The 105,290-nt window shown below is 43.1% G+C and overlaps 2 protein-coding genes across 2 annotated transcripts; one reads left to right on the forward strand and one right to left on the reverse strand.

Annotated features, from left to right (window-relative positions):
- Positions 1–7,114: 7,114 nt before the first annotated feature.
- Positions 7,115–57,815, forward strand: ANKRD22 (ankyrin repeat domain 22). The gene is made up of 6 exons (XM_081329612.1): positions 7,115–7,373; positions 34,307–34,498; positions 48,386–48,493; positions 53,919–53,996; positions 55,454–55,552; positions 57,267–57,815. Exons 1-6 carry the CDS (start codon positions 7,353–7,355, stop codon positions 57,342–57,344), a joined length of 576 nt encoding a protein of 191 aa, XP_081185738.1. The 5' UTR covers positions 7,115–7,352; the 3' UTR covers positions 57,345–57,815.
- Positions 57,816–72,059: 14,244 nt separating this feature from the next.
- LOC308668589 (lysosomal acid lipase/cholesteryl ester hydrolase-like) lies at positions 72,060–92,914 on the reverse strand (the record flags this gene model as incomplete). The annotated part of the gene is made up of 9 exons (XM_081328599.1): positions 72,060–72,293; positions 72,866–72,937; positions 76,136–76,207; positions 85,034–85,174; positions 87,992–88,119; positions 88,754–88,863; positions 90,336–90,534; positions 91,751–91,868; positions 92,789–92,914. The coding sequence occupies 9 exons, from the start codon at positions 92,912–92,914 to the stop codon at positions 72,060–72,062; spliced, it is 1,200 nt and encodes a 399-aa protein (XP_081184725.1).
- Between the last annotated feature and the right edge of the window lie 12,376 nt (positions 92,915–105,290).

Genomic DNA, 105,290 nt, shown 5'->3' on the forward strand with positions numbered 1-105,290 from the left:
AAAGAACTAAGAGTCCCTCCTGAGATGCTCTCCATGTCCCCGTTCCTTCTGTTGGCTGAGATGTCTCTTATCTAATCTTGTCCTGGCTGCAGCTCTTCCTCCTGCCTCCCAAGGTTATTCTGACAGTCCATTACATCTGGATGATGGGGCCATTTCATTCTCTTTTCCAGGCCAAGAAATATTCCTGTCAATCTATACTGCACACACACACACACATACACACACACACGTTTATTTTGACCTTTCTCTTATTTTATATCTGTGTATGCACACAGTTTTCCTTATATTAAAATCAGTGTTAAAATATGAGAGTTGAGAACCCAGATGACATGGAGATCAAAAGCAGCAAAACACTTTTAACATGATATGGGTATAATTCATATGTTGAGCCGCTTGGTCCAACGTAGCTGAAGCAGACTGGGAAGCTATTTAACTTCATTCTAGAAATCAGGGGTGTCAAACTGCCAGTCCACGGGCCAGTTGCATCATACGGAGGCCGCACCCACCCCAGCTCCGGCAATGCAAAAACAGTTGCGATACGTCGCAACATATCACATGACGTAGCAAGTTTGACACCCGTGCTCTAGATCATTTCTCAAAAACCTGAGAAAAACCAAGTGATTTATGAAAAGACAAATGCACAGTGCCACACCTGTAGCTCTCCCATGGCCAACTAGGCATCTTTTCCACCTTTCAACCTTGGTTCAGATTAGTTCAAGTGATCAGATTTGCCATGAATGATATAGCTTACTGGTTTTGGAAGAATGAGTGTCTGGCTTATTTGCCACTGTCAGCACCCATTTCAAAATCTGCAACAAATGTTATGAAACCAAGCATTAGTTTAATTCCTTGGGGACTTTATCCCCCAGGCAGTAAGAGATTATTTTTATTTGTCACCTGCACACAATGGATTATGTGGCATTCCTACCTGCTATTTTTGCAAAGAATCTCCTTTCTCCTTATACTCTTTCTTGCAATACCTGTTTCCCTGCCCATTAGGGTTGCACTCTGAAATCATTAAAAGCTATTTGCTGTGAGGTTTCCTCCCTACCTACTGTGTAATGAATGCACACTCTCCACCCACTTCTTTTCTTTTTCATATTGGAGGAAACCATTCATCACCTTGGGCAGGGCAGGGAAGGGAGTGGAGAAGGAAGGAAGAATATATGTTTTTTCCCTTGTTACCTCCAGTACAGTTTTTCTGCTGGAAGCAGCAGATGTAAGAAAGTACTTATTTGCTGTTCCATTTGTTAATTAGATCTTTGCTAAATTCTCACTCGTACACACACCGTTCATGCCCAAACTGCCTACCATTTTGATTTTTTTCTTCCAAACTTCTTTAGAATATAATGTTTTCTTTTAAGTAACCTTGCATACATTTCTAGGGTCTATAATCTATTAGTTAACTTAATAATGCCAAAGCATATAAATGGTATATATTGGGTGCCACCAGTACATAGATTTAGCAAAAAGCAAGTTATAATAGTTCTACTTATATGATGTGCAATCAATTTATTTCAGTTTTGCAATGCTAAATGAATAAAGAAAAAAATAAAGATAAAAGACTTGCTGAAGTTGAGCCTGAGTGCTGATCATGCAGAAGAGACTTTTTAAAATTATTTATACCCTTTTTGAAATAAGTAGTGGCAAAGGGCAGAAAAGAAAGCAGTAAATAAGGTAAGGAAACCCAGATGAATCTAGATTATACCAACAGCATTCAATGCATCTGTGCAAACTTTTCTGTCCTTTCAATCCATTACTGCTTCTACCAACTTCATGCATCATCCTTTTTCTTTAAGCCTCTCACCTCTTTTTGAAGAACTTCTCAGCTCCATCCAGGGGTGTCAAACTCAATTTCATTGAGGGCCGCATCAGCATTGTGGTTGCCCTCAGGGGGCTGGGTGGGTATGGCCAGGGTGGGCGTGGCCTACTGGGTGGGTGTGGCTAGAGTGCGTATGGCCTACTGGGTGGGCGTGGCCAGCTCTACATCGTTCGCATCAAGGGTGCCTATGGGGGCCTGGGCAGGAGTGGGACAGATCTGAGGGTCTCTGGCAGAAGGAGGGTCTCTGGGCCAGTGCCAAGGCAGTGGGGGCCACTCCCTCACTGTTTCCAGGATGGCTTCGGGGGCCACATGAAACCACTTCACGGGCCGGATCCGTCCCCCGGGCCTTGTGTTTGACATGTCTGGCTCCATCCAACCACAAGTTTCTTTCTCTTCCTCTCTTCTTCCTCAAACCATTTTCTCTTGCTTCAGATCCTTCTTTTTGTAATACACTTCTCCTCCTCCTCCTCTGAGTTCAAATATTGACTTTATTTGAATCCATGGACCTTCTGTTCTTTAATATCTGATACAAATGATTCTCAAATGATAGCTTGTTGTTTCACAGCTTCACACCAGGTTGCGATATTTAACTTTGCTGCACTCTAAAAAAAATCCCACTTTAATGTGGGGTGGGTTTTTTTTGGCTGACTGTTCACTTTTGCATTCAACTTAATACTCACCAAATGCCAATCCCATTCAATTGTATGTTTCTAAGCGACTTACCCCTTCATCTCCTTCCAAGCTACCTTTTTATGTCACCATACATACAGCCGGTATGTGTGTACTGTGTGTGTACATATACATACACACACACATATACATATACGCACACATATATACATACTTATCTATATAGTTATATCTGCTACATATATTATTTGATGTACCAATGTAAAAAAGTTTGCACTTCACACCTATATATCCAAAGAAGAGTAACTCCACTGTGTTTTAGACTAGTTTTCCCACACATTTAAAGTGTGGAATTACTATCAGTTGAATAGCGACAATGTATATTATTATATGCAAGTTTGCACTGATACTCCTATAGCAATCTATACAATGTAACTAAAACACATTCTGTTAATGCTAGTCCTTTATTATAGTTGCATCAAAACAATACCAATTTCTATAATACCCCAAAGGCAATATGCCCAGAGTACCAAATCAGAAGCAGAGATAATTGCACTTCCAAAACTTGCATTTTCTTTCCAGTTCTGCTTATAAAAGTATTAAGTTAGTTGAACAAAGAAAGCTTTATTTATTAAATGTATAATATCTCAATCTGTTATGAATCTGGTTAGCTTACAAACTGCAATAAATAAAGCTACAGAAAAACACAGAATATATGATCAGAAAGTATAGGAAAAAGAACAATTAAAAAAATAGAATATCAAATCGGGAGTCCATCACTCACTCAATCCAGAGCCTGGGAACAGAGCCAGGCTTTAAGGGTTTGTTTAAATTCAAAGAGGGTGGATGGGAGTCATATGATTGTGGGGAAGGAATGGCGTATACTTCCTGGGTCTCACACAGTGGTGGGATTCAGATATGTGAACAACCAGTTCTTTGTCTGGATGCTGCTTCCGGAAGTCCATTCTGGGCCTGGGCAACAAAAAATTAGCTACCGTTCTGCCGAAGTGGTGCGAACCAGCTGAATCCCACCACTGGTCTCACCAACTGACATTGCTTAATTGATCGAATCTGGAACATCCTGATTCTGTCAAACCGTATGAGATGGGTAGAAACTATGAGGGACAAGCAGTTCTTCAGATAATCAGCCTCTCCATTTAAATTTTCAGTTTTCAAAGTTTATTCTTATTGTAGGAAGGAACACATCCATTTTTTTCTTGAATGCTTATCGTATTTTGTAACTAAACGGTATTGGTTAGTTGGACTAAGCTATGCTTACAGCTCATGGTTAATATTCTTTCATTTATACATGAAGGTAAACATTTTTCTGGTAACTTTAGCCTACAGTGTGACTTACCATTTAATGCAGATGAAATCTGTGTCTGGAACCAAAGTGCTAAAAACTTTCTACAAAGCATAGTTCCTACTTTTCTACAAAGGATAGTTCCTACCGGCAATAACAGTGTAGTTATATCTAGCTGTTGGAGATGGTATCACTTCTTTACATCATTCAATCAAAGGAGAAGAGGAAAGCTCTTATATGCTATCCTCATGTCTGTTTCCCATCTGGCTTATAGTTAATTAAATGAATCTCTGTGTTTCTCTTTCTTGTGCTTCCTTCTCTTCAGAATGTCATTTAGATGTCGTTAGATATCCTAGATGTCGTTTTTGTCATCTTCGTCAGCCATTCAGCCATGTCTGACCCTTGGCCACTCTATGGATCAGGATTCAAACATTTATGAATAAATCCAACTTTTACTTCAAATATAATGAATGTTTTTTTATTTTTGCTTTCCATTTCATCATTTAATATTATTTTAATGCTCTGCATATATTTAGGAACATATCTGCTAACAAGAGCACCTGACGAATTCAAATATAAGGGTATCACCCTGTCTTAAAGGGAGTGCATGCAGGTCATATCTCATAAACTATAGGATTTACAGTCCAAGGTGGAAGGGGAACTGGTTTTGCTTTGTCTGCCTTTTTGCACCTCACTGTTGAATGCAAAACCCAATTATTATTATTATTAATAATAATAATAATAATAATAATAATAATAATAATAATAATAATAATAATAATAATAATAATAATAATAATAATTTAATTTGTATACTGCCCTTCTCCCGAAGGACTCAATGAATTAATTCTGAAACTATGAGCAAGAATACACACTCTCTCTCTGCCTAAAATAATAAGGATGCATGGGTGGGCGATTTGAGGGCTTTCTGGACAAGATAGGTTTTATGGCTATATCAAACACAGGCAACGTATTGCATATGCACCTATACACACATGCCAAAGAATACAGCAACATATGAAGAACAGTTGCAGGAACTGGGTATGTGTAGTTTAATGAAAAGAAGGACTAGGGGTGACATGACAGCAGTGTACCAATATCTAAGGGATTGCCACAAAAAAGAGGGGTTCAGTTATGGTCTCAGAATATTCTTTTTAGGAACTCCTAGTCATCTTATGCTCATTTCTTCTTGGTTTATGTTCAGTCAAGGATAGCAAAGCTTCTTGTGCCCTTTGAAAGCAAATTTTAAAAAAATATTGTCAAAGGCCAACAATAAAATGATTTCAGACTTCTTCTGAAAATGAACTTTGTTAGCAAGACAAGCCAGAACTTTTTCTAAAGGATCATACTTGGCAGAGTTGGTCTATCAGCAGTTAGACAATTACATTCTTCTGTTAAGTACCCAAATTAAATGATGGAATTTCCAAAGTATTGAAATTTGAATTAAATGCTCTGTCTAGTTAGTGTATACACACACACACAAACACAGAATAAGAGAGAGAGAGAGAGAGAGAGAGAGAGAGAGAGAGAGAGAGAGAGAGAGAGAGAGAGAGAGAGAGAGAGAGAGAGAGGTTTTAGTTGTACTGTATTTATTCATTAAGCATGTCATTGAGCCTCTTTCCACTGAAAAGCGTACCTCCAAATCACAATTTTAAAGCAGACTAATGCCATCAGAGCAAATTAAGTGCATATTTTAAACAAGTTAGAAAGAAAATTAAACATTATAACCAGTCAGAATCCAAATGAAACAAAATAATTCTCTCTGCTACGTTTTTGGGAAAAGGTAAGCAGAAATGAGAAAATAATGTTGGGTAATTTTTGATTTTTCTCTCTGCAGTCTTCTCTATCAAAACACTTTTCACTTCCTACAGGACTTTGCATCCTCTTAATGTCATATTATAAATCAAGAAAACTCAGGATTTTAGTTTTATATGGTGGCCATAATTGCATATAGTAAGAGAAAATATTCTATATAGCTGTGTGGAATTATTTGTGGTCAGTGCTATGAAAGCATGATGGCATTCAGTTGTTTTAATTAACTAAAGAAGCCAATAAGAGAGATGAATTCTCATAAATAGCATGCTTTTTTAAAAAAACAAACAAACACCAAAATCATGATTTCTCCCACCAGTTTACAGAAACTTGTTTGTGTCTTCATCTAATAATTTTCCTTTTTTCAGCATTTAACTTAGAGGTCAAGGAACCAAAACAAAGATGTTTTTTCCTATATGTGTGTGGTACAACTCTGTAAAAAAAACCCAGCAGCTAGCTTCTTTTATAATAAATATGATTGTTGAAACTGCATTAGATGGAACTATCTGGGAAATTGTTAAATCTTAGACTAAATCCACAACTCTACCCATGTTTAGGTATTTAATCTGCATCAACCAGTTATGAGTGTAGGGCACTTGACTCATCAGAAGCATTGTGTTTATTTTTGATTTATGGCTATAGCTAGTCCTAATGTACTCTTAAAGCAAATCATGCCCAGCACTTCCTCATTTACTTTTGCATTCAATACTGACCAAACAATATCACTGACCAAACAATATTACTCAGAGGTTCTTAGGGTAGCAGGGGACAGTCTATGTTTGTTCCCCCAGACATTGCTTAAATACATTCTCCAATTGGCCCTAAAAGCTCAGATGTGCAGTTAATTAACATCAAGGAGTAAGATCTTTGAGTTAAGCTCAACGTCTGATTACTATGTTCCTTTAAAAAAAAAGCAACAATATAGACATTGCTTTTTTCCTGACAAAGGTAGACTTGTAGAAATAATGCTTTGGATGGACCTATATTTAAGACATCTCTTAAGGTTGGAACTTTTACATAATATATTGGTTTCCATGACTTGATGTTTTGTACTGTTGAATTCTCTCCCTCTCTCTCAGCAAAAAGCAATATTCCCAGATGTTTTATTCAACATCCTTCAACTGACATCAAGCCTTTGACCTGTTGCTAATATCTTATGATTTCATTTTCATCCCTCCATTAAACTGAGCAGATGAAACATGGGACTCATATAAATAAGGATTAGGGTGTGATTATTTACATTGTCTACTGAATACAAGTGGGCTAAGAACAAATTGCTTCTGGTTTACCGGTGCATTGGCTCCTAGGAACACTTCCAAACAAGTCGCTGTAAAGTAGGAAGTGAGCACTTTTTAAACTTGCCTACCTGCACGTTCTTGTATTTCAGCATTTCTGTGGTTTCATTCCACTCTCCATAAAGATACAGTTAAACTGTATGGATCTTAGTTTTATCTTTGCTGGTGTTTCCAAGCCTCCTTAAGATAACCACTTTTTTATTGCTTCACTGACCCAAGTGTGCCAATAACTGCTCTGTTGTAACTTGTACAACTTTGTGAGAACTTGCAGGAAGTGAATACACACCCCTACTTCACCGGGTGGAGCCTCTCATTCTGTACCTGATTAAGAAAGCACTTACAGCAAGGATAGGAAGAACACAGGGAACCTAAAGAAAATGCAGAGTTTGGGGGCTACTTTACTCTTCACCATGTCCAGCTAAGAGACTTTGTGGATCCCATTTTAAAGAAATTTAATGAAAGGACTTCAAGTGGCATTAAAAGGAAAAACATGGGGATACTATATTCACAGGTAAGCACTTCTGTAGCCATTTATTCCTATGTAAACGGGCTCCAACGGCAGCTATTACGCACTGCAGCCAGGTTGATACGTTTCCAAAGGGGTTGCTTTTGCCTTTACAAAATTCAAGCAACTCTTATCAAGTTTGAGAAATTGCATCTTTATGGGGAATCAGTTGTTAGTGGAGTAATCAACAGTGGTCCATTGAAATAGGAATTGAATTGAAGTTATGAGAGAGAAATATTTTAAACAGGGTTGTGTGGCTTATGGAAATCAGAAAATGTGGCCTGGGTCACATCTCTTGATTGTGGAGTTTGGAGCTGTTGGTTAAAGTTGGTGGTTGAAGATACAGCAATGAATGTTTTGTCAAGTGCTTGCTTGCTACTACTAAGAAAAAAGCAGATTTACCTCCTCAGTATCTGTTTAAAATAGTGAATTAGAATTATAAATTAGTTCTAAAAACAAATCTAGTCTTTTTGAGTACAAGAATGGGAATTAAAATAGAGGTAGATATTTAAAGCATATGCCAGGCTCTAAAATAGGCCAATCAGGACAGAACATGTGCAAAGCACTCTACCAGGAACAGCATGTTGAACTTGAGTTAGCAAAGAAAAATGTGTAAATATAATAATGAAAGACCTTGCTTCAACACACTAACTGAAGTTTCCAGTTTACATAAGAAAGTATGACCAGTATCTGAAACAGAAACTTTCCTTGGTGATTATAGGTATACTGCCAAAACCTCTTCTAAGTTCCTACGTCTACATTTAATTCCATACTTGATCATGTGCCATCTAGTAGGTGTCTGTTAGGCATATGGTGTTAGCCTACAATGTTGGGTTGAAAATATATTAACCATAATGCTATGTCTTTAAGAAATTAATTGGCCAATGGGTGTGTAAGTGTTCTCATGGCCATAAGAGGAAGCTAGGAACGTAGCTTCTCTCTCTCTCTGAATTCACTGATCTCTACTATTACTGTTTTTGCTCTGCTGTTGGTTTACTACTGTTGTAAACCTGAACTGTGTATTGACCTCTGGACTGGTAAGAAGACTTTGTATTTTGGATTACTCCTTGGACTGTTGCTATTGTTTATGACCTGGACTGTTTATTTTTGACTGTGCATTTTTGTTCTTACACCACCTCAAAAGTAAAATACTTTGTGCTTTTACAACTCAGTGTATTCTTGTGTGACTCTTGCTGCTCTCAGTACCCTTCCTTGTCTGTGCAACTCTTTGGTAGCACAAGGAGATCTCTGCACAACAAATTCCTTGACAGTGTCCATTCTTATCAACCACAATGATCTATTCCTGATCCTTCAAGTCTTCCAATGGTGCACCCATTATTGCTATAACTGAGTCTTTCCTTATCCCCTTCTGACTAGTTGTCCTCTTCTCTTTCTTTCTACCTTTCCCAGAATTATAGACTTATCCAGAGCAATGTCTTTGCATAATGTTTGCATATTAACATAGATCTGCATAATTTGTAGCCCGGTCATTTGTGCTTCAGGTGAGGACTCTGGCTATCCATGATATATTTGCAAAAACTATATTTGTCTATCCCTGATATTCCCAGGAATCCTCTCCAATAATACAGTCCAAAGGATCCTTCCTTGTCAAAATCACTTCCACGGAGCCTTTACTGATTATATAAGACTGGGCTGCAATTCTAAGCTTAAAGAATAGTAAACCGGTATGCGTATTTTGGAATTTTGTAATGGTATATGGCAATGAACTTGGGAGAAAGGAGGAAGAGCTGGAACTTATACAGTGGTCTGATAAATTAATTTTTAGTCTAAAAGAGGAGAGATAGTGTTAAGTAGTGGGCTCTTTGGTGCAGGAAGGAAGACACAAGGCTGAGTACAGGATAACACATACTTTATTCTTGCTCGAACTGTACTGAAACTTGGCTGCAACCAGCCACAATATATAGTCTAGCCTCTAGGCGGCAGCCAATAAGTTTGAACCCATTCTTGCCGCCTGGGGCTAGCCAATTGCAGGATAGGAGACAGCTAGTCTGGGTTACTGGAGAGCCGTTAGCTGCTCCAGCAACGCACATGGTGTATCACCACAAGCCCAGTACATAACAGATAGTAAAATAATCTCAGAAGGAACCATCCATAGTTTTTAGGAGAGTGAAAGAGAGGGATGGAAGAGGTACTTTCAAACTTGCAGGATTCTGGTAATACAACCTTACAAAATAAAGGTAAAGCTAAAATTCCTGGCTGTGCTTCTTGCATGGATTATCTCACAAGGCTAACAGATTACAATTCTCTGTCATTGCTCAAGAAAAATGAATTTTACATCAAATTTAGGGAGAGAATATTACTATTTTAAAAAAGTAAATAGAGAATTTGCAACTTGGATTCCAATCCCACTTATCTATAAACACACACGGGTTTATAGTATAAGCATATCCAGTTGAACTGCATTCCGTTTCGGAAATGATTTGGATTACTGAAGCCTTCATCCGGGTTATTGTAACTTTTGTTCATCCACTGTCTTGAAAGGCAACATGATACTGAAGCACAATCATCCTGATGAAACTACTGCATATAAAACATTCTCAGGTAAAAGAGAAAGTCAAGATGACTGACTGGACAGCCATTTGTATGAAATGATACAGGGCAGGCCGGGTAGGCAACCTTGGCTTTTTTATGACTCGTGGACTTCAACTCCCAGAATTCCTGAGCCACCTATGCTAGCTCAGGAATTCTGGGAGTTGAAGTTCATGAGTCATAAAACAGCCAAGGTTGCCTACCCCTGGTACAGGGATTCCTGCCTCAGCAGGGGGTTGGACTAGATGACCTCCAAGGTCCCTTCCAACTTTATTGTTATTGTTATTTATGTGCCCTATAAATTAGAGGGGCCCACACCTTGCCAGGAAGATGCCAGAATGATGAAAATTGGCTTGTGTCAACATAGTGCAACTCCACCATTTCATATTAGTGTCATGACAAGCCACACTAATACATTTTGGAGTGGAATTTATTTTGCAACATTAGGATATATATTTTGTTTCTTTGGGGCTTTGCCATTCCCTCCCACTCTCCCACAGCCCATGCCACCAATATACTGTATCTCTATACAATGGTATAAAAATACCCAGGATATATGCTACCTTTTTTTTCTTTCTGTAAGAACACACCACTGAAAAATGCTGCCCCTAAGCAGTGTCACCAATTCATTTAGTTATTTACAGCTGATCCTTCAGAAAAATTATCTACTCGACATACGACTGCAATTGAGCCTAAAATTTCTGTTGCTAAGGGAGGCAGTTGTTAAGTGCCCCATTTTATGACCTTTATTGCCAGAGTTGTTAAGTAAATCATTGCAGTTGTTAAGTTAGTAATGTGGTTGTTAAGTGAATCTGCCTTTCCCATTGACTTTGCTTGTCAAAAGTTTGCAAAAAAAGATCACATGACTACGGGACACTGCAACTATCATAAATATGAGTCAGTTACCAAGGGTCTGAATTTTGATCATGTGACCATGAGGATGCTGCAATGGTTGTAAGTGTGAAAAATGGTCATAAGTCACTTTTTCCGGTGACATTGTAACTTGGAATGCTCACTAAATAAACTGTTGTAAGTTGAAGACTACTTGCATAGTGCAAAATGAGATAACGCTACTCTAAGAGGATGGAGAAGGAAAACAAGAAAACAAAGACACAGGTTCTTAATTCTTGTTGGGATCTTATAATTGCCTACACAATGGCTGGACTGAAAGTTATGACAATTGACTTGAACTGAAATAACCCTTGATTCCAGATGATGACTACATGTCTGAGTTACAGAAACGATTTGCCATTGTTTATTTCAGGATATATCTTTGTCCTCCCAATCAACTGTATATTCTTGGTGATTTCTTGATGGTCACTCTTCCAAACACTAACCACATCTAACCCTGTTTAGATATCTTTTTTTCAAAGTCATCTAAGTGCTGCCATTTGCATTAGTTAACTATGATGGACCTCACATCATGATCAGTTTTACAGTTTGCAATAGCAATTATTCACCAAATGATTCAAGAATTTTTATTCAGAGAATGGATACTAAAGCACGAAGATCTCACTATATCCTGTATATTGGACTTAACAGTTGGGGAAAACAATTCAGGGAAAAACAAGAGTGATTCGCAACTCAGCAGTCCTTGAAGCTGTCACACCAGTAATTTCAGATGAACATAACTGCAATCTATTAGCGCCCCTTTGTGGATTGAATCTGAAACTGCAGTCTTAATGCAACACTTATTCAGGTTATCCCTAAATTGTACACTTTAAAAATAAACAAAACTATTTTACTTTATTTTAACATGTATATAGATTTATTTATTACAAATTTGTGTCCAGTGTGATGCCTGTGTGTTAATTCTCCTTTGATGTTTCCAACTGATTTATTTTAATTTTAAATAAAACAAAACAATGAAATGGAAAGAGCCATTTTTTATTTTTTGGATTCTTCCTCCTCCTCCTCCTCCTCCTCCTCCTCCTCCTCCTCCTCCTCCTCCTCCTCCTCCTCGTCTTCTTCTTCTTCTTCTTCTTCTTCTTCTTCTTCTTCTTCTTCTTCTTCTTCTTCTTCTTCTTCTTCTTCTTCTTCTCCTTCTCCTTCTCCTTCTCCTTCTCCTTCTCCTTCTCCTCCTCCTCCTCCTCCTCCTCCTCCTCCTCCTCCTCCTTCCAATATTACACTTATATCTTTGAAAAGCAACGTGGTGTCTGGATTACAATAGTTCCATTTCATACAGGTACATGTTGTTAGAAATCTCCAGTTTGTTATAGCCAATATTTTCTCTCTTTTTTCCTTAAATACATATTGTCTCTTATCTAAATTAACATACTTTTTATTTTATCTATCAGTTATTTAATGGTTTCCTTGCATTTCTCAATACTTTTATATGTTTTATTTATTTTAACATTTCATCTTTAAGACATCAATCACCTTATAAATTTTTCCAGCTTTAATTTGCATTAATATTAAAGTTAAATGTTTGCAGTTTGTCATTTTCACGTTTCTAGGTGACCCCACTTCCCTTTATCACAGTTTTCTCCAGTGCCTAATAATATAGATACACATTCTATCTATCTCATTTCCACATCAACAGGTTAATAATACAATATAATATTCTTGTTTTCATTATAATTTCCACATACTATAAATTCAATAACCAAAATTTCTCCCATTTCAACATTTAATACTTAGTTTCTCTTCTCCTTTATATCTGCTCTCTCGTGCTTAGACTTATAATTTTATTCTTATCACTACATCTAAGTATATTAGTTACATTATATCACTCTTAACATACAGTAAATGCATCTTAGTCAATTTCATTTAAACTATTCAATATTTCAATTTAACTGTTGATATTCAAACATTTAAGTTTTTTTAATTAGCCACTATTTTTATCTGCACATCAAAACAATCTCTCATAATCCAAGTATAATCCTGTCTATTTAGATATTTTCCATTTCAGGCCTCTTAAATATGTCCATTCTTCTTCAATCTTATTCTGGCTTTCTTCCTTTGCCATGTCATTCTCTCTTTCTTTGCTTCAGGGTCATCAAAGAGTTCTTGTGTTGTAGTATCATATTGAAATAAATCATATTGAAATCTCCATTTTTGAAGGGTTGAGGGCTCTGATAGAAATACCAAATCTTCTCATTATTTTCTCCTCTTGGTGTAATTGTCCTGGACTGTCCATTTTTTCTTTCATCTGTTTCTCATTTTGATCTTCAAATTCCTTCTGCTTTATGTAGCAAATTTTTCCTTCTATCCATTTTGTCAGGTTTGTCTCTGAATTTTTTTCTTGTCTGGGCTTGTTGAATAGTTAAATCTTCTGTCAGGGTATTTAATTGTTCAATTTCTTCTGTTATGTTCTGTCCCAATAAATTATTAGTTATAGTCAGTATTCTGGATCAAAAGCCATTGTACTGTAATTAATCCCTTGTTAAGACTTCTATTGTCTATATAAGCAGATGCCATTACCATTAACAGCTCTCTCTTCAGATAGTTGAACTCATGAAAACACTTTTATCATTTAGAAATACCTTTATTGCTTGTAGAGTAGGATACAACAGGTGGGGTGCGTTAAGATGATGTCTGAAGCATTTCCAAGGTCAGAAAATGGTAATACTCCCAGCATCTGCACATGTCTGCTGTTATCACATGTTTGCTGGTTAATGGAGAAGGAGAAGTCTCCAGGGACAAAGGAGGAGGAAGTCCATCCCAGAAAGGGGAGGGAAGAGAAAATACATCATAGGGTAGGAGGGTCTGACTGCCCACATTGTAATTTCTCCAAAACAGCTACGTGGTGGCAGCACACTCCCTGTCTGGTATTACATAATACCACCATATGAAATCATATAACGGTAGTTATACAATGCAAATACACGTTTGTGGTTTGCTTGTTGTCATAAAACACCTGAAAAATATAAGAGATAAACCTGAGATACTGTATATGAGAAATAAACGTGCATACATATAAGACATAAAACCTGAAAGATATAAAATCAACATGAGATATATAAGACATAAACCCTGAGAGATATAAGAAATAACATGCATACATATGAGATATAAAACCTGAAAGATATAAAAATCAACATGAGATATATAAGACATAAACCCTGAGAGATATAAGAAATAACATGCATACGTATTGCAATAATAGGAACTGCCATTACAGGCTGCAAATAGTATAGATTAAAGTTCAAATAACTTTTCTTCTTGGAGTCAGGATCCAACCAGGAAAGCAACGAGTTCAGTCTTCAAGGGGCAAAAGCAGGACAAGTTCTGTGATGGGTCTGATGAAGGTTTTTATGGTGCCTTGTTTTGCGACCTTTACCTCACGTACCTTCCCATCATCGCTAAGAATGGCCTTCTCGATAAGTCCCATGGGCCACTCAATTGTTTGAACTTGTTGGTCCTTGAGCAGAACAAGGTCTCCAACCTGGAGATTAGGGTACTGATTTTTCCATTTTCTGTGACTTTGCAAAAGAGAAAGATATTCCATCTTCCATCGATTCCAAAAGCAGTTGGCGAGGTGTTGTACTCTCCTCCATTGATCATAATACAGATTTCCTGTTCCAAAATCTCCAGGTGGAACAGGAACAGATCCGAGCTTTTGAGTGAGAAGAGTAGCTGGAGTGAGGATGGTTGGGAATTCTGGATCTGTAGACACTGGAACTAGTGGCCTTGAGTTGATTATAGCAGACACTTCTGCTAATAAGGTGGTCAAGACCTCATGAGTGAGCCTTGTGGAGTTCAAGTCCATTAACATAGAGTCCAATATTCTACGTGTAATTCCTATCATTCTCTCCCATGAGCCGCCCATGTGGGAAGAGTGTGGAGGATTGAAGATCCAAGTACAGCCCTTTCCAGCTAAAAAGTCCTGGACTGACTTATAATTGATTTCTAATTCTCTGCAGGCTCCAATGAAGTTAGTTCCACAGTCAGACCTTAATGACTCTGCAGGTCCTCTTATGGCAAGAAATCACCTTAGAGCATTAATGAAACATGAAGTATCCATGGATTCCAAAACCTCAATGTGTACTGCACGCACACTCATACAAGTGAACAGCACTGCCCAACGTTTGTTATTTGCTTGGCCACCATGTGTTCTACACGCTGTTACCGACCATGGGCCAAAAACATCCAGACCAACATGAGTGAATGGTGGGTCAGTGCTTAGTTTGTCAGCTGGCAAATCTGACATTTGTTGTTGCTGATGCCTTCCTCTTAATTTTCGGCATTGAACACAGCTGTGGAGTATAGCTGTAATCTGTCTTTTTGGTCCTACAACCCAGAGGCCTGCCGCTCTTATGGCGCCTTCTGTGAAATGTCTGCCTTGGTGCTTAACCTCTTCATGGTGGTAGCGTATGAGCAAGGTGGAGAGATGATGGCGACCAGGTATAATAAGAGGATGCTGTTCTTGCTCTCCCAATTTGGCCTTATTTAAACGTCCACCAACCCTTAGCATGCCGTGAATGTCTATAAATGGGTTCAGGTTGGCGATTAGACTATTTTTTGGCATGTTCTGCTTGTCATGGATACATTTGATTTCTGCGCTAAAGACATTCTGTTGTACAGTGTATAATGATCAACTCACTTCTAGCTATGTCTTTTGCTGATAGAGGGTTTTTACACAAGTGCCAGCCTTGACATTCAGTGTCATTAGACTTGGTGTGATAACATTGTGCAATGTGAACTAACCTTGCAATGGTGCGTACAAGCCTTGTCCACTTGGAGAACCGTTCAAAGTGTTGACAGTCCATGATGGGTCTCTGCTCAGATCTGGTGAGAAGAGTCTTGACTTCAGAACAAATCTCTGGATCGTCATCAGGATCTTGAAGATCGAAGGCCTCACCTGTGCTTTCTTCTGTATGATCAAGCAGGAAGTTAGTACTTGTTAACCAAGAGGAACTTGCAAAGGCACTTGCCGATAGTGGCCTTGTAGCATGATCTGCAGGATTAAGTTCTGATGGAATGTAATGCCATTGTTCAGGCTTTGAGGATTTCCTGATCCTTTCTACACGATTGCTGACGTAGACATAAAAACATTTTGTCTGGTTGTATATGTAACCCAAGACAACCTTGCTGTCTGTGTAAAATTTAATGTCATGTATGTGAATGTCCAGCTCATGCAATATAAAGTCTACAATCTCAACAGCCAATACAGCCCCGCAAAGTTCAAGCCTAGGAATCGTGTGCTCAGGCTTGGGTGCCAACTTGGCTTTGCCAAACAAAAACCCTATGTGGGTCCGGTTTATAAAGTCTTTTACCTTGAGGTAGGCAACAGCTGCTATGACCTCAGTGGATGCATCTGAGAAAATGTGAATTTCCCTGGTCTGACTTGCTGTAAGGGAGACTGGAGTGTAGCAGCGTGGTATGTCAATTCCATCTAAGGCATGTAGAGATTGTTTCCAGGACTCCCATTTTGGGAGCTTGTCTCTTGGTAATGGTGTGTCCCAGTCTTTAGTAGACTCTGAAAGCTGTCATAGTAAGGATTTACCTTGTATGGTGATGGGAGCCACAAAGCCGAGTGGATTATATAGGCTATTCACTACTGACAAAACACCACATTTGGTGAATGGTTTATCAACAGAGCTGACATGAAAGCCAAAGGTGTCGTTTGATAGGTTCCACCGTAGACCCAAACTTCTCTGTTCGGGGTGTGTGTCCACTCCCAGATTAAGGTCTTTAAATCCTTTGGCATAATCACTGGGCTGGAAGGCTTTCATAACTGCAGCACTGTTTGAGGCAAATTTGTGGAGTCTAAGATTAGCTTCAGAAACCATACTTTGTGTTCTTTGGAGCATGTCTATGGCTTTTTCGTCTGTGGGTAAGGATTTGAGTCCATCATCCACATAGAAGTCCCTCTCAACAAAATGTCGAGCATCTGCACCATAGTCCTTCTCACCTTCAAGAGCAGTCCTTCACAGACCATATGTTGCAACAGCTGGTGAGGGACTGTTTCCGAAGACGTGTACTTTCATGCGGTATTCGGTTACTTCATTGTCCATGTTGTTATCATGGTGCCACAGAAGTTCCTATGGTCTTCTCTTACTTTAAAGCAATGAAACATTTGCTCAATGTCAGCGGTTATGGCGACGGGTTCTTTTCTGAATCTCATGAGTACACCTACAAGGTTGTTGGTGCTTGATTGCGATTGTTTGGGAGTCTGGCTCTGGTAGAATGAAAAGGTAAAGGTGCGACCCAGTTAGACATATCTTTGGAGAATGCAGTGTCCATCATGTTGATGAATTCTCTGTCTTCAACAGACATGGCTATTCTGTTGTCATCACGTGTAGTATGAAACACTGTGCTGCCTAAGTTGTCATCACAGGTGACGGAGGTAAAATCAGATACCTGGATGATGTCAAGAGGTTTCTCCTTCACTTCATAGTGGTGAGGACATTGTCTGAAGTGAGATGCATGCCCATTGCTTAAAATGTTAGTTTTAAAGGAGTTGAGCTCAGCCAGTGTGTGCATCCTATTTAAGCATACATCTCCCACTATTACCCATCCTAGGTCAAGACTTTGTGCATATGGGGCATCGTCAGGTCCTTTGCACTGCTGGCGTATTCTATGAATCTGAGAAAGTCCCTTCCCAGCAAGACTAAGATGTCAGCATTCATGTCCATTGGCGGAATCTCCGTAGCCAGGTGCCTTAAGTGGGGATGGTGATACACAGCTTCTGGGGTGGGAATCTCTTCCATGTTGTCAGGCATTTGGTCACACTCAACCAATAGTGGCAACGGTATGCCCTTAATCTCTTTGATATGAGAAATCATGAACCCATCAGCTCTTCTGCCAGGAGTCTCCACCTGACCAGAACAGGTGTTGAGCATGTATGGTGTTGCATGTCCTTCTATGCCAAAGATATCAAAGAATGTGGGTTTGACCAGGGATCTGTTGCTCTGCTCATCTATTATGGCGTACATCTTGACAGCCTTTTCGGGTTGACCCTTTGGATATATCTTGACTAGCCATATCTTGGCACAGCATTTATGAGTGAAATCTTTCCCACACACTTCGGTGCATGAAGATGACACATTTGTAACTGGAGTATGACATTGTCGCTCCCCGCCATGGTTTGAAGCAGGGTTGGATGCAGGTGGTTGCTGTGGATTGCCTGGAAGTGGAGCAGGATGCATAGCTGTAATGTGCTTGTCGCTATTGCATTCTGTGCACTTGACACAGGCTTTACAATCTTTAGCAAGATGGTCATATGAAGCACAGCAACTGAAGCATATTCTAAGTTTTTGGAGAACCTCTTTCTGCTCTTGTACAGTCATTGCTCTAAGATGACGACATTTCCTGAGAGGGTGAGGTTTTTTGTGAATAGGACACTGATGATTAGGATGTTCATCGCCACAAGCTGAAGCACTCCGTTGAGCAGGGGATGGTACAGGAGGAGAGATGTCCGTCTTTTTCGTAAACACAGCTCCACATACGTTTCTGTGTTTAACTGTGGTGTTAACATACCTTGATGTTGATGATGATGCAGCAGGCATGCTGAATTGAGGGTGGTTGAAACTGGGATCATTTCCTGTCCAGGTGTGTCTGCCGGTGAACCTTGATGATGTGATGCTGCCACCACGTGGCTGTTTTGGAGAAATTACAATGTGGGCAGTCAGACCCTCCTACCCTATGATGTATTTCCTCTTCCCTCCCCTTTCTGGGATGGACTTCCTCCTCCTTTGTCCCTGGAGACTTAACATGGGCTCCCAGCAGACATGGATTCCAGATCCACGTGCAGATGCTGTGAGTTATTACCAACTTCTGACTATTCTGGATCAAAAGCCATTGTACTGTAATTAATCCCTTGTTAAGACTTTTATGGTCTATATAAGCAGATGCCATTACCATTAACAGCTCTCTCTCCAGATAGTTGAACTCGTGGAAACACTTTTATCATCTAGAAATACCTTTATTGCTTGTAGAGTAGGATACAACAGGTGGGGTGCGTTAAGATGATGTCTGAAGCATTTCCAAGGTCAGAAAATGGTAATACTCCCAGCGTCTGCACATGTCTGCTGTTATCACATGTTTGCTGGTTAATGGAGAAGGAGAAGTCTCCAGGGACAAAGGAGGAGGAAGTCCATCCCAGAAATTTGAATTTGAATTTATTAAATTTATATGCCGCCCTTCTCCCGAAGGACTCAGGGCAGCTCACAACAATAAAAGTTAAAAACATAAAATAAATTTTTTTAAAAAAGAATTAAACAATGAAGTAAATACATAACAGTAGACCCAATAAAACCAAATTTAAAACTACAGTCAGTCCAGGCCCAATTGTTGAAACATCCATGTCTTCAGGTCACGGTGGAAGGACTGAAGGTCAGGGGCCATCTGCAGCTCCCAGGGCAGTTCGTTCTAGAGGGTCGGTGCAACCACAGAGAAGGCTGTCCCCCTGGGGGTCACCAGCCAGCATTGCTTAGCTGACAGCACCCTGAGGAGGCCGACTCTGTGGGAGCAAACCGGGCGATGGGAGGTTGATAATGGCAGCAGGTGGTCTCACAAGTACCCCGGGCCTAAGCCATGTAGGGCTTTAAAAGTGATTACCAGCACCTTGAATCACACCCGGAGGACAACCGGAAGCCAGTGCAGCTCACGCAGGAGTGGTGCAACATGGGAGTATTGAGAAACTCCCATAAGCACCCGCGCGGCTGCTATTGCACCAGCTGAAGCCTCCGGGTGCACTTCAAGGGCAGCATTGCAGTAATCCAGGTGAGAAGTGACAAGGGCGTGGGTGACTGTGCATAGGGCATCTCGGTCCAAAAAAGGGCGCAACTGGCACACCAGGTGAACCTGTGCGAAGGCCCCCCTAGTCACAGCAGTTAGATGATCCTCGAAGTTAAGCCATGAATCCAGGAGGACACCCAATTTGCGAGCCCTTTCAGATGGGGGCAATACCTACCCCCCATCAAAAGAGATGGAACATGTTGGACAATACGAGATGTCGGTATCCACAGCCACTCAGTCTTGGAGGGTTTCAGCCTGAGCCTGTTCCTTCCCATCCACACCCGCACCGCATCCAGGCACCGGAACATCACGTAAAGGGCATCACTGGGTTGGTTCAGGGTGGAGATCAACAACTGGGTATCATCTGCATATTGGTGATACCTCACCCCAAAGCCACGAATGATCTCACCCAGCGGCTTCATATAAATGTTAAACAGGAGGGGGGAGAGAACCGACCCCTGAGGCACCCCACAAGTGAGGGGCCTTGAGGTAGATCTCTGACCCCCTGCCAATACAAACTGCAAGTGGCCTGAGAGGTAGGAGGAGAACCACCATAAAACAGTGCCTCCCACTCCCAACCCCTCAAGCCGCCGCAGCGGGATACCATGGTCGATGGTATCAAAAGCCGCTGAGAGGTCAAGTAGGACCAGGACAGAGGAACAACCCCTGTCCCGGGCCCGCCAGAGATCATCTACCAGTGTGACCAATGCCGTTTCCATGCTGTAACCGTGCCTGAAACCGGACTGGTATGGGTCCAGATAGTCTGCTTCATCCAGGAATTGTGGAAGCTGACGTGCCACAACACTCTCAACAACCTTTGCTACAAAGCGAAGGTTGGAGACAAGACGATAGTTATTCAAGGAGGCTGGGTCCAGAGCAGGCTTCTTGAGAAGGGGCCTCACCACTGCCTCTTTTAAGGTGGAGGGGAAGACACCCTCCATCAGTGAAGCATTGACAACTGCCTGGAGCCAGCCCCCTGTCACCTCCCCAGTGGCCAAAACCACCCAGGATCGACATGGGTCCAACATACAGGTTGTAGCGCTCAGTCTACGCATAATCCTGTCCACATCATCCAAAGAAACAGGGTCAAACTCACCCCAAATAGTATAACCAAGACCTGTTCTCTCCACTCCGCCGGATTCCACCCAGTCGGAGTCCAAACCAGTCCGGATCTGAGCAATTTTGTCCTGCAGATACTGTACAAATTCCTCAGCCCTACCCTGCAAGGTGTCATCCCTCGGTCGCTGATTTAACAGTGAGCGGGTCACTCTAAACAGGGCAGCTCTGCGGATGCAATGAGAGCAGAAAAGTAAACATGATTTGCCACTTCCATCGCCACTAGGTAAGACTTAAGACAAGTTCTTAGCCATGTTCGATCAGATTCGGATCTGCTGGACCTCCAACAGCTCTCTAGGCATCTTTTCTGGCGCTTCATCTCCCAGAGCTCCTCGGTAAACCAGGGGGCCACCTGGGATCTGCGCTGGGTCAGAGGCTGCAAAGGCACAACTTGATCCAAGGCCCCAGCGGCAGCCCTATCCCAGGCTACCACTAGGGCCTCAGCAGAGTCGTGGGCAAGGGAAGCAGGAAAAGTCCCAAGCTCCGTCTGGAACCTCTCGGGGTCCATCAGGCACCTAGGGCAGAACCACCTGGTTGGTTCTGCCTCCCAGCGGCAGGGGGTGGCGTATTGGAAGTCTAGCCGGAGAAGAAAATGATCGGACCATGACAGGGGTTGGATGGTTAAATCCCCCCTACCCAGATCATTAATCCACTGTCCAGATATAAAAACCAGGTCGAGTGTGTGCCCTCCATTATGGGTCAGGTCTTTAATTACTTGAGTCAGGTCCATGGCTGTCATGGAAGCCATGAACTCCCGAGCCAACTCAGACGCCTCACCCGTGGAAGGCAGATTGAAATCCCCCAGAACTATAAGCCTTGGGAACTCAATCGCCAACCCAGGCAGGACGTCGAGGAGCTTGGGCAGGGCCGATGACATGCAGCTGGGAGACAGGTACATAATCAATAGGCCCAACTGAACTCCAAGACCCCACTTCAAAAGGAGAGACTCACACCCGCCTATCTGAGGGACAGTGGTCACTTGCGGACAAAGACTCTCCCTAATAATAACCACCACCCCACCACCCCTGCCCTGGGCCCGCGGCTGGTGAAGCACCCGGAAGCCCGGTGGGCATAGTTCCAAGAGGGGGACACCCCCCTCTTGGCCCAACCAGGTCGCTGTGATGCAGGCCAGGTCCACGTTCTCCTCCTCAATAAGATCATATATGAGGGGAGCCTTGTTCACCACAGACCTGGCGTTGAAATAAACCAACCTGAGCCCAGGGTCCTGCAATCCTATGCCCCCAGGGGAGCAAGAAGAGCCATGAGGGCAGGAACAGGCCACCGCTTGAAGACAGCGGTGGCCTGTTCCCCGAAAGCGATGAAGCCCTCTGCTCCCACACTCTCTGCTCCTCCCAATCACTGTCAAAATGGGAAGACCCTCCTCACTCGGAGCTGAGTCCACCCCCAAACCCCTACTCCCCCCCGCCGTCCGATGGTCTGGACTGCTGTCCAGATTGAACTCCCCCAAGTTCATTCCGGATCCCTTGGGCCACCCCCCTCCCAGATCCCCTTAAAATTTTATATAAAAATCTAGATAAAAATCCCCTCAGACTCTTCTTTGAGGGGAGGGAAGAGGAAATACATCATAGGGTAGGAGGGTCTGACTGCCCACATTGTAATTTCTCCAAAACAGCTATGTGGTGGCAGCAGTCAGTGCTTTTTTTCTAAAAAAAAAATAGGTGCCAGAACTCTCATCTTGTTAATCTTTTATTTATATATTTTTTATATATTTATTTATATAATTAAAAATTATGTATTCAATTCTTAACATAAATTTAATTTATTGTATTTAAGGCAAATGTTCATAGTAAATTCCAAAGTTTTGGGGAAGAAACCAAGAGTTAAATTTAAGATGCTGCAAGATGCTAGGGAAAGAGAGGGACTCAAGGTGCCTAAGTTGAAATTGTATTATGATGCAGTGGTCATGACATGGGTTAGCGATTGGCTTAACTTAACTAATAAAAGAATACTCCACCTTGAGGGTTGGGATTTGGTATATGGATGGCATGCATATTTGCTTTATGATAAAAAGGTAGACAGGGCTTTTAAATCTCATATTCTTAGAAGTGCTTTGTTGCGTGTCTGGAAAAAGTATTATTATAAGTTAAATTATAAAATACCAATTTGGGGAATTCCCGGACACGCGATAGAAGGTGTATTTAGGGGAGTGAGTTTGGATATGTTTTCCTATAAGGAATTACTTAGATTGGAAGGGAATAATTGGCAACTTAAATCATTAGATGAGTTAAAACAAGAAAACATAAATTACTCTTGGTTTCAATATACCCAACTGAAAGCTAGGTGGAAGCTGGATCAGAAGGTTGGCATTACAATTACAGATGAAAACTTAGTAAAACAAATTAGAGATTTAAATTGTGCACATATAAAGAGGATATATAATGTTTTAATTGAATTAGACTCAGAAACAGAATTAGTTAAAGATTGTATGATAAAGTGGGCACAAAACATACAGGAACCAATTCCGTTGGATACTTGGGAGGTAATCTGGGTCAGAAATGTTAAATTTACTCAGGCTCAAAATTTAAGAGAAATTTTTTATAAAATGTTTTATAGATGGCATTTGGATCCCAAAAAGTTGTCTAACATGTATCCTAACCTACAGTCTAAATGCTGGAGATGTGGTAATTTAGATGCTACTTATTTTCATATGTGGTGGACTTGCAGAAATATAAAAGCTTTTTGGATTAAAATTTGGTGGAACATTCAAAAGATTTTTAAGAGAAAGATAAAGTTTTCTCCACAATTGTTTTTATTGGGTATTGTTGTAGATTGTGATACTAAAGAAATCAATTTGATGTTGAACTTGATAACAGCAGCACGGTTACTGGTGGGACAATATTGGAAGAAGGATAGTTTGCCTACTATAGAAGAATGGGTACTTAAGGTATCGAATCTTGCAGAAATGTCTAAGATTTCTGCTTATTTGAAGGACCATTCGCAAGAAAGATATATTTCAGTTTGGAGGAGATGGATAGATTATATTCAGAATAAATATGGGACTAAAAAGTTCCATTTAGCTTATGAGTAGATTTTAGATTTTTATTAACTTTAGTATTAGTATTGATTATATTTTTGTTTAAGTTATTATTATTATGTTTTTAATAATTTGAATGTATCAATGTTAAAGGGGAGTTAAAGCACATTATGAATTTGGCTAATTTTATAATAGATAATTTTAGTTAGAATATGATTATTATATTTATGACCCTGTATTCAGCTCTGGGAAGTGGGGGGAGAGGAGGGTGGTTTGGGGTGGGTGGGTTTTGGGGATATGTTTTGTAAAAAATTTTTTGTAAAACTCTTTAATAAAAAAAAAGTAAATTCCAAAGTTTTGTCCAATTCTTATCCGGCAAATCTTTGAGATTTGAGCCACGTTTAATTCATAATTGCCTTTAGTTTTTTTCATCTGTTTTTGGCTTAGATGAAGTAATGCATCTTTCAGGCATTCACCAAATAAACTAGAATTTATTGTGAGCATCTCCTTAAATACAAACAGCTCATAAGCTGGACCTACCTGTATTAGCAACCACATTATTGATGGCTTGTACATAAAAGATATGATCACATTGTTTCAAGTGAATGAGATGCTCCTATAACCCAAAATGCATGCTATTAATTCATCCCTGCCAAAATAGTTATTTTCATCAGACTTAGTTCATGATGAACTTAGAACACTAAGTTCTGTTTTATCAAATTAATCATGAAGACAGCTTAGTAGGCTGCCATAGGGGTGAAAAATTGTGGGATAGCTCCCCCATGTTTATATACTGCAGGTGGGTATAGTAAAGATGGAATATTATTATTTTTGTCTACTTGGAAAATGATGTGTTGCACTTTAATAAAGGAGGAGACAACTTTTGCATATATAGAATGAAATATATTAAGTTCCTTTTGGAAGGACTAGCAATAGGAGATAATAAATGTCTAATACAAGTGCATATGCTGCCTTCAACATATATGTGTTTAATTGATGGAGTCATGTTACTGACAAGATAATGAATTGCAAAGAAATTGTTATTAATACATAAGTTAAACATTTTGTTTCTATTTCTTTACAACTGATGATAAAGATGATAAAAATGGCCTGGCTATGTTCAAATTATACACACAAGAGAAAAGGCTTAGGTGTGGGGGAAAGTGTGACAATTCAATCTATTTATGAATATGAATGAATATGTCCATAATTGCCCAGTGTATTTTAACAATGATATAAAACTGTGCTTTGAGGAGCTTACAATGTACATTTCTTATTCTTGGGGAATTAATGACAGAAAGAAAATGGAATGAAAAAAGTAGATGCAAAAGTAACATTGGATAAATATGAAAAAATATAGTTGCATATCCTTAAGTAATTTATGGAAAAAATGCTTAAGATTACTTCAGATAGATGTACAAAATCTGCAAGAATCCAGATAACCACTAAAATAGTAGCCATGAGACACAGTTTCTGGCTGAGGGAGGTGACCCGCAGCCCCTCCAGGCCACACAGGATGATTTGGTCAAACCAGGTTAAGTCAGTTCAGGGCCAATCGGTGCAAGGTGATGTGTCTCCTGCAATGTACACTGATGGTGCAGAGCTTGCAGTTGCCGAGCCAGATGCCGGTGTGGGGCAGCGGGAGGGTGAGGGCGGTGGCCAGGCCAAGGCGGCGGCAGGCATCACAGGCCAGGTGCTCCTGGGTGGCCATGTAGGAACACAGGGTGAGGTGGTGGTGGCTTGGGTCCAGCACTGGGTAGGCCACCAGCTGGCCCAGTCCATGGAAGATCAGTCGCCCACCGTGTGCCACGCGTGCCACCTCTGCACCCAGCACCCACAGCCACCCCACCAGTGCCGCCTCCGCCCCGCCATCCACCCCGCACAGCCCCACCATGTAGAGTAGGCCTAACAGCTCCCACAGCACTGTGGCATCACTGCTCCCATCTCCCCCAGGTATCTTCAGGACTACCATTAAAAAGAGATGGAGAGGGAAATCGTGTCCACCAGGCCTCGGCTCCCCATTGGGCTAAGGGTTTCACAGAGAGCAGGGTGGACTTGACAAATGCAAGTTGAGGAGGGGGTTTCCTTGCCACTGCGTTTTCTCATTCTGACTTGTGGTAAGCCTGGCTGACACGAGATGAGCATGAGGCAGGTGCACACATGTTGTCCGTGCTTCGATGCCAGGCTCAGCAGCAATTCCTATTGGCTTTCAAAAGCCAATAAAGGGAATAGCACAGCTTGTGAAAAAGTTGAAAAAAATCCATCAAAAAAAAAAGGTGCCAGAACTCTGTTCTTAGCGTTCTATGAGAAAAAAAGCCCTGGTTATAGTCACAATATGAGTTTGCTTATCCAAGACGCTTTCTAGTTTTCCCCCCCAAAAGCTATTTCATCACAAGCTGTGGAAAGGAACTGATAAGTTTGGCAGGTTATTTTCATCATAGCATAAATTTGTTTTTGTATTTCTTCCATGGTGTACTCTCACATCTGGTGTTCAAGGTTAGTCTTATCTTGTTTTCAGCCAAGTCTCTCTCTCTCTCTCTCTTTTCTTTTCTTTTTTTTAAGAGTGTCAGATTGCAATTTCAGATTTAGCCACACGGTGGTCCCCAAGTGCTTAGAAAATTATTTTCTTTTCTTTTAGGGAACTGCCTGTTAATCCCTTTTCAACTGTTTCTTCTGTTTCAAAAGAGCAGAGCCAAATTTTCAAATAAAAATAGGAAGTAAGGAATAAATAGTCAAGACATTTTAGTCCACAAGTTTTTTTTAAGGAAAAAAGTTCTAGTTGAGGTCCAATTCATTTTTTAAAAGTTTCTTTTTAAAACACCCCTGGAGGTTCAATTGCCGCTGATTCTGAAGGGAGGGTTGAAATTTCCCCTCCCTCTTCACAGGGGGGGAAGGTATTTAGCAGCTTATTTAGGTGAAAAGAGGAAGATTGGAGTATAAGAGAGGTTGATCTTACCCGGTCTCTTCCATGCTGCTTTAATGTTGCCTGGTGGTAAATGTGGCTTTGGCTGTCTGCAGCCTTGTGACTGGCCGTATTGCTATGGCTGGTCTTTTGTTCACTGGTTTGAAGGGAATGCAGGCACTAATGGGGGAGTTGTCCCCCCCGCATTTCTGCAAAAACCCCTTCTTGCTGGTCGCTCCTCCAGGGTGACTCTTTGGCCCTTTTAGGACCCCCCAGCGATGCGAAACTGGACATGGAAGACGAAAGCTGTCTTCCCAACGTCCATAATGGCGGCACTGGCAAACCGGAAGCATCCTCCTCCTCCTCTTCTTCTTCTTCTCCTTCTCCTTCTTCCTTCTTCCTTCTTATTCTCCCTCCTCCTCCTCCTCCTCCTCATTATTATTTTAAATGCATTCTTGTTTTTCATCAAGAGCTTGTTCAAAGCTGCAATCCCTTTTCTCCTTGGTTTCTTTGTCTACTTCCAAAACTTTAGGATGATCCTTAGTTCTGCTCTGTGAAAGCCAATTTGTAGCCAGTGGTTAAGGCATCAGGATAAAAGTTGGGTGACTGTGATTTCTATTTCCACCTTAAGTATGAAGCTCGCTGGGTGACCTTGGGCCAGTCACTTTCTCTCAGCCCTAGGAAGGAGGCACCTTAGAGGGAAAATGTTGTAATCAGGGTTTTGAAAGTAGAAAGATTTTAGAAGAGCATGATAAGACCCAAGTGTAATTAGTTAATAGAATTGGAGATCCCAATTTGTTTTTTGCTTCATGTAAGAATCTACCTTTCAACTTATAGTAATTGTCAGGACCCACCTCAATCCACATCTTAGGAAATAAGAACTCTTGGATGCAAGTTTAGTCCAAAAGGAAAATGTTTACTAGGATGGAATCGATTGTGGCAATACAAGACGGAATCTAACAAAGTTACATTTCAATCCTATATAAAGCATTCCCATTTCAGCCCCTCCCCTCATCCATTTGGTCAGGCTCTCATCATTTGCTTAGGTGTCAGGCCCTTCCATGGGAAAGGGAACTCTCCTTGGTTTTATGGTTATTGCTTTCCTTTTTAGTTGTAAATGAAGATGCAATCCAGATCTGTCTCTCCCCCTCCCTCCCCCAGTTCAAATGTTCCCTGTTGTTTGAAGATCGCCTAAAGTCTATCCTCTCCCCCCCCCTTTGGAGAGATGGCAGAATCCCCAGAATAAGCACATTGTTCTACCTATACATTTATGAAATGTGATATAAATGGATTCTGACATTCGGCTCTCCTTTCAGAAAAAGGATGAGTCCATCTGTGGGGAAAAAAAACATATAAATGTTAGCATGGTTTGTTTGGATATTATGTATGAAACCTCTTAAGCAACTTAGGTGCTTTAACATGGAGTTTGTTAACCCACTCATTTTCTGAGGAGGGGAGGTGTTTCCATGCCACTAAATATTGTATCGTTCCATGGTGTTTTCTGGAATCTAAGATTTCTTTCACTTCAAAATGTTGTGGTGGTGGAATTTTTGCTCGTAGTGGTGATTGTTGTTCTCTCTTTAATAGACTGCAGTGGAAGGTTGGGTGTATTCGTCTAAGATTTTTGGGCAGTTCTAATTCAACTGTTACTGGGTTTATGATTCTTTTAATTGGAAAGGGTCCAATATATTTTGGTCCTAGTTTTTTACAGGGTTGGAGTGATGTCAGGTATTTTGTGGATAAATATACCATCTCTCCTACCCTAAATGGTGTGGGATCGGTTCTTTTTTTTTCTGCCTGTGTCTTGTATGCTTTTCTGGCATCTTCCAACTCTTTCCTAACGATTGGCCATGTATTTTGTAATTGAGCAATCCATTCCTTCAGATCAGGGATAACCGGTTCTTTTGGGGTTAGTTCTGGTATTGGGTTGAAACTCTGGCCTGTAGCCAGAGGAGTGTAACCTGTGCTTGAGTGGACTGCATTATTATATGCTACTTCTGCGAAAGGCAGTAGGTCCGTCCAGTCGGACTGCTGAAAATTAATAAAGCATCTCAGATATTGTTCAAGTATATTATTAAGTCTTTCAGAAGCTCCGTCTGTCTGAGGATGATGACTAGATGACAGTCCTTGGGTGGTTCCTAAGAGGGATAAAAATTCTTTCCAAAATGCCGACGTAAATTGCACCCCTCTGTCAGATATTATGCGTTGTGGTACCCCGTGCAATCTGTAAATATGCTGTACAAAAAGTTTTGCTAATGCTTTTGCGGTCGGGATTTTTTGGCAAGGTATGAAATGTACTTGCTTAGAGAACAGATCTGTGACAGTCCAGACTACGGTGTTTCCATTACTTTCTGGCAGTTCTACGATAAAATCCATGGCTATTTCTTTCCATGGGGCTGAGAGGTTTGCCACCAGTTGTAACAGACCTGGCGGTTTCCCTTGCAGTCTTTTGGCCATTGCGCAAATTTGACAGCTACCCACATAGCTTTCTATGTCCTTTTTCATAGATGGCCACCAAAATTGCCTTTTAGTTAAGTGTAAGGTTTTTACAAAGCCAAAGTGTCCTGCTGATTTTGTATCATGGCACAGTTGCATGAAATTTATTCTCTGTGTGGCCTGTATATATAGCTTCTCCCCCACCCATGGCAGTCCATCTTTAATTGTGCACACATGCTTATTTTTCTGGAACCATTCATCACTTTCCAAAGATTTCCTGAATTCTATTCCAGTTTGGCTATCTACCTTTGGCTTCATTTTTTCTTGTGCCCTGGTGGTGACTGGTGCTGCCAGTTGTTGTTCCGGTACAAGTGGTTTAAAGTCAGTAACTCTTGTGCTGTTATATTGGGGCATGCGGGATAATCCATCTGCCAGGAAGTTCTTTCCCCCGGTAAGTGTTTGAGAGTGAAATTGAATCGGTGAAAATGTTGGGACCAGCGGGCTTGCTTAGGAGTGAGCTTCCTGGGCGTTTTTAGTGCTTCCAAATTCTTGTGGTCTGTCCAGACCTGGAAAGGTATTTTATTTCCTTCTAAAAATTGGTGCCATGTTAGTAATGCCCACCTCAACGAGAATGCCTCTTTTTCCCATATTGGCCAGCGTTGTTCTGTTTCTGTGAGTTTTCTGGATGTGTATGCGCATGGTTGCAACGTCCCCCCATCATTTTCTTGTAATAGTACGGCTCCTACTGCTACATCACTCGCATCTGCCTGTATTACAAAAGGTTTGTCGGGATCTGGGTGTTTTAGGACAGGTTCAGCAGAAAAAAGTCTCTTTAGCCTCTCAAATGCTGCTTGACATTCCATTGACCATTTTAGAGGCTGGCTGGGTTTCACGGGTGACCCCCCCCCTTCGTTTTCAACAAATTTGTGAGGGGCATGGCTATTTGGCCAAATGCAGGGATGAATTGGCGGTAGAAATTTGCAAACCCCAGGAAACTTTGTAATTGCTTCCGTGTGCGGGGTGGTGGTGCCCACTCTAGTACTGCCCTGACCTTCTCAGGGTCCATTTCGATGCCCTCTGGAGATATGCGATATCCCAGGTAGTCGATTTTTTCCTGATGGAATTCACACTTCAATAATTTGGCATATAAATGGGCAGCTCGCAACTTCTTCAGGACTGCCCTGACTAGTTTGATATGTTCTTCTTTGGTTTCTGTGAAGATAAGGATGTCATCGAGGTAAACCAGGACCCACTTATATAGGTGCTCTCTCAGCACGTCATTAATTAATTGCATAAAGACTGTGGGGGCCCCTTGCAGTCCGAATGGTAATACTTTGAATTGATAGCACCCCATTGGGCAGTTGAATGCAGTCTTCCATTCGTCTCCTTCCTTAATCCTAATACGGTAGTATGCTTCCCTCAGGTCTAGTTTGGTAAAAATCTTTCCTTTCGATAGGTGGGATAGCATATCCTTCATTAGGGGAAGGGGGTACAGATTACATTCACTAATTGTGTTCAAATTTCTATAATCCACACACAAGCGGAAAGAACCATCCTTCTCCCTGAACAGAACCGGGGCGGCCACTTTGGGTTTGGCAGAATCAATAAATTCTCTTTCTAAGTTTTTCTTTATGAATCTTTCCATTTCTGCCATTTCCCTTGGGCTCATGGCATACATCCTGGGTTTTGGGAGTTTTGCCCCAGGTTTGAATTCTATGGTGCAGTCTGTGGGGCGGTGGGGGGGAAGCTCATCTGCTCTTTCCTCACTGAAAACCTCAGCCAGGTCCCTGTATTCCTCCGGTATCTCTGGTAACCCCTTCTCTTTCCCCACTGCTGCTGTCTCCTCCCTCTGGGTTGGGGGGGGCTTTTGGAGTCTAAGTTCTTCTGCCCCCCCTTTGGGAAATTGAGTTCTGCTGTCCTCCAGTTTATCCCGGGGTTCCATTTCTTCAGCCATTCCAGTCCTAGAATCATTGGGCATTCCATGCCTGGGGCCACTATAAACTTTATGTCCTCCTCATGGGGCCCCAGTGATAGGTGGATTGGTAAAGTGGCTAGGGTGGCTGGTCCTCCCCCTGCTATTGTCCCATCTAATTGACTAAAAGAGATTGGTTGTTTTAGCCTCCTCACTGGGATGCTCAATCTCTCCACCAGCGTTGGGCTGATAAGGCAGCGGATGCACCCAGAGTCTATCAGAGCTTTTATTTTGGCTGCTTCAGGCATAGGGGAAGCTAATATAGTCACTGTCTTAAGTATGGGTGGAAGGGGTCCACTTACCAATGGTTCTCCCTCTGAGCTGTCTTCCAAGTTGTCCACCGTCCCTGCGGTGCAGGCCGGAGTCCAATCCCAGTTCCTGGCAGGAATTGTGGACTCTACAGCCTCTGTCCCCTTCATGGAAGATTCTTTTGTGTTGCCTTGGGGCTTCCCCGGCTTCTTGGAGGATGATGCCTCTGGTTTTCGTGTGGGGGGGGGGGCTTTTGAACGACATTCTGCAGCACGGTGGCCCTCTCTCCCGCAGTTGAAACAACCCGTTGATTTTTTGGCTGTGGCTGGTGGTTTTTCCCCCTCGCGTGTTTGCTCGGGTGGCAGGCAGCCCCATGGTTTTCCTCTGCGGTGTCTCTTCAGTAGGTCTATTTCCATTTCCTCCACCAGGATGTACCAGTCGTCGAGATGGGGTGGGTCTCCTCAAGGCAGGCAAGCGTCATACAGGTCGTAGTTTAGACCGTCTTTGAAGTGGCTAAGGAGTATGTCTTCTGTCCAGTTCAGCTTGCTGGCAAGGGCTCGGAATTCTTGGGTATAATCAGCCACTGCTCGCCTGCCCTGCCTCACCGTTTTGATTCTCTCCCGGGCCTTATGGTCAGCCAAAGGATCCTCGAACCGCCGCCTCAAAGATGACATGAATCAGTTGAAGTCGTTGAGTTCTGGGGCATTGGAGTCATGCAAGTTCACCACCCAGTCTGCAGCCGTCCCATCCAGGGCAGATTTAACAATTCAGATGCGTGTTTTGTCACTGGGGATGTCCCGTCCATACTCTTCCATGTAGCTGAGGACTTGGGTTAGGAAGAATCCCAGTCGTGATGGCTCCCCCTTGAATTTGACCCTTGAATTTGACTTCCAGGGGCTAGAGCGTTGTCTGCGCTGGGGCCGGTATCGCTCCTCATCCTGGTCCCCGTCTGTGGTTCTGGGGTGGGTGGGTACTGCTGAGGCAGCAATTCCTGTTCCATTGGATGGCCCCGGGGTTTCAGGTGCTGGATCCCCTCCGTTACCTTTCCAGTTGCGTCCCCAGGTGCTGCCTTGGTTGCGATTTTCAGCTCTCTCCTCCCTCAGTGAGCTCAGGGTTGCTTTCATCAGATCAATGGCCTTTTCCAGGATCCGCTCCTCCTCACTGGCGTGCAGGGAACTCTCCATCTCTTGCCTCTATTCCGGTTGGTGGTTACTCCGCCTCAGGGTCGCTTCTCCTGAAGTCTTTTCCCACTCACTTTTCCTTCCAACGCCCATCGACCACCGGGGTTTTCGGTCGTACTGCTCCACCGCTTCTTCCCTGTGGGAATATGCCGCTTCAGCTTCCCATCGTCTCTGGGATTCCATTTGGGGGGAAGACTCCCCCTCCATGGGGCTTCCCTCCTCTCTTGCTTCGTCGCCAGACATTGTAATTTTTGCAAAGTCCCCCGGTAAGGTTTTCCCTTCCAGGTTGACTCTTAAAGCAGATTCCGTCTACTGTCAGGACCCACCTCAATCCACATCTTAGGAAATAAGAACTCTTGGATGCAAGTTTAGTCCAAAAGGAAAATGTTTACTAGAATGGAATCGATTGTGGCAATACAAGACGGAATCTAACAAAGTTACATTTCAATCCTATATAAAGCATTCCCATTTCAGCCCCTCCCCTCATCCATTTGGTCAGGCTCTCATCATTTGCTTAGGTGTCAGGCCCTTCCATGGGAAAGGGAACTCTCCTTGGTTTTATGGTTATTGCTTTCCTTTTTAGTTGTAAATGAAGATGCAATCCAGATCTGTCTCTCCCCCTCCCTCCCCCAGTTCAAATGTTCCCTGTTGTTTGAAGATCGCCTAAAGTCTATCCTCTCTCCCCCCCCTTCGGAGAGATGGCAGAATCCCCAGAATAAGCACATTGTTCTACCTATACATTTATGAAATGTGATATAAATGGATTCTGACAGTAATCTTCTGCCAGTGAAAGTTCATATACCTGGTGTACATTAGAAGTACAGGTAGTCCTCAGCTTATGACCATAGTTGAGCCCAAAATTTCTGTTATTAAGCAAGACACTTGTTAAGTGAGCGTTGTCCCATTTTATGACTTTTCTTGCCACAGTTGTTTAGTGAATCACTACAGTTAAGTTCATAAAACAGTTGTTAAGTGAATCTGACTTCCCCATTGACTTTGCTTGTCAGAAAGTCACAAAAACTGGTCACATGACCTGGGGACCCTGCAACCGTCATAAATATGAGTCAGTTGCCAAGGGTCTGAATTTTGATCATGTGACCATGGGAATGCTACAATGGTTGTAAGTGTGAAAACTGGTCATAAGTCACTGTTTTCAGTACTGTTGTAACTATGAACTGTCACTAAATGAACTGTTGTAAGTCAAGGACTACCTGTATAGTGCAAAATGAGATAACCCTACACTAAGAGGATGGAGAAGGAAAACAAGAAAAGTGAGACACAGGTTTGTAATACTTGGTGGGACCCTATAATTGCCTATGCAATGGCTGGACTGAAAGTTATTATGACAATTGACTTGAATTGAAATAAGTCATAGAGTCAAATATGGTCTCTATAGTTGCGTTTGTGTAATTCCTCTTTTCTTCATGCAGATGGATAGCCCATTTTGGACTGAAATTATGTAATTTCTGAAACCTAAGTATTATAGACTTAGGGAAGGGAAAGGCTTCAGTGCATAAATACACACTTCAGTGCATAAATGGACTTCAGTGCATAAATACACACCACTTGCCAAGAGTCTGAATTTTGATCCATAGGAATGCAGCAACAGTCATAAGTGTGAAAAATGGTCATAATTCACTTTTTTCAGGGCCATTTTAACTTAGCACACCGCGACAAAACAAATGGTTTGAAGTCGACGTCTACCTGTATGTTTAAAAAAAGTTTACGGTCTGCAATTCAAAAGGTGGATGAATAAGATGAAGTAACAATACCCAATACATTTGTCATTTTATGTCTTAAATCAAAAGTTGTTGAAAATACTTAATCAGGTTATCCGACCTTTCCTTCCCTCAGCCCATTTGCCAGGCTGCTTACGATAATGACTTCAATGAACTTCAGCTCCTATTGGAAGAAGACATCAATAATCTGAATGCCCAGGACCGTTTTGGTGGAGACACACCATTAATCTGTGCATGCAAGAAAGGGCACAATAGAATTGTCAGTTTCCTTCTGAAAATGGGTGCTGATGTGAACATAAAAAATAAGGTAAGAGCAGCGATTGCAATAGAAATGTTTCTTAGGTTGCTAAAACCAGGACGGATGTAGATTGAAGATAAAGAAGGCATATGCTGGCTGAAGAATTCTGGGAGTTGAACAATCTTAGTTGATAGGTTTAAAAAACACTGCTTTAAAGTCACTTCGAAGCTTTAAGGCATGTTGGATTCCTTTCTGAGTTCTGCAGGGTTAGGCAGGAAATCCAGACATAGAGGAAGAATTAGGAGATACCACTAATATTTATGGTAAACTGTATCTTTGTTTATAGATAAAATAGGAAGAGAAGACATCATCTGTTGTATTTTACGAGAAGGTGATAAGTTACTAAAATTCTTTATACTTGTTTTGATGAAGGGGAAAAATCATCTCTTTATATATTGTATTTTCTTTTTCTATACTGTATTCTTATTTTTTCCCCTTCCTTTTCTGCACCTTCTATTTTTCTTTTTCATTCTTTTTTAGTTTGTAATCATTTTCTATTATAGTTATAATTTCTAATTGCAATTACTATTAAAAATGTCAAGATTTGTACATATAATGGATATGAAGCTTGTAAAAAAGAGTAGTACTTCAATTATCCAACTGTAGCTGCCAGCTGTATACATTATTATGGTTGGATGCATAATCAGCCAGAGGTTCAGCATGGATTTGGCATTTTTGTCCATCTACTGAGTCTCTCCCAAGGACCTGTGATCACAGATGCTGTTTTTTAAATAATATTAAAGGTATCCTTGTATATAAGCGGTTCTGAGTAAAGCTGCCTTTGCCAATTGACTGATGGTGATTTTGGATGTGACATTTTCATCCACCTATTGGCTTTTCCCCAGGGATCTAGGATAGGCAGATATTGTTTGATGGTGCCAAAGATACAGTATTATCGTAGGATATAAACTGTTTCAATTAAAACTGACTTTTGCTATTGACTGATGGTGATTTTGTCAATGTCAGTGGTGTTCAAGAGATACTCCAGATACTTTAGAATTTTGTCTCAGGTTCCTATGACTATCTTGGCTTTGTTTTGCTATTCTATTTCTATTTGAAAATGTTTGTATTTTGCGATTTTCTCCAGTTCTTTCTCTGTCTCCAAATACTGCAACATCCACTATCCATCCATTCTTATCCATAGTTATGAAGTCTGGGATGTTTTGTGAAGTCCCTTGTATGTTTGAATTCTAAAATTCCACCTTTCCTTTCTTATGAATGTTTCTGGGAAATGGGGGTAAAATGTCACAACCAGTGCTACTAAATATTGCACTTACATGCAGGTTATCATGATGTCCTGTCTGGAAGTGTCACCTGAAACTATTTTCATTTCATTTCATTTTTTAATGTTTTATTGATTTTCTAATTTTACATTTAAGTATTTAAAAAGCAATGTGGCGGCTGAGTTAATCGATAATTCAATGACATACAAGTATCTTTAGTACAAGTCCCAAACTTCCCCTTAGTATTTACTGTCATGTGCAAGTTATTATAACCAATACTTCCTCTCTTTTTTCCTTTAATACATACTATCTCTTATCTAAATTAACATATTTCTTATTGCTACCCATCAGTCATTTAATAGTTTTTTTATATTTATCAATATTTTAGTATATTTTATATTTTAACATTCCATCTTTAAAACATCAATTCCCAATTTTTAGTTTTGCATTAATATTTAAGTTTAACATTTAATATTAATAATTTCCAAGTTTTAAGTAACCAAAGTTCACGATTATCACAATTCATCACAAAGTCTAATATTCAGGATACATGTCTTATCTATTTGAATATATTCTATTTCTCACCATCTTGCATCATCTAATTAATAATACAGTATAACATTCTTATTTTCTATTAATTTCCAAATGTCTTAAATTTAGTAACCAAAATTCCTCTTTTTCAACATCAAATATTTCCTCTCTTTTTCTCTTAATGTCTACTATCTCATATTTAAGCTAATACAGTTCTTATATCAGCTAAGTAAAAACATGTTTATTACATTTATCAATAGATTTTTACTTATACATATATCTTAATTACTTTTACATTCAATCTTTATAAACAAATCAATATTCAAATTCAACTTTTAATATCTATACTTCCAAGTTTTAAATGACCAAAGTTTTCTTTATCTCAGTTTATAACAAAATCTAGTATTCAAAGTACACATATTGTCTATTTGAGTATATTCTATTTTAATCCTCACTAAGTCAAAACCCCAATTTTCTTCAGCCTTATTCTAGCTTTCTTTCTTTGCCAATGTTGTGATTCAGCGTCAGCCTGTGGTTCCGGCAGCTGAGTCAGATGATTCTGAAGAGGAGGAGGAGGAGGGGTTTGGAGAGCCTTTGGTGTCAGAGGAAGGTTCTGATGCACTGCAGGACTCTCAGCGTGGCCCCTCCCATCTTGTTCTTCATCAGACTCAGCCATGTGAGCATGAGGGATTGGAAGAAGACGATCCACAGCTGGCTATGTTCAGGGCCGCTAGGAGCAGGAGGCAATCTAGCAGAGCAGAACAGAGGAAGGCAATGAGGCAACTCAGGAGAAGGCAATGAGAAGCCACGCCTTGGGATTGCTGATAAAAGGGGAAGGTGTGGGAGGTGCTGGTTGCTGAAGGCAACCATTTGAAGATCTTCTGTTAGAGTCCTGGTCTGTTATTCTTGTTTAACTCTTTTTTGAACTTTTGGTTTAACTCTTGAACTTTTCGTTTAACTTATGTTTGAACTCTTTGTAAATAAATTTGTTTGGTTTTTTTTCCCAGCCTGTTGATTATAAAAAGGGGTTGTCCCTGACATTCAAACAGGGCCGGTCGTAGGCTGGAACAGAACAGCCAACTTGCCTTCCACATCCATGCTTTTAAGTCATCAAATAGATCTCCCTCTCTTATATATATTGTCTGTGATAAAAGAGGCCATCCAGTCACCAGTTTTTTGGAAGGGCTAACAAATCATCTCTCTATTTTTCCATCTCGACATAGTTGTCCTGAAATGTTTATCTTCCCTTTGGTCTGTTCTTCTTCTTGATCCTCAGGTTTCTTCTGGTTTATATAGAGAGTGTTTTCCATTTTCAGTGTTGTCAGTCCCTTTTCTGGGTTTTCCGTTAACTGTGTTTGTTGATCAGTTAAATATTCTATCATAGTATTTAATTGTTCCACTTTTTCTATTATTTCTGTGTAGTTGATTTTTTAGTTGTAACCAAAGTTTGGTTTGTATATCTAGGCTGACATCTTGTTCTTTTCTGTAGCTTCTTATTTCATCAGAAGCTGTAAGAATAATTTCATAAATTGCTTTCAACATAAAGAAAATCTGTTCCTGATCTTCATCCATATTCTCTTAGTGGTGTGTTAAGTTAAAAGCTTTACAATCAGAGAATGAAAATAATTTTGTCACTGAGTATAGAACACAGCTAGGCTTCTCATAGCTGATATCTGCCAAGGTTGCAAAAATCTTATCTATAGTCTGGGCTTCAAGCCAAGTCTCTTTTAGACAATAACAAGTTTTTTTTTTTCCGGCTCCAAAGATGGCGGACGTGCTGGGGAGAGCTCCGTAACCCCCGGTTGTAAGGCGTCCCCCCAGGAGCCCCCCAGGGATGTCAATAGACCCCTGGGGTGGGGTGAGAATTTGGGCAGCTGAGATGGGCAATGTGCCGTCCGCGGCCGCCCCGAATCAGCTGTAGGGCTGCCGGACGTCTCCGCCCCACCGCCTGGGCCGTTGGCGGCCGTTTTTTACATGGAACCATCATCCTCGCTCAGCCTCAGCCGCCTGATCTTCTCTGGGCGGCGGCGGCGTCTCCGAAGGATCAAAGGGGATGCCGCAGATCATCTGTGAGGCGGAGGCGGCGGAAGATCAGCTGTAAGGCGGAGGCGGTGAAAGTGAAAGTGAGCACAGCAACAGTCGGTGTGAGCGCTCAAAGCCCAAAGCCGGTCATCTTCCCCAGGGGGCTGGAAACAGCATCTGGGCGGCGGCGGCGTCTCCGAAAGATCAAGGGAGACGCCGCAGATCAGCTGTGAGGCGGAGGCGGCGTAGCGAAGCGAAAGCGGTGAGAGCACCCAAGCCCAAAGCCGGCCATCTACCCAGGGGGCTGAAACAGCGGAGGCGGTTGGCGGTGACATCTTCGGCACACCCCCTGAGCCGCTGCGGCTGCACAGCCATTCGCCACCCAGGGGCCTTGACAGCGGCGGTAGCGCTGACGGCGTGGCATCTCCGGCCCACCCCCTGTACCGCTGCTGCCGCTACAACCATCCTGAGCGGGGCCAGAGTTGCTGTTCTGCCTCGGCTGCCTAATCTACTCCCGGATAGCGGCGGCGTCTCCGAGTGATCAAGGAGACGCCGCAGGCCAGCTTTACGACGGTAGCGGCAGCGAATGAGTGCCAACGACTCCTCTATGCCCTATACGGCGGAAGCGGCGGCAACGGAGGCGAGGACGGCGGTGACACCCTCTCCGGGCCCCGGTCGACCGTTTTTACCCAGGGCCCTCTGACAGCGGCGGTAGCGGCGGAGGCGAGGCATCTACGGCTCACACCCTGAGCCACCTCTTCGAAGCACCTTGATCGGAGACGACAACAGCAGCGGCATGACACCAGGGACTCCCATACCTCTGGGAGGCCACGCTCTGGACGGTCCCCAACCAATAGGGACCTATGGAGCTGTGGCCAGGAACAACGCCCAGAGGATCAGGGAGAGAACTGTTTGGGCGGCTGAACCACCAGAGCTGACGCCGATTAATGGATCCCTCCATCTTGCCTTTTACCCACTCTCAACCACCCTTGCCCACTCTCTCCCCACAGGACATAACGGGCCTGGGTGCAAGCCACGGTGGCAGAGTGGCTTGGCCTTACACCTGCAACCCCATAGAGGTGAGAGCTCTATGGGGTATGCTTCACCCAGAGTACGTTCTGGACCACCCCCGGAAGCAGAGTCACAACCCATTGTGAGAGGATGAGGAATGGCCTGCTTCTGGGGGGGTTCGCCCGGCCAAGTGGCAGTGGCAGGGCGACGAACCAGGAACGCACCTACCCGACTCGACCCTCCTACAAATTCACCATCCAGGGGACTGCCTTCCCGGAACCCCTTGTGACTATGCTCGTTCAATACTCCAGCACAGTACTACACGCCCTCAGGGGTTCCCCACTCTCCTGGGTGCGACCCGCCTGCATCACATCCAATCTCGATGACGGGCCCAACCACTGGGCCTCTGAGAGATGGCCGGGCAGGGTCAGGGGCCTCCAGCATAAACCCAACAAGAGGCCCCTGATTAAGTTCTTAGCTAAGTTTTTTGTGGGGTTAGGGAGGGGGGAGGGAGAAGGCTATGGTTGCGCGGGAAAGGCACGCCTTCCAGCTACCATAACGCATGCCAGGCCCACGACCGTTCGCGACGGCGTACAACGAGGACCAGTCGCCGATAACACCCAATGGCGTACTGACAAACATCCCATCCCTAGGATGGTGGGGAATGGCAGAAGGTGCACAGACAGAGGGCCGTATCGTCACCGGGAGTGTCATCTCCGCTCTGTAAAAGCGGTGAGACGCTCCGACCCTCTGTTCTCCCCCGGAGGACCCGGGAGCAAAGGTGCGCCCCCTCCCATGCTAAGGCTGGTCTACCTGAATGCAAGGTCCGTAGCTAACAAAGCTCACCTCATTCGTGACCTAGTGGAGAGCGAGCATGCGGACCTGGCTTGCATCACGGAAACCTGGCTGGGCCCAGAGGGTGGTGTTCCTCTGGTTGACCTCTGCCCGCCAGGTTTCCAGGTGCTGCACCAGCCTCGGGCTCATGGGAGGGGTGGGGGTGTGGCAGTTATCATCAGGGAATCCCTTAGTCCGCGAGAGACCACCGTCCCTCAGATGGTCGGGTGTGAGTCTCTCCTACTGAGATACGGCCCAGGGGCGCAGTTGGGCCTGCTGCTGGCGTACCTACCACCTAATCGTGCAGCGGCGGCCCTGCCCGAGCTACTCGATGCCCTCTCAGGGTTGGTGGTTGAATTCCCAAGACTCATGGTCTTGGGCGACTTTAATCTACCGTCCCTGGGAGGATCGTCCGAACTGGCTCGGGAGTTCATGGCTTCCATGGCGGCCATGGACCTGTCGCAAATAATCTCTGGACCGACTCATGAGAGAGGCCACACCCCAGACTTGGTGTTCTTGTCTGGACGGTGGCGTGATGATATCGGTGGGGGTACCACAACTGTTACGCCCCTGTCATGGACCGATCACCACCTCCTGCGGCTAGACTTCCCCCTTGCCACCCCCCACCGTGGGTGCACGGTGCCAGTCAGATGGTACCGCCCTAGGCGCCTAATGGACCCTGATAAGTTCCAGGCAGCGCTTAGGGACACGCATGCACTCCCTGCTCACAGCTCGGCGGATGCCTTAGTGGAAGCCTGGGAAAAGGCAGCCACGGAGGCTCTGGACCGAGTTGTACCCTTGCGGCCTCTGACCCGGCGCAGATCCCAGCGAGCCCCATGGTTCACCGAGGAGCTCCGGGAGATGAAGCGTCGGAGACGGGGCCTAGAGAGCCGTTGGAGATCCAGCCGATCCGAATCCGACCGATTGCGACTAAGAATCCTCACCAGGTCTTATCTCGCTGCGATAAGGGTGGCAAAATCCAACTATTTTTCCACCCTCATCGCGTCCGCAGATAATCGCCCGGCTGCCTTGTTCAGGGTGACTCGCTCCCTATTAAACCAAGAGGTGAGGGAGGAACCCTTACAGGGTCGAGCCGAGGAATTCGGTCAATATCTGCTGGATAAAATTGCTCGGATTCGAACTGGCCTGGACTCCAACTGGGCTGAGATGGAAGAACAAGACATGGACAGTCTTGTCGACGTCATCTGGGAAGAATTTGATCCTGTAACTCCTAAGGAAGTGGACAGGATTATGAGAAGGTTGAGCTCCTCCACATGCTTACTGGACCCGTGCCCTTCCTGGCTGGCCTATGCAGCTCGAGAGGGGACACGTGGCTGGTTCCTAGCGGTCATCTCTGCTTCTCTGAGTGAGGGTCACTTCCCCACTGCCTTGAAGGAGGCGGTGGTGAGACCTCTCCTCAAGAAGCCCACCTTGGACCCATCCTCTTTGAATAACTTTCGTCCAGTCTCCAATCTTCGCTTCCTCGCGAAGGTTGTTGAGAGCGTGGTGGCGCACCAACTTCCTCAGATCCTGGATGAAGCGGTTTATCTAGACCCGTACCAATCGGGTTTCAGGCCGGGCTACAGCACGGAGACGGCATTGGTCGCTCTGATGAATGATCTCTGGAGAGCCCGGGACAGGGGCCATTCCTCTGTCCTAGTCTTATTAGACCTCTCGGCGGCTTTCGATACCATCGACCATGGTATCTTGCTGCGACGCCTCAGGGGACTGGGAGTGGGAGGCACGGTTCTGCGTTGGTTCTCCTCCTTTCTCCAGGGTCGCTCGCAGTCGGTGCTGACAGGGGGACAGAGGTTGACCCCGAGGCCTCTCGCTTGCGGAGTCCCTCAGGGGTCGGTCCTCTCGCCTCTCCTGTTCAACATCTACATGAAACCGCTGGGTGAGATCATTCGCAGTTTTGGAGTAGGGTACCATCAGTATGCTGATGACACCCAGCTTTTCATCTCAACTCCAAACAATATCAGTGATGCCCTAGACGTGATGTCCCGCTGCCTGAAAGCGGTCCGGGAATGGATGGGGAGGAACAGGCTTCAACTGAACCCGGACAAGACTGAATGGCTGTACGTTCCGGCAAACCAGGATATTCAGAATGTCCCATCGCTTAACATCGGGGACATGTTACTACCCCCTGTTGATAGGGCCCGCAACCTGGGTGTCCTCCTAGACTCGCAGCTCTCCCTAGAAGACCACATAGGAGCTGTGACCAAGGGGGCCTTCTCCCGGGTACGACTAGTTCGCCAACTACGGCCTTATCTGGACCTGGATTCCTTACGTACAGTCACCCATGCCCTTGTGACCTCTCGCCTAGACTATTGCAACGCTCTCTACATGGGGCTGCCCTTGAGATCCACTCGGAAGCTTCAGCTGGTGCAAAGTGCAGCGGCACGGACACTCTTGGGAGCCTCCCGATACTCCCATATCACACCTCTCCTCCGTGCGCTGCACTGGCTTCCGGTTGCCTTCCGTGTGAAGTTCAAGGTGCTAACAATGACATACAAAGCCCTACATGGCATGGGTCCGGACTACCTACGGGAGCATCTTCTGCCGATGTCAGCACCCCACCGTCCTGTGCGCTCCCACAGAGAGGGCCTCCTCAGGGTGCCACCGCTCAAGGAATGTCGGCTGGTGGCCCCCAGGGGGAGGGCATTCTCAGTGGGTGCGCCAGCCCTCTGGAACAGCTTACCAACCGAAATCCGGATGGCCCCCGACCTCCGTACCTTCCGACGCGACTTAAAAACCTTCCTGTTCCAGCAGTCCGGCCTGGCATGATAGCGTTAATTGGGGTCCCAGTTTGTTTTCAATATTGTTTTTATTACTTTTTATTGTTCATCTGTAGACCTTCCTTCCTCTGTACACCGCCCCGAGTCCCTCGGGAGAAGGGCGGTTTATAAAAAACTAATAAATAAATAATAAATAAAAATAAATAAATAAGTTGTAATATCAGGTTTAGACACAAGATGTCGCCCATACCGTTTAAGATTTTTTTTAAAGTCCAAAATTTTTATAATCATTTTTCCAATTGTACTTCTTTTTTGTAAGTAAAAACCCAAATCTTCAATAAGAATAAGAAATATTTTAGTCTTCAAATTTTAGAAAGATAGAAATCCAGTTAGAATCAAGTTTTTCTTTCAGTGTTTTAAACTCCCCTGGATAGTCAGTCGTTGCTGTTTTTAGAGGGTGGGATAGAATTTCCCTTCCCTCTCTCCATGGGGGAAAATTGCTTTGGGCAGCTTATACAGGTGGAAAAAAATAGGATTGAAGAGAGGTTCATATCTCACCCAGTCTCATCCGCACTGCTTTATAGGTGCCTGGTGGTATATTTGACTTCGGCTGTCTGCAGCCTAGTGACAGGCCATATTTCTATGGCCGGTTTTTCGTCCACCTGTTTGGAGGGCTGCCCTGGATTGATTGAAAGGGCTACTGCCCTCCCGCGATCAAGTGGGGGGGGTCTTCTCCTTGCTTGTCACCCCTACAGGGAGACTTTTGTCCCTTTCCAGTGTCCCCCAGCAGTGCGAAATCGGATGTGGAAGATGGAGCTCACTTTCCAACATACACTGTGGCTGTGTCAGCAAACCAGAAGTCATTTTCATTTTATTTATCCATAGTACCTTATTTGTTGGAGTGTTGTAATGTGCTCTACATGGGGCTACCATGAAGAGCATTCAGAAGTTATAGCTGGTGCAGAGTGTGGCAGTGGAGGCAACTTTGGGGCCCCAAGAATGTGCCCTTATAACACCACTACTTCACTGGTTGCCAGCCTGCTCCCAGGAGCAATTCAAGGTACTGGTTGTTATGTCGTGGGCTCAGGTGAGCAGGAATGAATACAGACAGTTGTTCAGAAAGCAACACATCCTTTATTAGTTATGACAGAGCTTAACCCGTGCCGTGCCCAGCCACTATATATATATATATAAGGCTGGAGACGGTCTGTCTAGGTTTCAAAGAAGCCGTTGGCTCATGTGGTGTGGTACCACAAGCTCAGTACATAACACTGGTGATCACCTTTAAAGCCCTTCATGGCATTGTGAAAGGAGAAATTTTATGCTATAGTCCTTCTATGCAAGGTTAGGCCTAGGTGAGCCAAATCAGGCCTCATGGAAAAGTAACTGAGCCAAAGTTTGTGCTGTAGCCAATTTCACAGTTCAAAGGAAATATTTGCAGCTTAAGCTGTAGCTGTCTTTTGCTCAATATACCTTTGCAGCGTTGCCTGTGTTATATGTATATTTAGAACATATGGGTTAAATTTATGGGAAATAGGGAAGTGATGCTAGCAGATGTGAGTTTCAGATGTACACAGGTATGTGGAAAGTTGGTATATGGAAAGCAGTGGCCAGCAGAAAAGTCCAAAGCTGGTCCTCATTGCAATGAGTTGTTGAAATGTAAGTACTGAATTTGTGTGTTAAATTTAAACAAACCTCTGGATCGTAAAGTGAGACTTTTGTTGTGTGTTGTCTGTTGTTTCATTTGAACAAGTTTTTCTCCTGACAGCACGGGGCCAGGTTACTTGAGGGACTGTCTCACCCCACAGGGATTGGACCATCCCACTTGTGCTACCAGAGGAGGCATGCTGTGGGTCCCATCAGTCCGATTATTCTGGCTGATAGGTCCAGAAGGAGGGCCTTCTCTGCTGTTGCTCCTGCCGTCTAGAATAACTTGCCCCCACATGTGAGGTTGGCCCCGGCCCTCCTATTCTTTCATAAGGGCCTAAAGACTAGGCGCTGCCAGTTGGCCTGGAACCCCTGTGAGGGAACAGCTCGATGGAGGTGGTTGATTGAAAAACAATAGATTCCATCTTCTCCCACTCTGCCCCCCGCTCTCCCCACGTGTCCTTAGATTTTAATGCCTGACTTTAATTGACATGTTTTAATGTATATGTATAGACATATTTTTAGGACTGTAAGCAATCCAGAGTTATCCTATGGTCAGATGAGTGGCCAATACATTTTACAAATAAATACATAAATTTTTAGCCTTCAGAACTCCCTTTGGTTATGCCATCAAAATGTTTGAGTAAAATTCCAAGAATTGGCAGAGGGCTTTTGCTTCTAGGAATTATTTAAAGTTGTGCATTAAGACAGATCACAAAGATAGGAAATGATTTAAAATTTGGACGAGATGCATTTATAAAGCCCCCTTAAAGGTTGAGGTAATATTTGTATACTCCATGAATGTGGAGTAACCACGGGAAAATTGTGGTTCTGGTGACTTGTTGGAAATAAGCTTTGTGGGAACTAAGTGGGTGATTCTAATCTGCAAGGAGAAGGCATTTTTCAGAGGTTCTGGGCTCAAATCATTTGAGGCTTTATAGATAGGAAGAACTCTTTGTCCTGCTCTGGGAAACAAATTACGGTAAAAGGCATTACTACATAAAGAAATCAAAATTGCTGCAACATGTTTTCTATGGAGACCAATCTGCTGCAACACTGAAGTTCCAAGCACACGTAAGGGCAGCCCTATGTAGAACATTTTAGAGAATTGAAGCTTGGGAATTATCTGTCAATGCACTACTTTTTTAAAAGCCAGTTGTATCTAGGAATGGATGCAGCTGTCAGCCAGTGAGTCTTTTGCCTCCTTCTGGGGGATTAGGAGAGATCTAGATTCAGAATTACTGCCCAAGTGTATATATGATCTTTTAAGAGTGTGTGATCCCATTGAGAAAGGGCAAATATATGGCAAACACAGAACTAGGACTAATAAAAGTGATAAGGGTGGGATAAAAATAAATAAGTGAATAGATGTCTGAGGGAGATGGGCAGTTAAGAAATATGAAATATAAATAAATAAAAAGTTCATCCTTTCTAGATCCAGTTTATTACCCTCATCCAGTCTATTATAAAAACTGTTTTTATAATAGTTTCTGAGTCACATTACTACCCGATGATGCTTTGAAAGAGACGTTGTTTTGAATGTTATCATAGCACTCGGCTCAAATATCTGATGCTGTCTCCAGCAGTTTCATATATACTGTATGTTTCAAAATATCAGGAAGAAAATAGTTGTCAGGCTTATCCCAGCTTGGATGTATAGGAAAGAAAGACTCTCGACTCCATTTGTAGTGAAAGGGATATTTTTTACTGAAGCCAAAGCCAGCTCTGAGGATTTCCCTTGTAACTGTGGTAATTTTCCCTTCTCCCAGGCCCTCTCCCCTTGGTCACCTTGCTTGTATCCAATAGCAATAGCACTTAGACTTATATATCGCTTCACACTGCTTTACAGCCTTCTCTAAGCACTTTACAGAGTCAGCATATATTGCCCCCAACAATCTGGGTCCTCATTTTACCTACTTCGGAAAGATGGAAGGCTGAGTCAACCTTGAGCTGGTGAGAATTGAACGGTTGGCAGTCGGCAGAATTAGCTTCCAATACTTCATTCTAGCCACTGTACCACCACGGCTCTTAGGGTAACAGTTCCACATTTTGGTGCCTCTTTGAATGGGCATTTCGCATTCCATTTCCAGGTTTGTGTCCTTGGATCTTTCAACCATTGTCTCTGAATGGCACCTCTGGATTCTGTCATTCCTTCCTCCCTACCTTACCATTCCCCCTCAGCATATTTTATAGGCTGCCATCAAAGCAAAGCAAAGCAGGGTGAAGAGATTTGATCTGACAATAGCCTCAACTTCCCAGGTGACATTATGTAGATCCTTCCTGAAAGATAGAAGCAAAACCATTGCAGAATAATGCCCCTAGTTTTAAAAAGTGCCAAGTGGTTCTCATAGTCAATGCTGTTGCTATCAGGGTCAACATAGTCATAATCCTTCTTTCTCTCTCCCTCCAAATGAGCATCTTACATCAAGATAATTAAGACAACCTGAATGTCAAGACTGACTCGCCCTTTCACCTATATTCCACATCACTCACAGTTTGACAAAGAAAAGTGGAGGAGGTGGGATGGAATGAAAGGGTTGGGGATTGCATCTGAGCATTGCCAGTTCCCATGAGACGACACATAGACCAGATGTTCTAGCAGGACTGGCCAGTTCCCATAACAAAATAAACAGAAGTGATTGGTGGACATAATTGTACTGTAGGTGGCCCATAGGGAAAGGGGGAAATTAACTATGCTAGCTTTTGCATGGGAAACCCAGAGCTGGTTTTGCTTCATCTGTGCCAATATGGTTTATTCACAAAAATTTATACTCTTGGTAAAATAATGTCCCAGGAGTTCCTTTTTCTGGATCCACTAACTGGACAGTTGACACAGAACCTCACGGCCTTCCCTAAAGCTAATTTGAAATACAATTGATTTCATCTAGCACTGCCTGAAACTAAGGAGCCACCACATTTGATTGCTTTGAAAAGCATGGAACTTTAGAAGCTGACCTTAATTACTGTCAATGCTGCTAACATCGGATGTTCTTGCTTCACAACATAGGGAGAGGTAGCCTTTTTCTTTAACTTGTAAGTTACTTTTAGAGTTAGAATGAGTGGACGCTGGGGGGGGAGTAGGGACAATGTATCTCAAGACTGTTTGTAATAAGAGAAGAGAAGAATTGGCGGGTTGAAGAAGGGAGGGAAAGTTTGCATTTTAAACTAATCGGGAGAATGTGATTTATGACTGTTAATTAGGGGAGGGAATTGTGCTTTGATACGATGTGTTTAGGGGAAGAGAATACAGATTTTGGCTTTGACAATGTATCTGCCGAAGCTATGCTACTCAATTAAAAGATTCTTTAAGGTAAACAATGCCTTGAAGTTCTTTGAAGTATTGCATTTGTCGGAATGATGATAATTACATTATTTAAAAGAATAAGGGAGGACTTCTTGAAGATGGTTTTAAAAAAGATGAAACTTCCCCTCCCTTAGGGAGTTAGCAATACAGTTTACTAGACCAACTCCCAAAGCTTTCTGATAAACAGATACAAGCCATGTTAGGTAAGGATCAATAAGACATGTGATAGTTTACATTTCTCTGAATAAACTATCCAGATCCTCAAATACATACAAATCATAATTTATACATTATTCATGTGTAAATTAGGAAAAAAAGAAGAAGGCTGCAGATTGATAACAATTCAGGTAGGTACTAGTTTTTCCTTGACTCGTTATTATTCGTTATTACTTTCTCAACCAGGCACTTCTTTCTTTCCTTTTAACTGAGGGTAACTCTCCTGGAACTGAGAATATCCCCAGGGTAATTTCTGCAATGGGAAAGCATCGAAAACCTTTCCAAACTGACATCAAACAAATCACAGATAATTTTTTTTATGGTAGGTGGAATGAGAAACTGCCTAAAACTCTCCCCTTTCTCTCTCTAGAAAGAAAGAACCTGTTTGCACTATGCTATCAAAAAACGATTTGGTTTCCTTGATTATTTGCTCATCATACTTTTAATGCCTGTTATGCTACTGGGATATCTTCTAATGGTAAGTTCCAGGTCAAAGAAGTATCAAATGATGCCTACTGTTATACCCTTATCCCCTGTCCTTTCAACCATCTAATCATGGTTGTTGTAGTTACAAGCGGTGGGGCACTCCGACCCTCTGGCTCTGCCCCAAGGTCCCGGGAGTGAGGGTGTGCAGCCTCCCGAGCTCCGGCTGGTGTATTTGAATGCCAGGTCTGTCTCTAATAAGGCTCCTCTCGTCCGCGACTTGGTCGAGGGTGAGCAGGCGGACCTGGCTTGCATCACGGAGACTTGGTTGGGCCCAGAGGGCGGGATTCCTCTGGTTGACCTTTGCCCACCAGGTTTCCGGGTGCTACACCGGCCTCGGGCTCAAGGTAGGGGCGGGGGTGTGGCTGTTGTTATGAGGGAGACCTTGTGTCCGTGGGAGGCCACCGTTCCCCAGATAGTCGGGTGTGAGTCTCTCTTTCTGAGATGCAGCCCTGGTGCGCAGTTGGGCTTGCTGCTGGTGTACCTTTCGCCTAGTCACGCAGCAGCAGCCCTGCCTGAGCTGCTCGATGTCCTCTCTGGGCTGGTGATTGAGTTCCCGAAACTTATAGTTTTGGGGGACTTCAATCTACCATTGCTGGGAGGATCATCTGAGTTGGCTCGGGAGTTCATGGCTTCCATGACGGCCATGGACCTGACGCAAGTAATTTTGGGACCGACTCATGAGGGAGGCCACACCCTTGACTTAGTTTTCTTATCTGGACGGTGGTTAGATGATCTTGGTGGGGGCTCTCCAATTATTATGCCCCTGTCATGGACCGATCATCATCTCCTGCGGCTGGTCTTCCGTTTTGCCACCCCCCGCCGTGGGTGTATGGAACCAATTAAATGGTACCGCCCCAGACGCTTAATGGATCCCCAGAGGTTCCAGGCGGCGCTGGGGTCCCCACCTGCCTCCCTTGCTCACAGCTCGGCAGATGCCTTAGTGGAAGCCTGGGAAAGGACGGCCACTGAGGCTCTTGACCGAGTTGTACCCCTGCGGCCCCTGACCCGGTGCAGATCCCGTCGAGCTCCATGGTTTTCTGCGGAGCTCCGGGAGATGAAGCGTCGGAGACGGGGCCTAGAGAGCGGTTGGAGATCCAGCCGATCCGAATCCGACCGATTGCGACTAAGAGCCCATATTAGGTCTTATCTCGCTGCGATAAGGGAGGCGAGGTCTAACCACTTCGCCACCCTTATCGCGTCCGCAGATAATCGCCCGGCCGCCCTGTTCAGGGTGACTCGCTCCCTCCTAAATCAGGAGGTGAGGGAGGATCCCTTGCAGGGTCGTGCCGAGGAGTTTAACCAGCATCTGTCGGACAAAATCGCTCGGATTCGGACCGGTCTGGACTCTGACTGGGCAGAGTCTGGCGATCAGGACACGGGCGGTCTTGTCGATACCACCTGGGATGAGTTTGATTCTGTGACTCCGGAGGAAGTGGACAGGATCATGGGGAGGCTGAGCACCACCACATGTTTATTGGACCCGTGCCCTTCCTGGCTGGTCTATGCAGCCCGGGAGAGGACACGCAGCTGGTTCCAGGCAGTTATATCGGCCTCTCTGAGTGAGGGTAGCTTCCCCGCCGTCTTGAAAGAGGCGGTGGTGAGGCCTCTCCTCAAGAAGCCTGCCTTGGACCCAGCTGTATTGAACAACTTTCGTCCTGTCTCCAACCTTCGCTTTCTTGCGAAGGTTGTTGAGAGTGTGGTGGCGCATCAGCTCCCTCTGGTCCTGGATGAAGCGGATTATCTAGACCCGTACCAATCGGGTTTCAGGCCCGGGCACAGCACGGAGACGGCATTGGTCGTGCTGGTGAATGATCTCTGGAGGGCTCGGGACAGGGGATATTCCTCTGTTCTAGTCCTATTAGACCTCTCGGCGGCTTTCGATACCATCGACCATGGTATCTTGCTGCGGCGTCTCAGGGGACTGGGAGTGGGAGGCACAGTCTTACAGTGGTTCTCCTCCTATCTCCAGGGACGTTCGCAGTCGGTGTTGGCAGGAGGGCAGAGGTCGACCGCAAGGTCTCTCGTTTGTGGAGTTCCTCAGGGGTCGGTCCTCTCGCCTCTCCTGTTCAACATCTACATGAAACCGCTGGGTGAGATCATTCGTGGTTTTGGAGTTGGGTATCATCAGTACGCTGATGATACCCAACTTTTCCTTTCGACCCCAAACCACCCCAGTGATGCCCTCAACGTGATGTCCCGTTGCCTGGAGGCGGTTCGGGTCTGGATGGGGAGGAACAGACTGCAACTCAACCCCGACAAGACTGAGTGGCTTTGCATTTCTTCATCCCGGGTTTATTCGGACATTCCACCTCTTGCTATGGGGGGTGAACTATTACCCCCGTAGATAGGGCTTGCAACTTGGGAGTCCTCCTAGATTCACGGCTCACCTTGGAAGACCATATAGGAGCTGTGACTAGGGGGGCTTTCGCCCAGGTTCGCCTGGTGCGCCAGTTGCGGCCCTATCTTAGCCGGGATGATTTATGCACGGTCACTCATGCGCTCGTGGCCTCTCGTCTGGACTACTGCAACGCTCTCTACATGGGGCTGCCCTTGAGGACCACCCGGAAGCTCCAACTGGTACAGAATGCAGCCGCGAGAGTTGTGTTGGGAGTCTCCCGATACTCCCACGTTACACCTTTGCTCCGTGAGCTGCATTGGTTGCCAGTTGCCTTCCGGGTGAGATTCAAGGTACTGGTAATGGTGTTCAAAGCCCTCCATGGCATGGGGCCGGAGTACCTTAGGGAACATCTGCTGCCGGCATCAAGCTCCCTGCGCCCTGTGCGTTCCCACAGAGAGGGCCTCCTCAGGGTGCCACCGATCAGAGAATGTCGATTGGTGGCCCCCAGGGGGAGATCCTTCTCTGTGGGTGCTCCGGAGCTGTGGAATCAGTTACCGGTAGAGCTTCGGATGGCGCCCGATCTTCGCTCCTTTCGTCGCGATCTCAAGACGTTTTTGTTTGTACAAGCCGGCCTAGCCTGATGGGGATTGGTGGGGTTTTTTTTTATTTTTTGTATTCTTAATTTTATCTTTGGGGTTTTATAATTGTATATTAATTGTTTTAACTTGGGCAATCATTTAATCTCTTTTTAATGTTTGTATTTTGTATTTCACTTTTGCCCTGTGAACCGCCCTGAGTCCTCAGGGAGAAGGGCGGTATAGAAATATTATTAAATTAAATTAAAATTAAATGTTTTAGGTTTAGATTTAACACAGCAAGGAGTATTAGGCTCTAGAGAAACCATAATTCTCTTTCCTGATGCAAAGAGGTAGTTGTGATTTGTTTCAATGAAGCACTTAATATCATTTCCATGTGAAAAATAGTCCTTACCCAATACCGGTAGTCCTCAACTTACCACGACAACTGAGCCCAAATTTCTGTTGCTAAACAAGACAGTTGTGAAGTGAATTTTGCCCCATTTTACAACCTTTCTTGACATTATTGTTCAGTGAATCACCGCAGTTCTTAAGTTATTAACCCAGTTATTAAATTAATCTGGCTTCCCCGTTGACTTTGCTTGTCAGAAGTTCACAAAAGGGTATCACATGACCCTGGGACACTACAACCGTCATAAATATGAGTCAGTTGCCAAGCATCCAAATTTCATTCACATGATCATGGAGATGCTGCAAAGGTCATAAGTGTGAAAAATGGGCATAAGTTACTTTTTTCAGCACTGTTGTAACTTGAAATGATCACTAAACAAACTGATGAAAGTTGAGGACTACCTGTAATGAAAAATTATATGACAGCATACTTGACCTTTGAAAAAACAAAGAACAGATGGGAACAAGCCAGTCCTCTCAAAAGACAGGGCTAAATAATCTGATAAATAGGACAAGAATGAGAAAGAGGTTTTTCTGGGAGGTTGTTTTTTTCTTTCTTTATATAGCTTCCTTTTGAAACCCAATAGTTGCAGGGATTCTTGATTATGACTTTCTAATTTTTCTTATTGTAAGATATTGGATTCTAGTGATCTTGCCCTACTGGTTACAATCTTCTCTGCTTGGTAAAATCTGCCATGTAACCCTCCCTAAGGTCTCTTATCTCTTACTTCTGCCTCTGGCAAAACCTGAAAAAGGCTTTTGTAGGAGCTGCATATTTCCACAGGCCTTTTTAAGTGCCAGAAAATTTAGAACTTCCTCGGAGCATCTTCTCAGCATTAGCCAGCTCTCTCTAAAACCAGAAGAGGCTCCTGGGCTAGCAGAGAAGACCAACAAAGATGATAAGGGTCTGAAGGATAAACCATACAATGAATGATTGAGGGAACTAGATATGTCTAGTCCAGGGGTAGGCAACCTTGGCTCTTTTATAACTTGTGGACTTCAACTCCCAGAATTCCTGAGCCAGCCATGCTCTGGGAGTTGAAGTCCATGAGTCATAAAAGAGCCAAGGTTGCCTACCCCTGGACTCTAGTCTAATGAAGAGAAGGACTATGAGTGATATGATAGCAATCTTCCAATACTTGAGTGGCTGCCACAAACAAGAAGGAGTCAACTTATTCACCAAAGCACCAAAACAAGAAGCAATGAATGAAAAATAATCAAGGGCAGACCAACCTAGTACTAAGAAGTTTTCTAAGAGTGAGAACAATTAATCAGTGAAACAGCTTGCCTCTGGAAGCTGTTCACCATCACAGGAGACACGACAGCCATTTGTCCAGAAAGGTATATTTCCTGCCACGTGTAGGAGGCTGGACTAGAAGACCGCCGAGGACTCTTCCAATCCTATGATTCTATGTTCAATGTCAGTGATGGCGAACCTTTTAGACACTGAGTGCCCAAAACAACCCCACCCCCTGCCCCCGCGCAGAGATGATTAATTACCATTATCTTTCAACTTGGTGTGTTCTAGATGTGCTGTGACAGTGACTTTCTAGCTATGTGGGAAATTACAATATCTAGAAGATAAAAGCTAGAAACAGTCATTTAGCAATTCATCTGTATCATTCCTATGATCCTTTTCTTCCTCTAATAATTTTTGAGTTCCTAAAAATGGAGTTAGCCAACATTTGTCTAAGTATTAAAGTGCATATTTTGAGTAAGTGGCAGATAAGTTTTCTACAATGATTATGCACACTATGGTTACTCAACATGCACTCAATTGCAGTTTCCCAATTCATAGTCAGAGTGAGCTATTCTATCACTCACCCTGCGATCCTGAAAACATTATGAAAGATCAAAACACACTTAGCATAATCCTTAATCCAGAGGCTGAGAGGCAGCTAATCAAGTTTCCTAATTAGTTTTTGAGAATGTTTGGTATTGGGAAATTTGAGAGCACATACATGTTCTCAGGAGGATTTGGATGGATGTATAAGAGAAAGTCTTTATTAGCTGACCGCTTAATATGACAATGTTATCCATTTTCCAATAATGTTCCATTTTCCCCTTTTTCACCCATAAAATCTGCTAAACAGATTTCTAAAAGTAAGCAGAATGAACACCTCATCAAGATGCTACTTAGAGCTGGTGCATATGTTAATGCTCAAGATGATGTAAGTGCATTTATTCATATCCTCTATATCTAGGTTACAGTTTGGGTGTTAGCTGGATGTGATGCACAAAAATCATTTTCCTAAGGCTGAGGAACAACATGACCGTCCCCCCCCCATGGTATTGAGTAATTCACTCTTTCCGCTATAAGGAGAAAAAAATGGGAGCAATAATTGATTCCTTCTGTCTGGGACCCAAGCCAGCCAACTTAGATGAGATTAATCAGGGTCAATTAGGCCGAAATATTGCACCTTGCCACCCTTTCAGATTCTCTCCAACTTCGCCATTTCCTAGGCCCATTGTTCAGCTGCTATTTTTGGTTGCTTTTCCTCACAAAAGCAAAGCAACAAGGGAAGATGGGATCCAATTGGATCCAGTTGGCTGGCTGCCAGTTGTGCCATTCCACTTATCAACTGAGTGATTCAGTGTCATAGAAGTATATCAGTCAGGATACTTGTGCAGCACTACAAAATTACTGCAGAAGGTTTGGGGTATGAGGCTGGTCGTTGTGTGGAAAGTGCTATTAGATTTATATTTTAACAGTTTCATAGGCGGTGGGATAATTTAACATGTTTTCTCAATTAGACAGAATGAGGATGTGTTCCAAATATTGCAGAAATCTACTACCTAGCCATATAGTTAGCTTTCAGGCACTATTCTTGAAAAAAATTGTAATAGCTTGTTTATCATTAAAACCCCAAACAAAACATACAGAAGAGGCCATGAAGAATTTCAGCCCTTTAGCAAACAATTGTGTCTCCTGAACAAGTATGATTTACCTCTGGTAAAACCTTGTGGCTTTACCTGCTCCAACTCTCTAATTAAAACCTTACAATAATGCAAAGAGGAATTGTTCAGATCAGGTCAAACCTTATTTTTATTTCAGTCTGTACAGTATGTTAGAAATAATATAGGACTGGACATTTTAGTCTGCTGTTCTGGTACAATATTGTAGTCTGCTTCAGGACTGTGATGGAATAAGATGTTTGTACAAATTTCAAGGCAGTTAAGGAATATCTTGCAGAAAATAATACAAAATGAACTAACTTATTCAAAAACAGTTTGGATATCATGTGAATTCATCCTTGTTTATAATTTAATGCGTAATTTGAAAAAGGAGCTAAATTTTATTTTCACTGTGACAACCCAATGTAGACTGTTTAAATTCTGTAATGTATATTTTGACTCTTTTGTTTTGATGTTCTTAATTTATGTTTTAATTTAACATTTTATTTATGGAGCCATTTTGTGGTAAAATAGCATAGAAATGCCAGCTATACATCAATAGCCAATCTATAGGTGGATGAAACAATAGACAAGGGTTTATGTATATGATAATTCAAGAGCTTACATGTAAGAACTTGTACAGTCCTTTTTAACATTTTATACTTACTGAGAAGTATATTAGGGTAAGAGTGCAATTTATTCCTGAAGAATATGTACTATGATTTTTCTCTAGTCAGGACGGACTGCCCTCCACTATGCTTGTGAAATGAAAAACCAGTCCATCATTCCATTATTAGTTGAAGCGGGTGCTGACCTTTCCATAAAGGACAAGGTATGGAAAACTAATCTTGTTTTAATTTTGATCTCTATCTCATCCTGTGATTTGGACTATTCCTCTACTAAGAAAGAGGAATCTATTTTTTATTTTAGAAAAAAAGTGTGGGTTTCTTTTGTACCAGAGGCAGATGCTTGGGCTTGTCAACTGGAAAGCTGACAGCCAGGGATCAAGATTTATTCACCCTAGCTTAGGCCAACTTAACAGTTCAAAAGCATACAAATGTGAATAGAACGGAGTTCCAGCACCTTTTTGGGATGGAACCTTGTAGGGTAGGCAAGACGGGTTGTATGACATGTGTGAGTTCTGGCACCTTTTTCTTTTACAAAAAAAGCACTGGGTACCACTTTGATGGGAAAGGTTTCTGTGTTCTGTAATTTCATGTGGGCCCCATGATGACAGAAGCATCTCTCAGACGATGCAGGATTTGTAATGATGTATTGTAAGTAACTACATTTGGAGATTTTGATCCAGGTTATGTTCTCCAGAAATGGCTGATGTTTAAAGACACATGAAAAAAGTCAACATGGAGAGTAGCAAGAAAAACAAGCAAAAAGGGGGAAAGAAATGGTAAAAAGGAATTAGAATTAGCTATACAACATGCATAATTATTTAAAAAAATAGATTTATCTACTTACTATAAATAAAGTATAGACAATCTAGTATTTTCCCTGAAGCTTTTTGACTAGGACATGAAGGTTAAAGTTAGCAATCCTAGCTACCAATGCTGGTCATAGATCATTTTAAGTTTCCCATAAGGAGAATAACATTGTTTAGCAGTAGCTTAGCAGAAGTAAGTGGTATTTTAGAAATGCACACATATGCACAGGAAAAAATAAAATAAAATCATAAAATATTCAGATGTTTCCTCTGTGTGAAAGTCAATCATTATGAAAGGAATTTTATTTCTTACCGAGAAGATGCAGTCATTTTTGTAGAGACCATCAATCACCTTTTAATCAAATTTCCTTTATTTTGACCTAAGAGATTAGCTTCAAGTAATAATCCTACAGTATATGAATTATTATTTGCCACTGGTTTCAGACTATCTTGACTATTTCCAATGTTTCTCAAATAAAGCCTTCAATGACCTTTACACTAGATAGCACAATGGAGGTGGTTGTTTGATTAACAACAGATGCCACTTCCCGCCCCCCCCCCCGTCCCTGTCCTCCCCATCTTTAATTGGATTATAGTTTTGTTGTTGTTGTTAGTTGCGAAGTCGTGCCCGACCCATCGCGACCCCATGGACAACGTTCCTCCAGGCCTTCCTGTCCTCTACCATCTTCTGGAGTCCATTTAAGCTCATGCCTACTGCTTCAGTGACTCCATCCAGCCACCTCATTTTCTGTCGTCCCCTTCTTCTATTGCCCTCAATCTTTCCCAGCATTAGGCTTTTCTCCAGTGAGTCCTTCCCTCTCATTAGGTGGGATAATAATTTAGCTTGTTTTAAATTATTTATGTTTTATTACAGTATATTTATATTTACCCTTCATGATTGTAACCTACTTTGTGGTTAGAAGGGAGAAGAAAGAAAGAAAGAAAGAAAGAAAGAGGGAAAGAAAGAAAGAAAGAAAGAAAGAAAGAAAGAAAGAAAGAAAGAAAGAAAGAAAGAAAGAAAGAAAAGCTTCTGGACATAGTATTTTTTCAAATGTTCATGCTTTCTTCATTCGTTATTTTCACTTTTGTTCATTTTATCTCTTCATTTCAGGATGGAGAGACTCCATTGGACATAGTAAGAAGATTAAAGTTCCTCAACATAGAACACACATTAAAGAAGGATTCCTAGCTCATTACAGCAGAAATTGTTAGAAAAGCCCCAACCGATGGGGCCAATTCATTGTGATAAATGCAATTCCATTTACAATTTCAAATAACATCAAGCTTAAATCAGCCAATAAGCTTATGCAAAAGAATAGACTGCACTAAATCCTGTTGCTGAGGTTTCATGGGTGATAAAATCAAAATGATGTGGTCAATTTTGTGAGCATCAAAATATTATTTTTATTTTCATGATTGTTTTCTTAATAAAGTACAAAGTTTGTAAGGGTATAAGTCAGTGTTTTTCAAACTTGTCCAAACAAGAAGTGTGGACTTCAATTCCCAGAATTCCCCAGCTAGTTGAAGTCCACACAGTGGTTGTCAATTTGAAAACCATTAGTATGGTATTTATTTCATTGGTATTAAATTGTGCTATTTATAGGTGTTGTAATCCAAAACAGATTTAGCAATAAAGATCTGTTGTAAATTTACTTTTAATCTGTCAAAAGGTGTATGTCTATTTTGTTTTGAATCCATAGCATAATGATAGAACAAGACACAATGTGCTTTATCTCCTGGGAAGGGAGATAGCACATCCACACTCTACTAATTTCTTTTATCTTTGTTATTTATAATTTGAATAGAATGACACAATCTCTTTAAATGTTACAGAATACTCTAAGGCATAGAAAGGAATATAGTTGAGATTTTATTGTCTTGTCTTATTTCTACTCCTTTATTGCCAGTTTATCTCCTATTTCATTTCCTCATTGTTAGTTTTTGATTTTTCCAGACTGCTTTTCTAAGATTTTCTAGTTGTGGACCATAATAAAGAAATTGACTCATTATATTAAGACAGAGAAGTATTTATGTTAGAAGTATTCATTTCTTTTTTGCAGATATATCACGATCTCTGTCTTCATTTCCATCTCCATCTTCATTTCTGCACAGGGTGGCTTGCATTAAAAATTGAAAGCCCTTAAGTGTTAAACAAAGCAGTTAAAACCATAATAAAACTTACAAATAATAATAATAATAATAATAATAATAATAATAATAATAATAATAATAATAATAATAATAATAATAATAATAATAATAATAATAATAATAATAAAGTTGGACCTTGGAGGTCATCTAGACCAACCCCCTGCTCAGCAGGAAACCCTATACGATTTCACACAAATGGCTGTCCAGTCTCTTCTTAAAAACTTCCAGTGTTCACAGCTTCTGAAGGCAGGTTGTTCCACTGATTAATTGTTCTAACTGTCAGGAATTTAGGGCAACAAAATTAGAAGACTTGTTCCAAAGTTGTTGACAGATACCTGGAAACTCCACGGTCTCTCTTAACAAATCAAGACACCAGTCTAGCTGCTGCATCTTGAATTAACTGAACAGTCCAAGACTTGTATTATATGTTTGAACTGGACTAACCAAGCCATATCGGGTTTGGGCTGCTTTGGCTTGCAATATTGATTCATTGCATGTTGGTTTCAGAACATCTGATTGGATGAGTTCTTTTAGTTTGAAGGCTAGTTGTTCATGCAAACATGCAATGTGTTTATTTAAAACAAATTATATAGCCATTTATCTGGGTGGCTCACAAGCGATAGATAAAAACACATCTAGGTACAATACAGATATTAAAATATTAAAACCAAAAAATGTGGCATCATAGCTAAACTAATGAGGCCTGCATCAGTTCATCTCACAAAGACAAATTCCTGGCATGCTTGTTTGACAGTGCAGTATTCTACCTTAGAAGAGGACAGGAATACAATGCTTTGTTTCTTGCTGCACAAGATGATAGCTGTGCTCGCATAGCAGAATATAATCCTGTAGTTTGAGATTATTAGTTATAGTTATATTAGTTATTAGTACATTAAATTATGTAATTCCCATTAAGCATGTGTCAATCTTTTTACTGCTGTCCAGCTGTCTTGTGTTGGTCCACTGATCTTTCCACTTAGGAGTTCAATTGCATTCATTGTGTCAGGCCCACTCACAGTTGTGATGCATAGTAGCTTTCCCACACCTGCTGGGTACTGTTCATTTGCTTTCCTTTGCAACTTTACTCCTTTGCCTCATTGAGAAACTCTTCCCCTCTATTATCTTTAGGTATTGAGTGGAAAAGAACCTACCACATTTGCTGTTTATTACTTCATTTCCAAGATAGTGACTATCTTCAAGATGTTTTACTACTGCAGGATCCAATCTGGGTCAGTCATTAGGACCAAGAGGTTTTGTCTTCTGAGCTTTTGGACTTGTACTGGATCTCATCCTCAGGGAAATTCTCTCTAGAAACTGCTAGAGAAGCTCGGAAGACAAAAACAGATCCAAAAATTGGATCCTGCAACATTATCCTGGGACAGGTATGTTGGCCTTCATCTGTTTCTTTATTTAAACTGTCCTCTTGTCTCTTTCTTCCTCTGCAAACAAAACAAATGTAGCTTCCATTGTAAAATCTTATATATAAGTATCAGCTTTTGAGGTAGTTCATTCTTTAGTCTGTGGCTTTTCCAACTGTCTCCCAAGGCCATCCCCACATACAATTACGATAAGCAAGGAACACGATTTCCCTATTCAAAGCCCATGTTTTATAACATTTGATTTAGTATATTGGAGCTTTGGACGCTTGCTTTAACTCAGACATATTGTTGCTGTTTTGCAATTTATACACCAGTTTTCTTTCCCTGGTTCTTCCAAACCTGGTGTCTAGCACATATAAATTTCTCTTTTCAGATCACAGGGAATATCTAAATGGTCCACTTGTAGTGTTCTGAATGGACTAATTGGGTGTTTGCATGCAAAAACTATCATAATCCTTTTCATGTATTTAGCATTTTGTTAACTGAGTTTTGTGGCGTGGCATATAACTATGAGTACCATGATGTGGCCTATGGCTTTCTGGCTTTTGGGTAGTTCTGTGGGATTGGGCACATCCTTCTTATAGCGGTATTGCACATTAATGTCTGGTGGGATTCCTTTATTAGATCTTAGGGATCTTTTAGATTTTAATTCTGGTTTCTGTTCTTACAGTATGGCAGCAGCCCCTTCTCAATCATAGATCTGGGTGCTACTAGTAAACCTAGGCTGGTTTGGATCAGCATCCAAATCCCACAACTTATCTTGGGTTACCTTTTCAGTATTATTTTTTTCATTAAAATAAACAACACTACTTGTGTTTACTTGTTTCCTTTGAATCTAAAACCTGGTAAGCCTTTGCCCCAAATGTGCTGTAGTGTATGTGATAAAAGCATACACAGGATGTCAGCACAGCAGGGGGCTGGACAGCTCCAGGCTATAACCGCTTTTGGCGGGAAAGCCTGGTTCGAACAAAGCCTGACAGCCCGGGGCATGATCAGCTCTGGCGGGAAGCCAGGGTTTAAATCTATTGGTCACCTGCACTGGCGGGAAGCCCAGGTTTGAATCCATTGGATGGTATTCACCTGGGCAGGTATATAGATACGCCAGGTAACTCCTTTTCCCCAGACTTGTTCCTGACCTCAATAAAGAAGTTAATACCCAGCTGAGTGTCCGTCTCTGTGTGCAACCACGTGACCTTACATGTGCCATTTAATTTCTTATCCTTTTCTTTAGAGATATGTGCATAACACTTGCCACCAAATACCTTTAGCTGTGACAGAGTAGACTTGCTCCCCTTCCATATGGAGTTTTCCTTTCATTTCGCAGACTGGCTTTGTGAAGTGCTGCTTCTCCCCAGAATTTATCCAGCAAGTTTGCATCTAGCAGAAGGCATGTCAACATGTTTAGCAAACTTTGATTCTTTGATTGCTGCTATGATGGGCATCCAAATTTGTTTCTCAATTACAGAGGAATAAGGTAGAGAATTCAGGGGAAACGGGAACAGTTTGAAGAAGTGATTTGTTAATGTAAATACCATTTACAGAAACAGTGTTAAGTCAGATTGCAAATATTTCAACTAATTCATCGGCTCCGCTGCATTAAGACTTCACGGTTTGTTTTTAAATTGTCATCATAGCCTTAAGGTGTGTTTTTAAATTGTCATCATACAACATGATTTCTCTTACATCACTGCTGAGGAATCATGGATATCTTTTCATTATCTCAATGATACGCATGTACATAAGCTCAGGTGCATCAAGTCCCCAAATGAAATCTAGATATTGCCATTCAGGAATATGTTGGTGATAAATGACCTTACTAAACCGCTTTATTAATGCCTCAATATCTCTTACATCTGCCAATAAGTCATTTCCACCAGACCAGAGTGCAATGGGTGTTTTTATATCTTCTATCTTGTATACAGGAGAAGTTGTCTGGGAAGAAAGGCGACACACCTCAATAATTAGTCAAAAACTGCTCAGGAAGAGATACAACATATAAAACAATGAAAATTACTGCTTTTAAAATACACAGCTGATCAGCTTAGAGCCCAGCTCAATGACTTTCTGCCACTGGTCCAAAAGAACATGCCAGATTAAATTAATCATTTGATGCAATTGCTGATGTAAGGAGTCCTAGTGGCACAGTGGCTATAATGCAATACTGCAGGTAAACTCTGCCCGCTGCCTGGAGTTTGATCCTGATGGGGCTCAAGGTTGACTCAGCCTTCCATCCTTCTGAGGTTGGTAAAACAAAGACCAAGATGATTGGGGGCCATATGCAAATAAGGCTTCTACACTGTAAATCACCCAGAGTCTCTAAAGCACTAGGGGTGGTATATACATCTAAGTGCTATTGCTATATCTATTGCTAAATGGCTTGGCTGGGAAGGAAAAATGGACAGTCTTACATTTAGGCATTGACTATCTTCAGATTAGGAAGGGCAAGAAATATTTCTCTACATTTACAAACACTTTGATGACACTTTTCTTATTTTGCTCAGCCCCAGCCTGCAAAATTTGAAACAAGGTACAAACCCCCCCCCACTTCTAACAGGGAAAGCATTCTGATCTAAAAGCTACAAATGAGGAAGGATGTTATTTTACAGGAAAACTGTTTTATTCTCATACCTGGTTATACTTTTCCATATTCTTTTCCTTAGTGCCATAGTCGTATGCTTGAAACACTTTTTTATCTTGGATCTATAATGAATAGTATGGAATTACAGCACTGAATAAAAGTATTACCGGTCATTTTGATAACCTGACATCACTGCTATACAAGCTACATTGGCTTCCAGATGCAACTCAAGTTTGTCATCTTTAAAATTTTTCATGGCTTGGGACTGAGTTACTTATGGGACCGTTTCTCCACAGTGGTCCCTATCTGTCCCATCCAGCAGGAGGGCATGCTCTGGGTACCATCAGCTGTGGTTAGATTGGTCTCATCCATGCTAGTCTTCTGCAAGACCTTGAAAACTTGGCTTGGTGCTCAAGATTGTAGTGCTGGGTAAGTGACATACTCAGGGCTTTTTTCCTCATAGAATGCTCAGAATGGAGTTCCGGCACCTTTTTTGGATGGAACATTGTAGGATAGGCAAGGCGGGTTGTATGACATGTGTGAGTTCCAGCACCTTTTTCTTTTACAAAAAAAGCACTGGACATGCTTCTGATAATTGTTTGGATAATGGCCATCTGTTATGTGTTTTTATATGTATATATGTATATATGTATATATGTGTATATATATATATATATATATATATATATATATATATATATATATATATATATATATATATATATATATATATATATATATATATATATATATATATATATATATATATATATATATATATATATATATATATATATATATATATATATATATATATATATATATATATATGTAGATCTAGAGTCTCGGGTTTCTTCCCGCGTTCCTTTCATCTTCAGAAAGTTGTGGCGACGTTTCGACGAAATCCCATCCGTCATCATCAGGCTGGTGGCTTTAGCTTCCTTTTTCTGGAGAAGGAAGCTAAAGCCACCAGCCTGATGATGACGGATGGGATTCCGTCGAAACGTTGCGCCTACACCTTTAGTTCTACGCGGGGAAAAACCCGAATAACCAAAGATCCACATATTGTTCTGAACCAGCCCTCTTCTCGCAACCCCTAATTAAGAGAAGAGTCTGGAAAGCGTCCAAGGCTAAAAGGCTTCTGCCAAGATTTAATTACGCAGTTAACAAAAACACAAGAGCTTGTCTTCTCAAGCGGAAAAGTTGCTTTCAGCAACCAGCCCCTCCCCAAACACTTCTTTTATAGAGAGCTCAGGGCGTGGTCTCCCTGTGCCTCCTCCCGAGGAGTCCCATAGTCTTTCTTTGTTTGTCCCTGCTCGTCTGCCTCCTGCGTCGGGCGTCCTTGAACAGGGCCAGCTGTGGGTCATCATCCTCCGCACTCTCGGGCTCACACAGCTGAGAAGAGGTCCCCGGCTGAGGACTCTGCAAAGCCTCCAAATCATCATCAGCCGGTTCGTTTCCCTCCTCCCCCACATCTGAGTCCTCCGATACATCGGACCCGGCTGTCGGACCCACAGGCTGGCCCTGAGTCACAACACTATCCCGCACCGCAGGGCCCTTCCCTCGGGTCTGCCGATCCGGATGCGGTCGGGATGGGAACTGTTCGTGAAAAGCAGTCACCAACGCAGGGGCATGAACGGCGGTCGCGTCTTCCCATGTGAAGTCCTCCGGCCCGTACCCTTTCCACTCGATCAGGTACTGGAAGCGACCTTTCAGCCAGCGGGAATCCCTGATGCTGGCGACCTCGTACTCGGGGGTGCTGCCTCCATCACGAGTTCCTGATGGGGGAGGTTCCGCTTGGCGAAGTGGACAGGCCGGTTGTTCGGGGACCAACAAGGACCGATGGAAGACGGGGTGCACGCGCAGGGAACGTGGCAGAGTTAAACGATAGGCGACCGGGTTGATGACGGCCTCGACTGGGAACGGTCCAAGGTAACGGTGGTCCAGCTTCCTCGCCGGCCGAGTGGATGGTAGGTTCCTGGTGGACAGCCAGACCCGATCCCCCACTGATAGTGGAGGCGTATCCCTTCTCGACCGATCGGCGAACCTCTTGTAGTCGGCCTTGGCCTTCTCCAGCTGCCGTCGCACCAACCGATGGATCGCCTGTAACTCCGCCATGAATTCGTTCGCTGCCGGCTCCGGTGAGTCCACGGGAGAAAGAGGGAAGAACCTGGGGTGATAACCCACGTTGGCCAAGAACGGTGTCATCTGCGTGGAGGTGTGTTGCGAGTTATTAAAGGCAAACTCGGCTATGGCCAAATAGTCCACCCAGTTGTCCTGCTGCAGGTTAACATAGCAGCGCAGATACTGCTCTAAGATGCCGATGACCTTCTCGGTACCCCCGTCGGTCTGAGGATGATGCGCGGACGAGAGGCAAACCTTAATGTCCAACGCCCGCATCAACTCCTGCCAGAAGCGGGCTGTAAACTGGGCCCCCCTATCGGAGACGACCCTATCGGGAAGGCCGTGCAGCCGGAACACCTGTTGGATGAACATGCGACTAGTGGCGCGAGCTGACGGTAAGCCGCGACAGGGGATGAAGTGCGCCATCTTGGTCAACATGTCCACCACCACAAACACTGTCGTGAAGCCGGAGGATGGGGGTAGATCCGTCAGAAAGTCCATGGACACAGCCCCCCAGGGTCTCTTGGGCGTTGGCAAAGGCTGCAGTAAACCAGGCGGGGCCCCTGTCGCTGACTTGGCCTGCCTGCATGGGACGCAGGAGGTGACATAAGACTGGACATCGTGTCGGACTCGGGGCCACCAGAAAGTACGGGAGACCAGGTTCAGAGTCTTGAACAGGCCAAAATGCCCCGCAGCCGGGTTATCATGACATTGGCTGAGGACGAGTCCCCTGAGTGGCCCTCCTGGAACATAGAGCCGGTCACGATAATACAGGAGTCCATCCGTGACCGACCAAGGCGAATCTGGCCCCACCTCTTCCTTCCGCTGAGCCACCCACGCCTCCTGCTGCTGCGCCTCCCGGATCCGAGCCCGTATATCCACCGGCTCCCGTACCGCAGCAAAAGACTCGACGGGGATCACTGTCCTGGGCGGAAGCTTGTCTTCCACTCGGGTGTACTCGGGCTTCCTGGACAGAGCATCCGCTCTCTGGTTGTGCCCGCTTGGTATGTACCGCACCCGGAAGTCAAACCTCGCAAAGAAGAGGGACCACCGGATCTGGCGTTGGTTCAAATTCCGAGCGGTCTGCAGGCTTTCCAGATTCTTGTGGTCCGTCCGGACCTCGATTTGATGCCGCGCCCCCTCCAGATGATGCCTCCAAGCCTCGAACGCCGCCTTGATGGCCAGCAGCTCCTTCTCCCAGATGGTATAGTTGCGCTCCGAGGGATTCAATTTCCGAGAGTGATACGCGCAAGGGAAAAGGGTACCGTTGGGCGTCGCTGCCTGGAGTAACACGGCCCCAATGGCAATGTCGGAGGCGTCCGCCTCCACGACAAACGGCCGTTGCGGGTCAGGATGCTTCAAGATGGGCTCCTTCATGAAGGCGTCCTTCAAAGCTTGGAACGCCTGTTGTTCGGGGGCGTTCCACTGGAACCGAGTCTTCTTCTGCAGGAGCCGGGTGAGGGGGGCTGTCAAGGCAGCAAAGCCAGGGATGAATGTCCGATAGTAGTTGGCAAATCCAAGAAGTCGCTGAACATCCTTCACGCGACGCGGGGGTTGCCAACTCTGCAACGACTCAACTTTACTTGGATCCATGGCGATGCCCTCGGGAGAAATGCGGTGGCCCAAGAAATCAATGGTCACCTGGTAGAACTGGCACTTCTCTAACTTGGCAAACAGCCGATGTTTCCGGAGGCGCTGCAGGACCTGACGGAGATGCTGATGATGCGCTTCACGCGACGGGGAGTAAATCAGGATGTCGTCCAGGTAAATCACAACAAACTGGTCCAACAGATCCCGAAAGATGTCATTCATAAAATGCTGAAACACAGCGGGGGCGTTGGTCAGGCCAAACGGCATCACCGTGTACTCGAAATGTCCATAGCGAGTACCAAACGCTGTCTTCCACTCATCACCCGGCCGAACCCTGACGAGGTTGTAAGCTCCACGCAGGTCCAGTTTCGTGAAGATCTTAGCCTCCCGGAGTCGGTCCAAGAGCTCGGGGATGAGGGGCAGCGGGTAGCGGTTACGCACCGTGATAGCGTTGAGTTTCCGGTAGTCACAGCAAAGCCGTAACTCGCCCGACTTCTTTTTGACGAAGAGCACGGGCGCAGACACTGGCGAGGACGAGGGCCGGATGAATCCACGAGCCAAGTTCTTTGTCAGGAAGTCCCGCAATGCGGCCAACTCGGGCTCCGACATGGAGTACAAACGCCCCACTGGGAGAGGCGCATCAGGGACTAGGTCAATGGAGCAGTCGTAGGGCCTGTGCGGGGGTAATTGGTCCGCCTCTGACTCGCTGAACACGTCAGCAAAGTCGGACAGTACGGGAGGCAAGGAAACCCCTGAGGAACCCTCCACCTGGCCGGCACAGATATGGCGGGTGTGGTCCACGCACTGCAAACTTGGGAAGGTGACCAAGTTCTGAGACCAATAGATCTGTGGATCATGCGCCCGGAGCCACGCCAGTCCCAAGACCACGGGGAAGTGCAGATCCGAAGTGACGTAAAACTGAATGGCCTCCACATGGGTACTGATGGCCATACACACGGGTTGCGTGGCGGCCGTGATAGGCCCGGACAGGAGCACTCGACCATCGATGGTCTCCACAAGCATGGGCGGATCCACCGGACACTGGGGAACAGCCCATTTGGCCACAAAGGCCGAATCCATAAAGTTAGTGGTAGCCCCAGAGTCAATTAAGGCATGGACCGGAATCCCCTCTGGCTTGCCAGGAAGGATCAGTCGTGCCTCCAAAATCAAATGCCGTGGAGGTTCACAGGCACCGTCGAAACGGCGTCGCTCGGCGTGATCGTTGTGGGTCGCCCGATCTTTCACACCGTCTAGATCGGGCTCGGGCCGTATTCCCGATAGCAAAGCAGGGGACTTTCTCGGGGGAGGCTTGGTCACTGACGCCCGCTGACGCTTCTTCGGGCAAGAAGCAGCCAAATGTCCAGGGTCCCCACAGTAAAAACACAACCCCTCCGATCGTCGTCTGTCCATTTCCGTCACCGATAGACGGGACCTGGCGGCACCCAGCTCCATTGGCTCCTCCCTCTGGACTGGGGGCTCACGCACAACAGGGGCGGCAGGGGTCTGTGGGGTGGCACGGCGACTCTTACGCTGCTGCAGCCGGGCATCGATCCGCAGACAAAGATGGATCAGCCCATTCAGGTCTGAGGGAATGTCCACGCGGGCCAGCTCATCCAACATCTCCTCTGACAAGCCATCCTGAAAGGCATCCACGAGCGCAGCCTCATTCCAGGCGGAATCCTGGCTAAGCAGCCGGAAATCGCTGATATAGGCCTGTAGGGGGCGCTGACCCTGCCTCAAAGCTTTCAGACGTCGGGTGGCGGTCTGCGCCTTAATCGGGTCCTCGTACATGAGGCGCATATGGTCACAAAACCCCCCAAAGTTATCCAACAAAGGGCTAGGCTGTGCCAACAGAGGCGTGCCCCAACGAGCTGCATCTCCCGACAGAAGGCTCAACACGAATCCCACCTTATCTCGGTCAGTGGGGAAATCAGCTGCTCTCACGCTGATATAAAGCTGGCATTGTCCCAGGAAGGCAGGAAACAGTTCTGGTTTACCAGCAAATTTATCCGGCATAGCTAACTGACATTTCCTCCTGGGTGGGGGGGCAGCATGTACCTGAGCCTGCAGTTGTGCCACCTGAGTGGCCAGCAAGGTGAGTTGCTGGTTGAGCTGGGCATTCTCGGCAAGAAGCTGCTCCATCGTAGTATTAAGGGGTGGGTGGCTGAAAGCAAACTGTTCTGAACCAGCCCTCTTCTCGCAACCCCTAATTAAGAGAAGAGTCTGGAAAGCGTCCAAGGCTAAAAGGCTTCTGCCAAGATTTAATTACGCAGTTAACAAAAACACAAGAGCTTGTCTTCTCAAGCGGAAAAGTTGCTTTCAGCAACCAGCCCCTCCCCAAACACTTCTTTTATAGAGAGCTCAGGGCGTGGTCTCCCTGTGCCTCCTCCCGAGGAGTCCCATAGTCTTTCTTTGTTTGTCCCTGCTCGTCTGCCTCCTGCGTCGGGCGTCCTTGAACAGGGCCAGCTGTGGGTCATCATCCTCCGCACTCTCGGGCTCACACAGCTGAGAAGAGGTCCCCGGCTGAGGACTCTGCAAAGCCTCCAAATCATCATCAGCCGGTTCGTTTCCCTCCTCCCCCACATCTGAGTCCTCCGATACATCGGACCCGGCTGTCGGACCCACAGGCTGGCCCTGAGTCACAACACATATAAACACCCGTGAAAACCTCAGAAAACATATATATATATATATATATATATATATATATATATATATATATATATATATATATATATATATATATATATATATATATATATATATATATATATATATATATATATATATATATATATATATATATATATATATATATATATATATATATATATATATATATATATGGGATGCGGTGACTCAGTGGGTTAGGACGCTGAGCTTGTTGACAAGATGGTCGGCAGTTTGGCAGGTCGAATCCCGAGTGCCGCGTAACAGAGTGAGCATCTGTTACTCCTCCCAGCTTCTGCCAACCTAGCAGTTCGAAAGCACGTAAAAATGAAAGTAGAAAAATAGAGACCACTACGGTGGGAAGGTAACAGTGTTCCGTGCGCCTTTGGCGTCTAGTCATGCTGGCTACATGACCACGGAGACGTCCTCGGACAAGTGCTGGCTCTTCAGCTTTGAAACGGAGATGAGCACTGGCTCTTAGAGTCAGAAACGACTAGCACGCATGTGCGGGGGAACCTTTACCTTTTTTATATCAGGCTTTGAGGTAGTCTAGACAAGAAGCACACTACATCTCTTTCGCCCCATCCCCACCCCCTGGCTTTATGGTTCAAGAAACCAGGGAAGGTACCTTCTGAGACATTTACCACAATCCCAGTCCCTTTGTGGACTTAGCTGTTGTTTGACTATTCTTTAGTCTGCAGCTTTTCCACCCGTCTCCCAAGGCCATTCCCACCCACAATTACAGTAAGCATGGAGTAGCATTTCCCCGTTCAAAGTCCATATTTTACAACATTTGATTTAGTATATTGGAGCTTTGGATGCTTGCTTTAACCCATATATATTGTTGCTGTTTTGCAATTTATACAACATGTTTCTTTCCCTGGTTGTTCCAAACCTGGTGTCTAGCACATATAAATTTCTTCTCTCAGATCACATGAAAAAAGTGCCTATCTTACTATCTAAATGCTCCACTTGTAGTGGTCTGAATGGTACTACAATAATTGGATGCTTGCATGTTTAACTGCATGCACAAAAACGATCATAATCCTTTTCATGATTTTGTATTTAGTATTTTGTTAAATGAGTTTTGTGGTATGGCGTATAACTATGAGTACTATGATGTAGCCTATGGTTTTCTGGACTTTTGGTAGTTCTGTGGGATTGGGCATGTCCTTCTTATAGCGGTATTGCGCATTAATGTCTGATAGGATTCTTTTATTAGATGTTAGGGATCTTTTAGATTTTAATTCTGGTTCCTGTTCTTACTGTATGGCAGCAGCCCCTTCTGAATCTTAGATATGGGTGCTACTAGTAAACCTAGGCTGGTTTGGACCAGCATCTGAATACCGCAACTCATCTTGGGTTACATTTTCAGTATTATTTTTTCATTAAAATAAACAACACTACTTGTGTTTACTTGTTTACTTTGAATCTAAAACCTGGTAAGCCTTTGCACCAAATGTGCCATTTAATTTCTTTTCCTTTTCTTTAGAGATATGTGCATAACACTTGCCACCAAATGCCTTTAGCTGTGACAGAGTAGACTTGCTCCCCTTCCATATGGAGTTTTCCTTTTGTTTTGCAGACTGGCTTTGTGAAATGCTGCTTCTCCCCAGAATTTATCCAGCAAGTTTGCATCTAACAGAAGGCATATCAACATGTTTAGCAAACTTTGATTCTTTTCTACTGCTACCTCATTTTGTTAGTACAAAATAAACCCAAGCCTGATATTTTTTTGGGGGGTGGGTGGGCCTAATATAAGCCCTACCCCCCAAATAAGCCCTAGGTAAGAGCCCACCCACTCAATCCCACCATATATTTTTTTTGGTAGGCCAGATGGTATGCCTCTCCCTCTTTCCTCTGCCTCCGTCTGCTGCTGGTGCCACTGCCGTGAGGTGGCCTGAATGTTAAGGGAGCCTGGGGCGGAGGCAAGCAGGGTCTACCTCTTTTCTATTCCTGCCCTGGATCGGGGAATCCAGCGGGTGAGTGGGGGGGGGGTTTCTGGCTGCGGCCTCAACCATCAGCTTCTCTCTCACACCCTCAGCCTCTAGAGGCAGCCTGCACTACCTTGCTCTGTGAAAGAGCGGGAAAGAAAGCTCCCACTCTGGGAGGCGACTCAGGTTTCACTCAGTGGAGGAGGAAGGCTTTGGAAACTGTCTTTTCATTTACATTCATTATCAAATTGCCATTGTGAGAAAGCCTCACTTTTCCCTTACAAACAGCATTGCCTGCAATTCAGGTTACAGGGAGAGGCTGTACATTGCTTCTAAGCACGCCCTTCCCACGATCTTCCAGGGCTTGATTATGCAAAGGCAATTTGCTCTAGATGGGAAGCAGAGAAGAAGTTTCTGTGGAGAAAGGTCCCATCCAGCAGTCAAAATGCCGCACTTCAGATGTGCCTAAGCAGCCACCGATGCATATATGCATGCATAAACACATTGCAGTGTTGGGCAGGAGGATGTCTACAAATGCCATGCACAGATCTCTGCAGTTCCTGGTGGCTCTGAGTGCTGTTTTCAGCACCACTCATTTTCCACACCCCACCCCACCCGACAGGCTGGATTGGAGGGGAGGGATTGCCTTCTGCCTTCCCCACCACTGCTGTGCTGCCCTCCTGAGAGGCAGTGTGGCAATTTGTCAGTGTAATTTGACCCATCCCCAAAATCCCACCACTGTCAAAGTGGATCCCAGGTGCTACGCTGCAATGGAGAGATGGGAAGCAGAGCAGCTGGCACAAGGGAAGGAGAAGTGGGGAGAAGAAAGAGGAAAAGGGGCCAAGCGAGAAGCAGGGCCATCCCAGATGGCCAGGCACCAAAGTGCTGCCAAAAACAGTGGAGTCCATGTGCATGTCTGCCACACGCTCACCCCATGTCAGCCATGCTCTCCACACCATGCTGCAGCTGATCTGAGGCGAGCATGGATGACATGGAGTGCGTGGCAGAGGCACAGACAGACTCTGCTGTTTTCAGCAGTGGTTCGGGGCATGGGTGGGGGCGCCTGGCCTAGCTGGCCTTTGTGATGAAAAAAATAAGACACCCCCCGAAAATAAGACCTAATGCTTCTTTTGGAGGCAAAAAAATTATAAGGCCAGGTCTTATTCTCAGGGAAACATGGTATATCTTAGTATTGCTACTATGATGGGCATCCAAATAATAAAAAAAAGGAAATCTCTTGATGGTCTATGAGAATTTAATTTGTTTCTCAATTACAGAGGAATAAGGTAAAGAATTCAGAGGAAACAGGAACAGTTTGAAGAAGTGATTTGTTAATGCAAATACCATTTAGGGAAACAGTGTTCAGTCAGATTGCAAATATTTCTTCAACTAATCAGCTCAGCTGCATTATGACTTTAAGGTGTGTTTTTAAATTGTCATCATACAACATGCTTTCTCTGGAGATCGCTGCTGAGGAATCAGGCATAACTTTTCATTATCTCAATGATACGCATGTACATAATCTCAGTTGCATCCATTCCCCAAATGTAATCCAGATGTTGCCATTCAGGAACATGTTGGTGATAAATGACATTACTAAGCCGCGCTATTAATGCCTCGACATCTCTTATGTTCACAAATAAGTCATTTCCACCAGACCAGAGTGCAATGGGTATTTTTATATCTTCTATCTTGGATACAGGAGGAGTTGTCTGGGAAGAAAAGCAACACGCCTGAAAAAAACTCAAAAAACATCTCAGGAAAAGATACATCATATAAAATATTGCAAATTACCACTTTTAAAAACTTGATGAGCAAGGAAAGACTTCCTAGAACAGTGATGGTGAACCTTTTAGAGACCAAGTGCCCATCCTTCTGAGGTTGGTAAAAACAAAGACTAAGATGATTTGGGGCCATATGCAAATAAAGCTTCTACACTGTAAACTGCCCAGAGAGTTTGTAAAGCACTATGGGGTGGTATATACATCTAAGTGCTATTGCTATATCTATTGCTAAATGGCTTGGCTGGGCAGGAAAAGTGGACAGTTGTACATTTAGATGTAGACTGTCTTCAAATTTGGAAGGGCAAGAAATATTTCTCTACATTTACAAACATTTTGATGACACTTTTCTTATTTTTCTTATTTTGCTCAACCTCAGCGTGCAAAATTTGAAATAAGGTACAACCACACCCCCCCCACTTCTAACAGGAAAAGCAATCTGATCTAAAAGCTACAAATGAGGAAGAATGTTATTTTACAGGAAAATTGTTTTATTCTCATACCTGGTTATATTTCTTCATATTCTTTTCCTTAGTGCCATAGTCGTATGCTTGAAACACTTTTTCATTATAGATCTATAATGAATAGTATGTAATTACAGAACTGAATAAAAGTATTACCAGTCATGACCCCATTGCTATACAAGCTACATTGGCTTCCAGATGAAACTCAAGGTACTGGTTGTCACCTTCAAAACTCTTCATGGCTTAGGACTGAGTTATTTATGGGATCATCTCTGCCCAGTGGTCTCTATCTGTCCCATCCAGCAGGAGATTAGGCTCTAGGTACCATCAGCTGTGGGCTGGATTGGTCTCTATCTCCAGCCTAAGACCTTTATGTTATGGTTGCAATATATATTGCAGAAATAGATATTGTGACTGCTTGAATATGGTAGGCCAGAGCTCCAAACCTTTCTAAGAGAAAGGGAGCAGGGAAATGTGCATGCATGTGTGTGCACATGCACAATTGGGCTCATGCATGGTGACAGTGGTAGCATGCATGTGCACATGCATAAGCAGCCTGCATGCATCCATGGCAGTACTGGCAGCGGTGCCAGTGCCTGCATGCATCTGCAAGGGGCCACTAGTGCTTATGCACATGCGCAAACAGGCCATTAGCACCTGTGTGATGCTGGTGGCAGCGCTAGCGCCCCCATGCATGTGCAAACAGGGTCAACAATGGCCAACAGGCTGTGGCCCGGTACTGGGCCACAGCCCACAGGTTGGGGACCCCTGCTGTAGGCTATCACTAGTTTAAGTCCTTAAGGTTATGGTTGCAATATATACATATATATCAACTGTGGGCTGAATTTGGTTTCTATCTCTAGTCTAAGTCCTTAATGTTATGGTTGTAATACACACACACACACACACAAACATATTGCAATTATAACATATAATATTAAGAATTTAGGGTAGCGATAGCCTACAGTATTCAAGCAGTCACAATATCTATTTCTGCAATTTTAAAACAGGACTGAAACATAGATCAATATGATTATCCCAATATTTTCAAGTTACTGCTTCCGTTACTTCAATAGAATACTAGATTCAATTTTCATAATTTTTCAAAACAAAACTTAGAAATTTTTCTTTTTAAAAAATTACATGCTTTGTGTAGAAAGTGCTGTTTTTCAATACAGGCAGTCCCCAATTCAAAAATGAGTTCAAATCCCAAGGTCTGTCCTTAGCTTGAATTTGTATGTAACTGTAGTGTATGCAGCTAAAAGCATACACAGGATGTCAGCACAGCAGGAGTCGTGGGGCTGGACAGCTCCAGGCTATAACCGCATTTGGTGGGAAAGCCTGGTTTAAACGAGTTTGACAGCCCCGGGCTATAGCCAGTCCTGGCGGGAAGCCAGGGTTTAAATCTATTGGCCACCTGCACTGGCGGGAAGCCCAGGTTTGAATCCATTGGCTGGTATTCACCTGGGCAGGTATAAAGGTACGCCAGGTAACCCCTTTTCCCAGCTCCGTTCTTGACTGCAATAAAGGTTAGACTACTGCAACACTCTCTATATGGGGCTGCCCTCGAGGACCACTCGGAGGCTTCAGCTGGTGCAGAATGCTGCTGCGCAAGTTGTGATGGGGGTTTCCCGATACTCCCATGTAACACCTCTACTCCGCGAACTGCATTGGCTGCCGGTTGCCCTCCGGGTGAGATTCAAGGTGCTGGTGATGACCTATAAAGCCCTAAATGGCTTGGGTCCGGGATATTTGAGGGAACACCTGCTGCCGGTATCAAGTTCCCTTCGTCCTGTGCACTCCCACATGGAGGGCCTTCTCAGGGTGCCACCAGTAAAAGACTGCCAGCGGATAACACCCAGGGGGAGGGCCTTCTCAGTGGGTACACCTGCCCTTTGGAACCAGCTGCCCGTGGAGCTTAGGACTGCCCCAGACCTTCGGTCATTCTGCCGGGACCTGAAGACCTGGCTCTTTGAGCTTTCCGGCCCAGGCTGAGAGTTTTTAATTGGGGGTTTTATATTTTTCAGGGATCAAATTTAATTATTTTTAATTGTTTTTAGCTTTTGTATTGTATTGACGTTTTTAAATACCTTGTAAACCACCCTGAGTCCTAGGGGAAAAGGGCGGTATATAAATTCAATAAATTCAATTCAATTCAATTCAATTTTCTACAATAGGATTTTTTCCCCCCCAGTTTGGTCTTTCAGTCTTCCAAGTGGTGCACCTCTTGCAGCTATAACTGAGTCTATCTTCTCTTTCCTACCACTTTTTCCAGCATTATAGACTTCTCCAGAGAGCTAGTTTTTAAATGGGGTTTTATATTTTTTCAGGGATTAAATTTAATTATTTTTAACTGTTTTTAACTTTTGTATCGTATTGACATTTTTAAATTCTTTGTGAACCACCCTGAGTCCTACAGGAAAAGGGCGGTATATAAATTCAATAAACTTAAACTTAAAGAATTCTACATACCCAAGCTGCGCATCTGTCATTGTGTGAGACCACGTAACTTTACAGTAACCCAGAACAATATTATTGTTTAATACAGTATAAGTATTATTATGTAACGAGATTGCACCATTTTGTGTTTAAGTTGAACTTTGCTACTGTAAGCTCAGTTCTTAACTACGGTTCATCCTTAAATCAGAACAGTCTTAACTGGAGACTTTCTATACAATAAAGATTGCAACATAAACAGAAAAGCTATATGCTAACATCAAGTGCTGAATGAGTTGAATGTAGTTCCAGATATTATAAACTGCACATTATTATCCCCAAAAGAGGCAGCTTTGGGTAGTGTTACAAACCTTACAGTTCTGGGGTGCCTTCTCTGATCTAGTGCTCTTCTTCTTAGCAAGATTTAAATTATTCAGTAATGTGTTATCAATTTTTTTAAAAAAAATCCTTAAACCTTAAATGTCTCGGTGGATTGAGTAGTTTTTAGACATTCAATTTGTTTGTTTTTTTACCTTTCTGTCACTAGACAATCATGAATGGTTCACCTTAGGTATACTTTTATTACAACAATGGAATTTATAAATTATAATATATGTTTGGGGTTCCTTTTACCTGACTCATTCTATTCTAACTTGTTCTATTTGTGTCTAATACTGCTGGTATGTGTATGGATGTGATTTATTAGGTTGTATTTTAATTACAATTTTTACTGGTGTTGGAAATTTCATCAATTCACACATAGCTCCACTGGATCCAGGGTTAGTCAGAAGCAACCCATATATAGTATAATGATTAACAGATCTCTTCTATATATGGTTAGAATTGGATTCAATCCATGATACAATAACATACCTGTTTCCAGTGAAAAATGTTTTGCACAGATGTTCCAGCAGGAGAATGTGCTGCGTACACATCCATACGACTCTGAAATAAAACAATCGTTCAACTTAATTCCCTAATTAATTGCATCTGCTGTGTAGCAAAAATTCAATAAGGGCTTTTCTAAATTTGTGAGTCCATTTACATTCATGAATAGACCTTATACAATTGATGAACATTCCCAATCCAGGATATTTTCTTATTAGATGCAGTGCAGTAAATTTAATTTTCATAATTCAGCTGGAGTTACCATATTCAATTGCTATATAGTTACTTTGGGCCTGGACAGCTATCGGGTGTGATCCCTATGGTTATGGGATTACCGGTCTTCAGATTGGTAGTGGCTTAGCCACCGTGAACCAACCCAGGCACCTCCCATCACCAATGATGAGAAGAAATAAAAAAAATTCCATACCAGATCAGTCGTTGCCTGGGTCAACAAGGACCACATCAGATGCTATGGCTCCTGGACATCTGTCGAAAAATGGGCCACAGGGCTCAGTTGTTACTGCTGAGGAACCAGAACGTACAACTGTAAAGCAACTGGAACAAAAGCGCAAAACCTGGACAACCGAAGAAAATTGAGAAATCATCCTATGCTACTACCAGGCTGAACCAACAACCAGGGGATTTCAAAAAAGAATGATGCAACTGTGGAAGGAAAAGCACCCAGAAAGTAATGTAACCGAACAACGATTAATGGATCAAAGACGTTTCATCATCCGTAATAAAGTTTTTACAGAAAATTCAACATCTAGGAACATTGGCTAAACCCAGTGGAACATAATAAAACTGCCTCCTGGATCAAAGATATCCAAAAACAAGCAATACAAAACAAAATGGAGAATATTGTAATAACCACTGATATGGTTGCAAAACAAGTAAAGAAGGTCAAGAACTGGAGTGCACATGGCCTGGATAAGCTGCATGGATACTGGTTGAAACACCTCACCAGCCTCCATCACCGCATGGCTACCCAATTTGATGAAATGCTTCAAAATGCCACAAGTGAAGAATGGTTAACAGCTGGTCGAACATACTTGATAGTGAAAGACCCTGAAAAGAGCACAGAACCAAGCAACTACCACCCAATTACTTGTCTGCCAACAACGTTCAAACTTTTTAAAAGAATACTGGCAAATTCAGTATTCAATCATCTGATGGAAAACAATTTGTATCCCGCAGAACAAAAAGGAAATTATAAAAAATCAAGAGGAACAAAAGATCAATTGCTCATTGACAAAATGGTACTTAAAAATGCAAAATGATGAAAAACAAATTTAAATATGGCATGGATTGATTACAAGAAAGCATTTGACTCATTACCCCACAGTTGGATTAATGTGTGTTTGGAAAACTTTGGAATCAGCAAAAACATTGTACATTTTTGAAAGCAAATATGCAAAAATGGAAAACAGTTCTAACAGCAAATGGGGAAAACATTGGTGAAATCAACATCAGACGAGAAATCTTCCAAGGGGAGTCACTTTCACCACTACTATTCAACATCACATTAATTCCATTGACAATAATATTATGAAACACAAAACTGGGATACCACATCTCAAGCCAGCATGGCAAGATAAACTATCTACTATACATGGTTGACTTAAAATTGTATGTGAAAAGCCACACTGAACTTGAATCAATACTCAACGCAGTTCAACTGCTTAGCAGTGACATCAGAATGGACTTTGGACTTGGAAAGTGTGCTACCATATTTTCCGGCATATAAGATGACTGGGCGTATAAGACGACCCCCAACTTTTGAGAAGATTTTCAAGATTTTTCGTCTTATACGCCAGAAAATACTTACATGCCAGTTGCCAAGTGTCCGACACAAGCCCGATTCAGCCCCGTCTGATGCAGATGGTGCAAAGCCTCCCTTTTGAAGCCCAAAGGGGCTTTTCCTTCCACCCACCCTTTGGAATAAACGCAAGAGCTGCGTTCACACGACATGCTCTTCCAGGCCAGACTGTGCAAACGGCACACCAGAAGCCGCAACCACCGTGGGAACTCTGAGTCCCCGCCTTTCGGCAGCCTGCACAGCCGAGCGCAATCCAGCTTTGAGAGCACATTTGCAGACAGAGCAGCTGCCGCATCTGGAGCCAAGCCCCGCCCGGGAGGTGGTCAGCCAGGCGGGCCCGGAAGACGCGCTGGAGAGCTGGGCTTGGGGCGGCCATGCCGAGGCCGGCTGGCGAGGGCCGCTGCATGGTCTGCAGGTGAGAGGGGCGCCAGGCCAAGTACTGCTGTCCAGACTGCCGAGATAGCGGGTAGCAGGGCGCGCTCTGCTTATGCTCAGATGCTACTTGGGCGAGGGAGAGGGGCTTCCTGCCACTCCTGGGGTCTGGCGTTTGCAAGGGGGAGGGGAAGGGGCTTAGAGGCTCTTGGGGGTGGGAAGGGAGAGTCATGTTGGAGGGGGGACTGGACTAAGGAGGCTTGAAGTTGCTTTGCAAGAACGGGGGCGCTCGATTGATTTATGTACTATTTTCCGGCGTATAAGACGACTGGGCGTATAAGACGACCCCCCAACTTTTGAGAAGATTTTCATGGGTTAAAAAGTCATCTTATACGCCGGAAAATACGGTATATTATCCATGCAGTGAGGAAAAATGGGAAAAATAGAAGGAATAGAACTGGGAAATGGAAGTATTATGAAAGCACTAGCAAAGGATGATGGTTACAAATACCTAGGCATATTGGAAGCAGATAACATCTTGAATGTAAAAGTCAAAGAGTCAACACAAAAGGAATACATCAGGAGAGTCCGCAAAATACTAAAATCAAAGCTGAATGCTGGAAATATAATTAAAGCCATTAATACATGGGCAGTCCCAGTGATACGCTACCCAGCTGGAATTATCAACTGGACTTTGGCTGAATTGGAACACCTAGACTGGAAAACACGTAAACTTTTGAATGTGCACGACGCTTTACATCCACGAAGTGACATCGACAGGTTGTACCTGCCAAGAAGAATAGGGTGCAGAGGGCTACTGCAAATCCACCAAACTGTAGCAGAGTTTGAATGACTATGTAAATCAAAGTACAGAAAAACTTCTGCAGGCTGTGAAAACAGAGAGCATTATAAAAATAACAGAAACAAAGGCAGAAAATAAGGAAAAACGGCTGGATGACAGATTAAATAGATGGAAAACCAAAGCTTTGCATGGACAGCATTTGAAAAACATTGAAGGAAAATGTGATAACAACTTGGCATGAGCATGGCTTAAGATGGGAACCATCAAGAAACAGAAGGCCTAATACTGACTCCTCAAGAACAAGCACTACAAACTAATGCCATTAAAGCGAAGATACAAAAATCAACTGAAAATCCAAATTGCTGACTTTGCAACCACAATGTTGAAACTGTTTTACATTTAATATGTGAGTGCAGCAAAATCATGCAAACTGATTACAAAGCTAAACTAATCCACTGGGCATTGTATAAAAAATACGACTTGCCTGTGTCTGAAAAGTCATGGCAACATAAGACAGATCACCATTTGGAACAGAACACACCAGATATCGCAGTCATAGAGAATCGAAGCATACAGTTGATTGATATCGCTGTACCATGAGATGCCAGTCAATTTGAGTGTTCAGTTGACTGAGTTTCATGTTTTATGAATGAAATAATAATAATAATAATAATAATAATAATAATAATAATAATAATAATAATAATAATAATAATAATAATAATAATAATAATCCCCTTCATGGATTACTGCCTTGTCGTGGCGAAGGGGCTTGCGTAATTCAATGAAGCTATGAGCTATGCCGTGCAGGGCCACCCAAGACAGAAAGGTCATAGCAAAGAGTTCTGACAAAACGTGATCCACTGGAGAAGGAAATGGCAACCCACTCCAGTATCTTTGCCATGAAAACCCTATGGACAGTACCAAAAGGCAAAACGATATGACGCTGGAAGATGAGCCCCTCAGGTCAGAAGGTGTCCAATATGCTACTGGGGAAGAGCAGAGGGCTAGTACTAGTAGCGCCAGAAAGAATGAAGCGACTGGGCCAAAGCCGAAAGGATGCTCAGCTGTGGATGTGTCTGGTGGTGAAAGGAAAGTCCAATGCTGTAAAGATTTTTTCTCTATAGGAACCTGGAATGTAAGATCCATGAATCAAGGAAAGCTGGACGTGGTCAAACAAGAGATGACAAGACTGAACATCGACATCTTAGCTATCAGCAAACTAAAATGGACAGGAATGGGTGAATTTAATTCAGATGACCATCAGGTATACTACTGCGGGCAAGAATCCCTCAGAAGAAATGGAGTAGCCTTCAAAGTCAATAAAAGAGTAAGAAAAGCAATACTGGGATACAATCCTCAAAATGACAGAATGATCTCAGTTCGAATCAAAGGCAAACCATTCAATATCACAGTAGTCCAAGTCTATGCCCCAACCACCGGTGCTGAAGAGGATGAAATTGACCGGTTCTATGAAGCCCTACAGCACCTTTTAGAACTAACACCCAGAAATGATGTCCTTATCATCATGGGGGATTGGAATGCTAAAGTAGGATGCCAAAAGATAACCAGAATAACAGGCAAGTTTGGCCTTGGAGTACAAAATGAAACAGGGCACAGGCTGATAGAATTTTGTCAAGAGAATACGATGGTCATAGCAAACACTCTTTTCCAACAACCCAAGAGACACATGGACATCACCAGACGGTCAACACAGGAATCAGATTGACTATATGCTCTGCAGCCAAAGATGGAGAAGCTCTATACAGTCAGTAAAAACAAGACCAGGAACTGACTGTGGCTCAGACCATGAGCTTCTTGTTGCAAAGTTTAGGCTTAAATTAAAGAAAGCTATTCAAAATCTTAAAAGACGATGCAGTAAAAGTGCTACACTCAATTTGCCAGCAAATTTGGAAAACTCAACAGTGGCCACAGGATTGGAAAAGATCAGTTTACATTCCAATTCCAAAGAAAGGCAGTGCCAAAGAATGTTCAAACTATCACACCATTGCACTCATTTCTCATGCTAGTAAAGTTATGCTTAAAATCCTACAAGCTACACTCCAGGAGTATGTGGACCGAGAACTACCAGAAGTACAGGCAGGATTTTGAAGAGGCAGAGGAACTAGAGATTAAATTGTCAACATACGCTGGACCACGGAGAAAGCTAGAGAGTTCCAGAAAAACATCCACTTTTGCTTCATTGACTATGCTAAAACCTTTGATTGTGTGGATCATAACAAACTGTGGCAAGTCCTTAAAGAGATGGAAGTACCAGACTATCTTATTTGTCTCTTGAGAAACCTATATGTGGGCCAAGAAGCAACAGTGAGAACTGGACACGGAACCATTGATTGGTTCAAAATTGGGAAAGGAGTCCGGCAAGGCTGTATACTGTCGCCCTGCCTATTTAATTTATATGCAGAGCACATCATGAGAAAGGCAGGGCTAGATGAATCAAAAGTTGGAATTAAGATTGCCAGAAGAAATATCAACAACCTAAGATATGCAGATGATACCACTCTAATGGTAGAAAGTGAAGAAGAACTAAAGAGCCTCTTGTTGCGGGTGAAGAAAGAGAGTGCAAAACTTAGGTTGAAACATAACATTAAGAAAACCAAGATCATGGCATCCGGCCCTCTCAACTCCTGGCAAATAGATGGGGAAGAAATGGAGGTAGTGACAGATTTTATTTTCCTGGGCTCCAAGATAACTGCAGATGGGGACTGTAGCCAAGAAATTAAGAGATGCTTGCTCCTCAGGAGGAAAGCCATGGCAAATCTAGACAGTACACTAAAAAGCAGAAACATCACCCTGTCAACAAAAGTGCGTATAGTCAAGGCTATGGTCTTCCCAGTTGCAATGTATGGCAGTGAAAGTTGGACCATAAAAAAGGCTGAGTGCCAAAGAATTGAGGCCTTTGTACTATGGTGCTGGAGAAGACTCCTGCGAGTCCCTTGGACTGCAAGGCAATCAAACCGGTCAGTCCTAGAGGAGATCAACCCTGACTGCTCTTTAGAAGGCCAGATCCTGAAGCTAAAACTCAAATACTTTGGCTACCTAATGAGAAGGAAGGACTCACTGGAGAAGAGCCTAATGCTGGGAAAGATTGAGGGCAATAGAAGAAGGGGATGACAGAGAATGAGGTGGCTGGATGGAGTCACTGAAGCAGTTGGCGTGAGCTTAAATGGACTCCAGAAGATGGTAGAGGACAGGAAGGCCTGGAGGAACGTTGTCCATAGGGTCGCGGTAGCTTGAACACGACTTCGCAGTTAACAACAACAACAGCAGCAGCAATAATAATAATAATAATAAAGTTGGAAGGTCTTCTAGTCCAACCCCTTGCTCAGGCAGGAAACCCTATACCATTTCAGACAAATGGCTGTCCAGTCTCTTCTAAAAATCTTCTAGTGTTGGAGCATTCACTGCTTCTGGAGGCAAGTTGTTCCACTGGTTAATTGTTCTAACTGTCAGGAAGCTTCTCCTTAGTTCTAAGTTGCTTTTCTCCTTGCTTAGTTTCCATCTGTTGCTTCTTGTACCGCCTTCTGGTGCTTTGGAGAATAACTTGACTCACTCTTCTTTGTGGCAGCCCCTGAGATATTGAAACACTGCTATCATGTCACCCCTAGTCGTTTTCTTCATTAAACTAGACATATCCAATTCCAGTAACCATTCCTTATATGTTTTAGCCTCCAGTCCTAATCATCTTTGTTGCTCTTTTCTGTACTCTTTCTAGAGTCTCAACATCTTTTTTACATTGTGGTGACCAAAACTGGATGCAGTATTCCAAGTGTGGCCTTATCAAGGCATTGTAAAGTGGTATTAACACTTCACGTGATCTTGATTGTATCCCTCTGTTAATGCAGCCTATCACTGTGTTGGCTTTTTTTGGCAGCTGCAGCACACTGCTGACTCATATCTAAGTGATTGTCCCCTAGGACTCTGAGATCCCTCTCACAGTTGCTATTATTGAACAAGGTACCACCTATACTATACCTGTACATTTGTTTTTTCTTGCCTAAATGTAGAACCTTACTTTTTTCACCACTGAATTTCATTTTATTAGATAGCGCCCAGTGTTCAAGTCTGTCCAGATCATCCTATATCTTAAGCCTGTCTTCTGGAGTGTTGGCTATTCCTGCCAGCTTGGTGTCGTCTGCAAATTTGATTAATTCCCCATCTATCCCCTTGTCCAAATTGTTGATGAAGATGTTGAAGAGTACTGGACTTAGAACAGAGCCCTGAGGCACCCCACTACACACTTCCCTCCATATAGATGCAGTTCCATTGAGGACCACACACTGAGTACGGCCAGTCAGCCAGCTACAAATCCATCTGGTGGTGATGCTGTCTAACTCACATTTTTCTATCTTATCAAGTAGAAGGTTGTGATCTACTTTATCAAATGCCTTACTGAAGTCCAAGTAAATTACATCCACAGCATTCCTCTGGTCCACTAATTTTGTCACTTCATCAAAGATTTGTCTGGCATGATCTGTTTTTGACAAACCCAATTTGGCTTTTAGCAATGACTTTGTTTGCTTCTAGGTGTTTGCTGATTTGTTGTTTGATTATCTTTTACAGAATCTTCCCAAGTATTGAGGTCAGGCTGATAGGCCTGTAGTTTCCTGGATCTATTTTTTCCCTTTTTTGAAGATGGGAACTACATCAGCTCTTTTCCAGTAGGTAGTTCCCCAGTGCTTCAGGATGTTTGTAAAATATAGTTCAGTGGTTCTGAGATCACATCTGCCAGTTCCTTGAGAACTTTGGGGTGTAATCCATCTGCTCCTGGTGATTTGAACTCATCTAGGCTGGACAGGTGCTCACTTACCATTTTCTTGCCTATCTTGACTTGTGTTTCTAATCTGTCTCTAATCTAGTCTCTAATCTAGTCTCTTAGCTGAACATCCAAATTCAAAGCTTCTCCGAGAAAATGTCCAAAACCAAATCAAATACAATCCAAACTTCAGGAGGAAAGTAAAGGAAGTAACTCACGTTTCATAATCCTTAATTGTGTGTTATATCTCTTAATCAATTCTCTGCGATGGTCCAGAGGAGGCAGAAATTCAGTGTCCATCATCCACCCAAGCTAGCTCCGCCCCTTACTTTGTATTTTGAAGTTGATTGCAAATACATCAATAGTCTTGGATGACCCTAGCCATTTGCTATCCTACAACTAGCCAGAAAGATAAAGGGGCAGCTCAGAATGCAGTCTATGTGCTTTGTCTTTTTAGTTTTCCAACAATTCTCATTCCAGTTTACTGACACTGGATACAAGCCATTAGTTTTTGGAACAATCTTGATGCTTGATTCTTCAATTCTGTTGGAAGGAACTTTGCCAAAAACAACTTGGAAATTTCCCAGTATAATGAACACAGTTACACCTCCTATTCTAAACCTTTTGCACAAAATCAATTCTTTCTTCCAGGAAATCTTGAAATAAACAATAAAGCTCAATTTTGTCTTTATTTAAAATTTAAGAAAGGCTTTACTCTAAGGGTTGACAAACTTTTTCTGTAAATGGCCAGATTCTATCCCCTTCCCCCTGCATCCATGTGAGTGGCTGACAGGTCTGCAGGCTAAGGAGGGCATCAGGCATTGGACAATGCTGGGCCAGGAAGGGCTCAAGAGATCACCCCCTGCTGCCCAGAATTTCCCACCTTTGTCTCTTGGCTCTGCTCCAAGCCCCATGGATGATCTATGATTGTGATCTGCTGCCTACCCGCCCATTCATGCTTAGCTCGGAGGCCATATAAAAACCAGGTGGCAGGTGAGATTTGACTTGTGGACCATACTTAGCCTTAATTTAAGAAAAACTGTTATTTTGCAACTGGAATTGCAAACATGATTAAGAGAAATCAAGCCTGACCCAGTTTTCCTTTATACATACCGTGTTGCAATTGGGAGTGTTAGAACCAGCTATAAAAGAAAATGCACGTTTGCAGATTTTAGGTTGAAAATTACAAAATGAAACCTTTAGTGTTCTCAAAGTAGTAGGATACTGCAAAATTCCTCTGTAGCCAAACACTATCTGAAATATATTAAATAATTTATTGATTAATTAATTTGAACTGATATAATTAAGCCAGATCAAATATCCCAACCCCACATCTGCTGTAAACCATAAATTTAAGAAAGAAAAACTCCTTAGTTCAGGAATACACAAACTGGATCTTTGCATGCTACACATGAGTTGAAATTTGAAAAGGTGGACAAGAAAAAAAAGTTCATTTAATTTAGTTATTGTAAATAAAAGTATATTAGTGAAATATAGGTATATGATAATCTTCACATACCATATAATGATTTTTAATGCTTTTTTCCTAAAAACAAGCTGTAGTCAGTTATGAAATTTTTATCTTATCTTATTTTAAATATTTTTCAGCCAACTCTGGTGGCTCCCAGAGATTAAAAAACAAAAATTATTTTTAAAAAATTCTTGGTTTTTTCATTTATAATATAAAATACAAAAGTCGAAGAGAAAATATTAAGAAAATAAAGGAGAAAAAAGGGAAGGGAAAAGTGTGGGGCAAAAAGAAAAAAGAATGAAAAGGTGTTGAATTCTGAGTCCTTTTGTTGCAGTAGAATAAGATAATAGCATCAAACCTCAACTTTTTACTTTTACATAATAATATAAAAGAGCCATTTCTATAACAAGAAACCTATTAAATGGTAAAACCCCAAATCAAAGGTTCATTTTTCCCCCACCTCAAATGCAAAGTCCAGAAGCGGTTTCCAAGTAGAAACAAAAGTAATTGTATTTTTTTTCCTTTGATCAAAGCAGTCAATTTGATCAGTTAAAACATAAAAACTGGCACAACCCATGCTAATGAGCCACCATCTAATCTTCTCCCAATGCTTGGGGGGAAAGGGTGCCAATTGATCTTCAGGGGGCAAAGCATTTCATAAGACAAGGGCTGCCACCGAAAAGGCACACATCCTAACTCCCATCTGATGGCAATGTTTAAAGGAAGGGACTAGAGTATGGGTAGGCAACCTCGGCTCTTTTATGACTCATGGACTTCATAGCATAGCTGACTCAGGAATTCTGGGAGTTGAAGTCCATGAGTCATAAAAGAGCCGAGGTTGCCTACCCTTGGACTAGAGGATTCTATGTCACTGGGTAGAATGAGTAGATGTCCTTAGGAAAAGGGGGTCCTGCAGATAGCCTGGCTCTGGGCTACATAGGACTTTAAAGGTCAGGACCAGCACTTTGAAATTGCACCCAAAATAAAACTGGAAGCCACTGCAGCTCTCACAAATGAGGTGTTACATGGGCAAACCTAGGGGCTCCCATTGCTTTGCATGCTGCGTCATTCTATACCAAAACTGAAGTTTCTGGGTGGTGTTTATGGGTAGCCCCATGTACATCATGTTGCTGAAATCAAGACAGGAAGTGACTAGGCATGGGTGACCATGAGCAAGGTGCCCTGACGCAGGAAAGGGCGCAATTGGCACATCAGACAAATCTGGGCAAAGCCTTCCTAGCCCAATTTTGGGAGGGAGATACAGTATTTTCCAGCGTATAAGACGACTTTTGAACCCCTGAAAATCTTCTCAAAAGTTGGGGGGTCGTCTTATACGCCCAGTTGCCTTATACGCCGGAAAATCAGTGGGTGGCGTCTGGCGGGAGCTGGCAGGGCAGTCCTGCGCACGCACGCACTCCCCGGCTGCTCCTTAGCAGCTGGGGAGTGCGCGCGTGTGCAGGACTGCCCTGCCGACTCCCGTCCGACGCTCTTCGCTCTTGAGGCAGCTGCTGCCTCAAGAGTGAAGAGCGTGGAGATGGCAGGGAAGTCCTGCGTGCGCGTGCGTTTGCAGGACTTCCCTGCCGGCTCGCTCTTCCCTCGCGTCGGACGGGAGCCGGCAGGGAAGTCCTGCACACGCGCGCGCACGCAGGACTTCCCTGCCGGCTCGGTCTTCCCTCTTGAGGCAGCAGCTGCCTCAAGAGCGAAGAGCGTGGAGCCGGCAGGGAAGTCCTGCGTGCGCGTGCGTTTGCAGGACTTCCCTGCCGGCTCGCTCTTCCCTCGCATCGGACGGGAGCCGGCAGGGAAGTCCTGCTCCCGTCCGACGCTGCACTTCCGCCGGGGGTGCTGGTCGAGATGAGCCAGCAGGCAGCCGCCATGAGCGCGGCGCTGAGGGGCAGCAGCCCCACGTGCAGCAGCAGCCGCCGGCTCAGCAACAGGTCCGAGCGCAGGAGCCGCACCGCCAGGCTGCCCAGGAAAAGCAGCCACACTGAGTGGCTGCACGCCCAGTCCAGCTCCATGAGGGGCAGGGCAGGAAGCCGGTCGGGAAGAGGGACCGGGGGCCCGGGCCGAGCACGCCTCGGCCGACGGTGAGAGGGAAGCGGCACATGAAAAAGAGGCTGCGGGCGGAGCTGCCCCGCCGTGCACCGAATGGGAGAAGTTCAAGGCCTGGGGGGGAGAAAGCAGGAGGGGCGCCGGCCGTGGCGGGTGGCGGCTGCCCTCCAGCGCTGCCTGCCGCCTGGGAAATGCTGCGTCTCAGGGGCCAGCAGAAGCGCGGGAGCAGTGGGAGGGCTGGCGGGGCCAGTCGGGCCTTCGCCTCCTCTGCAACGGACAGGGAGGGCAGGGCATGTAAGTATTTTCCGGCGTATAAGACAAAAAACCTTGAAAAACTTCTTAAAAGTAGGGGGTCGTCTTATACGCCGGGTCGTCTTATACACCAGAAAATACGGTAGTATTTGTGCCTCCCTGTCATAGAGATAAATATCAAGAGAAGGTAGGATGATCACCCTCCTTTTCAATCTATCCTTTCATTACTTTACTATTATTTTCTTTGGAATAATGCACTTGACTGGACTATGCATCAACAAGAGCCCAAAAGCACTTACATGAGCTAGTGGAGCAGGGAGGCTTAATAAAGGAGTTGTAGCATATGTTAGTGTGACTATAGGTCCCATTCCAAAAAAGACCTTGATTCTTTCAGCCAGTTCTGGCCAAATAGAGAATGAGATGAAACCTGAAGAAATAAAAAAAAAATTGCAAAGAAACAGAGCCTCTTCAACTGTATAGGACAGCAAAGTTTTGCTCTAAACAACTATTTCTTTTCTTCTCGCTCCTGTATTTCTGCAGGGTATAATTGTGCATTCTATACACAACGCATGGAAGAAAATGCATTTTTAGTTTGCAATCAAACAGCTGGATGGCGTGATGAGTGTGAGGTATAGAGGAGGGAGAAATATCTGTTTCCTGTTCTCGTGTTCACAGTGGGAAGATGCATCACATGATTCAGGAGTCCACAGTCTTTATTGATCAGCAGGAAGAAAATTGCTGAAACCCAGGGCTATCACTTCATGCTGCAACATATTCTTTTAATATGCAAAAGTCCTAGGCTTATCTTTGTGTAGAGTGTGGCCAGGTTTATTGCAGAAAACTCTTACAGAGAAAGGGCTGGGTTAGATGAGACAAGCATTGCGAAGTGGCTCTTGATTAATAGGAATTCAGAAGTTGATTTGTTCAATTCTTCCTGACTTGGCCTCCTCCATAAACTATTTGCCAGGGCAGATGCATTCTCAAATTGTACAATTGCAATGTGTGGACTGTAGTAGTTTCCCCCATTCAATCCTGCTCATAGATTTGCCTATATAACTTACCAACAGTTGTGCCTTCTGAATGGCCCACATAATAAAGCTGCTGTTGTTTGGTTTTGTTCAGGATAAAGTGTATGGCTGCTGGAATATCATAGTATCCCATCTCATGAACACTAGGAAAAAACAAAGGAAGCACATGGCTTTATAAATTCAAGCCTAGGCCATTTTGCTTAGAAATTAGTTCAGCTGATCTCATGGAAAGGACCACAGGGTAAAAACTGTATTGGTACAAGTGTAAGAAGGATTGCAGAAGATGTAAATGAAGATCAGTTTGTTGGGAAAGCTTAGGAGAAAATAATAGGATACTAGATTACAGGTCTTGTTGAACTAGTATAACCAGATTAATACCCTCAGCCCAGAACCTAATCTAGATTCACTGAATATCACTAGATTGAATATAATTAAAATATTTGCTAGCAAGGTTGAAAGTCTATCTAACAATCGCTGAATACACATGGCTGACCTTGCAGCCAGAGTATTTTTAGTAAGGAAATGTTTCAGAGTCCTTTTTTAAAGTCAGAAAAAGCAAACAACAGATAACTGTTCTTCTTGCCCAATGGAAAAATAATGTTTGAAAGTGACTTCCATCATTATATCTCTCCCAGATAATGTTAAATATTAAAAAAATAAAATGTTTAAAGAGCCTTGGTGGAGCAGTGGGCTAATGCCTCCTTAAGTAACACCAGCTGCCTGCAATTATTGCAGGTTCGCATCCCACCAGGCTCAAGGTTGACTCAGCCTTCCAAGGTAGGTAAAATGAAGACCCAGATTGTTGGGGGCAATTAAGCTGACTTTGTAATAATGCCGCTTGGGGGGGGGTGTATGAAAGCCCTAATAAGCAGGCATATACATAGAATGAAGGCTACTGCTAAGCTTGTAAGCCGCCCTGAGTCTTCGGAGAAGGGCGGGATATAAATGGAATTAAAATAAATAAAATAAAATAAGTCAATTGCAGAACTTAGCAAATATTTACATTATTTATCACTAGTAGTGCAACATTAAAAGAACTTTCTCTTCAAGTGCGCTTCTGAACCTCGTCTTAGTGTTCTCTGGAAGCAAATGGTCAGCAACCACTCTGTGTGTGATAAGGGAGTTTATATATTGTTTTGAGGGAGGAATTGGAATTAGCTTAGTAAACTGAAACCTCTAGAAATCAGCTTTCATCCCTGGTTCTAGTTTATGACTAATTTAATTTAATTTAATTTAATTTAATTTAATTTAATTTAATTTAATTTAATTTAATTTAATTTAATTTAATTTAATTTAATTTAATTTAATTTAATTTAATTTAATTTAATTTAATTTAATTTTTACCCCTTTAAGTCAGATTTCAATCCATGCACCTGCCTGGACAAGTCCCTGAAGTTTACTTGGCAAGATTTCAGAGGTGGTTTACCATTGCCTGTACTCTGAGACTTAGAGAGACTGACTGGCCCAAGGTCAATCAGCTGGGTTCATGCCCAAGATAGAATTAGAAGTCATAGTTTCCTGGTTTCTAGCCTGATGCCTTAACCACTACAACAAAGTGCCTCCTGCTTCTATCTTTTAAAATAATTAAGCATCTGATATCCCTTTTAGATTTTACCTAAACTCCCAGAATTCCTTCTGCCATGGCTTCAGTGTCTTGTGATTTGAAGACCAGGTGTTTCCTCTGCTATTTCCAAGCCAAACGTCATAACCATTATCTGCTAATATGAAACCAAAACTGTTGTGGGGGTGGTTAGAAATCCAGTGGGAAGCATCTCCAATGAAACTATGTAACAAAAACACAACAGGTTGTGCAGCTGTAAAATAAGAAGAGATGTTTTTTTAATGAGCCAGATCATTGAAGATTGGAAAACAATTGAAGTATTAGTTGCAAATAAATCTTGCAAAGAACCAACATTTGCGGTACATTGTCACAATCTACTGTTTGATAGCTGGCTGGAATGAAAGCATGATCATTACATGTTTAAATCCATAGAATTTAGGAACTGAGATTTTATTGATTCAATGGATCTGCTCTAATCATATCCAAATCCATTCCTTTATCTTCAACATTATGATATGTTCTCAACAGTTCCATATAATCTCCAAATCTGGAATCTTATACACAAAATTTGGAGAATTTTTGTTTTTTAAAAGAAGTTGCTTAGATTGCTTATCCTATTGGATTATCAATTGTCTTTTAAACAGAATCATAAACTACAATACCTCAAGATGCATCAGTATACCCTCAAACTGAGGATATATTTTTCTTCATCTTTCAGGACTCAACCTATTTAATTATGCATTGGACTACTAAGCAGGTTTTCATAGCTAAAACCTTTCTCAAATGCTTCTTAAATGGGATTCACCTTTGAAAGTTTTTTTTAAAAAAATCTTCACTGTTTATTTTGAAACATTTCATGAGAAGCTTCCATTGGATCCTAAAACATTCTTTAATAGACAATTCTACAGATGTCTTCTTAAGAAACTACTTTCGTGAATTCTTGGCCTTTTTCCATTATAAATGATACAGGATTTCAGCTAAAATTAAGGGTAAAAAAATAACTCCAGCAATTAGGATCCAAATGAGAGAGATACTAATTTGGTTAGAAGCACCACCTATATAGTACCTAATATGGATTTTGTTGTAAATGGTATAAAGTTGGTATAAAGTTACAATTTTCATTCTCATTAGTAATTAGATGGTTTTGTTTTTAGTGGCCTTATTTTCTTTCTTGCAACGTCTTTTGTGATGATTTCTTGTAACAACAATACCAGCGTCAGTGTTCATTCTGAAAATTTTACATTTAATTTTGAAGAGATATATCATTCCACCTTAATTATTGAAAAGTATTCTCAGCCATGTTTGGTAAGAATGTTGCATGAGGTCATATAGGCTAGTTGAGAGAAGAATGGTGCAGCACTTCAGATCTGAAGAGAAAAATGTGCTTCCGTGGAATACAAAGGTAGCCTCTTTGCCATTTCTTAAACCACACTTCAATTGGAAGTTGTTTGACTTGCCCATGGTCATACCTTTACTTGCAGCATTATACCTTCCATGAGGTATTCTGTAAATGGTAAGTATATATCCATCTTCTGTTTCAACATGATATTCCTCACTTGGATAGTTATGAAAGTGGATAATCTCACTCTGATGGTAAAAAGAAAACAGAACAAACTTGTTTGCAGTTATATTTTCTGAACATAAATGAACAAACAAGATGGTAAATACTGCAGTAATCTCAGGAATATTGCACTTTCATGACCTCCAACTTCAGGGAGGTTGCCAAAATGTGGACCTTCAAGAGGTGGAGCCTAAGCAAAATCAGATTTATTTGTTGAGGATGCACCCCCAAAGTCAGTAGAATGAAAAGCTGTTTTAAGAACCTCGATAATATTTTGAAGTACTTTGAATGACACAGACAAAAATAAATTTTAAGGGTTTTTTAATTAGGAGAAATAAGAAATAAGAATCTCAAATGCTTTTAATATGTGTGTCTTAAAGATTAAAGATTAGTATTTCTAATGCTTTATGTATCTGGATCATAAAGCCAGGAGGAAGCTGTCTACAAAACTGTTTTTCAGCAATTTTCACTTAGAATAAAGTAGCTGGTCTGAAAGAGCAGCTACTAACTTCAGATTAGCTATACAATCTGTTTTCCAAAGTCAGTTTGGGATTATTTAAAGCAGAAAAATTAATGCATCACAATGTCCACTGTATCAGATTTTTTGCTTGTTTTACACTCTCTGCCAACAGTAGTACCTCTATCTTTTTTTTTTTGGTTTAGTACTTTTGGAAATTTGAGGAAAATCTCTAGCACTAGGCTAAAATTCTGGAATCCTACCATAGACAACTTTTTTTGGTATATCTTATTTCTCAGCTTTTAAAAACTTACAGCTATTTACTTAGAACTACAGTAAAAGATAATAAAAGATAAGATCCTCACCACCATAACACACTATTTGCATTATTTTATAATATATGAACTCAAACAAGTACTAGCTATCTTTAGGGTGCTATTTTTTTATGAGGAAACAGTGAGGTCCAAAATATGTCAGGCAATAACATACTATATTCATAAAACACTCAGGGTTCATGTTATAGTTTGTGTTAAGTCTTTCTGAAGTTTCCAGATCTTCCAAACTGAGAATTCCATGGCATAAATAAGCCATTATTATGAAACTCCTCATCTTCATCCTGTAGGAAGCAATTCAGTCATTCATTAACATTTTAGAAAAGCAAACTTTCTGCAGACATAAAGCACTTTAGCCATGAAATAACGTCTGCTATCTGTTGCTTTAACCATTGAGCAGAATTTTACTTCTAAAGAGAATGGGAACAACTCAACACCAATTTGAGTATAGTTTCAATTTGAATATTGCTTAAAAATAAACTTGCTTAAAAAATAAACAGTGGATTAAACAAATAGGTGGCCAAGGATCTGCATCAGGATTAAGCAACAGACAAACCTACTGGCTAGGATTTATACATATCTTTGTCTCATGTTCCCACGTTACTCATTTCATATACCGTGTCTTCAATTTGAATTAAATTATATGAAAAAGGATTCTAGGATGAACTTTCCAATCAATCAAAAGTAGCCAACCGCTCAGGTCCCCTTTGGATTCCCAACTGTTAAATTTTAATAATGTAGATTTTGCCAAGGATAGTTGCATTCCCTAATCTTAACCATAGGCTATGCTGCGAGTTTTGTACAGTGGTGCCTTGGTACTCATTGTTAATTGGTTCAAGGAGGCACATTGAGTAGCAAAAACAATGAGTATCAAACATTTTTTTTCCATTAGGAATAAGGCAGCTGAGACTGACAAGTTCTAGTTTGTGTGTTCAGTACCAAATAAAGGATGAGTACTGGAACAAAATTTTCACATCAAATGTGTTGAATACCAAATTCAATGAGTTTCATTAGCCAGGCTAAGGGCCTTCCACCACCATCATCATCATCATCATCATCATCATCATCATCATTATTATTATTATTATTATTATTATTATTATTATTATTATTATTATTATTATTATTATTATTATTATTATATGCCATTTGCCCTGTTTCAGGTTCTAATCACACACAAACACAGTTGCAATGGAATTTTACACTTCATCTTAAGACTTTAGAGATAAACAGTGAACAAAGTATGTAAATAAAAAGCAGCTTGCCTGAAAAGTTTGTTTTTAATAGAAGATGAGTCTAAATCCAATCCAGGATCCCAGAGTCAGGTCAGGGTTGTCATCCAGTCCAAAGATCAGAAGCTCCAGGTTTTTTACACAAATAGAAGCCACACACAAATATCGTGTAAGAGCTCTAGATCAGGTGTTGTTTCCCAGGCTTACGAAAGACAGCATGCATCAGAAGTGCTTCTTAAATAAGGCTCTGGCTAGCTGTCCCTAATCAAGAGATTTGCTCCCTTGCTTGGCAAGAAGCCTAATAGAACTTTGCTGCTCTGATCCCTTTTCTACTCACTGAGTCTGGGTATGGGAGGATCCTGATGGGAGGATGGATGGGAGGGTATTAATTGGTTTCTGTTAGATCAGTTTCAATTGGAGGAAAGTTTGTGTTGCAAATAAATAAATTTTAAAAACTCAGATCGAGCAGAGCTATAATTATTTCTGGAAAATCAATTGGCCAGGATTCAAAGAAATCCATAGGCAATACATCCTACAACTGGCTATGCTGTAGAAAGATCCATCCCAACTGGCTAAAAGTTTTATGGATATACGTTTCTTAAAGAGCTGCCTTGCCATATTCTTATTTCCATATCCAAATTCATGCTTAATAGCCATATTGCAGTGGTAATAGTGATGAGGAGTGTATATTGTGGTTGCCCCATCACCCTTGTTGCAATTTACATGGTGTTTAATCGGAGGAATATTCTGTGAATATTTATAATACTATTATTAACTGGAATGTGACAGGTCCCCTTATTCTTAATTTATAAGGCTGTTTTATTTGTTTTGCTGATTAGACTGGAAGACTGATAATTTAAGTTGAGATGGATGGTTAGTAATGTTGCTGAGAGGTAAGATATCTCTTCATAGGTGAAATATTCAAGTCAAGGGTGTAGTAACTGTATTATGAAAGATATCTGTATTGGCTCTGCTTTAAAATTGCTCTGATGACATCACCCTCTCTGAATATCCATGATTTCAGTGTTTATATTTTATTTTTTATTTTATTTTAATTCCATTTATATCCCGCCCTTCTCCGAAGACTCAGGGCGGCTTACAAGCTTAGCAGTAGCCTTCATTCTATGTATATGCCTGCTTATTAGGGCTTTCACACACACCCCAAGCGGCATTATTACAAAGTCAGCTTAATTGCCCCCAACAATCTGGGTCCTCATTTTACCTACCTCGGAAGGATGGAAGGCTGAGTCAACCTTGAGCCTGGTGGGATGCGAACCTGCGCTAATTGCAGGCAGCTGGTGTTACTTAAAGAGGCATTAGCCCACTGCTCCACCAAGGCTCTTATATCTGCAGGGGGAAGACTTTGCTGATGACTTTGCCATTTTCTAGTCCATAGACAGTTGAATTTCCTGCAAGAATGTTCTCGGTGATCCTTTTGAACAACATCAACAAGGTGTTCTGTTCCAGCCTACGACCGGCTCTGTTTGTGTGTCAGGGACAACTCCTTTTTCCTTTTAACAATCAATAGCCTGGAAAAAACCCAACCCAAATTTAGTTACAGTTCCAAATAATAAAGTCTTTCAAACAAAAAAGCAGCAGGATATTTTTTTCAACCAAAAATACAGTACATGATTCAAAACATCCAACAAGAGTCAAACAAGAGTCAAACAGATTAACAAGAACAGACCAGGATTGTCTTTGAATGTCTCCAAATGGTTGCCTTCAGCAGCCAGCACCGCCCACACCTTCCCCTTTTATTATCAGTCCCAAGGTGTGGCTTCTCAATGCCTTCTCCTCCTTTCACTGAGTTGCCTCATTGATTTTCTCTGCTCTACTCTGCTGGACTGCCTTCTGCTTCTAGCATCTCTGAACAGATTCAGCTGTGACTCCTCTGAGTCCGACACCTTCTCCTCACACAGCTGAGCCTCATGAGGAACATGACTGGAGGGGCCAGGTTGAGAGTCCTGCAGTGCATCAGAGCCTTCCTCTGACACCAAAGGCTCTCCAAACCCCTCCTCCTCCTCCTCCTCAGATTCTAAGATTTTCTGGTTATGGACCATAATAAAGAAATTGACTCATTGCATTAAGACAGGGAGGTCCCAAGAAGTATTCATGTTAGGCAGTGAGGCTACACAGTGACATATATATATATATATAAAGATTTGTCCCATGTTTGGGGCCTAGCAAGGTAATCTAAATAGTTAACAAGCATTTTATATATATGTTTTTGCAGTCTTATCTCTATCATCTCTATCTCTATCTCTTATTATCTCTTATCCCTCCCTCTCCCTCTATCTCTATCTTTATTTCTGTACATGGTTGTTCAGGGTGGTTTGCCTCAAGTTCATTTCACAGAGCCAAATTCCTGACATGCTAGTTTGCCAGTGCAGTATTCTACCTTAGAAGATGACAGAAATACAATGCTTTTCTTCATAGCCATGCCTGAATGGAAGAATACAATCTTGTAGTGTGAGATTATTAGTTACAGCAGTTATACACTAAATTCTATAATTCCTATTACCGTATATACTTGAGTATAAGCCGACTCGAGTATAAGCCGAGACCCCCAATTTCACCCCCAAAAACTGGAAAAAGTTATTGACTCGAGTATAAGCCGATCCGCCGTTCTGCAAGCCTCTGCCGCCAGCAGAGGCTCGATCCGCCATTTTGCAAGCCTGAATACACAGGAATACCCTGTGTGGCCAAGGCTCGTCGGCAGGTCTCCGTTCCTCCTGCCGACCTTTGGGGAGGTTTGGGCGCCTCCCCAAACCTCCCCAAACCTCGGCAGGTCTCCGTTCCTGTTTGGGGAGGTTTGGGCGCCTCCCCAAACCTCCCCAAACCTCGGCAGGTCTCCGTTCCTCCGCGCAGACCTGCCGACCTTTGGGGAGGTTTGGGCGACTCCCCAAACGTCCCCAAACCTCGGCAGGTCTCCGTTCCTGTTTGGGGAGGTTTGGGCGCCTCCCCAAACCTCCCCAAACCTCGGCAGGTCTCCGTTCCTCCGCGCAGACCTGCCGACGTTTGGGGAGGTTTGGGCGCCTCCCCAAACCTCCCCAAACCTCGGCAGGTCTCCGTTCCTGTTTGGGGAGGTTTGGGCGCCTCCCCAAACCTCCCCAAACCTCGGCAGGTCTCCGTTCCTCCGCGCAGACCTGCCGACCTTTGGGGAGGTTTGGGCGCCTCCCCAAACGTCCCCAAACCTCGGCAGGTCTCCGTTCCTGTTTGGGGAGGTTTGGGCGCCTCCCCAAACCTCCCCAAACCTCGGCAGGTCTCCGTTCCTCCGCGCAGACCTGCCGACCTTTGGGGAGGTTTGGGCGCCTCCCCAAACGTCCCCAAACCTCGGCAGGTCTCCGTTCCTCCGCGCAGACCTGCCGACCTTTGGGGAGGTTTGGGCGCCTCCCCAAACGTCCCCAAACCTCGGCAGGTCTCCGTTCCTGTTTGGGGAGGTTTGGGCGCCTCCCCAAACCTCCCCAAACCTCGGCAGGTCTCCGTTCCTCCTGCCGACCTTTGGGGAGGTTTGGGCGCCTCCCCAAACCTCCCCAAACCTCGGCAGGTCTCCGTTCCTCCTGCCGACCTTTGGGGAGGTTTGGGCGCCTCCCCAAACCTCCCCAAACCTCGGCAGGTCTCCGTTCCTCCTGCCGACCTTTGGGGAGGTTTGGGCGCCTCCCCAAACCTCGGCAGGTCTCCGTTCCTCCGCGCAGACCTGCCGACCTTTGGGGAGGTTTGGGCGCCTCCCCAAACCTCCCCAAACCTCGGCAGGTCTCCGTTCCTGTTTGGGGAGGTTTGGGCGCCTCCCCAAACCTCCCCAAACCTCGGCAGGTCTCCGTTCCTCCGCGCAGACCTGCCGACGTTTGGGGAGGTTTGGGGAGGCGCCCAAACCTCCCCAAAGGTCGGCAGGAAGAACGGAGACCTGCCGAGGTTTGGGGACGTTTGGGGAGGCGCCCAAACCTCCCCAAAGGTCGGCAGGTCTGCGCGGAGGAACGGAGACCTGCCGAGGTTTGGGGAGGTTTGGGGAGGCGCCCAAACCTCCCCAAACAGGAACGGAGACCTGCCGAGGTTTGGGGAGGTTTGGGGAGGCGCCCAAACCTCCCCAAACAGGAACGGAGACCTGCCGAGGTTTGGGGAGGTGCCCAAACCTCCCCAAACGTCGGCAGGTCTGCGCGGAGGAACGGAGACCTGCCGAGGTTTGGGGAGGTTTGGGGAGGCGCCCAAACCTCCCCAAACAGGAACGGAGACCTGCCGAGGTTTGGGGACGTTTGGGGAGGCGCCCAAACCTCCCCAAAGGTCGGCAGGTCTGCGCGGAGGAACGGAGACCTGCCGAGGTTTGGGGAGGTTTGGGGAGGCGCCCAAACCTCCCCAAACAGGAACGGAGACCTGCCGAGGTTTGGGGACGTTTGGGGAGGCGCCCAAACCTCCCCAAAGGTCGGCAGGTCTGCGCGGAGGAACGGAGACCTGCCGAGGTTTGGGGAGGCGCCCAAACCTCCCCAAACAGGAACGGAGACCTGCCGAGGTTTGGGGAGGTTTGGGGAGGCGCCCAAACCTCCCCAAAGGTCGGCAGGAGGAACGGAGACCTGCCGAGGTTTGGGGAGGTTTGGGGAGGCGCCCAAACCTCCCCAAAGGTCGGCAGGAGGAACGGAGACCTGCCGAGGTTTGGGGAGGCGCCCAAACCTCCCCAAACGTCGGCAGGTCTGCGCGGAGGAACGGAGACCTGCCGAGGTTTGGGGAGGCGCCCAAACCTCCCCAAACGTCGGCAAGTCTCCGTTCCTCCGCGCCCTGCCTGCCTGCTTCTTTCCGCTGCGGAAAGAAGCAGGCAGGCAAGGCGCGGAGTTTGGGGAGGTGCGCGCGCACCTCCCCAAACCTCCCCAAACTTCGGCAGGTCTCGGACGGCGGTGGCTTGGGAGAGGTGCGGGCGATCCCGGAAGCACCAAAGCCTCGGCCGCGCACAAGTCCTCGGTAAGTTTTTTTGTTGACTGGAGTATAAGCCGAAGTGGAATTTTTCAGCCCAAAAAGTGGGCTGAAAAATTCGGCTTATACTCAAGTATATACGGTAAATATGTGCCCAATCTTTTTACTGCTGTCCAGTAAAAAGATCTTTCCACTTAGCAATTCAACTGCATTTGTTGTGTCAGGTTCACTCACAGTTGTGATGCATAGTAGTGTTCCACAATTGTTGGATACTGTTCATCAGGGCTTTTTTTCTCATAGAACGCTCAGAATGGCATTCTGGCACCTTTTTTTGCAAAAAAAAGAAGCTTTTGCACAAGCTGTGCTGCTATTGGCTTAAGCCAATTGCAGGCTTTGTTCTTTTATGACTCATGGACTTCAATTCCCAGAATTTCTGAGTCAGCCATGCTATTGGCTTTTGGAAGCCAATAGGAATTGCTGCTGAGCTTGCCAAAATACCCGGCAGGCAAATGTTGCACAGGCAAATTGCAGCGAAGGCAGCACTCCTCACTGCTTCCCACCTACACCATCTCAACTAGGTAAGTAAGATATTATTTGCAAATAGGATATCCAAGTATGACTCAAGGAAATTTTCCCTGTATGAAGGGAGTAGTGGTTTGTTTTACTTTGTTTTACTTTTCAAATTGCTGTAGGGAAGAAATGATGATTAGAAAAAGGTAGGAAGTTATTTTTATTAGGAAGAATTCTAATAAAGGAAGAATTATCCCATGCTAGATCTTTGGGAGCTTAGCACCACCAGCACAGAACATTTGCTTTTCTGAAACTTTATTCAAATTTAATTCCTGATAGGGGCATTTGAAAAAGAATGTTATTTATTACATTTATATGCTGACTATCTCACCAGGATGACTCTGAAGTCAAGGAGAGGGCTTGCAACTTCTGTTTGTAGTTATCCACATTTCTGCATACTGAGATAATCAGCCATTGTACAAATACAGAGCCTATCATGCTTTTATATTTATATGGAACAGATACATTACCTGAAATTTTTGGAATGTGTAAAAAATTTGAACCAGCCCAGAAACTCATTTCCCATTGTTTGTGTATATAGAAAGTAAACCCTGAAATAGATTTGGAAAAAGCAAGGACTTTGCTTAAATGGAAATGTTGCTAAGCATAGAACTGTTGAGTTAATTTGCAGTTTTTTCTGCTGTTTTCTTTTTATGTGCTTATGATTTTACATCACATTTTAAAATCAGCCAAATTGAATAGGAATAAGATTGTGACTGAAAGAATACTAATTCTGAAATTTAGCTTTAATGTAAGTTGCTTGTTTACTGTAGCTAAAACTGGAAATTATATTTCTAAAGCATTAGTTTGGATCATTGGAAAGAAAAAAGATTTAATATTTATGATTCAAAAATATAAATATGTGAGAAACATGTTTTTAAAGACCTTTGCAGCTTGTTCTCATATATATCCTGCCATAAAGGAATAACTAAAATTATGAAATTTAGAATCTACCAAGCTTCCCTCCCATGGACAGAAGACAATCCATGGGAAATGTGAATCGATAATCCATAGCTTTAGCAGCAATAATAAATCTAATTATGCTATGAATATTTAAGTTAGCCAAACCGTGGAGCAGTGGTAGCAATCTTCTATCACAATGGCAAGCCCTTTAAGATTATATATTGTTAATCATATAAGTGAAGAAATGTGGAAAACTGTGGTTAAAGAAATTGTTTGATCCAATAATAAAATTTCATTGATAATTGATGAATCAACCACAATAAGCAAAAAAACTACCCTCATAATATTTGTTCGATGCTGTATCGAAGGTATGGGAATGAATTCACCAGTAAATTTGTTTTTGGACTTGGTAGAACTTGAAAAATTAACAGCAGAAGGAATATTTGATTCCTTACTCCAATGTCTTTACTCTTATGGGATGACAGAAGATTATTTGAAAAAATATTTGATTTCTCTGGCATGTGATGGCGCTGCTGTGATGATGGGATGTAAAGGTGGAGTGAAAAAATTGCTGTCATAATGTTTTCCTTCTATTATAGTTTGGCATTGTACTAATCACAGACTAAAATTATCAGTAGGTGATGCTGCCAAGGAAACTTCAGGAATAAATAGATTCCAATCATTTATTGATAAACTGTATGTCATATACCATGCTTCACCAAAGAATAGTAGAGAGTTGCATTCATGTGCAGAATTACTGGGGACTGAGTTGCTGAAAATTGGAAGAATTTTAAGTACCCGATGGGTGTCATCTAGTTTGCGTACAGTTTTGGCTGTATGGAATAAATTTGAATCCCTTGTGTATCATTTTGAACAAGCAATGCATGATCCTACAAGAGATAAAAATGATAAATGCACTTATGATGGCTTGAAAAGAAAAATAACATCTACAGAATTTTTATTGGACCTAGGATTGATGTGTGACGCTCTCCAAAAATTGTCAGATTTAAGTTTGGATCTACAGGACCGCAATATCGCTTGTATAAGGCAAATAAGAAAATAAAAATACTGGTACAAGTTTTTGAAGAAAGAAGACAGAATTTTGGGCCCTATTATAAATGTGCTGTTGCTGCTGTAAGTGATCTTCACTTTCATGGAGTTTTACTTCACAAAAGAGATTCATAAAGGATCCTCCCATTGACCCAAGTATATTTTATACAAAATTGAAAGAGTCAATTGAAAAAAGATTACTTGATAGCAAAGACGATGAGTTGGCATATTGGTCTTCCATACTTGATCAAAAACATTGGCCTGAAGATGTTAATACTCAACTGACATTTGGAGAAGTGGAAATTAGAAACTTATCAATCAGACTGCAACTAAATGAAAGAGAAATTATTTGTGGATTCCGTGAATACATTCTCAAAAAGACATATCCAGAAAAACTGTTGCATTTGATACGGACTCTGAATACCATTCCTATTTCTTCAAGTGAATGTGAACGTGGGTTTTCACAGATGAATCTAATTGCCACCCCAACAAGAGCTTCGTTAAAGACTAAGACAATTTCAGCACTTTTGTTCATCAAACATGTCGGACCACCTCTGAGACTTTTCGATCCTTCAAAGTACATTGATCTGTGGTTACTCAGAGGACGACATTTGGCCATATATACTAAGAGCAAGGAAAGGAGTCAAGAAGATTTGCCAGATGAGAATTGGATAAAAGTTTGGAATTTTCTATGAATATTTGCCTTAAATATAATAAATTAAATGTATGTTAAGAATTGAATATATAATTTTTTAATTATATAAATATATAAATAAAATTATATAAATAAAAGTTTAAAAAGATGAGAGTTCCAGCACCTTTTTTTTTTTAGAAAAAAAGCCCTGCTGTTCATTATTTGCCAACTTGAATTGTTTTCTTGTGATGCATACCTGTGTTTCCCAAAAAATAAGACTGGGTCTTTTCTTCTTTTTTTGCCTCCAAAAGAGGCACCAGGACTTATTTTGGGGAGGTGTCTTTTTCACTCACCTCTGGCACTGACAGCCCCGCCCAGCTGTCCTACTTCTTCTGAGGCTGAAGGAGCAGCTTCATTCTGTAGTTTAGAATGGAGCTCAGGCCTGCATTTCACAGTCAGGCCTTTCCAGAAGGCTTCTGCAGCCAATAACCGAGCTATGAATTGAATCCATAGCTCGGTTCTCAGCTGCAGTGGCCTTCTGGAAAGGCCTGACTGTGAAATGCAGGCCTCTGCATGCTGGAGAACAAGTGGGCTGGCGAGGAGAGGCCTGACTGCAAGGTAAGTGGGTGTAGGGTGCATGGGGTAGCTCCACACCCCCACCTCCACCCTAGCTTGATATTTAGGTATGTGCTCACTCCAAAACTAGGGCTTATTTTTGGGGTAGGTCTTATATTAGATCCACCCCCCAAAAAATATCAAGCTAGAGCTTATTTTCAGGGTAGGTCTTACTTTCAGGAAAACACTGTGTTCCCACAGTTGTCGGGTACTGTTCATTATTTGCCAACTTGAATTGTTTACTTTTGCAATTTCTTTGCCTCACTGAGAAATTTTTTCCTCTATTTTATTTGGGTTTTGAGCAGGAAAGAACCTACCACATTTGTCCTTTTTATTTCATTTCCAAGATTAGTGACTAATATCTCCAAGATGCTTTACTTCTGCTTCTTTATTTAAATTTCTCACTATCTGCCACTTGTCTCTTTCATCGTATGCAAGCAAACCAAATGCCACTTCCATTTTTAACTTTTGCAAATAAGTGTCAGCCTTTGAGGTTGTGCAGACAAAAAGCACACTCAGTAATACTAGCTCTAACTTATTATAAGATTACATTAACAGAATCTTGCAAGTCTTGAAGTATATCTGTCCCTCCTGCCTCAACTTTACAGTCCAAGGAACTAAGAAGAGTACCTTCTGAGACATCCCCAGCTGTTCTGTGGACTCAGCTGCTGTTCCATGTATCTTGGTGTATACTTTTGCTGGCCACATGACCATGTAATTGTCTTCAGACTATGCTGGCTCCCTTAGCTAAGAAACAAAGACAGCACTGCTCCCTAGAGTCAGACTCAACTGGATAGGGGAAAACTTTACCTTTACCTTCCCCCCCCCAGTTTGTGGCTTTTCCACCCACATCTCACAAGGCCATTCCCACCTGCAATTACAGTAAGCATGGAATAGCATTTCTCTGTTCAATGTCCATGTTTTAGAACATTTGATCTAATGTATGTGATGACTCCCTTGGACGATTCCCTAGAAACCTCTTTAGATGTCAGCTTGGGGAGGATGAGCTGATCTCTGGCATGTCAGAAACTGAGCTGGTCAATGGCTCTGAATGGCCATCCAGAAGGGATTTGGCTGAGGCTCCAGCTGGGAAAAGCTTGCAGTTGCAGACTCCCAGCAAAGAGAAGGAACTGCCTTCTGCACCTGATCTGAGAAGGGCAGAGAAGGCAGGAGCAGAAAAGGTCAGCCAAACTACTCGAGAGGAGAAAGCCCTGACCGTCTTGATGGGCTGCATTTGAAGCTGGCTACTTACTACAGCAGACAGAGGGAGGCATTGCTGGGAACAATGTGTTGTTTCATAGCTATGTGTTTTCTGATCATTGTGATTCCTACTTCACTCTGGATTGACACAGTGTTTGGAATGGAATCATGCCTTGAAAACTCTGGACTTTTCTTGCCTTGTGAGCTCTCTTGTGTGTGGATTTAGGTTTCCCTGGTGTATTTAAGTTGGTCTGGTGGAGTTATTTTGTTTGAGAAACTTTCAAATGCTTTGTGGACTATTTGGCCATGGTTCTGTGGAGTAACCTTGGTCTGCTTGTGGCTGGACTTAATGGGAAAATTCTGGATTTTGTTGAAGGGAATTGCTGGGGAATATTAATAAACTCACTAAACTGCAGTTACATGTGAGTGAGCCGGTCAGCACAGTGTAGCCGAGCTGTGACTGTGGTTTTAGCTCATACATATTATTGTTGTTTTGCAATTTATACACCAGTTTTCTTTTCCTGGTTCTTCCAAACCTGGTGACTAGCATAAATAAATCTCTTCCCTCAGATCACATAAAGAAGCCTATCTTAATATCTAAGTGCTCCATCTGTAGTTTTCTGAATGGTCCTGCACTAAATGGATGCTTGTGTCTTTAACTGCATGCAGAAAACTATCACAGTCTTCTTCATGATTTTGTATTTAGTGTTTTGTTAACCCAGATTTTTGGTGTGGCATATAACTATGAATACCATGATGTAGCCTATGGTTTTCTGGCCTTTTAGTAGTTCTGTGGGATTGGACACATCCTTCCTATAGCGGTATTGCACATTAATGTCTGGTGGGATTCCTTTATTAAATCTTAGGGATGTTTTAGATTTTGTTCTGTACCAGCCTGCTACCAGCCCTGCAGCAAAAGCAGGGATGACCCCTTAACAAACGGCAAGAGGCTGGAATAAAGCCTGCCAAATTTATTCACATAAAACAAGAGCAAGACAAGACACCAACCATAAAACACGAGCTAAGACGCAGGAACAATCCAAGCGGTTGCCTTCAGCAAACCAGCCCTCCCACACATTCCCCTTAAATACAGTTCAGGGCGTGGCCTCTCTGTGCCTCCTTCCGAGGTGCCCCATTGCCTCCCTCTGTTTACTCCTGACTGACTGCCTCCTGCGTCGGGCGTCCTTGAACAGGGCCAGCTGTGGGTCATCTTCATCCACGCTGTCAGGCTCACAGCTGGGTCTGCGTCATGACCAGATGAGAGGGGCCTTGCTGGGGGCTCTCATCAAGCTGTCCAATCCCCTCAGCAAGCTCTTCAACACCCCCCCTCCTCCTCTGAGTCGTCCGACCCAACTGCCGAACCCACAGGCTGACCCTGAATCACAACAGATTTTAATTCTGGTTCTTCAGCCCCTTCTGCTGATCTAGGTGCTACTAGTAAACCTAGGCTGGTATGGACCAGAATCCGAATCCCTCAACTCATCTTGGGTTATCTTTTTGGAATTATTTCTTCATTAAAATGAACAACGCTATCTGTGTTTACTTATCCAGGATTT

This window comes from Vipera berus (assembly GCF_964194415.1).
Source record: "Vipera berus genome assembly, chromosome: 5".
Classification (NCBI taxonomy): domain Eukaryota; kingdom Metazoa; phylum Chordata; class Lepidosauria; order Squamata; family Viperidae; genus Vipera; species Vipera berus.

Coding starts and splice junctions, on each gene's coding strand:
- ANKRD22 (XM_081329612.1), top strand. CDS start 7,353: ATGGGGATACTATATTCACAG. Junction 7,374..34,306: donor TGGGGATACTATATTCACAG/GTAAGCACTTCT, acceptor TCCTTCCCTCAG/CCCATTTGCCAGGCTGCTTA. Junction 55,553..57,266: donor ACCTTTCCATAAAGGACAAG/GTATGGAAAACT, acceptor TCTTCATTTCAG/GATGGAGAGACTCCATTGGA.